Source organism: Diabrotica virgifera, chromosome 2 (genome assembly GCF_917563875.1).
Source record: "Diabrotica virgifera virgifera chromosome 2, PGI_DIABVI_V3a".
NCBI lineage: Eukaryota > Metazoa > Arthropoda > Insecta > Coleoptera > Chrysomelidae > Diabrotica > Diabrotica virgifera.
In genome coordinates this window covers 243,977,803-244,121,981 of record NC_065444.1, presented here as the reverse complement: position 1 = coordinate 244,121,981, position 144,179 = coordinate 243,977,803, and the positions used below count along the sequence as shown (strand labels likewise).

Below are 144,179 nucleotides of genomic sequence, written 5' to 3'. Positions count from 1 at the left end.
TAGTAATTGCACAAGAGCTCTGAAATTATTGAATTTTTCCCGAGTGACACTTTGACAGTTTTAAATTCACGAGCCGAAGGCGAGTGAAATTATATCAAAGTGTCACGAGAGCAAAAATTCTATATTAATTTCAGAGGTCGAGTGCAATTTGTTGCGATTATTTCATGAATAAAACTGTTCAAAACCAAAATTTTATTGTAATTTATTTATGTAAGTACCATTAAACACAGAGTTTTTATAATTATTTGACGATTGAAAGTCATCACTTTTATAATTTTTAAAACATTAATTGTCATTAATGTCACTGAATGTATTTTTTCGTAGCAACGAAGGGCATCTGACGTAATATACTTAACGACGGGAGGTTATCAAAAATTATCGATTTAATTCAGATTTCTGTAGCTTTCTATTGGTCAGAATCTCCTATGAATGAAATAATCGCTGCAATTTTTATTTTAACTCATTCATATTGTCAATTCAGACATACTTATATTTTTTAAAGTAAATGGTATTAAAATGATTTGTCAATATTTTTAATTTGCGTTCCTTAGACGAATTTATACGTTCTGAGCTTCGCTGGTGTCGCTACTAGCGGACTACTAATGCAATTTCGCCGGTAATTTTTAAATTTATTATTTAATAATTATTATCGCTTAATATTTACAAAGCAAAAAAGTAATTAAATTGTAACCAGTTACAAAAAAAACTCGAAGAGGTACCACAAGGTTACCTTACATGGTAACCTACTACATACAATTGTTTACGTTTTAGTAACATAACCTGAATCTTATTTTTTCTTTTTAGCGCGGTGGTGTAGATTTTATCAAAAAGAATTTGTAATCGAACATTAGAGAGATTAAATTAAAACTGTTTTAGAAATATAATCTATAAATTAAGGATTCGTATGCGTTTAAGTTTATTTGATTATACTGTACGCTCTGAGCTTCGCTGGTGGCGCTCCTAGCGGATTACTAATTCAACTTTCACCGGTAATTTTTAAATTTATTATTTAATTGTTATCGCTTAACATTTACAACGCAAAAAAGTAATTAAATTGTAATCAATTTTTTTAAGATTTTGCTAATCATTTTGACGTTCTATTGATAAAATATGAATTTCATACTTCAGATACTTTCACAATTATCGTGTAGATGGCGCTAAGATTTTTAGATTAAATTATAATTACATATTACGGAACATTAAAAAAACTTAAATTCAGTATTTAAAACGTAAGTATATTTAAGGTAAAAATATATACCACAGCTTTGACCAACTGATATTTTTTATAATTAATGTTTTTAATTTTAATTTTAAATTAATCACTTTCACATTTATGTCAAATTTCCGGTAAACGTTTACAGACTTGCCACTACTGGCGCTCGCGAATTTGTAAATATCCCCTCTACGTACGAGCTCACAGCGTATAGGTACTACACTTAGTTGTAGATTGTCTTTCTAAAACAGTTTTAATTTAATCTCTCTAATGTTCGATTACAAAGGATTATTGCTAAGTATGACCTTCGATATATTTTTTGTAATATTTTGTAGATAGAACTAACTTGCTTATTGATCATTGATTGATCAGATTGTAACGGTTCGATACGTGACTGAATCATTTTTGAACTTTTTAATTATTTTAATAATTATTTTTCCTTATTCTCATTTAAATTCTCTAATTTTCTCGTAAAGGACTACTTACGTGAACAGACTTGTTGAACAGACTTATCGAATCGTTCCTTGACGTTTAATTCGTGTTCCTTGGTAATTTGACGTTCTCCTCTTTGAAGGAGAGAGGAATGATCGACATAGACACTTGGCTTGTGGCTGTACGTGAGTTTGGTACGTTGGTGGACGAATGACGGATGATTTCCATCCAACTTATTTAATTCAACAGCAGTTTTAAAAGTGAGAAGTTACCACCAATGGTTGTCTGGAGTAGGGAGACATGTGTGTGACACAACTCCTCTTGGAGCGTGAATAGAAATCACTCGGTAAGGGTTCTTTTTTATAATAATTTTTTTGTTAGCCTTGGGATGTTTTTTTGTTATGGAATATTAGAAATACTAGTTTCATTGTTAAATTTCCTTAGTGAAACTAAATTTTATGTAGATTATTTAGATCTTTATTGAATATTAATTAAGGGAAATTATAGGTATATTAATGTGTTTTTTGGTTTTACCTAACCAAACATTTTTGGAAGTCCTCAAATTAATATTGGAAATAATTATCATTTCTCTGTAGGTTTTAAACTGCATCCAATATTTTTATAAATTGTCAAGTTCTTACCATTTCTTTTATTATATTTTGCCTGGTTTCATACCATTTCATGAAGGTATATAATATGTGTGTAGATAGCTATTATTATATTAATATCATATTATCTCAGATAAATCATATTCTATATTCCAATTTCAAATTCAATATCATTATTTGTTCATATCTTCACGCCCAAAATAATTCAAGGTTACCTGAAATTAGTTTTTGTTCTATTTAATGGTCGCTTTTTCTGCATTATTTCTTCTAAAAAGTTGTTCTCATGTATCACTTCTTCTCTTTACTTTTCGCTCACCGGTTTATATGAGAAATAAAACGAAGGATATATTTTTAGCCATTTGGAAGAAACCAATATGTGAAGTCGTAGCCCCTTTGACCACCTAGGGAAGCCTTATTACAGCCACAGCCAAGTCAACATGGGAATAGGTCGATTTGGGAACAAGCTATTGAGCTTTCCAGCTCCTGTTTTTTTTCTACACCTGTACCTACAGGAAACATGGTTCGGCACCCCCCACTGGTGCTAATTTTCTGAGACGCCGCAGCGAACCTTTTGGGAGTAGTTCAAGGAATGTGTTGTTTTGGGAACATTTAAGTTTTGTGTCTGGTAGCAAATATGAAGTTCATATCACACACATTTTGGTCGATGCACTATGTTTACTAATTACTATGCCCTAATTTTCCCCCATACAAATAGTACTGCAAAAGTAGTATTTTCTTTCTTTCCTCGTATTTTAATTCCATCGGCTTCTCCAACGAGAAGCTATTTTCATTTTTGTTTCATTTAGTTACACAATATTTTTCTTTCTTTTTCTTACTTCTGTTGGAGTATATCATTATTATCTTTACTTTCACTCCAAAGTCTCTTTTTTTTTGTTACAAAATAGCAATAATTATAAGCTTCCTGTCGGATTTTTATTAAATAAAAAACAAATTTGGTCGCTTCATGAAAAAATATACTTAATTATCATGTTGAAATTGCGATAAATTTACCCTGTATAGGTGCACTTTTACATATATAACACATCGAGTGTATTTCCGGGCTCTTATTTGGACGGCTTGCATCTACACTACACATCGTCACACAAATCACAGACGTCGTGAACAGCTCTCAGCGGGACGTCGTACACGACATAGAACGGGTGCTGGTGCTATAGATGATAATTTATGGCGTCGTGAATGTAAATAGTCACAAGTTACCGTCTATTTTTCTTTACAATACCATTTTTAACATAATATTGTAAACTAGGGTGAGAAATATGTGTAGACGACTTTAAAAAGGGAAAGCAACGCGGAAAAACTAATCGAATTACGATAACGATACTAGTAAATTAAATCCTGAACAAAAAAGTGATCCAAAGATACTGATACATATTCTTCCTCTTCCTCTTCCTCTTCCTCTTCCTCTTCCTCTTCCTCTTCCTCTTCCTCTTCCTCTTCCTCTTCCTCTTTCTCTTTCTCTTTCTCTTTCTCTTTCTCTTTCTCTTTCTCTTTCTCTTTCTCTTTCTCTTTCTCTTTCTCTTCCTCTTCCTCTTCCTCTTCCTCTTCCTCTTCCTCTTCCTCTTCCTCTTCCTCTTCCTCTTCCTCTTCCTCTTCCTGTTTCTCTACCTCTTCCTATTCCTCTTCATCTTCCTCTTTCTCTTCTTCTTCCTCTTCCTCTTCCTCTTCCTCTTCCTCTTCCTCTTCCTCTTCCTCTTCCTCTTCCTCTTCCTCTTCCTCTTCCTCTTCCTCTTCCTCTTCCTCTTCCTCTTCCTCTTCCTCCTCCTCTTCCTCTTCCTCTTCCTCTTACTCTTACTTTTCCTCTTCCTCTTCCTCTTCCTCTTCCTCTTCCCCTTTTTCTTCCTTTTCCTCTTCCTCTTCCTCTTCCTCTCCCTCTTCCTCTTCCCATTCCTCTTCCTCTTTGTCTTCTACTTTATCTTCCTCTATCTTTCCCTTTCTCTGTCTCTGTCTCTTTATCTTTCTCGTTCCCTTTTTCTTTCCGTACATGACAATGAACTGGTGCTGTATGATAATTGATGCCGTCGTGAATATAAATAATCAGAAGTTTCCATAGATTTCTTCAGCATAATATTATAAACTAGGGAGAGAAACATGTTTGTAGGCTTTAAAAAGGGAAAAAGAATTAATTCCCATTGAGGAAAAAGAAGTAATAGAATTACGAGAACAAAGCTGGTATATTAAATCTTGCACAAAAAAGTGATACAAAGGTACTGATAAGTTATTCTTTATCCTTTCTCTTCCTCTTTTCTTTTTCTTTCTCCACCTCTTTCTCTACCTTTTTCTTTTTCTCTTCTTCTTCTTTCCCTTCCTGTTCTTCTTTTTTTCTTCTCGTTCTTCTTGTTAAATAGAAAATTCAGTTATCTATGAGTTTTTTAGAGTTTTATTAGTTTATTAGAAATGTTATACCGCATTCTTCCGTCATTGTCGTTTCACCATTTTTCAGTAATTTATTTGATATCCCATCTTTTTCTGCAGCTTTTCTCTTCTTTAGATTTTCAAGTGTTCTGTGTACTTACATGCTTACTTATTTTTTTGGTAATTTCCTGTGTTTGTAGTTTCAAAGTCATTTGCTGTTCCTCTGGGTATAACTTCTTTAGATAGTCATTTAATGCATAATTTTTGATGAGTTCCGTGTTTATTAATTTCTTTGCTTCCACTCTTTGACATATTATAAAAATCATCGGTATTTCTTTTGGCTAACCATAAAAATCATGTATTTCATTTATTCTCTTGCAATCTACCTACTCTTTTTATATGTTGTTTGGCTTCCACTTCAGGTAACCTTCTTTTCCTTGCATGTTTTCTTTCACATCTAAGCACAAGTACGGAGTTTTCCGCATTGGTAGAGACTTGCTTTTATTCATCTTTTTCCCGCTTAAAGCTTTCTTTGTCTAAGAAGTTTACTTTAATTTTTCCCAGCTTTTCTTTTTCCCATCTTATTGGATGATATATCTACCTTTGCTTCTTCCTGATACTTTTTGTAGATAAATACCTTTTAGAGTCTACCTGTAGCTTTTCAACATTTATTTCTATGGAGTATTCTGTAATTTTATTTTTATGGTGAATAATGAAGTTTAAAGTCAAAAGGCAGATATCGAGCACTGAATTTAATTAAATCTTGCCCAAGTATACTTTCGCTCAGAAGAGCATCCTCATGGGCATCTGAAATAAGTAAAGAAAACGCCATTGTAGAAGAGGAAAAAAGTTACACACTTCGACAAAAAATCGAAGGTGATATGACAAAAAATACAAAAACGTTTCTAGACTTACTTCGTCAATAAAAAGAAGGTATCCTCGAATGTCATTTAATTATTATAGATCATTTTGGTGGCAAACTTAAATTAACAACTAACTACACACTGAACAAGGGACAAACATATAAATTAAATTGCCAGTAGGTTCTACATTTTAAATATGGAGGCAGAACGAAGAATGAAGCAATGAAGTACTACTTTTTCTTGACGTAAATGATCAAGTGATGGCTGACAGATGACAACTTAAGACTATGATTGTGTAATATGTACAGTCACTACACATTGGGCTGTACATTCAAAAAACTGTAAACGAATAATGAAGTATGTTTGCATTCCGATTTTGCAAAATACTGGCTTATAAGCGTTTTGTATTTTTGCTGATATTAGTGCATCCTAATTTGAAAAAGGCAGTAAGTAGATCTCTATTTGAAAAAATATAGCCGATTATAGAAATTTGTTCTGTGGTATTTTCAAAATTATACTTGTATTGTCCTTCGTAAGAAAAAAATATTATTAACACGTAATTGCTTTGTGCTTCAGAAATTAGTCAAAACATCATTTACTGTGCTCGGGAGGTGTTCGATAAATTTGTCTCTTGTATTTATCTTTCTGTTATTTTCGTATTAATGACTGAGTGACTATCACATCTAAGTCCTTGGCGTTTAGTTTAATCTTTAGGCAAATTATCTTTTTGAAACCTATTTAGAGTCTTCTACTTGGTATGCAAGTAGAAGATAAGCAGTTTTGGTGTACTAATAGGGCGCCTCCTTCTTTGGTTATGGCTTTTTCGTAACACCAGTCTAGAATATCTACAAGATAATAATAAATCTAGCTTCGAACGTAGTAGACCCATGGTTTGATTAACTCTTCGTTTCTCTTCATTATTAGATATCATTGTTCTTGTCTTTAAATTCATTTGTTACGTCTTGATCTCTTGGGGTAAGTGATTTTAAGTTTCACCTACCGATTCAAAAAATATTTTTCGTGTAGAATGTTTTGATACTAAATGAAAATTCGTGTAGAATGTTTTGTTAGTAAATGAAAATGTTTTGCCAAGCTATTTGTTTACTAAAAAAATATATATATATACGCCACCGACACCGTGACTCAGTGAGGACCATTCCTGACCGTTATATGAGTCTTTTTAAATATCATCATCATCATCATCGGTGGCGTTACAGCTCTTTATGAGCCAAAGCCTTCTTCAGAACAATCCTCCATTCACGCCTGTCTCTGGCAACTCTTCTCCTTAATAAATATATTAATCAATGTTAAATAATTTTTGACCTTTTCATTACATTACCCATTTCACGTTATTTCTAACACAGACTGTACTAACACTTAAGATCTTGTACTCTCGAACTGTGTGTCCCATATTCGTACGAGATTCAAATGTACAGAACTTTCAATAGGGCCATAAAATTACAGCTCTCTCTGTGAATGACTGTTATACACTTTCAGTACTTTTATTGTACTTTTCTTCGCAAATAACTAGTGTAGAGAGCTCGGCTTCTACTGATGTTATGCAAAAGATAAAAAACAAAACGTCGGTTTGAACGAGAAGAGATGAAAAACGTTTAATTTGAGCCTTTGGATCACACAAAGATGTGTGTATGTGTGTGTGTTACACAAAGGTTGAAAGTAAATATTAGCACTTACAAATACGAAGAAATTTCGTATTAAACAATATAAAAAAATATAAAAAATAGGGATTTTTTATATTTCGTATTGTAGATAAAAAGATATTGTAGAAAATATTATAACACAATTTCTTAGTGTTAAAAATGCTGTTTTGTCTTTATTGCTTGTATATTATTTCAAAACAGGTCTACGTTCTTATCTAATAAGATATCTATACTATTAGTCCATCTGTTCTAGCGCATCTGTTTTGAGATGGACGTTGAGACGTGACTCAAATTTTTTTGCAGAGATTTCTTGAAAATAACTCAAATAATAATATTTGAGTTACCTCCCACTTAAAATGGTGTGGAACATTGTTTAAATAATTAAAATGTCAAGATATGAAGGAAAAATTCGATTTTTTATTGATTTTTTGATTATAACTTTAAAATTATTCACTTCTGAGAAAAGTTGTACTGATATAAAAGTTGCGTTATTAAATTTTCTACAATATAAAATGGGTTAAAAATTTAAAAAATAGTCACCTTTGTTGCAAAATAGCAATAATTGCGAAAAAAACCATACAAAAACAAGTATTCGCATTTTACGTTTTTCAACCATTTATGCTAAACTTAGGACCTTCATATTTTACCCAGACAAGCTTTATGATATAGTAAAATAACACTGTAAATTTTATTAAGATCGGTTTAATAGATTTTGCAAAATAAATTTTGCAATCCAGCTTTCGCAAAAAAAAATTCATTTTTTTTTAATGTTGCAGGACTGAAAATAAAGCAGACAGCAAGTTGAATTTTTTTTGCTTATAGAACTGTACTGTACCTTTCATTTGAAATTTGCAAAATTAAAATCGAATAATTACCACGGAGTCAGGAAATTTTTTAAATAAACATTAATTTTTAATAAACTTTTAATCTCCAAGTAAAAAATTTATGAAAAAGAAAGTTTTTGCTAAAAAAAGTGTTATTTCAAAGGATAGAGTATATGTGTTTTTATTTTGCAATAAACAAATTTATTTATTTATGTCGAAATGTAAAAAAATTAAAATGTATCAATCATTACCAAAGGTCATTGGAATGCCCAATCAGAGCAAACTATCCGCTGTCCTGCGCGTAGCACCAATAATTAATGTTTATTTAAAAAAATTCCTGACGCCGTGATAGTTGATCAATTTTAATTTTTTAAATTGCAAATAAAAGCTACAGTACACTTCTACATGTAAAAAAAAATTAAACTTGCTATCTGCTCTATTTTCAGTCCTGTAACATTTTGAAAAAATGAATTTTTCTTGCGAGAGCTGGATTTCAAAATTTATTCTGTAAAATTTATTAAACCAATCTTAATAAAATTTACAGTATTATTTTACTGTATTATATAGTTTTTCTGGGTGAAATATGAAGGTCCTAAGTGTAGCATAAATGGTTGAAAAACGTAAAATGCGAATAATTGTTTTTGTATGGTTTTTTCGCAATTATTGCTATTTTGCAACAAGGGTGACTATTTTTTAAATTTTTAACTAATTCTATATTGTAGAAAATTTAATGGTGCAACTTTTACGCCAGTACAACTTTTCTCGAAAATTAATACTTTTAAAGTGATAATCAAAAAACGAAGAAAAAAATCGAATTTTCTCTTCATTTTTTGACATTTTGATTATTTAAACAATGGTCCGGACCTTTTTGAGAAGGAGGGTTACTTAAATAATATTATTTGAGTTATTTTCAAGCAATTTCTGCAAAAAAAATTTGATTCACCTAACAACGTCCAAATGTACTAATATTTTTACAGATGCGCCCTGGTCTATATATAGATATCGGTATTGTTTTTAATAGTCTTGAGACTAAGCAATGTTACCATAATGTTGCCGATCGGTGTTGTTGGTGGATGCGCTAAGCCTAGTTTCCTTCTTCCATAATGGTAAGGGAGCAAAGTATGCTAAATGTGCAGTCACTCGAGCGTTATGGGGACCTATTGGGTTGTGAAGAGTAGTTCCTAAAATCAAAAAAAGTTAAGTAAAGTTTTCCATTTTAGTGGGCGCTCGCCATTTTTTAAATTCATTTTCCATTTCCAACAATAGTTTTTTCCGAGTATAACGCCATCTATCCATAATTCGAAAAAAATGTTACGAATAAAAATTGCTTATTTTTATGTAAGGAATACAAATCTGTAATAAAAAATGGAGCTTCTATTTAGGATTTTTAAGGAACCCCCACCCCACCTTCGTGTGGGGCCGTGTTTGGTGCTATTCGATAGATTTTTCAAAAATATTGAATACGTGTATTTTACAGTTTTTCGGTCTGATGTTCATTTCGCGAAATATCGCGATATTCGTATTTAAAGTATTAAATTTACCTCCACTCCTCTCCGTGGGAGGTCGTGGGTTATAATCTATCATTCGATAGATTTTTAAAAAATATTAAGCACATATTTTTTAGTTTTTCGATCTGTCATTTATTTCGCGAAATATTCGCTTTTTTCTTGTGAAACTTTGAGACTCACCCATTTCCTTACGCCCGGCTCAAATCGTCAGATTTTTTAAATATACACTCTTTTTCATGTATACCTTATCTTAATCTGACAATTTCGAGTTTTTTTAAGAATACATTTTTTTTCGGACCCCTTTAACGAACTCCCCTGTGTTAAGAACCAATATATGGTAGAGGTACATCTGCAGGGTACCAGGTTTCTCCTCATATGATAATCTGACACGCTCGAGTAACTACAAAAATCCCCGCTTGGGCTCACCTACCATAAGATAATTTTACAATTTGCTATTGTTATAATTATACAGTATGTAAATCTTTCAGCTGGACATAGGGAATATACATTGGGAGAATTGTGACAACTGCGCTCTCTCGATTATAATATGGTTGTTAGCATTAAGGGGCACTAACCTCAAAATTGACAATTCATTTCGACTGACACAAATAAACGTCAAAATTACTTAAAATATCAAAATTAATTATTAATATAGTTATTATTAATATTATTACCAAGTCAAGAGTAACCATTTGGAGAGGTCTAAAAGATGTATGGAAAACAAAATGTAACAACTATTTTACGAAGTAAACACATTCCAAAATTTTGAAAAAATATAATACATTTGACAGAGTATTGTTGTGAGAGTTAGGCCACACCTAGTTCAGAATATGTATAACGGATTGCTTTTAACCACAATGAAGTTAGATATTGATATTATGGGCCATTCCACGAACATACGCCTGTTTTGGATTACTTCGACAACGAATATTTTACTATGCAACATAAGAAGTAAGAAAGTAAATGGCGCTAATAATTATTCCAATAAACAACAATGTAATTTGCAATTTACTTTCGTTCTTCTTATTTTGCACAGTAAAATATTCGTTGTCGAAGTAATCCAAAACAGGCCTATGTTCGTGGAATGGGGTATAGCAATATTTGAATTAGCAATTTGTCAATATTTTTATTTTATCATTTATTGTGTAAAAAACAACAAAGGTACCTAATCAAATGCGCTGCGTGGAAAATAAAGTAACAATAATAAAAATGTTTTATTCCAGTAATAGTGTGCACACCGTTAGTTCTTTAATAAGCCTAAGATATCCCATTAGACCAATAATTTTTTAGGATCATTAAGATCATTAAGATCAAAGGCAAACGAAACCAAAGCTTTCGCAATTAATATTCAAACCGCACACACACAGATCGTTCAACAATTCAAAGAATTTTGAAAAAATCAGGTAACAGGCATGGAATAGATTAGGTAACAGGCATGGAATATTTCCTAACAGGCATGGGATAATAACACGAAATTTGGTAAGCGGGGTTTTTTGGGATGAGAAATCTAAATTCGGCACCAAAAATGATGTATTCCCCAAAAGGCGCCACATACGCTTTTCATCGCTCATTAAATAGGTTCAATTTTTTTTACTACCCACTCTACATACTTCTTGAAACAAAGCTTTTATTCTCTTAATATTTTTATTTAAAAAATCTCGTTAAACTCAACCGTTTTTGAGATAAACGCATTTTAAATCTGCGAGGCATCATAATTTTTTGTATATTAACATTGCAGTTACACCCGAAAAATAACTTAAAACCATAAAAATTTACAAAAATGTATCGCAAATTATTTCTTCAAATGGAATTTGCAATGCAATGACATAAATATGAGAACTGGCACAATTATTATGGTTTCAAGTTTATTTTTTGGGTCTCACTACAATGATATTATGCACAAAAAAATATGTTGTATCGCAGACTTAAAATGCGTTTATCTCTAAAACTGTTGAGTTTAGCGAGATGAATATACAGAGTGTAACAAAAATACAGGTCATAAATTTATTCACATATTCTGGGACCAAACGTAGTTCGATTAAAGCTAACTTACCTTAGTACAAATGTGCACATAAAAAAAGTTAGAGCCCTTTGAAGTTACAAAATTAAAATCGATTTTTTCCAATATATCGAAAACTGTTAGAGATCTTTTATTGAAAATAGACATGTGGCATTCTTATAGTAGTAGTATCTTAAGAAAAAATTATAGTGAAATTTGGACACCCCATAAAAATTTTATGGGGGTTTTGTTCTTTTAAACCCCCCCAAACTTTTGTGTACGTTCCAATTTAATTATGATTGTAGTACCATTAGTTAAATACAGTATTTTAAAAACTTTTTTGCCTCTTAGTACTTTATCGAAAAGTCAGATTTTATGGAGATATTTTGAATATTTGTCAAATCCACCACATATTTGTATATGGCAAAGTACGATTATGGAGACTTGTAATAATACGAAAATTTATTTATGATTTACATTTTTAGGTATATTTTGAACCGTATTAAAAAAGAAGTAATATCTCGATAAAAAGTGCCTTCTCGAAAAAATACAAAGAGGCAAAAAAGTTTTAAAAACACTGTGTTTAACTAATGGTACCGCAGTAAAAGTTTAATTGGAACATACACAAACATTTGGGGGGTTTAAAGGAACAAAACCCCCATAAAATTTTTATGTAAACATATTAAAAAAGAAGCCGCAACTCGATAAAAATTGCCTTATCGAAAAAATATTAAGAGGCAAAAAAGTTTTAGAAATATTGAGTTTAACTAATGGTACCACAATAATAATTTAATTGGAACGTACACAAAAGTTTGGGGGGGTTTAAGGGAACAAAACCCCCATAAAATTTTTATGGGGTGCACAAATTTCACTATAATTCTGTTTTAAGATGTTCCTGCCATAAGAATTATACATGTCCATTTTCAATAAAAAATCTCTAATAGTTTTCGATATATTCGAAAAAATCGATTTTCATTTTTTAACTTCAAAGGGCTGTAACTTTCTTTATGTGCATATTTGGACTAAGGTAAATTAGGTTCATTCGAACTATTTTTGGTCTCGGAATATGTGATTAAATTTATGACCTGTATTTTCGTTACACCCTGTAGTATACTTTTTTTAAGTAAAAATATTAAGAGAATAAAAATTTTGATTCAAAAAGTATGTGGAGTGGGGGATAAAAAAACTGAACGTATTAAATGAGCACTGAAAGACGTATGTGTGGCCCTCTGGGTAACACATCATTTTGGTGGCGAATTTAGATTTCTTATCACAAAAACCCCCGCTTACCAAATTTGGTGTTATTATCTCCTGCCTGTCAGGAAATATTCAAGAATAAATAAAATAAAAGTTTAACTTTCACACCCTGTATTTCGGTTATTATCAACTTCTGTAATAGGGTAATTTAGCTTAAATCGACCTATTTTAACTTCAGGAATCTAAGGTTAAGCTATGGCCCATTCTTTACCAAACACCCTGTGTAATATTCGCAAAATTTATACTTTTGTACCTGATAGTACAAAGGTCTAGGGATGGTTGACAAAACACCGGTTTTCGGTTAAATCGATTTTTTCACTTACGGTTTAACCTGGCGGTTATAATAGATAAAAAAAAACGGTTATTTCAAAAACCGGTTTTCAAAAAATATAATTTTTTTTATTAATACATTATAATTTTTTGTCGAAATCTTTTGTGATGTTTTATTATTCGGAGGTCGTGAAAAAATTACTCAAAATTAGTTAAATCGTAAAGGGTGATTCATTTAGAGGCATTTTTACAAAAAAAAACAATGAAAAAAATGAATTTTATTTGAAAATCTTAATTGTTGTAAAAAGGAATAATTCTTTACAATTACTTCTCAAAGATAATTTCTTTCAAATGTTGACCATGACTGCGGTTGAGATGGTCTATTCTGAAGGTCCAATTCTCGATGACGCGTTCGAGGTTTTCGATTGGTATTTGACCAGTGACTCGAGTAATACTGGCCTCCAATGCCTCAATCGTAGCCGGTTTATTCATGTAGACTTTGGACTTGAGGTAGCCCCAGAGGAAAACGACTAGTGGTGTGATGTCACAGGATATAGGGGCCAAGTCACTCAGGGCCGCGCCGTCCACGTGTGCAATGTATGCGACGCACACAGGCAGGCCCGACCAGAGGGGGGGGCAGGGGGGGCAAAATCCCCGGGGCCCGGGGCCCAAGGGGGCCCGGGCCCGGCCGTTAGCAAATTTAAAAAAATTCCTTTTATTAAAATATTTTACAACAGATTGAATTTGCTTGCGGTTTTAATTATGAAATTATTATAAGGAATATTATGCATTTGGAAAAGGCAATATGCAAGAAATTATTTCTTTGCATAAGTTACAATTAATAAAAATATATCGGGAATACATTGCGCGTGGGAGCCCCTGATCGGAAGCTCGCTCTATCGGCCACTGCCACACGATTCGCAGAAGCGCTGACCTTGGCGCGACGTCTATATTCGGCATATTCTGTTGCCTACCAGTATCCGTTGCTCAGGCCGAGAGATCATTTAGTGTTTTGAGCCGAATTAAGAATTGTTTAAGATCTACTATGGGTCAACAACGATTATCTAATTTGGGAGTGTTAAGCATAGAGTCGAAACTTGCAAAACTCTTGATTTCGACCACGTGATCCAAAACTTTGCGGATATGAAAGCAAGAAAAGTTATGTTGTAACTAACAGTTCTATTGTAAATAATTAAAAACAAAGTTTAATTGTTAAAACTGTTTTAATTTTCTTCCTTCCTGTGTCAATAGCATGAGTGCTCACTATTACATATCCCAGTTTATGAGTTATCAGATTTTTGGGAATTTTCGTTCAACTGGGTTTGGGGGGGGCCCGGCCGGGTCTCATCCCCGGGGCCCGGCCTGGCTCTGGGCGGCCCTGCACACAGGCGGCAGCAATTAAGGGGCGCCACTATAGTAGTTACAAAAATTTTACACGTGCCAAATTTACCCATTTACCGACCTTGTCACAAATGACGAATCGACAAGATTTGAAAATCGTTATTTTGGGTTCGCTTAGTCGGGACAGCATTACTGTATTATTGTTTGTTTTAACTTGTAAGTTTTTGGATCCCTGCGTAAGTAAATCTCAGTTCCAATAATCAGTCAGTACCGGCGCTATGGTATAAGGCGCACTATCGCAAAACTAGCAAAAATAGGCGCCCTTCGGTTTTTTAAATTAGTATTTTGTACCATCTAATGTTTATTTTGCGAAATATCGCGGGATTTGTATTTAAAATGTTAAATTTACCCCCACCCCTCTCCGTGGGGGTGATGTTTGGTATCATTCGATAGATTTTTGAAAAATATTGAACACGTATTTTTTAGTTTTTCGATCTAACGTTCATTTCGCGAAATATTCGCTTTTCTTTTGTGAAACTTTTTAACTCGCCCATCTTACGCCCCGCTCAAATCGTCAGATTTTTTAAATATACACTCTTTTGCATGTACTTAACTTAATTTTTATCTTAATCTGACAATTTCGAGTACTTTTAAGGATAGAATTTGTTTTCGGGCCCCCCTTAACGAACTCCCCTGTGTTAAGAGCCAATATATGGTAGAGGTACATCTGCAGGGCACCAGGTTTCTCCCCACAGGATAATCTGACGCGCTTGAGTAACTGCAAAAATCCAAGCTTAGGCTCCCCTACGATTATTAGTATTACTCAATTATTTTTAAATCTTTTCTTTTTTATGTAAAGTATAATTATCAGTGGGTGGGCTGTAGTTACAGTACATGAAATTTAATATTTAAATGGAAAAAACCTTTAACAAGCGTAATCATTCAAAAAAATCTTTTGTATTATGTTTTTGAGGGAAGTGAGAGGCTGACACCATGTGTTGTTATTGACCATGGCCTAGATATGCGGCTTTTTAAAAGAAAATCATAAAAAATCGAAAGGTTTTTATTTGAACTGTTCTTTCTATGATAAACCAAAGTTCATCTTTTATTATTGGAACCCTTAGGTACCGAGAATTAGGACAAAGAAGTACTTTATTACTGTTCGAAATTCACAACGAATATTATTGTTGAGTTATTTTTTCCTGTTAATGTTAATAGGTATCTTGAATGTATTGATCCGGTTAGTGGTTAGTTGTTTTAAGTGAAACTCTTCATTCAATTTAAATATAATAACATATTATATTAGATTTATTACATCGTTGACTATGGTACATATAACATTGATTTGATTAATTCATTGTAAAACATTTTTTTTAATGGCATGGACTTTTAGGTCTGGATCCCGCGTATGAAAAAAACGTTAATTAATAGCAAGCTGACAATTTGTTAATAGCTTAAGGGTGTCTAGTCGGATAAACTTTGATATATGGGAACACTGGAACAGGGGACGTTTTAATTCTGGAACAGGTTAAAAATTTGGAACGGTCAGACCACGAAAACGGCACATGTGTTTTGTCCGACAGAACAGACTTAAACTCTCCGAACAGAGATTAAACTCTCATGCAAAAATCAGACTGCTATTTATCACCAAATGGACTTTGTAATGAGTGGAACATGTAGAATATGTCAAATGACAGGAATTATGACAGGTGATAAATAGCAGTCTGATTTTTGCATGAGAGTTTAACCTCTGTTCGGAGAGTTTAAGTCTGTTCTGTCGGACAAAATAAATGTGCCGTTTTCGTGTTCTGACCGTTCCAAATTTTTAACCTGTTCCACAATTAAAACTGCCCTTGTTACAGTGTTCCCATATATCAAAGTTTATCCGACTAGACACCCTTAAGCCTTAAGCTATTAACAAATTTTCAGCTTGCTATTAATCAACTTTTTTTTCATACGCGGGATCCAGACCTATTTATGTCAATTAGCCAGTCACAACATGATATACTTAGTGTCATGTGTAGTGTGTGTGTTGAGTAAGTGTCTTGTTACTTTGCAAAGTCGACGTCTTGTATCCGAACGTCTGCGGTCCCTCCGGTGAGATTGTAAAACATATCTAATAACAAACACAGTGACGTTATAGTTATTAAGTTAGGGTATTATAAGGATAATAACGCTGAGGTCAATGGTGTATAGACCGAGGGCCTTCGGCCCGAGGTATATAGGTACGTTGACCGAAAGCGTTATTATTATAATACCCGTGGTGCCTTCAACGTTTAATGTCCGACTAAATTATTCTTTATATGCAAAAAATTTGTATGAATTTTGAATTAATTAGTTTTGAAATAAGTACATTTACCAGAAATAGTCGTAACGTAATTGTGGTAACCGTAGTTTTACTTAGAGTTTTATTTGTCAACTTGACAGTATTTAACTCGCTTTTTAAATTTAATAGGCCCTAGGGCGTTATTTTTCAATAACACGCCCTTTGGCGTTAATAATACGTACTCGATAACATCGTACTTAATAGACTTCGAAATTATGTTATTATTTGTCAAATAATAGACCAGTCGGACATTAAGTGTTTAAAATAATTTCGGCATATACAGTGCGCTGGAATAAGTATTACCCCCTTATTAACTTATTTATTTTTAGCACATAAGCAAAACGCTCGGACAGGTCGATTTTTAAAATTTTTATAGTATATTATACCATCAATGTTTCGAACTTTGCGCGATCCCTTTTCAGGTAACAGGCACAAATTTGATTTTTTTTAAATGAGAAAGTACATCATTGTACGCCTCATTAAAAGCTTTTGAAGTACTGTTTACAAAAATGTATAATACTTTAATCCATTTTAAGACCGTAGGCGCAAAATTTCTTTCGAATTATTTTTAAACGCATTAAATTCTTTCGAATCCTGAGAAAACTAATAACTATTTTTGAAAAGTTTAAACGTAGAATGAAATATTACAGTATTATCGAGGGTCAAAAGTCCCTGAGATTAGCTCAGAGATTAGATCCAGAACTGAAATGGCACGGTCTACATTTATCAAGCTGAGATCCTTGCTGTGCTGAAGTGATCTCAGTTTGGGAACCAAGATGCGCATGGTGAGGTGCTACGTTCTTCCAGTGCTACTGTATGGAGTTGAAGCCTGGGCACTAACGCAAGTCACTGAAAAGCGGATTGAAGCCTTCGAGATGTGGATCTACAGGAGGATACTAAAAATATCCTATGTGGACCATGTCACCAACATTGAGGTCCTACAGCGCATGACAAAAGAAAAAGAAGTGCTTAATTTAGTAAAACAACGTAAGCTTGAGTACCTTGGCCACGTGATGCGGAACGAAAAAAAATATCGAGTTCTTCAACTCGTCATGCAGGGCAAAGTATTTGGCAGGAGAGGACCGGGACGCCGTCGTATCTCGTGGTTGAAAAACCTCCGACAATGGTTTGGGATAACCTCCGCGGAACTGTTTCGCAGAGCAGTCAACAAAACAATGATAGCCTTGATGATCGCCAACATTCGGACCGGATAAGGCACTGAAGAAGAAGAAGAAAAGTCCCTGAGAATAGTAATGGTATAATAATAGGAATAGTAATAATAAAAATAATAGGAATAGTAATGGTGTAGAGCTCAAAGTACATCCAAATGGCGTGGTTATAACCCCCAACTCCCCCTAGTTACACCTATGTTTTTGGGCGCCATTAAATGTTTTGCACACAGGCGCTACCACCTGCTGGCGCGGCACTGAAGTCACTGGTGCAAAGCGTAAAATAAATTGCTCACCGAACCATTTTCTCAGTAAATCGATGCTTTCACGGGATACATGACAGTTGACACCATATTTTTTAACCAAATATCACTTAAACTACGAACTTCAATTTTTGGTACCAAATAGTCCGTTATCATGGCGCGATAATGGTCTCCATTCACAGTAACATTCTGGCCGGTCCAAGACATGGACCGACGATGACACCAGCCCATAAACCACACCAAACAGTGGTTTTTTCTGAATGTATTGGCAACTCTTGAACCTCTTTGGGTTGCTCATCAACCCAAATACGGGAATTTTGTTTATTCACGTCCTCATTAAGCCAAAAGCGGGCCTCATCACAAAATATTTTTTTTTGCTCTAAGCGCACGAAACACATTCCTCATTGAACGCCTATTTTCGTAATACAGGGTGGTTCATCTTATTCGCCTCGGTCTCTGTACGGAAAACCACTTGATATTTTAAAAAAATTTCTTCACATAAATATACAGGGCCTTTAATACTACAATCTAAAAATAATGTGAATTATACAGGGTGTTCCAAAAAAGAGTGGTATATCAAAGTTATATTTTTTCTTATGGAATGCCCTATATCTGATGACATTATTGAATTGACCTTAAAAAATAAGCTATACTTTCATAAGGGTTCCCTATACCTAAATACAGGGTGTTTTGATTTATTTCGATTTTTATAAAAATGTAAGGTTTTAGAAAAAAATAAATATCTACGAAGCTAAGAAGCAGTAACAAATTATTTCTTGGATCTTAATAATAGACTATTTAGTATACTTAAACAGATGTTTATTGCAACAAAATTTCTTACAGGGTGGTCAAAATATGAGATTGTTCTATTAACAAATTCAAGCTGTAATAACTTACTTATTTTAAATGGAACACCCTGTATCTTACTAGTCTATCGCGTAGAAAATTTACTTAGCTTTCAATTTGTATTAGGGTTTCCTATACCTATCTTTTTACAGGGTGGTCAAAATATTAGATTGCTCTATTAACAAATTCAAGCTGTAATAACTTACTTATTTTAAATGGAACACCCTGTATCTTACTAGTCTATCGAGTAGAAAATTTACTTAGCTTTCAATTCTTATTAAGGTTTCCTATACCTATCTCCCTTCATTTTTTAAATATTTAAAGATTTCCTAATTTGTAAGCTTTAAAAATTAGAATTAAGTACCTATGTCGTGGTTATGTACAACACATCACCAACACCGGCAATATACTTAAATATCTTAGTCAAGATAGTTTCATTAATAAAATTCACATTTTTATCATTTAATCACACAGAGTTTTCTTATTTTAAATGACATACTCGATATGCTATTCTTTATAATGGAGGATATTTAAAATCTGTTCAATTCCATGTTAACGTTCTCAATACACATGTTATTCTGTAAATATAAATTCCCATGTTATTCTGTAAATACCCATTTTTACATATTTTTGTACAATAGGCTCGTTTTCGTCAAAGTAGCCATTGCATTTAATTGTTTGTAATTGCTATTTAAAGATTCAACAAAAAGTGGCGTTCTTAACTTCACTTAATAACCGTTGGATTAAGATATGGAAAATACTTATACGGAATGAAATATAATTTAAATATCTTCCTGAATACGGCATCTAATATAGGGTATGCAGTTTAAAATAAACATATTATTCAATTTCACATGTAGGCCAAAATCAACTAAAGTAATACAACACTCTGTGTGATTACATGATAACAATGAAAATTTTATTAATGACAGTATCTTGTCTAAGTATATTGCCGGTGTTGGTGATGTGTTGTACATAAACACGACATAGGTACTTATGTAACTAATTTTTAAAGCTTACAAATTAGGAAATCTTTAAATATTTAAAAAATGAAGGGAGATAGGTATAGGAAACCCTAATAAGAATTGAAAGCTAAGTAAATTTTCTACTCGATAGACTAGTAAGATACAGGGTGTTCTATTTAAAATAAGTAAGTTATTACAGCTTGAAGTTGTTAATATAACAATCTAATATTTTGACCACCCTGTAAAAAGATAGGTATAGAAAACCCTAATACAAATTGAAAGCTAAGTAAATTTTCTACGCGATAGACTAGTAAGATATAGAGTGTTCTATTTAAAATAAGTAAGTTATTACAGCTTTAATTTGTTAATAGAACAATCTCATATTTTGACCACCCTGTAAGAAATTTTGTTGCAATAAACATCTGTTTAAGTATGCTAAATAGTCTATTATTAAGATCCAAGAAATAATTTGTTACTGCTTCTTAGCTTCGTAGATATTTATTTTTTTTCTAAAACCTTACATTTTTATAAAAATCGAAATAAATCAAAACACCCTGTATTTAGGTAAAGGGAACTCTTATGAAAGTATAGCTTATTTTTTAAGGTCAATTCAATAATGTCATCAGATATAGGGCATTCCATAAGAAAAAATATAACTTTGATATACCACTCTTTTTTGGAACACCCTGTATAATTCACATTATTTTTAGGTTGTAGTAATAAAGGCCCTGTATATTTACGTGAAGAAATTTTTTTTAAATATTAAGTGCTTTTCCGTACAGAGACCGAGGCGAATAAGATGAACCACCCTGTATATCTAAATAATTTCTAGACGTTGTGCCGAGTTAAGATGAAATGTCAAACAATACTGAATAAGAGAGCAGCTTTAGGTGATACCATTTATGCACGATCTCCCAACAAATCCTCACCAAAAAAAGTACCTCTAAATGAATCACCCTTTATATCAGTCGACAAAAAGTTACACGAAGAGTTCAAATATCGACTTCCGGTTCTAATTCTGGTCACGTTGGGTGAAACTTAAGACTTAACAATTGAAAGTTTGCTTGTTTATGTTTGAAAACATTTTAAGTCAACAATTATTTATTAATTTTAACAATTTGTTAACAATTTATTATAATTTTGTAGTTTTAGATAGTAACATTTTTCTATCAAAATATATGATTATTAGGTCTATATGTTATAGTCAAAGCCCGAATTTCAGGCACTCCTAGGTTTGACTAGGCAATCCTCAGGTCTGACTGACGGTCTTAGTCAAAGCCCGAAATAAATTACAGTTTCGGCCTTTGACTAGTCAAACCTAGGAGAGACCACGTTGGTCAGGCAAAGGTCGAAACTTAATTTTATGAAATCGGGGTTTGACTAGTCAAACCCCGATCAGCTATTAAAATGTCGTAATTTGTTAGATTTGGTTTAATAGAACGTCATTTTTTAATTGCAATGTTTATTATTTTTATAATGTCGTAATTAAAATAAAAAAATAGTGTTTATTCTCGCATGTTGAGGTATTATGGCATTTAGAGTTGCACTATTCGTTAGACCTTTTACACTTACATGGTTTTGAAGAGCACTTATTATTGCAGTGATATTTTATAAATCCTTGGCCTCCAAATTTAGAATCTTTTGTACTAATTTCTCTTACGAGACAGCTTATCGTCTGGAACATCTTTGAAATTTGGAAAATTCTCTTTGCAATGTCTTATTTTATATCTTGAAAAAAGTGTGTTCATTGTTCCGTATTTCGTACAAACTCTATATAAACCGTCAATTATTGTTTTATCTTGTACGATACCCAAAATATTTCGAGCATCTCCTTGGCACGCGTTCGAGCATGCGTTGTGCAAAGACAGAAAAGATTAAAATAAATAAAGGAAATGCGATTGAAGGTCTTCATGCCCAGGCTAATGCTATGAAACAATTAAATGAAAAAAATGTCCTCCAATTTCGATCGGAAAAACTGTAATAATACCTATCCCCAGCTTTGATAGAGCCAAAGAGGATGCTCGAGATATTTTGAGTAGCATACAAGATAAAACAATTCACAGTTTATATAGAGTTGGTACGAAATACGGAACAATAAACAGACTTTTTTCAAGAAATCAAATAAGAGAATGCAAAGAGAAATTTCCTAATTTCGAAGATGTTCCAGACGTTAAGCTGTCTCTATTTCTAAGAGAAATTAGTACAAAAGATTCTAAATTTGGATGACAAAGATTTATAAAATGCTACTGCAATAAGAAATGCTCTTTCGAATTACGTAAGTGTAAAAGGTCTAACGTATTGTGCAACTCGAATGCTTGGTTGCACCAACAAATCTTAAGCTCCAGCTTAGCTAAGTTTAACTTGTGGGTAGGGCTGACTTAAATATCTCTTACGTTGCACCATAATTTTTTATTCTTATCGATCCATTCCACCTGGCAATCCATTGTGACAAGCTGAAAATTGATCCAAAACTAAATGGTGCAACGCGTATGTTTCAAAAGTTGAGCTTAAGGCACATCTTAAGCTTAAAATATGTTGGTACAACCAGGGATAAATGCCATGATGCCTCAAAATGTGAGAATGAACACTATTTTTTTTATTTTAACTATGACAATATAAAAATAATAAACATTAAAATTAAAAAATGACGTTTTATTAAACCTAATCTAACAAATTACGACATTTTAATAGCTGATCGGGGTTTGACTAGTCAAACCCCGATTTCATAAAATTAAATTTTGACCTTTGCCTGACCAACTTAGTCTCTCCTAGGTTTGACTAGTCAAAGGCCGAAACTGTAATTTATTTCGGGCTTTGACTAAGACCGTCAGTCAGACCTGAGGATTGCCTAGTCAAACCTAGGAGTGCCTGAAATTCGGGCTTTGACTATAACATATATAATAAATAGACAAAAATGTTAATTTCATTATTATCAATCGGAAAAGAAAAACTGATTCAAACAAACTTATCACAAACTCTTCCAAGGGACCGGATATCAACTGATAACCCGAGGCTTTGATAGCAGGATCTGTTTGTTTTTCTATTAACTTTAAGGTCCTTTAACGTCCTCGAAGCTCCTTACGGCAAGAAGTGCGTGTGTGCAAAGCCGTTTTTACCTCTGAATGCTTTCTAAGGGAAAACTTGAAAGGAAACCACTTTTCTTTGGTGGAAGGAAAAGTTTTCAAATCGTCAGAGAGCGCTGGAAGGAGGAGGAGAGACAGACGAAGTTGGTAATTTGGGATGGGAATGTACGAAGTGCGAGAAAAAGTTTTTCGATTGGAGAGATAAAAAATAGGGCAATTTGTCGTTTTCCTAAACAATTTAAAAAATCAAACAATACTGACTAAATTTTACGTTTTGGTTCGATGAAAACTATAAGTGGAAAAATGAGAACGTGAAAAATTATTTCCTCAAGGATTTCTTTGAAACATAAATATAATTTTGTTTCGCTCGAATAATACGTATTTAGAAGTAAAATTTTAAAAGACTATGTACTAAATTTACTTGCTAACTTTGTTTAAATACAATTTAAAATTTAAATGGAGTAAAACCTGTATGACCCAAATAGAACACCCACTAAAATCATATTGGCCGTTATATAAAGGTGGCTGTTATTATTAGGTTTTGCATCTTACAAATAAAATACTAATAGTTGATTTATTCACAGTTTTTGCCACGAATTTTAAAGAACCGCTTGTATTGGCATGAAATTTGGCATACACATAGCTACCATGTAAAAGAAAAAAAGTATTATTGTGCCAATGTGCTCTTTTGCTGTGGGGGTAAATACCACCCCTTCTCGGGGGTAAAATACACGTTTAAAATAAATCCTTAAGTGGATAAACTGACTAATTCTAAGCATAGAATTTTAACTGACTAAATTTAACAAAAACATTTTGTTCTATAAAGTTTTTTCACAAAGTCAAAACTTTTCGGGTTATTTGCGAGTGAGTATGTTCATTTTTCAATAAAAAAAAAACAACGTTTTAGACCGTTTTTCGCAAATAAATCAAAAAGTAAGTATTTTTCCGAAAAAATATTCTTAATAAAAAAATTGTTTATAAAAAAGTGAAAAAAAATGTGCAATTGTGAAGACTGCATTCCCAGTAGAAGCAGAGTTGCAGCTAATGAAATTAGGTTCTTATTTGTCAAATTCGAAATCGAATAATTCAACGTCAAATAACCAAAAATAAAGCACTTTTCAAGGAAAACTCTTCATATTATTTTAAAGAGTTAAAAAAGCTCTGTTTTTGTTTGTCTTTTTTAGTTTCTAGCATCAAAAGTAAGCAAGTTACGCTCAAAATAAAGTTGGTAAAAAAAATCATGAAAATTACTCCCTAAATATCTTTCCAAATGAAATTAATCGTTACCGTTTCACAAGTTACTGACTAATGTATTATTTATATGATGTGTAAGTTTTATCGGTTCAAGGTGCTTATTTTTGAAAAAAAAAGTTCTTTTGACCCTATTTCTCAAAATTTTGGGTTTTTTTATTTCTCTAAGACAAAGTTTGGTTAACATATCGCACCCTCAGTGCAAGACTGCAGTAAGTCAAAATAAGTAAGTTTCGAGATATGGGCCATTCCACGAACATACGCCTGTTTTGGATTACTTCGACAACGAATATTTTACTGTGCAAAATAAGAAGAACGAAAGTAAATTGCAAATTACATTGTTGTTTATTTAAATAATTATTAGCGCCATTTACTTTCGTACTTCTTATGTTGCACAGTAAAATATTAGTTGTCGAAGTAATCCAAAAACAGGCGTATGTTCGTGGAATGGCCCATAAAGACTATTTTGTTTATTTTCGTGCTAATATCGGTGAAATAAGACACAAGTTTTAAGAAAAATTAACATTTGATTATGATTTTGCATGCTTTTCAGTCTATGTTACATTAACCAAAAATAGAAATTTAAATAAAATAATATTAATGCGAAAAAAATTAGGAATTTCAAAGTTACAACACTTTTGCACGGAAAAAATTGTTAATCACTACACATTTAGTATTAGAATTTCAAAGTTACAACAGTTTTGCACGGAGAAAATTGTAAAAAGTGTAGAGACATTTACTTTTACAGTAAAACCTGTGTTACCGGCCACCTGCCAACATCGGCCACCTGTACTAACGGCCAGTTTAAAAATTCCCCTAACCAATTATGTACATCTAGAATACAAAAACTGACAATACCGGCCACCTTTCTATATCGGCCAATAGTTCTTTCATTTTTAGTGGCCGTTGTTGTCCTCTTCTCGTACATCATCTTGTGCCAAAATATTTTTATAAAAACTATGGTGGGCTTCTGGTATCATACCCGAATGGCATAAGTATACCAAATCTTTCTTTTTGGCCATTTGAATTTTTGGCTGTTCTTTGGCAAGTTTTCTGAGAATACATATTTTTGACGTCTCAGTATTGTCAATACACAAGTTTTGAGATAACTGTTTTTCCTTTCATGAGAAAAAATACTTTTTGGTCGTAAATAATTAGTCTTAATTTATGTGGTTTTAATCCAATCTAACAAATAAAAGGTCAAACGAAATCGCACACATCTTATGGAAAATAAATATATCACACAAAGGACATAAAATTTAATGGATTACGTAGACGCGGTATATATTAAAATTAAACACCACAGATATAGATATTAAAATAACAAATATCTTACTTTTTTCATTGCTTGTTATCGAATCCGTTGCAATGTTCCGTGCAAAACTGTTGTAACTCTGTTACATTAGAGTTACAACAGTTTTGCACGGAACTTATGTTCAAAAACGCAAAATAGTTAAACCGTTGTTGTTGTAATATTTAGCCCATTAAGCATTTGAAAGTTACTAAAGTTTTACATGGGATAGGTATGCATGTTTACAATCGAATTCCATGATTACTTCATTTTCATAAAATTTTGAGTTACTGCAGTCTTGCACTGAGGGTGCGATATGACTGTACAAAATTTGCATACAGTCGGGATTAGTGACTCGTTCAAGTTCTTTCAACTACAACCCTTTCAATAATAACAAAATCTGTGCAATAACTATTTTTTATTTTTAAAATATTTAATTGCGGTTGTTAAAATCTATAGAAATACAACTACTAATATGAATAATAACCATCTTAAAATTTTTTCTGATATACATTTAAATTTCGAGCTGTGTGATTTACTGGAAGTTATGTTTTGCCGCAGCTGTATGATCCTATCCTCTAAATCATTACTAACTTGTTCGTCGAGCTCTTCCTTTTCCAAGTATTCTGTAGTGCTAGGTGTAGTCTCTGTTGTATCTTCTTCTAAAACTATATCCTCATCTAGATCATCCTCCTCTTCCTCGTCGTCGTCCATATTATTGTTGGTATCTGCAAATTTTATGAGTCTACAATTTTGAATAAATTGTTAAATATATTTACCTCTTAGCGATCTTATGTATTTCCTACTGCTTCGTTTTTGATGCTGTTTAATTTTTAGTGGTGTATTTATTCCTAAAAATGTAAAATTTTGCATAAACTGGTTTTTTTAGATTAATATTAATCATAAAATTTCCTGGGAGTATATTGAAGAAACAATAAAATATTTTGATGTGGTTATTGCTTTTATTATTATAGGCTATTGATTATATTCAAAATAAAATAGCTAAAAGGAACTACAACGTTAACGGGGTTTTATTATTTCATATCGTCAATGAATCTCTATATATGAAAAAACTGCGGAGTGCTACCATTTAGAGGGGTGCATTTTTGAGAAATGGGTGAATTAGTCACTGGGCACAGGTTACATTAGGGTGAGTTCTATGCACTTTTGGTACAAACGTATCTACATAAAAATTGTTCCTATTTAAATTTCCTATCTAAATATCACTCTTTAAAGTCAATGATACTTTTTTTTACAAAAATATATTCAAAAGAAAAAGCACAAGGAAACTCAAAAGAAAGAAATTTTGTTTTTTGTCCCATAACTTTTGTCCACGAGGATATAGGTATAGGCATTGCTTTACAGAAAAAAAACCTATATTGTTCTTCTTTAAAAATTTTTTTAGGAGGGGTAATTAGGATTTATACTTTTCGAAATATGATTTTTCAAAATTCGCCACTCACAGCAATTTTGGGTAATTTTCCTTGTTATTTCGCAAATATTGTTCTGTAACTTTTTTCTACGTAACTTTAGGTATATGCAATGGTACACGTAATAGAAACAGAAATCATCTACCTTTAGAATGGTCTACTGACTACTGTATAACGTTGTACGACTTTTTTTAGAGACTATGGTTTTTCAAGGTTTTATACTTTTAACGATTTTTTATAATATAATATAAAAATAAAATAATATTATTATACAATATATTATATAATATTTTATTATATATTATATGTTATATATTATATATTATATATTATATTTTATATATTATATATTATATATTATATATTATATATTATATATTAAATAATACCTAATATAAAAAAATATTATTTTTTACATTTTTTAAGATTATTTTTGAAATTTCTCATTATAACTTTATTTTTCTTGTACATGAATATACTATATATTGCTCAATAAAGAGGGCTTACTTTCTGTTCTTTAAAATGGTGTATCATCTATATTTAAATACATAATGGAAACCGAGTGATTCTTTGATATTTTTTTACCTGTATTATTTAAAATTATTTCTTTTACAAAAATTACATAAACATTAGTCCTAGAAAACATCACGTTAGTTAAAATTATTTAAACGTTGACATTTAAAAATTATTGAAAATCAAAGTCCATCTCTTCGTTAGCATTAGCTTCCATATCTTCCTCTGACACCCTAGTTATCTTAGAGTTCCCACAATTAGTGTACATGAACATGCACCCTTTGCAGAATATTGAACAACTAATTCGTATCTTCCTAAAATCGCAGTTTTTTGTACATCCTTTGGTACATTTACATGCTATTTTTTTCAAGCAAAGCTTGTGGTGCAGGAGCTTTGACAGTAAATATTGGAATTAATCCATATTTTGAAGTTTGTCCGGCCGAGTCAAGTGGATCCAAAGTATTACCTATAAAAAATAAGATCCAATCATAACACACAATCACATAAAAAAGTTATAATGACGAATTTAAAAAATAATCCTAAAATCAAAAATCGTTGCAAGTACTTATTACATTTTGAAAAAGCATATATCTTATTCAAAAATAATCCTAGAATTTTTTATAATACACCATTTTAAAGTAAATTTAAAATTTAGAAAATAATCCTAAAATCAAAAATCGTTGAAAGTACTTATTACATTTTGAAAAAGCATATATCTTATTCAAAAATAATCCTAGAAATTTTATAATACACTATTTTAAAGTAAACAGAATAAGTTTTCTGTTTTATTAAATAATATATACCTAAATGTAGAAAAAAAGTTATAATGGGAAATTTAAAGAATAATCGTAAAAAATATAAAAATTCATTAAAAGTATACAGTCTTGAAAAAGATAACCTCTTTAGAAAAAGAACATTTTAAAGGTAATTGATTTCTGTTCCTCTTACATGTACCATTGCATACGCCTAAAGTTACGTAGAAAAAAGTTACAGAACAATATTTGCGAAATAACAAGGAAAATTGCCCAAAATTGCTGTGAGTGGCGAAATTTGAAAAATCATATTTCGAAAACTGTAAATCCTAATGACCTCTACCAAACATTGTTTTAAAGAAAAAATATGTAAGTTTTTTTTCTGTGAAGCAATGTCTATACCTATATCTCCGTGGACAAAAGTTATGGGACAAAAACAAAATTTCTTTCTTTTGGGTTTCTTTGCGATTTTTCTTTTGAATATATTTTTGTAAAAAAAAGTATCTTTGACTATCTTCTACCAAAAGTATCTTCTACCAAAAGTTCATAGAACTCACCCTAATGTAACCTGTGCCCAGGGCCAATTCACCCATTTCTCAAAAACGCACCCATTTAAATGGTAGCACTCCGCGGTTTTTTCATATATAGAGAATCATTGACCATATGAAATAATAAAACCCCGTTAACGTTGTAGTTCCTTTCTATAGTACATAATCAATAACCTATAACAACCAACTTATTAAATCTACTGTATCGTTGGAACCCAAAAATCGAAGCGAGGAATGATTTTGTAAGATGTCGATATCTTCTTCTTTTTCTTCTTCGTTTTTTTTTTGTATAGACATGACTTTCTCTTTTTTTAATGTGCTTCTAGTAAGTTGTCGATATCATTGTGCCAATATTCGAATACGTATTACTTCCGAGTAGGTTATTGCAATGTTAAGTAGCTAAGAGGGAATAATAACTTCTTTGCTCAACGGAGGCCCAGTTTATTCTAGATAGTGTTCTGTGAAGGATGTTTTCAGCTCATTATGCAGGAAAAGATCCAAGGACGGAGAAGCATAGCGAGAAGCAGAATATCGTGGCTGCAAAATGTTACGAATATACATTAAATGAATTTTCTGAAGAGCTACCTCTAAAGTGCCAATAGCTATGATGATTGCCGACCTCCGTTGTGGACATGGCACCTGAAGAAGAATAAGAAGAAGAAAAAGAAGAAGAAGAGGAAGGATGGGTGATCTTACTTATATTAAAATAGAAAAATGTGGTTGTTTGGTAAACCCATGGTGACACCAAAATCTACAAGATCTGGTATTTTATTTCTGTCGTAGGCCAGTAGATCTGTTCACATATTAGATATGTTTTTTAAGATTGCTGTCTTGCATACACATATGAAGTATGTTTTATTATCCATAAATAATTATCAAAATGTGTTACATAGTAACAAAACAACTATAAAGGTGGAATTACATAGCGAACTAAGTAGGTACTTCATTTTCATTATCACTGCACTTATCTAGCTGAACTAAATCATGTAGAGTCTAACATTACCTTTGTCTTGGAAGTTCTTTAATTTTATAGATATTTTAAGAAATTTCTTTACTGAGAACTACTTACTGCCTGTTTTCTGCAATTCATAACTTCTTTTTAATACTAGTCCACCCTGTTTCTCGACAGTTTCACAAATGCAATTGCTTGAATTGGGTGGACAGCTAAAACATTGCAAACTTTAGTAAATAACAAATTACTAACGCCTATACAGTATGAATACGTAGGTCAGTACCTGCTACAAATTAAAATTTGTGAAATATATACAGGGTGTCCCAATTTGGCGTAATGATATAAAGTTATATATTTTTAAATATAACAACCTATGTTTCACTTTAATTTTGAATTCTACTGAACAAAATAATGTTACTTTATTCAACATTCCCTATACCTATTTTTGACAGGTTTCGATTTATTTGGGTTTTTCTGAAAATGTACTATTCGCGACAATAATTAATTACACATTATCGCATGAATTTTAATTACCGTCTTTTTGTCAGTTAATTGTCAACTGTCCATGCTTTACATCAGAATAATTACCATTTGAAACTAATCTACAGAGTGTTCGCAATCTGAAGTGTCAATGCTGTACAATATTTTGTATAATTACTTTCTTAACTTAAATGGGACACCCTGTATTTTACTTTAATTTTGAATTCTCATCAGAAAAATAATATTACTTTATTAAACAATCCCTACTCCTATCCTTGATGATTTTCGATTTATTTGCGTTTATTTGAAAATGCACTATTCTTGAAATTAATTAATTACATTTTATTACATAAAGTTAAACAAAACACTGGAAAAAAATTAATTTACATTAAATGTTCAAAATGGTGTCCATTTTCTTCAATGCATAACGTCACTCAGTGTTCAAAATTTTGTTTTACTTTTCTTAACATTTCTGGAGTAACTGTTGCAAACGCATTACGAATACGCGTTTTCATGTCTTCAGCGGTTGTAGGTGGAGTTTGATAAACCAACTTTTAATATATCCAAAAAAAAAGTCCATTGATATTAACCCAGGTGATCTAGGAGGCCAATTGACGGCACCATCCCTACCTATCCATTTTTCGGTAAATTTTCTGTCTAAATATTCTCTAACATTACGCGTGTAATATGCTGGAGCACCGTCTAGCTGCATAAACATTGTTCTTCTAATATGTAAAGGGATATTTTGCAAAAGTATCCAAAAGTCTCTTCGTAGAAATCTTAAAAACTTTTGTCCATTTAAATGGCCATTAAAAAATACGGTCCTGATATTCTCCTATTATTCCACCATATACATTAAAAGGGACCATCGGTTTTGTCGATCAATACATCTATAATCATGTTTATTTTCCGTATTATTATAGTGAAAGTTAGGTAGATTCACAGTCGATTATTATGGAAAGTAGTGAACAAAAGTATAGTCCATCAATGAACAAAATTTTATCAAAAAAATGTTAATCTGTTCCCGTTTTGTCTAGAAACCATAAACAAAACTCTAACCTACGTTGAAAATCAGTTCCATACAAATGCTGATGCATTTGAGTACGGTATGGGTGATATTTATATTCCTTAAGAATTCTGCGTATACTAGTTTGGCTTACTTCAATCTCCCTGGCCATCGTCCTTGTACTTGTATTTGGATTTTCAATAACTGACCGAATAACTTCTAATTCGGTATTTTCATCTTCAGTTATGGGATTTATCAATTTTCGTTTAGTATAAACAACACTGCCAGTTTTACGAAACCTTGTTAAGACTCTTTCAAATACTTCTTTACGAGGATGACGTTTTAAGGGAAATCTCTCAGCATAGACTCTTGATGCTAACAAACTGTTTTGATCACATTCACCCAGTATTAAAATCATATTTACTCGGTCTTCAGTAGGGCTTTTCATCGATTGTCATTTGTTTCGAGCTTCTGTCATATGTATAATCCGTGTATATTAATATTTTACACAGATTATACAACATATGACAGAAGCTCGAAACAAATGACTGTGAATGAAAAGCCCTATTGAATAATCTGCCATTTCTATTAATTGAAAGCAATGCAGTTAATAGTTTGACTATTAGTTTGACAGCTAGGTACCTTTTGTTTTTTCATGGCATTCTTTATAATGTATAATGACCTATGTAATTAACGACATTTAATGTTCCAGGTAACATATTGCAAATAGATCTGAAGATACTAGATATTAATATAAAATTTTATAATAGTTTGATTATAATAATCGTTACATCATTCAAATAAAAGGTGTTTTGTTTAAGTTAGAGTAGAACTTTATGTAGTAATGTGTAAAATAAAGTGTAATTAATTCATTTCAAGAATAGTGTATTTTCAAAAAAACGCAAATAAATCGAAAATTATCGAAGATAGGTATAGCGATTGTTTAATAAAGTAATATTATTTTTTTGATTAGAATTCAAAATTAAAGTAAAATACAGGGTGTCCCATTTAAGTTAAGAAAGTAATTATAGAAAATATTGTACAGCACTGACACTTCAGATTGCGAACACTTTGTAAATTAGTTTCAAATGGTAATTATTCTGATGTAAAGCATGGACAGCAACTGACAAAAAGACGTTAATTAAAATTCATGCGATAATGTGTAATTAATTAATTTCGCCAATAATACATTTTCAGAAAAACCCAAATAAAACGAAACCTGTCAAAAATAGGTATAGGGAATGTTGAATAAAATAACATTATTTTGTTCAGTAGAATTCAAAATTAAAGTGAAATGTTCCGTTTAAAAATATATAACTTTATATCGTTACGCTAAATTGGGACACCCTGTATATATTTCACAAATTTTAATTTGTAGCCGGTACTGACCTACGTATTCCTACGGAAGGAATTTTTAATATCTTCAGCCGTTTCCCCGATAGGATCCGTCCCGTTGAGCGTGGCTCTCCCTGTATACTACAGGAAGAAACAGGAGGAAACTATTTTGTTTTAAAATTATTTTGGTGATAAAATACAAACTGCCTTATAATATTATGAATCCAGTTTATTATCTTTACTGGGAATGAGCCACAATTCCAGTTCAAAATCTCTTTATTTGGACGTTTTGGTTTTCAGTTATTTCCGATACACAACACAAAGAGTGCTGGAAATTGCTGAGAGTACTAGGAAAGAGCAGTGAAGACATTAGAAGACAATGTAATGAACAGTGTATAAACGAATGGACACTACATAGAAGAAAAGAATGGAATAACTGAATGGGGGAGACACGTGTGGTCAAATCACCAACCGGAAGAAGAAATATCGGCAGACGAAAAAAAGAAGAGGAAAAGAAGAAGTAGAAGAATAAGAAGAAGAGGAAGACGAAGAAGAAGAAGAAGAAGAAGAAGAAGAAGAAGAAGAAGATAACATTCAACCTATGTAAAAAGTACGACAAATAAACTTTGCAGAGTTTTAAGGGAAAACAGAATAGAAATTGAAAAAGACTAAGTTTGTAATCTAATAGCACATAAAATAATATCAAAAATACTACTCTACAATTGCTTTCAATCTGGTGTGATGTAGTTTTCTAATAATTTTTCAATCCAATAAAATATAGAACATAAAATAATATTAGAATTACTACTCTACAATTGTTTTCAATCGGGTGTGATGTAGAGTAGTATTTTTGATATGATTTTATGTGCTATTAGATTGAAAACTTAGTCTTTTGCTAGCAGTTGCCGCTAGGGCATCCCTGCCATTTCGATCGTTGCAATCCGTAACTGCGCGCCGGAGTTTGTCCTGATTAGGTCAAAGAGGCATATGTGCCTCCTGATGAGAGACTAATAATCCACGAGGAAAAATTTCCTGTAGTTGGCTGTATACCATTACAAAAACATAAAATCCTTTATAAAAGGTATATTTGTTAAAATCCCTATACAGGGCTACATCAAAGACAGAACTAGTTTTCGATCGGTTGACCGATCACCATCAGTGTATTCTTAGAATCTACAAGCTAACCACCAAAGTGGTTCCTATGAGGAACATATGTAACCACTAAAGTGGTTACATATGTTCCTATGACGGATCAATTGTAAAGGGTTTTTACCCAAATATTTTTACTTTGGTGGTTAGCATGTAGATTCTAAGATTACACTGATGATGATCGGTCAACCGATCGAAAACTAGTTCTGTCTTTGATGTAGCCCTGTATAGGGATTTTAACAAATGTACCTTTTATAAAGGATTTTATGAGAGACTAATAAGTTTCGAAACGGGTAAAGGTGCTTGCTGCACTCTCTGATTGAACTAGAATATGGTGCGGCTGTAGTTTCGTGTTGCAACGAAATTGAAAATGGTTAATCATTTTTTATTTACATGTTTACTCTGATTGGAGTACGAAGAGAACCATTCTCGTTGGAACTTTACCGCGCTGAGCAGATGGGACGTGAAATATAAATTGTAAAATTCCCTCATCTTCTTTAGTCTCAGCATCCGTTATGGCTTGCAAATTTCAGAAGCCTCGGAGGTGAAATCAGAGAAGGTTCCCATTGTTTTCAATCTGGAGGAATGTAGAGTAGTATTTTTGATATTTTTTATGTGCTATTAGATTGAAAACTTAGTCTTTTGCTAGCCGTTGCCGCTAGAGCATCCCTGCCATTTCATTCGTTGCAATCCATAACTGCACGCTGGGGTTTGTCCTGTTTGGGTCAGAGAGAGCAGCATATGTGCCTCCTGATGAGAGACTAATACGTTTCTAAACCGGTAGAGGTGCTTTCTGCACTCTCTGATTGAACTAGAATATGGTGCGGCTGTAGTTTCGTGTTGCAACGAAATTTAAAATGGTTATTCGTTTTTTTTTGAATAGAAATTCTATACATATGTAACACCGATAGAGAAACAATTAGCGTCTCTTTGTCAAGACAATGACGTCGACTTTGCAAAGCAACAAGACACTTGCTCAACACAAACTCTAGACATGCCAATAGGTACTTTCTGCAAAAATTTACCGTACCTACCATGCCAATGGTCATTAGTTGTCGAGGCATTAGCTAAATAAAAAAAAATACCGAGAGAAAAATCTCAACCAAATTGCTATAAGCAAAATCAAAAATTGAAGTGGAAAATGAATAAGTATGAGTATACAAAAATATCTTTTGGCAACTGAGGCAAATCGTGGGAAGAAAGGAATGAAGTTTGGGATGAGAGAGTATTGGCACACGTTCTAATAGGCTATTGATTATGTACTATAGAAAGGAACTACAACGTTAACGGGGTTTTATTATTTCATATGGTCAATGAATCTCTATATATGAAAAAACCGCGGAGTGCTACCATTTAAAGGGGTGCGTTTTTGAGAAATGGGTGAATTAGTCCCTGGGCACAGGTTACATTAGGGTGAGTTCTATGTACTTTTGGTACAAACACGTTTACATAAAAAATTGTTCCTGGTTAAATTTACTATCTAAATATAATTTTTAAAGTCAAAGATACCTTTTTTTACAAAAATAATATTCAAAAGAAAAAGCACAAAGAAACCCAAAATAAAGAAATTTTGTTTTTTGTCCCATAACTTTTGTCCACGAGGATATAGGTATAGACATTGCTTTACATAAAAAAACTTACATATTTGCTCTTTAAAATGATGTTCAGCAGAGGTCATTAGGATTTACAGTTTTCGAAATATGATTTTTCAAAGTTCGCCACTCGCAGTAATTTTTGGCAATGTTCCTTGTTATTTCGAAAATATTATTCTGTAACTATTTTCTACGTAACTTTAGGTATATGCAATGGTACATGTAGGAGGAATAGAAATCAATTACCTTTAAAATGGTCTACTGTATAATGTTGTACGACTTCTTTTAAAGAGGTTATCTTTTTCAGGACTTTATACTTTTAACGAGTTTTTATATTTTTTAAGATTATTTTTTAAATTTCCCATTCTACCTTTTTTTTCTATATGATATATATTATATAATAAAAAAGAAAGCCTATTATGTTTACTTTAAAATGGTGTATTATAAAAAAGTCTAGGGTTATTTTTGAATAACATGCTTTTTCAGTAATATATTGTAATAAGTACTGGCAACGATTTTTGGTTTTAGGATTATTTTTTAAATTCCTCATTATAACTTTTTTATGTGATTGTGTGTTATGATTGAATCTTATTTTTTATAGGTAATACTTTGAATCCACTTGACTCGGCAGGGCAAACTTCAAAATATGGATTAATTCCAATATTTACTGTCAAAATTCCTGCACCACAAGTTTTGCTTGAAAAAATAGCATGTAAATGTACCAAAGGATGTACAAAAAAGGTGGTTGTAGGAAGATAGGAATTATTTGTTCAATATTCTGCAAAGGGTGCATGTGCATGGGTACTAATTGTGGGAACTCTAAGATAACTGAGGTGTCAGAGGAAGATATTGAAGCTAATGCTAACGAAGAGATGGACTTCGATTTTGAAAATTTTTTAAATGTCAACGTTTAAATAATTTTAACTAAAGTGATGTCTTTTAAGACTAATGTTTATGTAATTTTTGTAAAAGAAATAATTTTAAATAATACAGGTAAAAAAATATCAAAGAATCACTCAGTTTCAGGAACAGAAAGTAAGCCCTCTTTGTTGCGCAATATATAGATAGTATATTGTATATTCATGTACCTACAAGAAAAAAAAAAGTTATAATGAGAAATTTCAAAAATAATCGTAAAAAATGTAAAAAATAATATTTTTTTTATATTAGGTATTATATAATTTATAATATATTATAGATGTATGCCATAGAAAGAATTATGACTTTAAAGTGGAACTGGGCTGGACACAGAGCTAGAATGTCAGATAACAGATGAACACAGCGAATCATACACTGAAGACCAAGACAAGAGGCATATCGAAGTAGAGGTCGTCCGCCAACCAGATGGTCTGATGACATCAAACGGATCGACAGAAACTGGATGCAGACAGCACAGGACAGAAATGCATGGAGAAGACAGTGAACATGGACATGCAGTTGATAGATCCGGGTTGAATGATGGTGAATAAATTATATAATATTTTTATTTTATTTTTATATTATATTATAAAAAAATCGTTAAAGGTATAAAACCTTGAAAACCCATAATCTCTTTAAAAAATAGTCGTACAACGTTATGCAGTAGACCATTTTAAAGATAATTGATTTCTATTCCTATTACGTGTACAATTACGTATACCTAAAGTTACGTAGAAAAAAGTTACAGAATAATATTTGCGAAACAACAAGGAAAATTGCCCAAAATTGCTGTGAGTGGCGAACTTTGAAAAATCATATTTCGAAAACTGTAAATCCCAATAAGCTCTACCAAACACAATTTTAAAGAGTAAATATGTAGATTTTTTTCTGTAAAACAATGTAGATACCTATATCCTCGTGGACAAAAGTTATGGGACAAAAAACAAAATTTCTTTCTTTTGGGTTTCTTTGTGCTTTTTCTTTTGAATATATTTTTGTAAAAAAGAGTACCTTTGACTTTAAAAAGTTATATTTAGATAGGAAATTTAACCAGCCCTTTGAATGGTAGCACTCCTCGGTTTTTTCATACATAGATGTCCATTGACCATATAAAATAATAAAACCCCGTTAACGTTGTAGTTCCTTCTAGCTATCTTATTTTGAATATAATCAATAGCCTATAAACCGATCATATACCTATCATACACGTACTGTCTAAGCCCTCGGTTCTTATATGAAGTGAAATGTGATTTGATTACAGATCCAGTTAGCGGTTTTAGTAATAGTATAGTGCTTAATAAAGTGGCATTGATAAAACGTCCAACATTTTTAAAACGTTTTTTTAAACTCATTTCAGCTTTGCGAGTTAAACAAGTCGCGAAATTTCAAACAAGTAATAAAAATTTTATAATTATCAATATTAATAAAAATCAAAACACGGAAATTTAAAAAAGAATTGATTGTACCATACATATCAACTTTTTCTATTCGTTTTTGTTATTCTAGGGTATACTGCACCCCAGCTAACTTATTAAGATTTGTCGCTGCATCCAGCATGCAACGATATCACGATATATTCAGTAAAAAGCTTCATATATCACATCCTCCCTTCCTATTTCTAATCTAATAAATAACTTTTTCTTGTATACATAAAAAAATGGGACTACCTACTCACCATCCAGTTCCGGGCCCAAGACAATCTAAGCCTTTTAAATTCCTGAAATATATACAGAGTAATAAAATATATTTGAAAGTTTTTTTGCGGAGTAAAAGTTTTTGATATTATCTTTCTACCTATCGAAAAATAAAATACGTTCATCACTTACTATTCGATTCCATTGGACCCGTGGGTGGAATGAACGAGTAAATAAACTAATTTTTGGCCAAATAAATTTATAATATAGTATTTGATATAAAACAAAATATATTTATCTCTGAAAACAACTACTACTTATTAGTGGAGTCACTGAAGGTGGATATGAGCTATTACCTCCGATTTCGTTGAACCTCCATCGATTTGCATGAAAATTGGTGAGTGGTTAGAGGATATCTCAAGGGACATAGGTGACATGGTGCCAACTTGCGCTTTTACCCTGGGGGTGGATGCCACCCCTTCTCGGGGGTAAAAATTATTTTATTAAAAATAACCCCATAATTCGATAGAGGGACAAATTTCAAGCAAAATTTGTTATATAAAGTTATTAAAATAAATCAAAGCTTTTTGAGTTATTAAAGATCAAAAATTTTAATTTTTCTTGAGAAAAATGCATGTTTTTAACCAATTTTTCATCAATAACTCAAAAAGTGTAAGTTTTACAAAAAAGATATTTTTATCAAAATTGAAGCTAATAAAAAATGAAATAATCCCCTAACTACAAAAACCTCTTAATGTTAACTAAAAGTGAGTTATAGGTAATTGAATGACTCTAAGTATCCAAGCTGAAATAACGGGAAATTTATGCATTTTATAACATAAACTTATTAAACATTTGTCAAAGTACTTAAAAATATCTATTAAATGAGCCCCCGAACATGTTGATAGCGTTAAAATTTATGCTCCAAAATGTTTTAATTAAAAATTTATCTCTAAGAAATGTTATTGTTTTTTTTAATAACGCTGTTCGTGTTTACGATATCAGATTCATCTAAAAACTATTTGAAAGTTAATTCCAAGTGCTATTTAAGCACGTTAAAATTAATCTTTTAAACCCCTTAGTTTTTTTAAAATAAAAGGTTAAATAACCCCGGTTGCATGGTTCCCACAGAAATATTTAAGATTTAAACGTTTCTATCTTGGTTATTTTTTACCCTATAGAAATAGTAGAACAGGTAAAATATTTGGCATAGAAAAAACTAAAATTTGGTTATATAAAATTTTTTACATATACGAAGTATTTTTGGAGTTATTATTAAAATAAAATGAGAGTTACAATGATTTTAAAAATTATGATTTTTTAAATTGTATCTTTTTTTCAAAAACATGCATTCTCAACAGGTCAAGATTATCAAAAACATTACTTATGCTAATATAAAGAAGTTCTTGTAAGGATTACTATAAATTTTAATTTTTGTGGAAATGGCGTATGTTTTATTTTTCACTTTTTCCTAAAAAATTCGAAACGGTTCTTTTATTTTCATCATAACTTGCTAAATTTTGACGCTATTACCTTGTCCTGAAGCTTATTTGATAGGCATTCTGAAGTACTTTGGCAGATGTTTAATAGAAATATTTATATTGCTTTGTTTTCCCGATATTTAAGCTTAAATACTTGTTAAATACTTGAGTACTCGTCGAAAAAAATACACATTCAATTGCCAATAACTCACTTTGAACTAACATTAGATTAGTTCTTGATGTAAGGAATGTATTCAATTTTTTATTATCTTCAATTTCAGTAATAATAACTTTTTTGCAAAAGCTTATAGTGTTTGATTTATACGTGAAAAACCGATTTAAAACATGCATTTTTTTACGAAAAAATAAAATCTTTGGTCTTTAATAACTCAAAAAGTGTTGATTTAGTTTAATAACTTTATATAACAAATTTTGCTAATAATTTGTCCCTCTATCGACTTATGGTATTATTTTTAATAAAATAATTTTCACCCCCGAGAAGGGGTGGCATCCACCCCCAGGGTAAAAGCGCAAATTGCAAATTGCAAAGCATGAAACCTGAAAAAATTTATCGGAAAAAGCAGACGAAAACAAAAAGCAAAAAGGCGGAAAATGGGAAAGTGCCCTAAAAACAAACAAAAGAAAAATTGATTATGTATCGAACCCATTAGACGAAAAATATATACGATTCAACAAAGAGAGTACGAGCCGCATCTAGTAGAACACTAGGGCAAAAAAAGAGACAATATCTACAACAACAAATTTAAAAAAAAATTTCTCTGTAAGTTCCTCGTCTAAACTAACCAAATTCTGCACTCATGTTTATTAAGTGTGTGTCCATCAAATGCTAGTATTTATTTTAAATTATTTATATTGCTTTGACCTGAAATTCACCTTTAGATATGCTAAGGCGTTATTGCTAAGGATATTCAAAATTCGAGGCTTAGTTTCTGTAGTGCCATAACCCTCACAGGTTATGGTGTACAAGAATTCATCTGTACTCAGTAGATATATCTTAAAAACACCCTGTAATTATCTACGATAATTACTTTTATTTATTTATGTCATCATAACAATATTACAACCTTCATTCGATTATACAAATATTGTTATCCTAGATCACGATTCACTAATAATTGCAGAGTCAATTATAAACACTTTTCATGGTCGATGCTGAATAGGCATTTCTAAATATATAAACAGCAAAACTATAACAAGGGAATTCTTATTATTATATTAGACATTCGTCATTCTATTTTGGAGATCAGACGTAATATTTCCACATTAAAGATAGTGTCTCTTTCTACACGAGACGTTCTTTGGGTGCGGTGCTACCAGCTTATGCTCATGCGAGTGTAAATAAAACAACTCAACAAGTAAAGGCGTATCAATTATTCCACCCCTCGGATAAGGGATAACCACCCTCACCGGGAGAAGATAGCCTTAATGCCAGGGCTGTCATATGGCGATCCAAGACCAGGCGAGAACGTAGGGAACAAACAGGACTGGTAGACGGGACGAGTATGGGAAAACACGTCAATGTTCTGGCACCTCGACCACCCTAGAACAGTGTGGTATGCAGAAAAGGATGGAGACGTCAGGCCCGAGACGGAGCTGAGGTATGGAGATGGAACTTCGTGTGGACAATGGACAATGGACAATGCTATGGAACGTGCAGCGAGGACTTTTTGGTGATACGAACACAGGTGTAAAAGTGGTAAGTCCATATTAGCTATTTTTATGGTATTTCCTGATTAATATAAAGTATAAACATTATGTGCTACCTTAATTACATTAATATATGTTTCAAGTTTACCTATTTTTACTTAATTATTCTATTCTATTACCAATATTTATCAATATACAAAGATTTTTTTTACCCTCATATTAAGTTATTATAGGACGCAATGATACAATTTTATATGATTTTTTTACATATTTATCAACGTATACTTTACCCTTGCTGACTTTTATTCATTTATTATTTGACTACTGATTTTTAGTACATTTTTGCAATTTTTTATGATTTTAATATTTGCTATCGTAAATATACCTATCAAAATAAATATACGATATATAACAAATATACGCTATATGCATAATACATTTAAATTATTATTCTAACTACTTATTTACAAGGGTTAATATAACGTTATTTATTTTTGAATTTTTTATTACCACTGCAATTTTTACATATTTTTACCATATATTGACGTATTATTTTATCTCCATATTTTTTACTATATATCTATATACTACATATCTATATACACCGTAAGACTATCGAATTTATATTTTCGCTAAGAAGTGCAGAAGCTGGAAAAAAGAAAAAAATTATGTATAAATGAGTAGCAACAAAGTTACTTGGGAAGATTTTGTCAAAATAGTTGAGGAAATTGTACAAGAAATAGACAGGCAAAGCAGAAGAGTCTTAAAGAAAAAAGTTCCGAAATCTAAAGACATAAAGGAAGAAGTGACGACACAGCTAATTAAAGCTTATAACAAGTTCACGCAATTGACTAGGAAAAACTGGGAAGCACTTTCGGACAAACAAAGGGAATCGTGCAACAAATATTTTGGAAAAATCAGAGACAAAGTTATACGATCATTTCAAGCAGTAAATGTGAGAACAGTGGTTCCAAGTTCAATACATCAACCAATCGACAAGGAAGTTGAAGAGGAACAAAGCGAAGAGGAAATAGAAGAAGGAAAAAGCGACGAGGAAGGAGAAGAAGAAATAATTAATGACGGAATAAAAGAGGAAAAAGGTGACATAAAACAAGATATAACAATATTAAACATGGCTTTGACAATCAATGAATTTTTGAATATCGCAAGCAAGATATTGCCCAACGAGTTCGATGGAAGCGCAGGGAAATTACAACCATTTTTAGACGCATTAGAACTACTTGGCAAATTGGCAGAAGGTCATGAAGACACAGCTGTAACGCTAATAAAAACGTGACTCACCAATAAGGCTAGGAACCTAATAACCACAGAAGATACGATTCCACGGATAGCTGAAGCACTAAAGAAAGAATTAAAAGGTGATAATCCGAAGAATTTAATAGCCAAATTAGCCAAAAAAAGGCAAGGGCATAGAGATGCAGCAGTGTACGCATCTGAAGTGGAAGAGTTAGCAGAACAATTAAAAGTAGCATACATAGCGGAAGGAATGCCACTTGACTTAGCAAAGAAATATACGACGGAAGCAGTAGTAACAACAATGAAACGAAACGCTAATGCAGAGAAAGCTAAGCTAATACTGGAAGCAGGTAACTTTACATCACCGCAGGAAGTAGTATCTAAATTTTTGTCGATCGATAGGACTGAAGAAAATGCACAAGGAAGAGTCTTAAATTATAGGACAAACTACGAGAATAGGAGAGGACAGCAGCAATACAGAAGAGGATACCATAACAAATATGACAGAGGAAGAAGAAATAACTTCGGACAACGGAACGAAGGAGAAGCAACGGACAGTCAACGAAATTATTCGAACAGAGGATACAGACAATTTAACAATCAAACATACAGAGGAAACCAGAGAGGCGGACGTAACAGGAACGTAAGGTTACTAGAAATAGAGGACAGTCAAGAAGAGCAAGAAAACCAGCAGTTGGGGTTTTGAATGAACAAGAAGTTGGAAGCACACAGGCAGAAATAAAATATAACATTTACAACTTCGACCTAAACCTAACGAACTTTGTACGAATGAAAACAGGAATTCTTGAAAACACAAGCACTTTTATCATAGACACAGGAGCTGACATTTCAATACTAAAATGTTCACAAGATTTTATGAAGGAACAGGTGAAACCAAACACAAAGGCGAAAATAAAAGGAGTCACTAAAGGAGAGTTGCAAACAATGGGAGAAGTTGAGACAACACTCGAAGTAAAAGGAACTCGATTCGAACACATCTTTCAATTGGTAGAACCCAACTTTCCAATTCCAACAGACGGAATCATTGGGAGAGACTTTATTTCTAACTTTCAATGTATACTAGATTACGCAAACCTTAAAATGCACATTAAAGAGGACAACGATTGTTACATTAGTACGAAAATTCTGGATAATATAGACAATGACACCATAATAATACCGCCTAGATGTGAAATTTACAGAATCGTAAAAATTTTTCAAACGTTAAAGAAAGACAGGATAGTGGAACAGCAAGAAATACAACCAGGAATATTCATAGCAAGAGCAATTATTTCAAGTAATAATCCATACATCAAAATTTTGAACACAACGTATGAAACAGTAAATGTAGACGCAAGCAAAATCAGGACGTTGGATATTAAACTATTCAATACATATAGGCTAGTCAACGACAGCAAGGACAGAAAAAAAGAATTACGAGAATCACTGAAATTAGACATACCAGAATACATACGAGAAAACTTAGTATCGTTATGCGAGGAATATTCAGACATATTCGCCCTAAGGCATGATATGTTAATCTGTAACAATTTCTACGAACAAAATCTAAGAGTTAAAGGCCAAACTCCGGTATATATCAAGAATTATAGGACACCTCATGCGCAAACAGAGGAATTAAATCGACAAGTACAAAACCTAAGAGACCAAGGAATCATAGAACCATCTACATCCGAGTACAACAGCCCAGTAGTACTGGTACCGAAAAAAGCTATAGATGGAGGAAAAGCATGGAGATTATGCATAGATTTTAGACAACTGAACAAGAAGATAGTTACAGACAAATTTCCATTACCAAGAATAGATTCGATATTAGATCAACTAGGAAGAGCAAAATGGTTTTCAGTTATAGACTTAATGTCAGGCTTTCACCAGATACCATTAGAAAAATCATCGAGAAAATACACATCGTTCAGCACAGAAAATGGAGCATTTCAATTTACCAGATTACCTTTTGGATTAAATGTAAGCCCAAATAGCTTTTCAAGAATGATGTCAATAGCATTTTCAGGATTAACACCAGACAAAGCATTTCTTTACATGGACGATATCGTAGTAATTGGAATATCCGAAAAACATCACTTAGACAACCTGAAAAAGACATTCGAGACATGTCGAAAATTCAATTTGAAACTTAACCCAGGAAAATGTCAATTCTTTAGAAGGGAAGTAACATATTTAGGACATGATCTTTCTCAAGAGGGAGTATCACCAGACAAAGCGAAGTATGCAGCAATTGAACAATATCCGACACCTAAGACAGCGGAAGAAACAAAGAGATTTGTAGCATTTTGCAACTATTACAGACGTTTTATTAAAAATTTTGCGGAAATATGCAGACCACTCAACAAATTATCGAGGAAAGGAGTAGAATTTTCGTGGACCGAGGAGTGTGAAAAAGCATTCAAAAAGCTTAAAGCATCTCTGACGAAACCACCAATTTTAAAATATCCTGATTTCAACAAACAGTTTATCTTAACAACAGACGCATCCAATGAGAGTTGTTCAGCAATCCTAAGTCAAGATTACAACGGAATTGACCTACCTATAGCATATGCATCAAGAAGTTTTAGTAAAGGAGAAAGTAATAAACCTATAATCGTTAAGGAATTACTAGCGATTCATTGGGGAATTAATTATTTTAAATGTTATCTATATGGAGCACCAACATTCAAAGTAAAAACAGACCATAAACCTTTGACACACCTATTTGCAATGAAAGAACCAACCTCAAAACTCACGAGGATCAGATTAGACCTAGAAGAATATGACTTCGAAATAGAGTATATAACAGGGAAAAGTAACTACGCAGACAGCCTTTCAAGAATAACATTGCATCAACTAAAAAACCTATACATAGACAACGCCCATATACTAGCTATAACAAGAGCTCAAGCAAAAGAAAAGGAGAAAGAAGCAAGACAAACAAAGGCTGAAAGTGAACTCGCACTACAGCCAGAAGCCACCAAACAGACAGTAAGGAAGGTACTAAATAATTTAGAGGCGCATAGACTACCAATTTTGTCCTTTGGAGCAGAACTAATCTCACCAAGACTGAGCATTAGGGCCAAAAACAAAATAAAATGCAGCAAAAGCATAGCCACAGGATTGAATCGTTTCGATTTAAACCAAGCGTTGGTACAGCTTGATAAGCTGGCGGTAGAGAATGCAGTACGTAAAGTAAAAATATACGTAAATGATATTATTTTTAAAATGTGCACAATTGATGAATTTATTAAAGAAGGAAATAAAAAATTGAAGAATATAGAAATATACATATGTGAAGTACCAGAAACAATAAAAGATGACAAAGAAAAACACAGATTAATAGGAGAATACCATAATCACCCGATGTTCGGAGGACACGTAGGGAATAACAGACTAATTAAGAAGCTAAAGGCAAGATTCCGACGGAAAAATTTGGAAAAAGACGTAAGAAAATACGTAAAACAATGCCACAAATGTCAAATTAACAAACCGAAAAGAACACATGTCGAAGAGTTCGTGATATCGGACACATCTTCCAAACCATGGGACATAGTATACATAGATACAATAGGTCCATTCACGAGAAATAATGAAGGTAATAAATACTGTATCACAATGTTGTGTGAACTGACAAAATACGCGGTCAGCATACCAGTGTGCAATAAAGAAGCAGAGACAATAGCAAGAGGAATCTTTGATCATTTCATACCAACATACGGACTCATGAAGCAAATAAGAACAGACCAAGGCACAGAGTATAAGAACGAAGTAATGCAGGAATTAACAAAGCTATTAAAAATAGAACACAACTTTTCAACGGCATACCACCCACAGTCCATTGGAATTGCGAAAAACTACACAGAACGTTGAACGAGTACGTAAGAGCATTCATAGACGAAGACAGAGAAAATTGGGGTGTGTGTTGCAGAATGTTCACATACTGCTACAATACAACCCCTAACGCGTATCATGGATACACACCGTTCGAACTGTTATATGGCAGGAAGGTTAACCTACCGGAAGACCTTACACATGAGATTCAACCATGTTACAATATAGATGCCTACTACAATGAGTTACGATACAAACTACAAAGCGCACACGAGAGAGCCAGAACCTTCTTATTAAAACACAAAAAAGCGGCAAGAAAAGAATAAGCTCAAAGCAACACCACAACACTTTAAAATAGGAGACCTAGTTCTTGTAAAAAGGGAAGAGAATGGTAAGTTTGATAGTCTTTATGTAGGTTCTTTCACGATAACAGAAGTAAATAACGTTAATTGTAAAATCAGAATAGAAAACAATAAAATCAAGGAAATACATAAGAATAGATTATATGCTTACAATCCGAAAACACAGTGAGTGACAAGTGTTACGAAACAATGTTGTTAAACGAACATTTTATATTATTTATGTATTTGCGTAGGCTTAGGAAGTTTGTATATAAAATAAATTTTTTGTATTGATTACAACACAGTATGGGTTGGTGGCACGACTTGCAAATTTCCCTCCCCGTATTCGGAAAATTCCTAAAAAGGGAAGGTGTACAAGAATTCATCTGTACTCAGTAGATATATCTTAAAAACACCCTGTAATTATCTACGATAATTACTTTCAGTTATTTATGTCATCATAACAATATTACAACCTTCATTCGATTATACAAATATTGTTATCCTAGATCACGATTCACTAATAATTGCAGAGTCAATTATAAACACTTTTCATGGTCGATGCTGAATAGGCATTTCTAAATATATAAACAGCAAAACTATAACAAGGGAATTCTTATTATTATATTAGACATTCGTCATTCTATTTTGGAGATCAGACGTAATATTTCCACATTAAAGATAGTGTCTCTTTCTACACCAGACGTTCTTTGGGTGCGGTGCTACCAGCTTATGCTCATGCGAGTGTAAATAAAACAACTCAACAAGTAAAGGCGTATCAATTATTCCACCCCTCGGATAAGGGATAACCACCCTCACCGGGAGAGGATAGCCTTAATGCCAGGGCTGTCATAATGGTACTAGAGAAGTTTTACTTGAGTAAGTTTTCTTGGCTAACAAATGCATTATCACATGTTAGGGCAGTATTTAAACATAAATGACACTTATCACGGGAACGCAAACTGTCTTGTGGTGCTTTTGCTAATGCTGAGGGAGCCAAAATCGGAAATGGTAATAACGATACAGGCACACTATGCAGATTCTAAGATATCAAAATTATATGACATTTTTCCACAATGAAGTGGTGGGTCAAAAAAACGATTTTTCATTTTTTAGATAATAATATCTCATGGCATTTTTGCCGAGGAGATCCTTTCGGATTGTTCCGGCGCCATTTACATCTTTAACCCCGTTTCAAGTAACAAGTGTCGATGTACACTAGCCCAGGGTGACCGACGGCTCTCCGAGGCACGGTGAGATGGCTCGTATCATTTTTAGAAATGAAAAATTGTTTGTCTTTGGCAGGGCTACCACCCACCTGCACTGGCGTATGAGGCCAGCGATTATGCCATTGCGCTACGGCCGCTTACTCATTTTTTTTTTAATTTTTATAATTGTGGCACTATTCAGTCGGGGTGCGATAGTTACAATTAAAGTAAAATATTCTACAGAGAGGTAAGACAACATTAGAGAAGCTCGTAAGAATTTCGAAAGAAATAAGAATGCATTGAATATCCCAAATTTGACTAAAGACTATTTGACTAAAGAAAAAGATTAAAACAATGAAGATGATGAGACCAAAGGAAAAAATGAGTATCAAACGGTCGAATTAGAAATATACTAAGCCTTGAAGAAATTAGACATGTCATAAAAACACTTAAAAACGATGGTCCGCTGGCCTGAACAATATTGATGTCGAGTTAGTTAAATGGACGGTTATGAATCAGAAGAAAAAACCATCAATTAATAGAAAAGACCTGACACTAAGAAATAATTACGAAAGAATGGTGTGGTAGTATTTTTTCTTCTTCTTCTTCTTCTTCTTGTAATAGGACTATGTCCTGTTTCTTCTGTTACAGTCTTTGCTGCGATCCGGAGCTCCAACTCTCGTACCATCGTTTTTTGGGTCTTCATATGGGTCGCTTGGTGTTGGGCTTCTGTGTTTTCGCCCAATGCGCCATACGTTCAGGGTCCATCCGATCTACGTGGTCCCTCCACATGCGTCGTCGCGGTCTTGTCCATCTCACTACGGCATGAACGCCTAGCTCTCTCAATGTGTCTTCGTTTCGTACTCTATCTCTGAGTGTGATACCTCTTATGGATCTTAGGGTTTTCATCTCTGTTGTTCTCATTATCTGTTTGGTCGTTGTTGTCTCGGCCCTTGTCTCAGCTGCGTATGTCAGTACGGGTCTAACACATGTCTTATAAATGCGGACTTTGCTTTCGGTGCTCATATATTTATTCCGCCAGATTATATCCCTCAGGAAACCAGATATTCTCGCTGCTTTCATTGCCTGCTGTTTTGATTCTTGCCACAGATGCCTGTCGCTAGATATTTCCACACCTAAGTATCTGCAATCCATTACCTGTTCGATTATATGGTCGTCCACTACTAACTTATATCTAATTGGGTTCCTGGATATTACCATCGATTGGGTTTTCTCTTTGGATAGTGTCAGGTTATACTTTTCGGCGGTTATTTTGAATTTTTGTAGTAGGCGTTGTAAGTCATCTTCGTTTTCGGCTATTAAGATTGCATCATCTGCGTAGCAAAGTATTCTCATGGTTCGGTTACCAATTTTGTATCCCTGATTCATTATGTTAACACTACCTATAACTTCATCCATTATTAATTTAAATAGGCATGGACTGAGGCTGTCCCCTTGTCTAATGCCTGCATTGATTTTAATTTCTTCCGTGAGCCCGTGTGTGGTTTTAATTCGTGTTTTGTTGGATCTATTGAGCTCTTTGATTATGTTTCTATACATCTGACTTATGTTTTTCTTTTCAAGGATAGTGAGCACGTCCTTTAATCGTACTCTGTCGAATGCTTGTTTCAGATCTACAAAGCATGTGAACATGGGCTTGTCGAATTCTATTGATTTCTCAACTAATTGTCGCATTATGAAAATAGCGTCTATTGTAGATCTGTTTGGGCGAAAACCCTGTTGTTTTTCCGATACACTGGCTTTCTTATATATTTTTTGGGATATAATTTTTGTCAATAGTTTTGATGTAGAATTGAGTAGTGTAATTCCTCGGTAGTTCGTAGGATCTGTCTTTACGCCTTTCTTGTAGATGGGTATTGTTATACTCTCTCTCTCCATTCCTCTGGTACTGTCATGTTGTTTACAATTTTTTGGAATAATGTTGTTATCTCTTCTATTATTTTTGTACCTCCGTATTTAATTAATTCATTTGGTATATTATCCGGACCTGGTGATTTTCTATTTTTTGATCTTCTGATTGCTTCGTTTACTTCTTCTTGGGTGATGTTGTCGTTCTCTGTTTTCTTTTTGGTGAATGTTTTGTAGGTCATTTCTTTGTACTTCATTATTATCGTCGTTATCGTCTTTGTATAGATTCTCGAAATGAGTTAACCATTCTTCTGGTTTTATTGCGTTAATTTGTAATTCTTCGGTAACCGGCTTCTTCCTGTTCCTCAACGTGTTCCATACCTTCCTTTGACCTCCTCGTAAATCATGTTCCATGTCATTTGAGAATTTTCCCAATATATTTGTTTTAGATCTTTGATTCTGTTAGTTGTTCTATTTCTTTCTGATTTATATCTTTGATACTCTTCTGGGGTCCTATTGTTAATATATCTTACGTATGCATCTTTCTTCTCTTTTGCTAAATCTTTGACTTCCTGTGTGAACCATGGTTTTTGGTTTCTGCTGCCGTTTAAGTCAATTGTTCTTTCTCCAATGGCTTCTTTTGCAGGTAGTATTTTTTGTACCAATAAATTAGAAAGGAAAGAAGAATCATGTGTGATGGACGACTGGAACGCAGACTCAACGAATTGGTGTTCTTTAAAATTTATGAAAATATATATTTCTTTAGGGTCACCTGAAAACTTCATGGAGAAATAATTTCAGACCACAATTTATCAGTTTTACCAAAACCAAAAATATTTAACGTAATGACTTTCTGGCATCAAAATTTAATGTTTCTGCCAACTTACTCAAACACGGCCCTGTTTACAAAGACCACCAGCATATATTATGTAAGTATATGCAAACTATAAATTTTGTTATCGAATACTACTAAACTATACTTATTTATGCATGTAGCGACCCAAGTGAGCTTTTTGCTAGTAGACGCTTCGCTGGAAGTCCTGCTGGGCCGTGATTCACTACAATCCGCTACTGCGATTTCCTGATGACCACTTCGTTTCTTTTTGTTTGACTTCTGCCATGATTTGACTGCTAGTGAATACAGTTGGAGTTGGTTTTCTTTTGCGGCTAGGTGCTTTATTTTAATCTGGATGTTTGAGTTTTAATTTTTTTCTTTAGGTACCGTCTTCTCTAAGGAGGTTGGTGATCATCACAGCTATTTTCACTTTTGAGGTTGCAGCTCTGGACAAGTCGACGGAACTGCAACTATACCTCTTTCTCAAATTGTTGAGCCAGGAGATGCGCCTTCTTCGGACACTTCGTTTTCCCTGTAGTTTTCCCTGCATTATAGTTTGTAGCAACACTTATTTATCCGTACTCATAACGTGGCCGACATACTGTAACTTTACTGTGGAGGACTATGACATAGTGTAATAATGCACTCACCATTTTTCGTGTAGTTTGCTTCATCGTACGATTTATCGTTTTCAACATGCGATGTCGTTGATTCTTTATCAATTTCATCAGCGTTGACTGACAATACTGCTATATTAGGCTTGTCTGTTGTATTCTAGGGAGGTAACAGATGATCAGGGAAAATATTATGATCAACAGCCCAGAGACCTGTATTTTTAAACCCACTCACTGCATTTTCGACAATAGCTGAAAATGTGAGAAATTGGCCTTCCATCATTGTGTCTGATTATTTTCTCGTCTCTAAATATGCTGTCAAATTTGCAAAAAATGAAACGTCCACTGATTGGATGCGATGCACAGCTTCTTCTTGAAGTACCGTGCAAAAATTTTTAGGCGTGGGTAGCTTCCATAACAATTTGCCGATATCGTTGTCGATCTTGTGCAGCATGTAACAATTGATCTACTGGTAAGCCAGTCCATTGACGAAGGTTTCGAGGCCATGAATATTTCTTCCGACCAATTCCTCTTTTTCCGTCGATCTTTCCATTGAGTATTAACTGCAGCATCCTGTATCTGCTACCTCTCATTATATGCCCCAGATATTCAAGTTTTCTCTTTTTTATAATCTTGGTTAAATCACCTTCGCCTTGACCTACTACGTTTAAGACTTCTCTGTTTGAAATGCGTTGAACCCAAGATATTCTGAGCATTCTACGATACGACCACATCTCAAAGGCTTCTAATTTGTTCATCATATTAACCTTCATAATCCAGGTTTCACATCCATATAGTAATACAGGATACGCATAACATTTTAGGAACTTGATTCTTAGTTGTATGTTCAGCTTAGAGTTGCTCAGAATACATCTAAGTTTCATAAATGCTCCTTTTGCAATTTCTCCGGATTTAGTGTCTCGTTTATCCAACATCCTAGGTATTTAAAATGGTTGACTTTTGTTATTGGTTCATCACTGACAGTTAGATGCATAGGGCCGACGTCTCTTTTACTAACCACATGTAACTTTGTCTTTGTTGCATTTATGTTAAGTCCGATATTGGAGCATTCTCTAGTGACTCAATCTATAAGGAATTGAAGATCTTCGATATTTTCAGCCATGACCTCGGTGTCGTCTGCATATCTGATGTTGTTAATAGTTTCTCCCCCGATTTGAACTCCACATTGTCCTTCCAAGGCTTCATTAAAAATTATTTCTGAGTATACGTTAAACAAAGTTGGGGATAACACACAACCCTATCTGACGCCTCTTTGAATGCCAATTTTGTCTGTTTATTTGCCGTCTACCAGAATAGAAGCTTCTTGATTCCAATATAGATGTTGTAAAAGTCAGTCTCAGATCATTATCATCTATTCCAATCAAATCTAGATATTCAAACAACCTATAATGTTGAACTCTATCAAACTCCTTCTCAAAATCTACAAAGCAGACGGAAATTGATTTCTGTATTTCCCATGATCGTTGAAGTAATGTTAACATTGGGAACAAAGCTTCCCTTGTTCCCAATCTTTCTCTGAAACCGAATTGTTTGTTTCCCATTGTCTCTTAACATTTCTGCTTGATTTTATTAAGAATTATCTTAAGAAGTAGCTGGAGAGAGTGGCTCATGAGTCTAATTAGTCTAAAGTCTTTACATGATGATGTATTAAGTTTTTGTGGGAGTGGAATAAAAGTAGACTCTAACCATATCTATGGCATCATTCCAGTCTCGTATATATGGTTATAAATGTTTGTTAGTTGTAAGACATTGTCGTCATTCAGAAGTTTGAGCCAGTCTGATGGTATTTGGTCAGGTCCTGGAGATTTCCCATTTTTGCCCTGTTTGATGGCTTTGTCTAGTTCCGCTTTTAAAATACTAGAACCAGTACTCGTATACTTTGTGGTGTTAAGTGGTGGCCTCGTATCCAGGAAGAGCTCTTTTATATAGTTAGTCCATTCTTCCTTTTTTTCATCCAAGTCGAGAATTATTTTACCTTTGGTGTTTCTCATAAAGTGAGGAGTTCTTTTTTTCTAAGTGTAGGTAATTTCTGTAAGCTTTTTATGTATATTAAACTCGTCATGTTTTCTTTGTAGTTCTTTCATTTCACGACATCTTTGTTCCATTCAGTCCTCTTTTGCTCGCTTAACCTCGTATGTGTTCATCCAGAACCAGCAAAACAGACGATTCTTCGGTTGCGTAACTAAATTTCTGGAAAAACTTTAACAATTTAAGAAATACCTTAGTGCAATCCACTCTAATTCTTGAGGAAATATATGTGTAATCCTAGGGATTATTTAAAATTATGTTACGTTCCAAATGTGACTAGCCAGAAAAAAATCATTTGTTCCAACGCGATGTTTTTTTATCTTCTAATTTTAGTTGCAGTTGTTTGCATTTTTTCGTGAAAAATATTTCTTTACAATCGTCTGAAACTTGGGGAAATAATTCTAAACCGAATCTTGTAAGTATTATAAAAACCAAAAATATTTGACACAATTCTAACTTGTTTGGCATCAAAATTAAATTTTCCTGCCAACTTATCTAAACACGGCTCTGTTTACAAAGACCACAAGCATATATATGCAAACTATAAATTTTGTTATCGAATACCACTAACCTATACTTATTTATGCATGTAGCGACCGAACTGAACTTTTTGCTGCTAGACGCTTCGCTAGAAGTCCTGCTGGGCTGTGATTCACTACCATCCGCTACTGCGATTTCCTGATGACTCCACTTCGACCAATGCGAGTTCATTTTTGGCGGAGCGGACGACCGGTGCATAGGTCCTTCGCAAAACTAAAAGAAAAATAGTTTATTGATTTACATATGACTGAAAATAGAGAATGTTTAATAGATGCTACATGATGATATGAGAATATTTTGTTAAATATAAATACTGTTAAATGTAAACACATTTTTAAAAATTATTAATAATTATTTTAAACATTGCATTACTATAAATTGCATTTAAAATGGAAAAACTCACAAAACTTAACCAGATTTAACTTCAAAACAACAATTTTCTGATGTAAAAAAATAAAGATATTTTATCGATATTTTTCAGTAGGAGTAGAGTGGGCCAAAGAAAACAGTCCACCTCGATATTTGGCAGTATTTATTAGATTTTAAGGAAGTGACGAAACAGGTCGATTCTTGATCTAAAGGGGACACATTTTTACGGTACCTACATCTGTCATTTGTCAATCCCCACCCTTCCACTTCACCCACCCCTTATTTTTAAATAGGGAATAGGTGTTGTGTGCTAGCTCATTTGAAAGGTCATTCAATTCTCTATTCAGTAATATAAACATTAACATGATTATTTATACAGGGGCCTCCAAGAACAATTTTTTGTTAATTAAATTATCTCCTTTCATCTGTCGTTCAAGTTCTATAAGCGTTTTACTAGGTTGGCTTAGTTTTTCATCTTTTTGGTTTGATGGACAATATTTAGTTTGAACCTGTTGTATTGTGGTGATTATTTGTTTGTTCAATTTATTAATGTCTATTTTTGTTATATCTTTCAATGTATTATTAATAAATTTTTTGAACTCCTGAATATTAGTTGGTTTTGACCATTTCTTTGGGTGTTTCTTATTTATCACTTTGCGTCTTTCCTTTTCGATCTATATCGTTATTTTAGCTCTAACTAACCTGTGATCACTGCTTGTACTGAACTATTTTAACACATTTGCGTCTTTAAATGTATAATTAATTCTCTTTTGTTTGTTAAGGCCATGGGTATATAATTCGCAAATATTTTACGGCTATCCCTACTTTTTCTGTCTTTACACGACAAATTACGTGTAGTAAAATTCACACTGGTATGGATATGTAAACATTACTAAAATGTCATTCTAATTGACAATGTCATCATTAACTTTAAATGGATGGCTTTTGAATGTTCTTGGGTAAATGTTATTTGTATAATTGCAAATCATTAGTTCAGTTAATAAATGTGATTATTTCATTCCTAGGAGATTCTGACCAATAGAAAGCTACAGACATGCAAATTAAGGTGATAAATTTGATAATCTCCCGTCGTTAGGCATATTACGTCAGATGCCTTTCGTTGCTACGAAAAAATACATTCTCAGTAACATTAATGACAAATGTTTTAAAAATTTTAAAAGTGATGACTTTCAACCGTCAAATACATATTTATAACAACTGTGTGTTTAGTTTCACTAATTGGTACTTACATATATACATTACAATAAAATTTTGGTTTTGAACAGTTTTATTCATGAAATAATCGCAACAAATTGCACTCAAACTCTAAAATTAATATAGAATTTTTGCCCTCGTGACACTTTGACATAATTTCACTCGCCTTCGGCTCGTGAAATTAAAACTGCCAAAGTGACACTCGGGAAAAATTCAATAATTTTAGAGCTCTTGTGCAATTACTACTGATAATTTTTTCACTAACTATGTATTCAGTGAGTGTAATAATTTATATGTACAACAAAAACTGATACTAAATCGAGAAAAGAGGAAAAGTTTTAAAGTGATTTTTTAATAATATATTGTTACTTAATTAAAAAATACTTGGATCACAGAATATATCCTGATGTATTCTCTGCTTGGATCTTAATATAAACAATATACATATAGCTAAATAATAAATAGCTTTTTATTAAGTTCACGTCTTAAATCAATTATTTATCAAATACACTATCATTATTTAATCGACATCTCAAAATATTTCCGATGCCATGTCAAATATTGAAAACTGTCACTGTCTTGAAAAGAACATGAGCCAAATTTTCAAATTGGTTTAAAAAAGTAAATAAAAAATGCATTTTTCCTTATAAACTTTTTATTTTTTTATATCACAAATTACAATTTTTCATCAATTATCATATACATAACATTACTTGGTAGTTGTGCATCTAAAACACGGTAAAAAAATAGATTTTTTTTAAAAAGTTCTTAAGAAATTTAACTTTTTTTTAAACCAGTTTGAAAGTTTAACTCATGCTCTTTCAATTGATATCTGTAGAATGGTTCTAAAATTATTTTTTTTTTATTTATGTTATTGCAAAAAAGCTCTCTTGGATAAACAATTTGAATAAAATTTAAACAACTGAATGAATCGCTTTGAAATTTTTATCAATTAAGCTCCAAAGATCCCTCATTTAACAAAAATTTCAAAGCTGTACACTTATATAATAGTTACTGCGAAATTATTTTTTTTTCTATTTCGACCTTTTTCGAAATTATATTAACAATAAATGAATATATCAAACTTTGTAATACGCCATTTTAAAGCTTTTTTCAGTATCTCGAAAACGTTTTTACTAAGAAAATCATGTCTTAATATTTTTCATTGATTTGAAAAAAGAAAGAGAAAAAGTGCCGTTTTTTGACACTAAATTGTTTATAAATAAAAATGGCCGACAGATCCTACGCAGGAAATAGTTACAATTTGTTCTTGTAGGTACTACCTTTCCCGAAGAGCTATCGTAAAATTAACAAACCTCTTTAACCGTGCATTCAGACTAAAATATGTACCAATGATATGGAAGATGGCGGAAGTCATTATGATTCCTAAACCAGGAAAACCAGCACATGAGGTTTCGTCATACAGACCGATATCTCTGCTTCCTGTAATATCGAAGCTGTTTAAGACACTGCCCCTCAAGAGAATAAAACCAAGTATTGAAGCAAGGAATTTGATACCGACACATCAATTCGGATTTAGAACTAAGCATTCAACAATTGACCAGGTGCACAGAATTACAAATATTATCGAAAGATCCCTAGAAGAAAAGAAAGTCTGTTCAACTGTATTCCTTGATGCTGCACAGGCTTTTGATAAAGTCTGGCATGAAGGTTTAACATACAAAATAAAATGTTTTTTACCTATACAGTACTTAAAACTTTTACAATCATACATAAAAGAACGACATTTTAGAATTAAGCAAGAAGACAGTTTTTCAAACTTAAAAGAAATTAGAGCAGGTGTTCCACAACGCAGTGTGTTGGGTCCGGTCCTATACCTACTATACACGTGTGATATACCTGCACTGGAAGGCAACACAGTTGCCACCTTTGCTGATGATACAGCTATTCAAGCAGTAGGGACAAGTGAAAAGGCGACCAACAAGGTCCAAATAGCAGTTAACCAAATCCATAAATAGACACAAAAATGGAGAATTAGGCTGAATGAAGTTAAATCTCTCCATGTTAATTTTACCAACAAAAAAATACAATATATACCAGTTATAATCAACAATATCCAAGTACCATATGCAGATACTGCTAAGTATTTGTCTATAACATTAGATGCAAAACTACGCTGGAAGGTGCACGTTAAGAAAAAAAGGGAAGAACTAAATATAAGATATAAAAAAATGTATTGGCTAATTAAGAGAAACTCCACATTGTCGATGCATTAATAAGTTACTGCTTTACAAACAAATAATGAGACCTGTATGGACTTATGGATGCCCACTATGGGGGTGTACTAGACCAAGTAATATAGCAGGAATACAAAGATTCCAGAACAAAATACTAAGAAATATTGTAGATGCTCCTTGGTATGTGACAAACAGTGATCTCCACAAGAACCTAGAAATGGAAACGGTGGATACAACCATCAAGAAGATGGCAGGAAGTCACAAGCAACGACTTCATATGCACGAGAATATTGAGTCAATCCCTTGATACCACTGGGCAAGTTAGAAGACTGAAGAGGACCAAGCCATTTGAACTAGTTTAAGTGATAGGTGAAAGTGAAAAGCAGAGTATAGTGCTTGTGCGCGTTAGTGTGTATGCTAGATTAGTGCACTATCTTGTTAGGTTATATAAGAGACGCTATGGGGTAAGCTCTTAATTTTAAGGAACAGTAATAATTTAGGTTAGATAAAAATTGCTCGTTGGTCAATTATGACCACATTGTAATTGTAATAATCATCATCGTAGTGATGATTATGGAAAAAAAAATAGGTATTACCTGTCAAAAAAACGCTTCAGTACCCTGGCTATTGAAGTGTCACGAACAGAGTATATTTTTGTCTTATTACCCTGACCTAATAATAGGCCTTCACCTTCTGCAATATTGCGCTTACATTTTTATAAATCAAATGTAGAACAAGTACAAATTTTTTCTTTCTAAATTTAAACGTTCCTTTTTAAGTTCAGGCTCTGATTCTATATTTTTCTTACAGGTACGTGAGCATATCTATCTACAAATGCGTTGGTACTGACTAGATAAAAGTAAGTTATGTAAGCTAACACAATTACTTTACAGATTTGAATATCTATAAAATGGAAATTTTAAATTAAACCTTTCATGCTAAATATTATGGGAAACTTTAAATGATGTTCGGGTTATGTTATACTATGTTAACAAAAACTTCGTATCTTACCGGATTTCCAGTCATACAAGCCACATCGCACCGGACCGAGTGTACGGAATTTTCAACTGTCAGGGAACTGCACTTGGACAAGCCGCAAACGTTGTATTTGCATATGGAGTAAGGAAGAGACGGGATGTAACACATTGGAAATCCTGAAGCAGAAAAAGCGGGTTTTGTATTTACTTAAAATGGTGTAAATGATGCTTTTTGTTAAATTTTACTGAAGCAGATTGTTTTCCCGTCGAAAAATATATATGTCAAACTTACCAGGAAATTCAAAACTTATACCCATATTATTCAAGTTATATTTAGATATTATAACAATATAATTATATATTGCAGTCAGTGAAGGTGGATATGAGCTATTACCTCCGATTTCGTTGAACCTCCATTGATTTGCATGAAAATTGGTGAGTGGTTAGAGGATATCTCAAGAAACAAAGGTGATATGGTGCCAACTTGGCTTTTACCCTGGGGGTGAATGCCACCCCTGCTCGGGGTGAAAATTATTTTATTCAAAATAACCCCACAATTCGATAGAGGGACAAATTATAAGCAAAATTTGTTATATAAATTTATTAAAATAAATCAAAACTTTTTGAGTTTTTAAAGATCAAAGATTTTAATTTTTCGTGAGAAAAATGTATGTTTTACTTTATCGTACTATATACGTAGTATAGTATAATAGATAAAGTTATAGGATCGTGCAAAAAAAAATTTTTCAGATTTCACTTTTTTTCGACGTTTTGAGTCCCCCTGAGTCTAAAAAGCAAATAAAAAAAAACATGTCGGAAGTATGTACGTACGTATGTCGCCACCGCCCAGCAAAAACTACTGGACCGATTTTGATGAAATTCGGTACGAGTAAGTTTAAGAGAATTTTGTCGAGAAACTAAGCTTTTAAAAAAAATCTCTCAAAGGGGCGCCGAAATAGGGGGGTTATTTAGGGCCCATTTTGGCAAATTTTGACAGAAATAAATGAAATTCAACTCAAAGTAAGCTCACCGATAGGTAAATAAAAGTACGGAATTTGACATTTCCAAATTCAAAATGGCGGCCAACATGGCCGACCGCCCCCCCGACACATTTCCCTATCTATCTAAAAAGTTTTTGAAGATAAGTTTAATTTGAAAAAGTCGTTATATAGCCTAAAGATGGGGCTATAAGAAAGATGTTATCGTTTTTCAGAAAAAGTTACGGGTTGCCTATATTTAAGGGGTCAAATTTTGACATAAATTTGAACTAGATTTTCTCAAAAATAGCTCCAAGGAATTTTTTTATTTTTTGATATATTTTTGATATCCTATCAGTAAATTGAATGACATTAGTCATATATCTTAACTCCCCATAGGAGGGGAGTTATGAATTTTTTATAAAAAAATATTCGAGTACCCGTAACTTCCTTCTTAATAGGAACTAAAATTTGACATTTTGCAAACATATATGGTATTTTATTATCTATTATCACAATAGATTTTTCCAAAAATATGGCTTCCGGTTGAACCGGAAATGAATAAAAAATCTTAATTTTTTTGATACGCCCTGTATATTTTAACACATTTTGAAAGAATGCAAAATTACCTTTCCAATGACATAAAATTTATTGCTGTAGCTCAAAAACTCGAAAAGTTACGGTAAATAGAAATTTTGCTATAATCTTATGTGTGTCCTCTCTCACGCGTTCATAGCAGAGCATTATTGTAGAGCAGTCAATGAGGGTATTTGGCTCCGAATTCCATCCTACTACATTGATGTACTTGATATTTTCACAGTAAGTAGGGAATAGCTCAAGAAACAAAATCTACCCTATATACTATGGCGCTTTTATCTTGGGGCGGTTCCCACTTCTTCAAGGGGGTGGAAAATTTGTTGGTCAAAATAAGCACGGAAGTGGCTGAAGAACCTATTTCTAAGCAAAAACTGGTCTATACTTTTTTTTGAGAACTCAATACTTTTTGAGTTATGCGTAGTTGAAAATTGGCCATTTTCATTGAAAAATGACACCTTTTCGGACGGATTTTTTGTGAATACCTTAAAAACTATGCATCGAACTAAAAACTCTATATAAAACATTTTTTAGATTATAAATAATAAAGAGATTCGTTCCTTCGTAAATGTTCTATTTATAATACAAAAAGAGATATGGTAGGTGAAAATAGTTTGTTTTTTGGTGCATGCTCAAATTGGTGTATTCAACTTGAAATAACAGAGGAACGGTAGGTTTTAGGTGTATAATGCTACCAACACCTTTTGTAGTGTTTGAAAAGGCCTTTAAAACGAGCACCGTTAAATGTCGGTTACTTACAAACTAAGCGAGATATGGTGCAAAAAATATAATGACTAATGTACTTTAAGGAAAAATGAAAAGTATATACATTTAACTCCCCATCCACCATAATTTAAATGCATTGTTTTTCTTCTCAATACCTTTTAATATAGTGTTATTTCTACTTTCAAAAAGTTAAACGGGTTTAAAATGAATGGTTTTTTTAAAAAATGTGATCAAAGTATAGAATGAATTTTTAAATTTTCTTAAAAATCTTCCTTTTTCTCCATGTAATTCGAAAATAAAAATATTTCACCCCTGAGAAGTGGTGGGAACTTCCCCCATGATAAAAGCGCCATAGTATATAGGATAGACTTTGAATTAGGAGATTGGGCTACTCCCAAAATTTCATTAAAATCCATGCAGTAGGATAGAATTTGGAGATAATATATTGTTCTTAATCTCGCGCATTGACTGGCGTAATCGAAATAGAATGAAATGCAAATATTGTAAACTATTAATTTCTCAGAAAAATGAACTAATTTGAAATGAAAGTATGACTATAATATTCTATTGATTTATGCAATAATCTACACATCTATAGTGTGTCCCCGAAATATGGCATCGAACATTTTCTCAAATGCAGGAATTAATGATGCGTAGAACCATAAAATACTTTTAAGTACAGTAGGTGTTTCTAAAATATCAAAATAACGAGTAACTTTGTTATTTTTATAGAATGCCAATATCTAGTACCATAACGATAATAGATCGGCACGATAAAGTTCTCGGGCGGCCCTTCCGTCCAGCGTTTTTAACCGATTTTTCATAAATAACCCAAAAACTATAAGTTTTTGCAAATAAGTTATTATTATCAAAATTGAGGCTAATAAAAAATCAAATAAACCCCTTACTAGAAAAACCTTTTAATGTTAACTAAAAGTGAGTTATAGGTAATTAAATGTATATTTCTTTCGTCAAAGTACTCAAATATAAGTATTCAATCTTAAATACCAGGAAAACGGTGCATTTTATAACATAAACTTATTAAACATTTGTCAAAGTTCCTAGAAATATCTATCAAATAAGCCTTTGAACAAGTTGATAGCATAAAAAATTTATGCACCAAAAATGTTACAAAATGTATCTTTTAAAAAATTTTCCAAAAAATGTTATTGTTCTTTTGGAAATACCTCCGTTAATTTTTAATAAGGTTTTTTATATAAGGTTCACCTAAAAACTAGTTAACAGTTGATTCAAGAGCTATTAAAAAACGTCAAATTAGTCTTTTTAGTCTAGGCGCCAGAGGGGTCACCGTGTCCTTTTCAATTCTGATGGAAAAACTCAACGGTTTCTTATGGATTTTTGGCTGCTGATTACGAATTTCGAGGGGGATTTCGGTCCGAGTGGTCAAAAAATTGTTATAAACAATTTAATTGTTTATAAATTGTTTATAAGGCTCTGGCTCATAAACTAAAAGAGATAAAAAAACAATGTTTCAAATAAAATTTGTTCCTTAATAAAAAACGAAGAAAAAACCGTTTACTAAACTTAAATCTAACAATTAAAACTCAAGATATTGTAAAATTAGTGCACAATGCAAATTGCAAATTGCAAAATAAGTATTTTTCGAAGCTTTATCGATCGTAACTCGGCTTCTACGCATGTAAATAATAAGTCTTAGAAGGTGTCGTTTTAAAGCTTAATTAACGGGCTTCCAAACAAAGTTTGATCAATTAATTGATCTTCATTTGTTTTAAAGTTATACCCGTTTGAGTTTAGAATTTTCTTAAAAATATTGTACATTCATTTGTTTATAAGGGTTTCAAGCAAATTTGAGCTATAAACATTTATACTTTAATGAACAATAGTAATATAAAAACTCAAAAGGAATAATTTGAGGTTATGAAAGTGTTCATAAGTTTAGTTTTGGCCAAGATGTCGATATTTTAATGGCGCGCGCTATGAGGCGCAAGATCGGCTCACCGCGTAAAAGTTCACGCGCTAACTTCTCGATGCAAATTATAATTTCTATGTATACATACGTTATCTTCATTTTTCATTTTTGAAGATCCTAATAAAATTTTATCATATAATTCTTATAATTAAATCATCATACTGTACCTCCTATCACCTTTCATTCTATTTACATTGTCTTCTATTGTTTGCACTAAATGAGAAAAAAACATTAAAAACTAATATTTCAGAAGTATAACTAAAAAGTAAGTTGATATTATTTATTAATACTATTTTTACAAATATTTTTTTCATGCATCTGCATAGAGATATACAGGGAATATCAGCTTTTTTACATCTGCATAAGTTCTTAGCGAAATTTTAACAGTTACATGGTAGTACAAGTCTGTTCTTGTAGGCAGTAAAACTAAAACTTTTTGAGGCTTCAGAGTCTAATTATCTATATGATATCCATATAAAGTGGATCTAGTTCTTTTGCGGCATCATCAAGGCCCGTCAATTGTGTGTATGCCGCCACATCATAAATTCTCGTTTTATATGCAATGATGATGCTGCAAAAGAACTCAATCCATTTTTATATGGATATCACATATTGGCTCATTTTCATGCGTAGAAGCCGAGTTACGATCGATAAAGAGTCGAAGAATACATACTTACTTGACTGTGAGCCAATCTTGCGCCTCATAGCGCGCCATTAAAATATCGACATCTTAGTCAAAAATAAACTTACGAACATTATCTTAAGCCCAAATTATTCCTTTTAAGTTGTTTTATCATTATTGTTAATTAAAGTATAAATGTTTATAGCTCAAGTTTGCTTGAAACCTTTATAAGCAAATTAATGTACAATTTTTTAAAGAAAATTATAACTTCAAACGGGTATAACTTTAAAATAAATGAAGATCAAATAATTTAACAAACTTTGTTTGGAATCCTCTAAATTAAGCTTTAAAATGACACCTTATAAGGCTCAATTTCATGCGTAGAAGCCGAGTTACGATCGGTAAAGCTTCGAAAAATACTTATTTTGCCATTTGCAATTTGCATTGTGAATTAATTTTACAATATCTTGAGTTCTAATTGTCAGAATTAAGTTTAGTAAACGGTTGTTTCCTCGTTTTTTATTAGGGAACAAATTTTATTTGAAACATTTTTTGTATCTCTTTTAGTTTATGATCCAGAGTCTTATAAACAATTTATAAACAATTAAATTGTTTATAACAATTTTTTGACCACTCGGATCGAAATCCCACCTCGAAATTCGTAATCAGCAGCCCAAAATCCATAAGAAACCGTTGAGTTTGTCCATCAGAATTGAAAATGACACGGTGACCTCTATTTGGCGCCTAGACTATTTAGACTTCTTACTTTTTTAAAAATAAAAGGTTAAATGGCCCCGGTTACATGGTTCTCGCAGCAAAATTGAAATATTAAACGTTTCTATCTCGCTTATTTTTTACTCTACAGAAATAGTAAAATAGATAAAGTATTTGGAATAGAAAAAATTAAAATTTAGCTATATATGATTTTTTACGTATATTGAGTAATTTTGGAGTTATTATCAAAATAAAATGAAAAGTACGATAATTTTAAAAATTCAAATTTTTTTAAATTATATTTTTTCTTCAAAAATATGCATTCTAAACTGGTCAAAATTGTTGAAAGTCATTAACTATATTAACCTAAAGAAATTATTGTGAAGATTACTACAAATTTTAATTTTCTCTTATTCACTTTTTCCTATAAAAATCGAAAGGGTTCTCTTATTTTCATCATAACTTGCTAAATTTTGATGCTATTAACTTCTACTGGAGCTTATTTGATAGGTATTCCGAAGTACTTTGAGAAGTGCTTAACAAGTATATTATATAAAATGCATGGTTTTCCCGTTATGGAAGCTTGAATACTTAGATTTGAGTACTCATCGAAAAAAATATACATTCAATTACTCTTAACTCACTTTGAAATAACATTAGTTTAGTTCCTTAAGTGGGGAGTGTATAAAATTTTTTATAATCTTTAATTTTGGTAATAATAACTTTTTTACATAAAGTTATAGTTTTTGAATAATACGTGAAAAACAGCTTTAAAACATGCATTTTTTTTAAGAAAAAATATAACCTTTATATTTAATAACTCAAAAAGTATTGATTTATGTTAATAATTTTTTATAGAATTTGCTTAGAATTTGCCCCTCTATCGATTTCTGGTATTATTTTTAATATAAAAAATTTCACCCACGAGAAGGGGTGGCATCCACCCCCAGGGTAAAAGCGCAAGTTGGCATCATGTCACCTTTGTTCCTTGAAGTATATTCTAACTACTCACCAATTTTTATGAAAATAGATGAAGGTTCAACGAAATCGGAAGTGAAAATCTTCAGTGACTCCACTAATACCTATAGAGGAAGATACAACAATTTAAAGCTATTCTCCTTTTTTTGTGCGGCTTTTTCCAATCATAACTTGGCCTTTTATCCTCCACTGCACTCTATTCTTCCATTCACCTTCTCTGAGGTATCTGTCTATTATAGCATTTCCTATTGCTCTGGTATTCTCTATACAATGACATGCCTTTACCAGTGAAGGGCTCTGTTTTCCAACTTTTGTGTAATTGAGTAGTCTACTTCCATTATGTTCCATATTAAAATTTCATCTGTTCTTTCTCTGCTCTACGGCGATTTGTAAACATTTTCTCAGGCAGTTAAATGCAACTGTTCTTATTTTTTGATTTCGTAATTGTTGTTGGCATTGGCTATACTACCGCTTGATATCGGGTTATGTTCAGCGCTAAATTCTGCCGTCCGTTAGCTAAAACATCGCTAAGCCACCATAGGCCGATTTTGAGTTATAGATGCCACACTATATAAAAAAAAATTCTCTATCGATCTGTCCTGGATTCGTATTTCTAAGTTTTGTAGTTTCAAAGATAGCAGCATAAGCAAAAACATCGTTATCTACAACAAAATTTTAAATTTACACAGCTTAAACTACGTTTATCCACATTACTCAACTAAAACATCAGGAACCGCCTTCAATGATAGTATTTTGTTTAAATTTTCATGTAAGCTACCTAGCTAAAACCACGTTGCCCAAAGTTATACAGCTATAAGACCGTTAACATACTTTAACTTTTTTTAGTCAAGGTTTATTTCACTACATCGCGAAACAATACTTATCTAAAAACCCGTTATACAAAATGACTACACTAAAATACCGATAAAATTTCTTAACGATATTAAAGCTAAGGAACATTTTTAAAATATTGCTGTACGATGTAAAACTTAAACATCACTAACCGCCCTTAGCGTGTTTTGTGACAAATATTCTCCTAGAAGTTCCCTAACTAAAACACCTTTAAGTAACAATACTACGCTAAAACATCACTAGGCGACCTCCCACTCACCGTCTCACCTGTCCTACACTGCGGTCATATGTCATATCTTATATCAATAAATAGAATAGAAAAAGACTGTTTGACTTGTACACACTTCTATATAAATCTAAACGGGAACTGGTGTATGTTTTCAAAAGACTGATAGTGTGTAAATAAATTTATTAAATCAGCTAAGTACTTTCAGCATATTATGCCATCATCAGAGCTATCGTCTTATAGGTGTAAAAACCTCAAAAGAAGAGAAAACTTCGAACAAACACATTCTTTAGTTTAAAATAAACCCAGGGATATAACCACTGGTTAGGGTAAAAACCCTTAAATGTTTAAAAATTACATTTAATGTGTTTTTATAAAATGGCTACCATTCTTACAAACAGCTGTTACTGTCAGTAACAGCTGTTTGTAAGAATGGTAGCCATTTTATAAAAAACACATTAAATGTAATTTTTAAACATTTAAGGGTTTTTACCCTAACCAGTGGTTATATCCCTGGGTTTATTTTAAACTAAAGAATGTGTTTGTTCGAAGTTTTCTCTTCTTTTGAGGTTTTTACACCTATAAGACGATAGCTCTGATGATGGCATAATATGCTGAAAGTACTTAGCTGATTTAATAAATTTATTTACACACTATCAGTCTTTTGAAAACATACACCAGTTCCCGTTTAGATTTATATCTTATATCGTCAAATCGTCAGTATTGTTCTATTGTTGGTTGGGTTGGACAAAGTATGTCACGCGCTTTTGGTGAACAGCATATTTCACGCCAAATCATCAATATGGCTAAGAAAATTCCTTCGTAAGTTCCTCCTTGTTATTATTACTAAAATTTTTTAACAAATGCGCTTTAAAAGTTAATGGAATCTTAATTACGACTTGTAATGTACATACATGTACAAGATGAAAGAATGTATATTTTGTATGTTTCCATGATAGTGTGTTGGTGTGTATGAGAGTTTATGTTGTTTAAGAAATATTTACTTGTTTTCTAATCCTATTCCAATAATACCTATTAATATTCATAGTAAATGTAATTTTTCGTTTTTTGCAGTTCTAAAATTTCCCGGCGATCTCAACTCATATTAGATAATATGGTAACGTAAAAAATACCAAGTTCGGATTACTTTAAAATGCGAACAGTAAACAGAATTTGTAAACAATTTGTATGCTCGACCATATTCCATGACGTCGGCAGTTTTCAACAAAAGTGAAACTCAAAATAGTTTAAAATCTTACCAATCCCGAAATTTGATAAATGAAATTACTATGCTTAACAAAGCCTTTCCCAGCATATCATTAGAAAACACTGATATGTTTTGTAATGAAGAAATGCCGGCAGATGATTTTCCTTCTGATAATGTACCTGATTCTATCCAACATAATTCTTTTCACCCTGATAATAATACAAAACCATCATTATGCCCTAATATATTAGAATTTAATTCAGACGACTCAGTTCTTGACAAAGATTATAATCCGGATTCAAGCGAAGATTCAGACGATTTAAATTTGTCAGAAAACGTTCCTTTGCACCGAAAATTGCCAAAGAAAAGTCAATTACGAACTTTTCCTACAAATTTAACCGAGCCTTCTACTTATACAGCTACATTCACCAAATCTTCACCGCCTCATACATTCCGTAATTCACTGTCGTCAAATAAACATAAAAAAATACGTGTTATGACAGATTTTCGAGAACTAAGATGCATTGAAAATGGGAAAAAAAAAGAGCCAAGAAGACACACTGTAGATTGGACTAATAAAAACAAAAATACTGGCACTATGCAAACGAAAAGCACTGGTACGGGGAGAAGTGAACTTGATGTCCAACCACAGAAACGAAAGAAGTATGACACTGGCCTAGTGAACGGATTAAAGAGAAGAAAGCTAAAAAGCAATTAGAATACTGAGCAATTTACTGAGCAAGATAGAGCGCAGTTAAACTCTGATTTTTGGAGTTTGTCTTTTGAATAGCGAAGAGTTATGTTATGTCTCAAGTGGCTGTAGCAGTTCCGAAAAGAAAATACACAAGTGAACCTAAAAGAAAGCCGAAAAGATGTTTTTCGTTTAAGAAGAAAAGAAGTGGATCTGTTATTGACGTGTGTAAAATATTTTTTTGACTACCTTGGGTTATAAAAAAAATAACGATGCGATATTGAGGTCACTTGATGCTACAAATCCCATTCATTCAGACATGCGTGGAAAACACCAGAAAACGCCTCGTGTAGATCGCCAGTTAATTAATAACCACATACAATCATTCAATCCTGCAGAGCGCACTACAAACGCGAGCACGTCATTGAGACGATATTTACCGAGCGATATCAATATAACTTCTATGTACAAAGATTTCTGTTCAAAATATCCAGAAGAAAATAAAATATGTCCTATGAGGTTTATCGCAAATAACTCAAAACTTTGAATATTTCATTCACTCTACTTGGTAATGAGGAGTGCGAAATGTGTGAGTCTTTTAATTTACATAAACAGCAAACACCACATGATTGTAATACTGTAGTAGATTGCAATCCTTGTGTCGAATTTCGAAAACATCGCCTTAAGTATATCTACACAAGCCAGGGAGTTGTATACTAAGCATAAAAATCTGGCTCCAAGTGACAATGTAATTTATATATCTTCAGATTTAGAAAAGCTCATAATGCTACCAAGAATAGAAACCTTTAAAAGTATAATCTTTTGCCCACGTTTAATTGCTTACAATCAAACTTTTGCTTCCCTGGGAACAATAACATCTAATCAAAAACCGTTAACCGTTTTGTGGCATGATGGCATAGCTGGACGGAAACAAAAATATATAATGAGCGCCTTCAATGTATGTTTAATGCAAAATCGCGATATCCAGAACATTAATATATGGTTAGATAATTATGGTACAGCGCAAAATAAGAACATTGGACAGCGCAGAACATTAATATATGCTTAGATAATTGTACAGCGCAAAATAAGAATTGTCTACTTTTATCTAAATTAGTTCATATGGTAAACAGTGACTTAATATCTACAGAAGAAATTTCCTTATTTTATTTTTAACCTGATCATACGTTTATGAGCGCTGATCAAGTTCACCATCAAGTAGAACTTGCAATGAAGAAGAAGGGTAATCTGTATGACTACCGATTTCGAAGACCCAGTTGCTTCGATAAATAACTCCAAAGTGATAGTCAAATCTATGTCACCACAAAATTTTGTTAATGTTCCAAATTTGATAAGTGAGAAGCGTATACAAAAAAGTAACCCAAGAGGTTACTTATAAAATATGAAACATGTTTGTTTTAACCGAAATTCATTCGGGATACTATATAAAAATAATTTTAATGAAGATTTTATATATCTGCATTTTATGACTGACAGATATTTAAAAAATCCAAGTTGTATGATTCTCACATTTCGCACTTCTCCAAAAGGCGTTGAACTTAACCGAAAAACTACGTTAATGGACAAATTAACGCCACATAAATTGACATTTTGGAAAACATTACCAACAAAAACTGATGACGAGGAGGGGAATAAAACTAGATTTATGTTAACGTTGATAACTTTTAAATATCTAGAGCTAATGATAATATAATATAAGAGAAATAATTTCTATGATTAGGAGACGGACGGACAGGATGGATAACAATGTTTTAAAATACGACAACATTTAAAAATAAATCTAGTTCCTGATTCATGAAACAAGTATTAGTACTATTATTGGTGCTTTCGGATTCACGCGAAATATGCCTCATCAAAATCTTATCCATCATATCCACTCAATCTATCCTGCGCGCCCGTCCCTTATGTATTTTGTTATTTTTCTTAGACCAGTCTACGAAATTAAGTACATAAATAATTACATTCTTTTCGTCTAAAAATTGGATATTCATTTGATAAGTTCTGTTTTTTGTTCGATTTTTTAAATGGCCTATGAGTGCTACTTTGTTTTTATACCTTTTTCATTTCTTTAATAATAATAAATGTTTCTTGTCCAAAGTTTGCCGTTTTATTTTGTTGGTTAACGGCATTTTACTGTATTGTTTCAAATCTAAGGCATTATTACTTAACTAAAACATCGCTATTAAGGAAAGGTTATCAAATAAGTGATGTTTTAGTTAAGCATGTAATATAAAAAATGGCTACTGGAGTAAACTATTTTAGCCAAAAAACAATTAAACACCTTTAGTGATGTTTTAGACAAGGTTTTGTTTTAAAAATTAAATCAAAACCTTAACTATAACGTCATTAAATACCGTAGCGATATTATAGTGTCGGAATTATTGATAATTTAGTTATGTAAAAAAAGTATCAAACATTTGTTCCAAAATACTAAACTACAACGTCATTAAAGTACGGTTAGTGATGTTTTAGTAAAGGTTTTCATATGTAATAAATAATAAATGACACAGCTAAAACCACTTCTACTGTTTTTTTATACCATAAAATAAGTAAATTTTGTTTGAAACTCTATTTAATTGGAAGAGAATTAAAACACGTTCCTTTCGAAGTAACATACATACTTCTACGATAAATAGTTTTAAAGTAGCAATGTCTTGAAAATTTCTCCCTCTTTTTTGCTCATATCTCAAAATCGGTCGCTGTGGCTTAGCGATGTTTTAGCTAACGGACGGCAGAATTCTAAAAGATACTTTTCTGTTATCTTTGGTTATAGTGCTGCTACATATCACTCTGTGGCGTGCTGTTGTACTCGTACCTTGTTTTTAGCGTCCTATTTTTATTTCTATTTTGTTCATACAAGTACTATCTCGGCTTATCATTGACCCCAATAGTCCACAGTACCTCGTTACATTTGTGATTGCCAAACTGTAAAGATTATGCGTTAGAATAAAAAAAAGAATGTGTGTACTTTTACGCACGTAAGAAATTATACTTCTACTATAATATAATCTAACTTCATATTATGATTTCAACGAAATCAATATACCTATCTACTTTAAACAGTTTTTTTGTATTGTATTTAAATATTGAACTACTTTTAGAAAGAACAAAAAGAAAAAAATTTTAAAAAAATACCAAATTAATTACCAAAAATTAAAAAAAAGGATATGCATTTGTCAGGAATCGAACATGGGACCTCTCAATCCTTAGGCGAATGCTCTACCGATCGGCTACCATTTCATCGGACCTTACGTTTCATAACCTATTCAGTGGCTCATTTCTCGGACATAATTACAATCACGGTGACAGATACATTAATTGAAAATAAACATTTTCAATAATACTTATTAGGAGGAAGACAAATTCACAGACATAAAAATTATAATAAAATATTTACTAAAAACACTAATAATATATTCTTTTCACGCACACCTTATTTGCGCTACATAACTTAAAAGATGTAGCGACTAATACCATACTGTCGGTGTGCGCATGCGCCAGGGAATGTAAAAATTCACCCTCGTGCCTAAAGAAGTATAACTTCAATAAATTATTTCTATCGCAAAAAAAGAGGGCACAAACGTCGAGTCCGACATCCGCAAGATGTCACTCTAGCGCGGTGTTTTGTTATTACAAAACTCTTAATTTTCAATTGAAAGTATTGATATATTTCTTTTCATGAGCATTTTTCAGTGCGTAACAAATGATAGAAAATAAAAAAATATGAAAAAAAAGTTTTTAGGAAACGCTTTTCTTTAGTTCCGGGTGACTAAAATTATAAATATTAAAAAATCAACTAAAAAGCAAAAAATAAAAAAAATTGAAAAAATCCAACACATTCGTCAAAGAAAAGCGTGGTGCGTCTTCATCGAATAAACGGTTTTCGCCCCACGCTTTTCTTTAACGAATGTGTTGGATTTTTTCAATTTTTTTTTTATTTTTTGCTTTTTAGTTGATTTTTTAATATTTATAATTTTAGTCACCCGGAACTAAAGAAAAGCGTTTCCTAAAAACTTTTTTTTCATATTTTTTTATTTTTTACTTTTTAGTCTTACACTTTTCAAACATTAAAATATATCGTCATGTTTATTAAAATATGTATATAAAACATATGATATACAAACATAAAAAGTAGTCGGAATCGGCAAAAAATTTGAAACTTCATTGTTTATTTGTGAAGCATAACGTAAACAATTAACGTAAAAAGTGACATTATGTATAGTTCATATCATTAGCTACAATCCGTAAAAATTTCAAATTTCTAGATTGTAAAAAACAAGAGAATTTAAGCATCTTCCATTAAAAATCGTTTTTTTAACAATTATTAAACATAAACAAATTTTTTTATTGACTATTCGTGTATTGTTCCCGCGAATGCATATGTCTGCAAATTCTCATTCATTTGCATTGATGAAAAGGCAGGCAAATTAACCTCTAAAGATTTGACGCAAACTATTGAACTAAACAAAAGAGTTTAAAAAAAGAAGAATGTGTGTAGCTTATTAAATTTAAATTAAAATACATTTTACTGCTGTCATAAACCAGACAAAAATGTTTATATCACAAATAATCATTGCCTTTCGCTTAAATTGAATGTTAAAACTTCCAAGAGGCAGGTGGCTGGGGGAGCTGGCTTGAATATTTAATTTAATCGAAAAGCAATGTTTATTTCTGTAATACACAGTTTTTCTGTTTACGGGCAACTGTAAAATGTATTCTGAGTTAAATAAATTACATACATTCTTCTTCTTGTCAAATAATTTAATTAAAAAATTATTTTTGGACACCCTGTACAAACAATTATATAAATTTTTACATTACTGAATAAAGAACTGAATTGCCTTTCAAATGGGCTATCGCATGTCCCCTATTCTCATTTAAAAAAATCATCGATTACGTCATCGCGCCCAGATGGATGACGTCACTAGTATGACATATATGCCAAAATATCGTAATTTCAAAATAAAAATCGACCTCTTTCGAGATTTTTCCTTAAAGTCGCCTTTTTACGAAATAACGAATTTATTCCTTTCATTTGCATCAGACTGTATAAACAAACATATGAGTGTTCAAAATTTAAAACTTTATTGTTTATTTATGACGCATAACGTAAAAAAATTAACGTAAAAAGTGAAATTATGTATAGGTTATATCATTAGCTACAATCCGTAAAAGTTTCAAGTTTCTACATTGTAAAAAACAAGAGAATATAGGCATTTTTCCATTAAAATCGTTTTTTTTTTATTTAAACAATTAATAAACATAAACAAAAATTTTTTGTTGTCTATTCGTGTATTGTTCCCGCGAATGCATATGTCTGCAAATTTTCATTCATGTGAATGAAAGAAAAGGTAGTCAAATTAACATCCAAAGATTTGACGCAATCTATTGAACTAAAAAAATCGTTTAAAAATCATCGATTACGTCATCGCGCCCAGAAGGATGACGTCACTAGTATGACATATATGCCAAAATATCGCAATTTAAAAATAAAATCGACCTTTTTCGGGATTTTTCCTTAACCCTGGATTGCTACACTTATTTTCTAAACTCAATCTGCTACATCGAGGTACAGTGGTACCCCAAATAAAATCGACCTAAAATATTTATATATGTATGTTTTAAGAACTTATGACAAAAACAATCTTAAGATAACATGCTAAGCATTTATTTTGTATACAAAAATATTTTATTATATTATTATTCACAAGTTTATTTTCATATTTTCTACACCCACTACTGAAAATTGGTGTAACTTACAAACAAGGTTGGGGTACAAGTGTACCCCAGGTAGCATTCCAGGGTTCAAGTCGCCTTTTTACGAAATAACGAATTTATTCCTTCCACTTGCATCGTACTGTATAAACAAATATATGAGTGTTCAAAATTTAAAACTTTATTGTTTATTTATGACGCGTAACGTAAACAATTAACGTAAAAAGTGAAATTATGTATAGGTTATATCATTAGCTACCATCCGTACAAGTTTCAAGTTTCTACATTGTAAGAAACAAGAGAATTTAGGCCTTTTTCCATTAAAATCGTTTTTTTTTTATTTAAACAATTAATAAACATAAACAAAAATTTTTTGTTGTCTATTCGTGTATTGTCACCGCGAATGCATATGTCTGCAAATTTTCATTCATTTGCATGGAAGAAAAGGTAGTCAAATTAACATCCAAAAATTTGACGCAATCTATTGAACTAAATAAAAGCGTTTAAAAAAGGTAAGTCCGTGATAATATACATTTTAGTGCCGTGACATTTTAGTTAAATCTGACAGTTGTTAAATTTTATTTGCAATTTGACATAAAAACAAATCAATTGTGTTTATTGCATTTATAAAATGGTATTTTCTTTGATTTGTATAGTCTTTTAAATTGTTCAGATTATATTCGTAGATATATTATATAATTCGCAAATTAATTTATGTTCGATTATAGCGCCATCTATTGACAACTAGAATAAATGTTATAAATGTCACCGACGAAATATAATCACAGACGTGCGTTTTTTTCTGTCACATACAATTTAATGCGTTAGAAAGAAATCGAAGAACTGTGACGCACTGAAAGATCCTCATGAAAAAAAGCATAATTAATCACTAAAGATTGTCGATCCCTTGTCCGACAAATTTACAGCCTCGTTTCTTAAGTCCGACAACGTAAATAATATGTTCATTGTGGCAGGTTATGTTTTTCTATTACAAAATTTCGGCCACGAATTACAAGTGATATATTGAAGGGTCCTTTATCCAAATATAGCACTGTCCGACAAAAATTGGGTATCAGATAGCCAGTCCGACAAATTAATTTCAAAACTTTTTATGCCGTTATCGCCGCGCTATGAGCCACACAGGTATATTTCTGGACCTCGGAGGAAAACTACACCATGTCATTTCGAGCAACTGTGTTTAGCCTGTGTTTGCAACAAAATTTAGAGCACTTAGGATGTTAATAAGAATCTGATATATCCCATAATTGGTTGAAAGACAATATGACCATATTTTAATGATAATATATAACCAATTTGTATAATCCAACTAATAAAATAAGTGGATTAAAGAAACTTATTAAAAATATCACAAAAAAAAGGAGGCTGTAAATTTGTGGGAGAAGAGATCGATAATTTTAAGTAATTAATTATCAATAAAGAGTTTTGTAATAACAAAACTGTACCGCGCTAAAGTGACATCTTGCGCGTGTCGCGCCCTCTTTTATGTCCGACAAAAATAATTTATTTTACTCTAACGCAAAATCTTTTGATTAAAGGTAAAAATTATAGTTCTGCAAACACAAAGTCTAACCGCGCTAGAGCTACCATTTAGACCATTTTTAAGACTTTTTTAATCATTTTTTAAAAAGAACGATGTACTGTGGACTATAAATAGGTACTTAAAATCTTACACCTCTTCAATATCCTCAATAGCCTCTTCTGCTATATTTAAGATCAAATCTACAACCTTGGATCCAATACATAAGTATTCGGTTTTATACATATTTATTTTGAGTTTTCACAGCTCGTATTAAAAACAAAAACACTTTTACCTCTTACTTTAAATAGGTTTTCTTGCAAAATCGACGACACACAACTGCAATCCTTATTTTTGACCATGACTTTAAAATCACAGAACCTTCTGTGTACCCGACTCTGGTAAACTCCTGGCTTAAGTTTAAACGTGCATTTGTTTCGTCTCTTTTTGGCTAAACTGTTCGAACAAAGGTTCCAGGTTTCTAAAGTGGAGTAGTGGCATATTCCTAAGAAATAGTTTGTCGACTTTATAGTATTGTTTTGTTTATATTCGATATTTTCAACAAATAGCTGAAAATAATAGTTATGAGAAATTATTATCTGTTTTATTAAAATAGCTTTTATTAATATCCAAAGATATACTTACACGTATAAAAGAATTGCTCATGAAAATTTCAATAAATCGCAGAATGGTACAATCAATGGAGAAAAAAATCACCGAAAAAAGTCAGTACAAGAAACAGTTACCACCCATTGGGAAATCTCTCCTCCACTCATACTTAACAATATACACGTAAATCAGTCAGCATAAGGCACAGTAGGGAAATACCTCTGATTGACTATCGACCAAAGACTAAAATAGAATAAACACATCCAAATGAAATACAGACAGTCGGATCTCAAGTTCAGACAAATCTCCTGGCTCCTTAGTATGGCGTCCAAATTATCATTGAATAACAAATTGCTTTTATACAAAATCATATTCGAACCAATTTGGATGTACGGTATCCATCTCTGGGGATGCGCTAATTTTACCGCGCATCACAACCATACATCGACTTCAAACGAAAGTCCTTAGATCAATTATTACTGGCGCACCCTGTAGGTCAGTAATCTCACGATTCACAATGATCTAAATATTCCCTTTGTAATAAAAATGAAATACAGATGGCAGCGACCCAGCATAAAAGTCGAACAAGAAACCACGACATCGAACTGGTTGAACGTCTCTACCAGAATGGACCAACAATCAGAAGAGTTCAGCGAACGTGGCCTCAAGATTTATTACAAAAATGAAATAAACCTATAAGGAAAAGCATCATTGGATGCCCTTTCTTCCATGGTTACAAATTCATTCGCATTTTCTTAAAACTCTCATGTAGAAGTTGATTGTAAATAAAAATTCAAAAGGAAAAAAATAATACTCACAGCATAATATTTTAGGCCTATTCCAACAAAAGCACAAGTCTGCAGTTGTAATTGTTGTACCCATTTATAAATATTGTACGGTTGTTCATTATCATAATTTTGAATGGTGCTGTTATCGTCTGTATTAAAAAATATCTCGCCATATGACACATATACTAATAATGTCAAAATTACGAAGAGCATTCCACTGACATTTCTGTCCTTTTTGACACAATATGTGTATATAGGAACTCGAATATAAATATAAAAGAGGGGATGAGATTTTCTTCTTTTTTGATTAGTTCTTAGCCTCCACCTCTTAGGTACTTGGCCAGATCTCGTATTTGAGCTATAGATTGGAGGGAATCATCGTTTCCTACATAGACTTAGATATTAACATAGAGTGTCTTGTGAAGTGACGACACCATCTTTTTTTATCAGTGCTGTTTATTTCAACATATCGTAAAGCTGCGAAACTAGTCCTTCCCTACCGTGCCTATACCCCCAATTAGATTCACGTTAGTTTCTCGATACAATGTGCTAGAAAGAGCATCAAACCAGTCCAAGAGATCTTGTCTCCAGAAAGCGCGGAAGGTACACTCAGTCTATGTTAATATATAAGTAAGTCTATGGTTTCATAGGCTTTGGAGTTTTTCATATTAAACCAGTAACGATCTGTTTTTAGGTGGATGTGAGAGGTGGCATTCAGATTTTTGCGGATAAAGTTAGGTAATAACTTCGTTAATAATAATTGATTTATGCTCCTTCTCAAATATGCCCGGAAAATTAATAAAAAAAAATAAAATATTTAAATTCAAAAAATTTCGTTTTTTCTTCTACTTTTTTTGCTTATAACTTTAAAACGATTCACTTTGGAACTAAGTCGTATAGGAATAAAACAAAGATAATTAAATTTTCTATCAGATGCGATTAGTTAAAAATGTCTTAATTTATCACCCTTGCTGCAAAATAGCAATAAATATAAAATAAGGGAGCAAAACCAGCCTGTCTTTATTCAATTATTTTCCATCACTTAGGTTACACTTGGAACCTTCGTAATTCGCCTAGAAAATTTTTGTAATGTCCTAAAACCGTACACCAAATTTCATTAAAGTTGACTTACTAGATTTTGAATAATAATTTTGCAATCTAAACTTTTTTTAAAAAATTAAAGTTTTTTAAAATCTTCCACAACAAAAACTAGAACATACAAAGATTTGTAATTTTTTTTACATATATAGAAGTACTCCACCTATCTAATGCATTTTACAGAATTGAAATCGGATTGTTTAAGCAGCCTCAGCAATGTTTTAAACTTATAAACAATTTTTTGGCTTATAAACAAATTAGTCCTGTGGCCAGGAGGGGATGCTACGGGCTCCTTTATTTAGATGGACTTACCCAAGATTTTTATGTATTTTTTGACTCGTAGAACACGATTTTTTTGGGTAACAGTTGATCCGGATGTCGATAAGATTGTTATAAACAAAGAACTTGAGGAATTACATAACATCGATTTTTCGCAAAATAAAATATTTTTTTGTATTTCTTGGGTATTTTTAAGCAAAAAATATGTTTACAAGTTTTTTCGTAGGATGCATAGTTTTCGAGATAAACGCAGTGGAACTTTCAAAAATTCGAAAAATTACAATTTTTGAACGCGAATAAATTTTGATTAAAAAATAAAATAGCAATTCTTTTTTTTTCTCTGATTCTGGCTTTGGTTTAGAACTAACATTGTATTTGCAAAGAGACGCTAATTGTTTCCGAACGTCTGCGGTCCCTCCGGTGAGTACCGATCCCACAAGGACAGAAACTATTTTTCATTCATTAATTTATAATAAATGAAAAATTTCTGACCCTGGTAGAATTCGAACTCCCGACCTTTCGTTTCAAAGGTAGGCGCTCTTCCCACTGCGCCACAGAGGGGGTAAATAGCAATTCTGCTGACAGCATTTAAAATTTTAAGTCAAATTATACCGATTTCAATTATTTGCATTGCTAAAAATTAATTTTTTTTAAACATTGCTGAGGCCCCTTAAATAATCCGATTTTAATTCTGTAAAGTGTATTAGATAGGTAGAGCACCTCTTTGTATGTAAAAAAATTAGACAACTTCTAAATGGTCTACTTTTTGTTCAGAAAGATTTTAAAAAATTTGAATTTTTTTTAAAAACATTTAGATTGCAAATTTATTATGCAAAATCTATTAGGTCGATTTTAATGAAATTTGGTACAAGGTTTAAGTATGTTACAGAGAATTTCCTAAGCGAATTACTAAGGTTCTAAGTGCCACCAAAGTGGTTAAAAACATTGAATAACAACAGGCGTATTTTGCTCCCTTATTTTGTATTTATGGCTATATTGCAGAAAAGTTAATACGTTACGACATTTTTGACCAGTCGTATATCATACAAAATTCAATTATCTTTATTTTATTTCTTTACGACTTTGTTCCAAAACGAATCGTTTTAAAGTTATAAGCAAAGAAAGCAGATAAAAATCGCCGTTTTTCGAAATTTTTAAATAATTTAATTTTTTTATTAATGTTCCGGGCATATTTGAGAAGAAGTATAAGTCAATTATTATTACTGAAGGTGTCACCTAACTTTATCTGCAAAAATCGAATGCCACCTTTTACATCCAAAAATAGACGTTTTTTCACAAATCCTTACTGGTCTATATTCCCTTTATTAAATTTATTGTTATTTGTATTATTCGGTTAATTATTATGACTGTCAAAAAACTATTTTATATTTTAATTTGAAAAGCTGTAGTACATTGATTGATTTTTTTAAGGTTTGGTCATAAAATTATGTAGATTTTTTATTGGAATGGGGGTCGGCCATCTTATGTTAACAAGTTGTCTATACAGATCAAATTGCCTTGCTTTGTTAATGGAGCATTCGAGTAACAATATGATTTATACTTCCTATTTATCCACAATCACAAAAAGGAGTATCTTTACAATAGGGTGTATCACAAAAAATTTTTTTATTATTTAATTTTTTAAGTTGATAAAAACTTGTTACTACCATCATAGATCTACCAAAAAAAATCTTTTTGAATTCCAACAATATTTAAGTCTCCCGGAACGTACAAAAACTTTATAATTTTTTGTAAAAAAGTACGTTTTTGAAAAAATAATTTACACAGTTTATAAATTACAAATGATGTAATCAAGTTAAAAAATGTGTATTTTTACATTTAATTTATCCATAGTAAACATTTTGGTTCTGAGTTAAATTATTTAGGTAACCCCGAATTACCCTAAATATATCACAATTTTCATATTTAATTCAAGTTTGAATCAGAAACAGTAAAAAAAATTCTAATACAATCATTACAGTGCTGTATTTTAATGCAATGGGTCAATGAGACGGGCAGCTGGCACTGACTTGTGAGTCACCGGATGTCTGGCGTCTGGCTCCCCTCCACCACTCACTCACACCCTTTTTTTCTGTTAGTCTGACTCCACCGTTCAATCTGACAGCACGTGGTTTGCGCGTTATTACATGTATTTCAGTGTGTTTTGTTTAGTGTGTGTGGTTTATGACTTGTGAATTCCGTGTGGTTTTGTTGTTTTTCTATCATGAGTAAAGAGACAAACACTATAACAACGAGGAAATGCACTGAAGCTCCTATAGTCGGACAGCCTCTTGACATTAGTGATATTAATGTTTTACCTACTAAAAGTGACGTGCTGAGGTATTTTGAATGGGTGAGAAATCAGTTGAAATCTGAAGGATGCTACCAACCACAGAAAAAGTTAATTGCAATGCGATTGACACATAAGTTAAAACAAATTTGGAAAAAATCATCAATACCTGTTTCATCTACTAACAATATTGTTTTTATGATTCTACAATTGCATGAGAGGTGTGAAAAGATTAAAAAATCTTCAGGTTGTAATACAAAAAATGCCAAGAGTTTTAAAGTTGCAGTTGAAAAGTTTAGATCTGACATTGATAATAGTCTTTTTGATATTTGTTCATGCAAATGTAGTGAACTAGACAAATGTTTGTGCCCAGCTCCAAGAAAAGTACCAAAATTAGAACATGCATTCTTGACAGACCAACGGAACTTGAGGATGATGATTATCGGAGGTATTGATCAAGCAGAGACTAAAAAAATTGAAAAACGAAACAAACGGAAAGAAAAGTCCCTGCAATCTAAATTAAGTGGGAATGTGGAACTAACTACTCCACCTGATTTAATAAATGTGGATATTCTTAGTAGTGACTCTGATGATGAATCCATGGAAGAAGAATGAAGTAGGCCTGATGAAAAAGTTCAAGGTTCTAAAATAACTCCTCTAAGAAACAAAATTGAAAGTCCAAGCGTGAAAGTAAAACAAGGCCTGCCAGTGAATCTGTCATTGTTTTCTAGGGCATGTGATCGCAGAGGCATTTCAAACAGAGCAGGTGCTCAACTAGCAAGTACTCTTCTACAAGATTTGAATGTCATATCACCAGAAAACCAAGCCGCAGTTATTGACAAGTCCAAGATTTTTCGTGAAAGGTTAAAGTACCGCTGAAGTATTAATTCAACTCGCACAAACGAAATAATTGCTCTTTACTTCGATGGTAGGAAGGATGAAACCATAATCAAAGAAATTGTACGTGGGAAATCTGTCCGTAAAACCGTACAAGAAGAACACATATCTTTGGTCGAGCAACCAGGTTCAGCATATTTCGGTCATGTAACTCCAAACAGTGGATCTGCGAAAGATATAGTATCATCAATATTAAGTTACATGAGTGATAACTCCATTGATAACTCAATTATCAAAGCGCTTGGATGTGATGGTACGGCAGCGAATACTGGAACATCGCAAGGAGCAGTTTTGTTGTTTGAACGCGCATTGAAACATCCGGTCCAAGTAGTAATATGTATGTTGCACTTAAACGAATTGCCTCTGAGGAAAGATTTTGTTGCTCTTGACGGTCCAACCACAGAACCAACATCATTCAGTGGGCCAATAGGCAAAGGTTTGACCAACTGCCAAGACTTCCCGGTTGTTAATTATGACAAAATAGATCTAACAAACTATTGAACAAACCCCACAACTTAGAAAGCTTGCTGAGTTCGTCATGAAAGTCTATACTACCGTAAAATGTCGTCCTAAAATTATCCACGCATCACAACACTTTTTCTTCATCGTACAGTGCACCAAGTTTTTAGACAGTTAACTGTTTTTAGTGAACTGAAGGCTGTGGCTCAGTTTTCCTTGCAAAGAAACGCCTTTATGGCTCATCCTGAACACATCCTTTTAAGGATGTTGTTTGACTCTCGAAAACATATAAGAGCTTTGGCAGGCAAACGGATAGAAAAAGCTCGACAGACAGAAACAAGGGCACATCGAGTCTTCAAACCACCACAAGTTAATTTTGAGGCAGAAGACTACATCGATCTCATTGACTGGAAATCCACCCAGTTACAGAACCACCACTTATAGCTGACTTCAGCAAAGAAGAGATTGAGATGATTGTTAATTCAGGAAGCAGTGATAGAAAAGAGTTCAAAATACCACTTCACACTCAAGCGGTAGAACGAGTTGTAAAGGAAGTTACTGCAGCTTCTAAGCATGTTTGTGGCGTTCAAGAACGAGAAGGCTTTATAAGATCAAGATTATTGGACAGAAAGTATCTTCCTAAGTTTGAAACTAAGCGACAGTACACATCTGCTACAGCTGTATTGCAAAAATAAATTACAGGTAAGATTTATTTCATACTTATTTAGGATTACATCACAGCATTCTATTTTGAATAGTAACTTAGTATTAGTACTATAATTACAATCTGACACTCGCCCTAACAAATTCCCTTGGTTCCAGATCGAAGAAGCATTACAATACCTGTGGCTTTGAAGGCTAACTGGATTTGTTTAGCCAACATCCTTCAAGATGAAATAAAGAACCATTTTAAAGATTTTTCTTTGTCAACTTTTTATCTGTAATCTTTAAGTAAACTTTTGTATTTCTTTAATAAATTTCGCACCTCGATTTTTTGTTGTTACAATTGAGATTTTCATAAAGATTCCGGGTGACTTTATGCTTAGTTACAGATATTATCCTAATTTTTATTGTTCACTGTTATCACGTACTTAATATTTTTTAAGTTGACAATAAAAATATAAAATTTAATTTTTAATAAAAAAAAAGATGAAAAATCGTGTTTTTGAGAAAAAATTCTAAAGTTTAAGTCGATTCCGGGAGACCTAAATATGTTTTAATTAAAACAAAACTTTTTCCCTGAATGAGTAATGTAAGAGGCAACTTTTTATCAACTTGAAAGTTTGAATTTTTTTAAGTTGACAATAAAAATATGAAATTAAAAAAAAGATGAAAAATCGTGTTTTTGAGAAAAAATTCTAAAGTTTAAGTCGATTCCGGGAGATCTAAATATGCTATAATTAAAACCAACCTTTTTTCCCTGAACAAGTAATGTAAGAGGCAACTTTTTATCAACTTGAAAGTTTGAATTTCGAAAATTCATTACTTGAGTATTTATTATGATACACCCTACTCTACAATAATTGATTTTAAACAAATGGTCTGGTGTGAGACAGTGACCTGCTCGCATCAAAATAATTGATTCCAAATGCCTTTGATCCACAAAATGTGAATTTGTGAAACCAAGGGTTAGTAGAGAATTCACTTTGGCATTGTTGATAGTATTTCCCTTTTGTTTTGAACTATTTTGTCCATTCGACTTTAAACCCTTTTATATTTTTTTTAATAAAAGGTAAAAAGTCAATCTCTCAGCCTTTGTATTTCCCTTTACTCCAGTAAGGCCTGGAATCTAGGCTAAGATTAGTTTAAATACTGCTTCTATTTACTCAATAATGAGTTGACTTCTATTGACTCGATCATTTAGTTAGGCTTACTTTTGGTTGTTTGTCCCCCAAGTGATGTTATATATTTTTTGGATAGCACTTTTAGTATCTGAAAAAGTTCTTTCTGAAAAATATGACTATGGGATCCATGGCAACAGGTCCCATAGTCTTCAGAAAGGTAAAAAATATATGCTATAACAATCTCAGTAGTCATTCCATTGGCCATTTACCACCCGTGTGCCGCTCGTCTATCAGTAAAAGCATTGAGTATTATGTGGGAAAGCGCTACATATACATTATTGCATTCACTTGATTTGAGAAAGCCCAGCTGATAGCTGGGTAAAATACTATTGTGCTCTACGAACCATCCTATTCAATTTCTAATTATGTTTTTTAGCATTTTACGTACACATGACGGCCGATTGATCGGTAAATCTCTGGACAGTTTAAAAATTTAGTACATGTTATCATTATATAGCTTTTCTTCTTCTTATGTTGATTTTCTTTTCCCTTAGCGGAGGTTAGCGACTGCACTGACAAAGCTGTCTCTGCCCAATGCGGCTCTAAATAAAGATGTTGAATCAAGCCAGTTCAGTCTCTGATATTTCTAAGCCATGAAATATGGCGCTTACCGGGTTTCCGTATTCCTTCAATCTTACCCTGGATGATCAGTTGGCGAGACGGAACTTTTCGTTTCTTATGTGTCCCAGGTAGCTAAATTTTCTAGCTTTGTTGATGGTTAGCAGCTGCCTATCTGTACCCATTCTACTCAGAATAGTTTCGTTGGTGGTGTGAGTTGTGCAAGGTATTTTCAAGATTCTTCTATAAAGCCAGAGTTCAAAGTCTTCTAACTTAATCATCAGCGTTATGTTGAGCATTTAGGTGTACGTTCCATAAAAAAGTATTAACCGTACATAGCAATGCAGATAACGACATCTAAGACAGATATTGATGCTACTGTTACAAAATAAACTTTTCATTTTAATGAAGCCTTGGTGGGCTACCTCTATTCTCGCTCTTAATTCTTGTTTATAGTGAAGTTGATTGTTGAAGCAGCAACCAAGACATTTGTAATGGTTTACTTATTCAAGCTGTTGGTGGTTCACATATATATTGGAAAGGGTAAATTTTTGTTCCTTGGTATTTTCATAACTTTCGCAGTATTGATCTTCATCCTCATTTTTTCACAACTCTCAGTAACCCTATTTAACAGTATCTGGAGACTATGGTCCGAATCAGTCATTAAAACAGTGTCATCTGCGTAGCGGATATTATTTAATCTTTGACCGTTTAACCTGATTCCTTCTGAAGGGTGCGATAAATCATTCGCAAATATTACCTCAGAGTAGACATTAAACAGTATGGGTGATAGCACATAATCCTGTCTGACACCTCTTTGTATTTCAATTGGCCTTGACGTGTTACCATTGGTCTTTATAATTGCTGTCTGATTCAAATAAATGGCTTCTATAATTTTAGAATCTCATGTCGACTCCGATGTCGTTCATTCTTTCTATCAATATTCTGTGCTGCACATAAGGTCTAACGCTTTTTGAAAATCTGTAAAACAGACAAAAAGGTCGGTTTGTTGCAGATTTAGATTTTAACAGTAATTATTTGATCAATAGTCAATAATTTTTTCCAAATAGCAAATTATTTAACAATACACTGTAAATTTGTCCCAGCTATTGTGGTAAGGGACCCAAGTGGGGATTTTTGCAGTTAATCGAGCGCATCAGATTATCACATGGGGAGAAACCTTGTACCCTGTAAATGTACCTCTACCATGTACAGGGTGATTGATTAGTAGGGTAAAGCTCAATAGCTCCGCTATAGTAATAGACAGCAATAAAAGTTAATGACAAAAATTTTAGTCACCTTTGAGCTTCACATTACAAAATTAGTTAGAATGTTACAGGGTGTTCGATGGCAGAATGGAAAACCAAACTTTTGTTTTTTTAAATGGAACACCCTATATTTTATTTTAAATTCGAAATCCTGTTAACTTCTCCATCACAAAAATATAAAGGTTTTTATGTTATACAGGGTATTTACAAAGTTAATTAAGTTACAAAGTTAAACCAATTTTATATGAAAATCGTAACAAGTTTAACTCCCTGTATAAATAAAAATAAGCAAAAGAACAATGGTTTATTAATGCCATATTTTTTAACGTATTGTCAAAATTTTCAAGAATGGTCGATATTGCTAATTTTCTTTATATCAAATACAGGGTGAGTCAAAACACAAGTACATTATTTTCTCAGTAATTTTAAATGGAACACCCTGTATTTTATATCACTATTGAAAAGTACCATTACCGTACTTTAATTTTTAGATAACATTCCCTATGTCTAAATTTATTAGTTTTCGAGATATTTTCATTTTTCGATGGACCAGTAGCGTGGCCACGCGTGTATTTCGATGTGTTAATTTACAAATGCTCCGTAGAGTAAGTAGCTCATTCAATGATCGTTTTTAGGCGTACATAAATGTGTTAGGAGATAATTTTGAACACCTTATGTAATTAAATATTAAAAACATTTTATTAAAAGTAGCTTCTAATTTTTTTAGACATGTTTTTTTGCAGAATGTATTACTGATATAAATTATGTTTTGTTATTTATTTGTTACATTGTTACATTTACATACAAAAGTAGTGTTTACTTGTCTTCATAAAATATTGTATTTTGTGTTTGTGTGTTTTTTTGTAAAATTTATTACTAATTTTCTTTGTTTATTTGTTGCATTTACATAAAAAGATAGTTTTTAATTGTTTCAAAAATGTTGCATATAGTGGTTGCGTTTTTGTTTGTAAAATGTATTACTAATAAATTATTCTTATTTATTTATTTGCTACAGTGTTACATTGATTACCGGATTGATAACCGGTAATCTTCAATTGTCAATTCAGTCATGGCTTACTTAAAATTTAGATAAATTTAAACACCTAAAATAATTTGCTCTGAAAAATGAAAATATCTCGAAAACTAATAAATTTGGGCATTGGGAATGTTATATAAAAACTAAAGTACGTTAATTTTACTTTTTAATATAATGATATAAAATACAGGGTGTTCCATTTAACATTACTGAGAAAATAATGTACTTGCGTTTTGACTCACCCTGTATTTGATATAAAGAAAATTAGCAATATCAAACATTCTTAAAAATTTTGACAATAAATAAAAAAATATGGCTTTAATAAACCATTGCTGTTGTGCTTATTTTTATTTATACAGGGAGTTGAATTTGTTACGATTTTCATACAAAATTGGTTATAACTTTGTAGATACCCTGTATAACATAACAAACCTTTATATTTTTGTGATGGAGAAGTTAACAGGATTTCGAGTTTAAAATAAAATATAGGGTGTTCCATTTAAAAAAACATAAGTTAGGTCTGCCACTGTGTTATCGAACATTATAGCTAATTTTGTAATGTGAAGCTCAAAGGTGACTAAAATTTTTGTTATTAACTTTTATTGCTGTCTATTACTATAGCGGAGCTATTGAGCTTTACCCTACTAATCAATCACCCTGTATTGGCCCTTATTGCAGGGGAGTTCGTTAAGGAGGGTTCAAAAAAAAATTATCTCTAGAAAATCTCGAAATCGTCAGGTTAAGATAAGGTAAGTTAAGTACATGCAAAACATAATAAGATTTCAAAATCTGACGATTTGAGAGGGTTGTAAGGAAATGGACGAGTCACAAAAAAAGCGAATATATTTCGCGAAATGAACGTCAGATAGGTAAACTAACAAATACGTTTTCAATATTTTTCAAAAATCTATCAACACCTGTGGTTCGGTGGTAAGAGAGCTTGCCTTTGGATCGAAAGGTCCGAACGGTCGTGAGTTCGAATCTCACCATGGTCAGAGATTTTTCCTTTATTATAAATAAATAAATGAAAACAGTTTCTGTCCTTGTGGCATCGGTACTCACCGGAGGGACTACAGACGTTCAGATACAAAAAATGATAACAAACATGACACCCTTCGGAGAGGGGTGGGGGTAAATTTAAAATTTTAAATATGAACCCCGCGATATTTCGTGAAATGAACATGAGATCGAAAGACCGGAAAATACATGTATTTAATATTTTTGAAAAATCTATCGAATGACAACAAATACGACCCCCCACGTGGGGGGTTAGTTTAAAATCTTAAATAGGAGCCCCCATTTTTTAGTGCAGATTTGGATTCTTTGCGTAAAAATAAGTAACTTTTATTCGAGACATTTTTTCGAGTTATTGATAGATGGCGCTATAATCGAAAAAATCGATTGTTGGAAATGGAAAATTAAATTAAAAAATGGTTAACTTTATGAAAAAGTTAACTTAACTTTTTTTGGTTTTAGGACCTACTCTTCACAACCCAATACGTCTCCATAACGCTCGAGTAACTATACATTTAGCATAATTTCTTCCCCTACTATTGTTTGTTGATTGAAGTAATTCCGACATAATATTTTTATATTCAATTCGTGTGTGTTCAGGATATAAAACCGTTTGTTAAATAACCGGATCTGGTCGTTTGGTCGGCGAAGTAAAAAATTCAGATTTTGTAAACGAGAACTACCTGAAAATTGTAATGAAGCAGCATTTCCGGTCATTAATGCTTTTACGATCAACAAATGTTTGTCTTAAAGCAACAAAAGCGCCATAAAATTTTAACGATAGCAGACTAATTAATAGCCCTACACACCAAACACATAAAAATTCTCATAACAGACCGAAATGGCAATAAAAGAAGAAATCTATTTGGTGGCGAAGCTGAAAGATTGTTTTCGAAGCTTTATAAGATTGTTAACCCACTTTTAGGGAAACCGCTATTTATGGGTAAGTTACTGGCATAGTATTCAGAAAATACATTTATATTTATGATTCAATGCCCTTCTTTCCATTCTTTGTATTCAAATTTGAAATATCATTATGCTTTATTTTATTAGGTTAATCGCGCTGCTAGACGATTAGGTAACTTATTACTAGACGATTAGGTCAATTAGTTATTGTAAAGTAAATAGAAGTAAACTGATCAAATTAATTTTTCAATGGATGTAGCGTATTAAGTATTTAATTGATTTTTCATTAGTCATTATACTCTCAGTAAATTCGGGAAAAGTGAACGCATAAAAACCTCAGCAGATTTGATGCTATTTTTGAAAGTGTGGTTGATTAGTACAAAAACTTTATGTTATTTAGCTCTTGAAGCAACATGGAACCGGTAGATTTTCATAAACAAATTTATCTTATCATAAACTCTAAACCCGACTAGACCCAATATTTCATACTTGCTGTTTAGTAATAAAAGTACTTGCATATTTCCGATAAAATGCGTTATCTACTTATTGTAGGCAAGAGAAATACCTCTAGGAATATTCAAAATGATTGAAAATATCTACCAGATAACATAATAAATAGGGAGCGGATTTATATGCGATCAGTTTTGATGAATTATGCGCATATATATGCAGTAAAAAATTACGAAATATGCGCAAGATATGCACAAAAATTTAAAAAATGCGCATTTCGAGAAACCACAAATTTTCTGTTCTATTGTATTCTAGGGGGTTCTTTTATAGGGGGGCGGCAATCTTATTTAATTATTATCTTTCAAATAAAATCATTATTTTTTATATATGCAATTTATTCACATTTTTTACAAAAACTGATACCAACAGTTACCTATTTAAAATAAAACAACAATATTACTTATATTATACATATCTTCGATTATAATTCACTACAATGTATTTTTCCAAATTTTTTACGAGGAAACATTTTCAGATAGAATATTTCAGATAGAATCAGATAAAATATTTTTATAACTTGGAAAACGCCTTTCAACATCAAAAGAAGTAATCGGGGCGTATTTAAAATAATTTGTTAAAGCCGAAAATTCTGAACCAAAATCAATTTCAAAATTTCCATTAAAAATTTCGCATATGTTCTCAAAAGTTTTAAAGCCGTTTAAAGACGGGATCTGATCTAAAGCATGATTATTTCAATTTCCGTTAGAAAATCGTAAAACAATATTCTCAAACAAATTCTCTTAACAATAGGGGATTTAATAGAATCACCAGAATTGAATCGTTTATTTCAGAAAGGGGTCAAGTCACAAAAACCTGCTTTTGAGAAAAACAAAAAAAACGTGTTTACATTCAACAAAAATTTTATTTATATAAAATAAAAATTCTCACTAATAACCTGTAGTGCTTGTCAAAAAGTATTGTATTTTTTTAAAATTTATCTTGGTAATTTGTTTAAGAAAAAAATAAATAATTTTTTGCACTTGACCCCTTTCTGAAATAAAGTTGGTGTTTACATTCAACAAAAATTTTATTTATATAAAATAAAAATTCTCACTAATAACCTGTAATATTTGTCAAAAAATATTGTATTTTTCAAAAATTTATCTTGTTAATTTGTTTAAGAAAAAATAAATAATTTTTTGTACTTGGCCCCTTTCTGAAAGAAAGTTGGTGGTTTCACAATTTTTAAGCAAGGAGCCATGCGTTGCATGGCCCCTTTCTGCACTAAACGCTAATTTCTCTGCGCTGCCAAGGCAACACCGATGGCAGCAATTGATTCCTTTCTGCAACAAAAGCTGTATTTACGTTTAAATTAAAAAACTCCACCAAAAAGTCATTTTGTCAAAATTAGTCACTTGACCCCCTTCTGAAATAAACGATTCAATTATAGGTACCTACTAGATCGGGATACAAATTGTACTAAATAATAAAATTGTACAATTAATAAAAGTAAATAAAATTCGGATTTCCCTGTAAACCATAATTCATCATTTTCTACATCAAACATCCTACAATCATTTTATAACGGCACAGTATAAAGAGGGATAACGGCGTACTAGTACTTTGTGCAAAGATCGGATATTTTCTAAGAAAAAAGGCAGTGAATGAGCCGTCCCTCTTCAGGTAGTTCTCGAATTAATAGAAAATCCTGTGCGGGGAAATATTAATTTTGTGTCGAATTAAAAAATTAAAAAATTTTTTTTGGACTTAAATGTTTTTAAATGGGCACAAAATATGCATGTTTCTTTAAAAATATGCAAAATTTGGTAAAGTTCTCAAATATGCGAAATATGCATGCAATATGCATTTAGCATAAAATCCGCTCCCTAATAATAAATGTAAAAATAGGAGAAGGACTAACTGACCCAATTGATATTGGTAATATAATAAGGCAGGGATTTTCCCTAGTAGTCGAGGAAATGAAGCATTTTGGCTCGCAACTTTTTCCTCCAGCATGGATTTACTTGAAATTTTCACAGAAGGTAGGGAATAGTCCAAGGATCATTTTCTATATCATGCCGCTGTACGCTAAGACATTGGGGGTGGTTGCCACCCCATCTCGGGGCCGGGAATTTTTTATTACATTTTATCTATGTAAATCGATGTAAAAAGTGATTATAAGAAAAAAATGTTTGTTAGATTTTCTTCGTGAAACTAATAATTTTCGAGTTATTCGCGCTTGAAAGTAACATTTTTTAGATGAAAAAATCGGCTTTTTTAAAGGGTTTTTTGAGAATACCTCGAAAAATATGCATTCAATCAAAAAAATTCTTGATATCAAAATTGTATCTTTTAGTAACACAAACCAAATTATTTTTCTGTAATATCGCTAAGATCAATACAAACCGAGATACGGCATGTTAAAGTTAGCTTTTTTCGTCAAATGCATAATTTGAAATATTCAAAGTAAAGTAACGGAAAAACTTTGCATTTTTCGAGGAAAACTTAAATAATCTGTTTTTGAAATATACAGTTAGTCTTTTCAAAAAAAATAATAAAAAGTTTCTAGTCTGAAAAGTAAGCGACTTATGATCAAAAAAGTTCAGTACCTGCTTTTCTCTATGAAAAAATCAGTGAAAACAACCCCCTAACTACCCTCCTGATTAAAAATTGGACCGCGTTATGTAATAACGGATTAACCGCCAAAAGTCCAAAATCGAGATATTAGTGCCATGTTCCAGCTAGGGTGCAAATCTATGTATAAAATTATGTTTTTTGTAAAAAAATTTAAAAAAAAAAGCTGTTTTTAAATGCCTGTATTAAGCGACATTTTTTATTTTATTAAAAAAAATCTCACACTAGGATTTGTAATATCGAACTAAACGCCAATAATGGTATATAATCCATTGTCATAAACAAAAATCCGCATCTTTGTAAGTGTAATAACGAATCAAGCGCCACGAATAGTCGGTTAATTCTTTATTACAAAACATAACATATTTACTAAAGTTTAAGATATCGAATTAAAAGACATCCTTTGTCAGGTAACATCAGATTAAGCGCCAAATATGTCTCTTAATCCGGTATTCGGATCTTAACTCATGCATATCTTAAAAAATCATTAACGAATTAAGCGACATTTGATCGAATAACTTTTAAAATATAAATTATTTTTAAAAAATTTTAAACACATGTAAAAGTCTATTTATATTTGCATTAATGTATTAAATATAAAACATGTCAGTACTATATTTTAGAAATAGTACCAAAAACAAATTTAAAATCTTTAAACCGATTTATCTCAAAACTACATTTTGGCGCTTAATCCGCTATTACATAACGCGGTCCAATTGTTCTTCACCTTTCTGTAATTCCTTTTATTTTTGTATTATCAATACACCCAAGAAGTTTGACCTATTTAAAAGGCCTAATTTTAGAAAAATTGGAGTTTAAAGGAAAATTAATTTTTTGGAATTTCCCATTTTTCACCTTTTACTTCAAAATATCTCCGAAAAAACTGGAGATACGAAGAAAATGATAGTTTACTAAATTGTAGCTTCCTTAAATTACTAAAATTTTCTTGTACATAGATTTTCATTACATTGAACAGTTAGCGAGATATATCTGTTTAAAACCTCTATTTACGAGCAAACACCCCCTTATTTGAGCCCTTTAAATCCACCCTAATTAAAAACTAAGGGATCTTACGGAATTTAGTTTACACAGTCTTATAACTCTTCAAAAATCCTACAAAGTCATTTTTGAAAAATCTTTTCACCGCCAAAAATGGAGGAGCTATGTTTATAAAACAATTTTTTTTCGAAAAATTCGGATAGTCCGCTTATGGATAATTTTCAATGTAAGTATAATACCACAAAACCGGTTCGTATACTGGAAAATGACTAAAAAACTTATTGTATTTGTATTTGTACATATTTGTAAATTCGTATTTTTGTGTAAATTAATGTTTTTGTAATTCTTTAGTTCTTTTTTTTTTCTGTATAGTCCTATTAAAATATCTACTTATAAAAACTGTAATGTTGTTAGGGGTGGTTTTTAAGGGTTGAAATATTATGATATTATATCCTAAAGTATAAAACAATCATTATTTAACCAATCAAAACCAAATTTTACCCACATTAATGTATACAATGTTTTTATATAATTTTTGACAATAAGGGGTTGTTTACAACCCTAAGAATAATCAACGCCCTTAAGCATGATATAGAATATGAAGTACAGGGTGAGATGATCCTAATCCCAAATTTTTATGTAAATCGATGCAAGCCGAAATTATTCTTTTAGGATAAGTAGATTTTTTATATATAGCTCCAACAAGGGTGGATTTAAGGGTTGAAATATTATGATAGTATATCTTACAGCACAAAACATTCAATATTAAAGTTTAAAATGTTATTTTATAATTTTTTACAACTAGGGGTAGTTTTCACCCTTACAAAACCAAAAGCGTACAACAGCTCAATATAGAAAATGAACTAGCGGGTGTAATGAGCCTAATCACAAATTTTTGTACAAATCGATGCTGGACGAAAAAATTGCGAGGTTTTGCCATTTTTTCAGCTTCATTTCCTCAACTATAGGCACTCTATTGTTTAATTTAATCATGAATTGAATAATATTCAAAGTAAAAAAAAAACGAAAAGAAGATACTAAATTTAACAAAAACAATTTAAAATATGCAGACGATGCATAGCAGATTATTATACCTCATAGTAAAATTATTCACAAAATTAGGCCTTTTAAATGGGTCAAACTTCTTGGGTGTATTGATAATACAAATATAAAACGAATTACAGAAAGGTGAAGAAAAATTTTTAATTAGGAGGGTAGTTAGGAGGTTGTTTTCACTGATTTTTTTTCATAAAGAAAAGCAGGTACCGACCTTTTTTTGATCATGTCACTCAATTTTAATGCTAGAAACTTTTTGTTTTCTCTTTCTTTTGAAAGGTCTTATTGTATCCTTGAAAAAGATTATCTAAGTTTTCCTCGAAAAATGCAAAATTTTCCCGTTATTTGGCTTTGAATATTTCAAATTATACATTTGACGGAAAAAGCTAACCTTTAACATGCTGTATCTCGGTTTGTATTTGTCGAAAAAATATTACAGAAAAAAATTTGGTTTGTGTTACTAAAAGACACAATTTTGATAGCTACAGTTTTTTAGATTAAACGCATATTTTTCGAGTTATTCTCAAAAAACTCTCTAAAAAAGTGGATTTTTTCGTCGAAAACTGTTACTTTCAACCGCGAATAACTCGAAAAATATTAGTTTTACAAAAAAAATATAAAACACATTTCTCGCTTAGATATACGTTTTACACCGATTTGCATGGTTAAAATTTAATAAAAAATTCCCACCCCCGAGATGGGGTGGCAACCACCCCCAAGGTTTTAGTGTACAGCGGTATGATATAGAACATGATCGTTGGACTATTCCCTACCTTCTGTGAAAATTTCAAGTAAATCCATGCTGGACGAAAAAATTGCGAGCCAAAATGCTTCATTTTCTGGACTAATAGATAACCAGTCTGTAGCAAGATAAGTTAATTGGTGTGGACCAAAACCATTTATTTAATATTAAATTAGTAATAAAAATCATTACCACAAAAGCTTGATATAAACAATTATTTGAAACTAAACTATCAATTAACTTGAAAACTTTCTTCGTATAACATTCCGATCGAAACAAGTAAAAAGTTTTTTTAGAAAACGTATGGTTTCCTGGGATTTCAAACTCCGGAACAGCCAGAGAGCGCATGAGTCCCGGAAAAACACGTGTTGGCGCGCGAATTTCCCAACGCCAACTCAGTTATTATTTCGATTCAGATGAAGACGGTGGGTTAGAGACTTTGTGGCATATGAATGTTACGCGACGAGTGAATATTGTTTGTTGAAAAGCTGAAAAGCTATTGGTTGTTGAAAAAAATTGGAGGAACTGTAAAACTAAGGTAAAGATCAAAAATTTTATATTGTGAATTTGTGTTATTACCCAATTTTTCAATTTCAGACGTTTATTTTTTTTGTCTTTAATGGAACATTGTTTTACGATAAAAAATTTTTCAGGTGTATTGAAATATTATATAAAATGTTCTCAAGAGAGTATCTGTAATTTAGACCATCTAAAGATAAATAATTTTAAAATTACTTTTGCAGATATGGTTCGAAATCCTTGTGTGCAACATGTGTTTTATAAAATTTAGTGAAAAGTTGTAAATATAGGAAACTTTATATATCATAAATATCATTTGCAATCCAAAAAGTTTTACGTTTAAGAAATTGATGTAGTCAATGAAATTCCATGAGTAGAAGTTGGATAAATCCTAACAAACCTTTGTGAAGTTTTTTTAAAATAATATATTTTCTATCTCTTTTAACCCATTAACGCCCAATTTTTTTTGTGAAAATTCAATTTCAAATTCAAAATAACATCTTGCATTTTTGAATTATGACCCGACCTATAAATAAGACACTCGGCGATAGAGTTATCATAATTACAAGTGTGCATGAATGAGTTCCAAACAATTATGAGATTTAAAATTTTGATTTGCATCTAATAAAAAAGATTATTTTTTTAAAGTACTGCATAAAATAATTTATACATAATTTTACAGTACACAATACACAATTTTACACAATACGTTGATGGTCTGGCTTTACAATAATTTTCTCCTTGACATCATTTCTGCTTATTACGTTTTTCCATGAAGTGTCTTTTCCCATTTAATCTTATGTAGGTACATAAAAACTATTGATGATGATATACTCGGTCTTCCTACGCACTAAGAGTCAATGTTAAAGTAGAGAACTGCCACAGATCGACGAAATTCTAATACATAATGTGATTTAGTGAGTCGTTTGTAGAGAAGCCACGAATTTACTACACTACAATCAAAATAAAGATGCACTAGAAATAAACAAACCAAGACACGTTGAATGCTATATATTATAGAGAACTCATAAATTATAATTTACAATGTTTATACATTGTAAATCCCAAATCATGATTTACAAAGTTTATATCTTGTAAATGATGATTCGGGAGTGCTCCTCGTAATATTCAATTGGTCTTGGGTTGTTTATTTCTATTGCAGCTTTATTGTAATTTTAGTATAGTGCCATATCATTCAATCGTGTGAATATTGGCCAATAGCATTTGTTGGCACTGATTTTACTGAGATATTTTCCAACAAATCACTCGTGTTGATCCACGCCTCCAATATTCCCAGTAAATCGTCATCGGCTTCATTTCCGTATGCTAGTGAATCAGATTCCGGCGGAAGCACTATTACAACCAATCTCAGCAACCTCTTCATCAGCCATAAAATTAGGATAATTAATTATATCTTCTTATTCTTGTAAAGATAATGCTTTTCGACACATCTGCAAAGGACATAAATAGGGAGATTCATAGTAAAAATATTTCATTTGCTTTATTTAATAATGCCAAAATAATATTCATTAACTGGTCTACTTATACAATGACATTAGTTACTTACTGTCAAATAATTTTTTATATCTGTTACAGTTCAAGTTGATTATCCAGTTGGAGTTGACTCCAACTAGTTGGAGTCAACTCTAACGGCTGGTTTCAGTAAAAGTTGATTATAAATATAAAATGAAGATTTATATTCAACATTTACTAGTAAAAGTAGACTCCAACTAGGAAAAGTATACTCTTCCCAATGCCATTTAGTAAAAGTTGATTCTGATTCACACAAACAGCCGATTCTAGAAATTAAATGTTACTGAATATGTTCAAATTAGTCTAGCCTGTATCGTCGCCCCCGTTAGGTAAATTACTCCGATTCGAATTTTTTGCACAAACTTACTCAAAAAGAGGTCCTTATAACAAATCTACTGGGTGCCAGGCAGTACCTTGATCGATAAATTGTTTTTTAAACAATTTTTTTAGGCAAATTCACAAAAATAATTTTTTCACTTCGAACAATTTTTTTTAAATCGTTTGGGTTATTCTGAGCAAAAAAGGTATTTTGTGATTTTTCTCTAAAATTGATTGTTGTCGAGTTGTACGCGATTTAAAATTTGAAAAATGCGAAAATAGCCATTTTCAAGGCTTAATAACTCGGTTAAAATCCATTATTATGAAAGTCAGAAAGTGACCAAATCAAAGTTTATAGCCCCCTCTACAAGATCCAGCAGAAATTTTTGTCACTATTTTATTACTAAGCTTTTTTAATTATTAACAATGAGCGCTAAGTGCGCATTAGGCGGCCGTCAATGGTGAGTGCTAAAGAGATGCACCATTCCAGCCATCCAATGGTGAATCTCACTCGCAGTCACATTGACGGCGCCTCAATACACGGTTAGCGCTCATTGTTGGTAATTAAAAATAATATCTTATTAATGAAATAATGACAAAAATTTCTTCAGGATTTTATAGAGGTAGCTTTAATCTTTGATTTTTTTAGTTTCTGACTTTCATAATATATAACATCGTATGGCATTTTTGCCTTTCGGCAGTTCCGGTGCCAATTACATCTTTAACCCTGTTTCAAGTAACTAGTGTCGATGTACACTATCCCAGGGGGACCGACTGCTTAACGTGCTCTCCGAGGCACGGTGAGACGGCTCGTGTCATTATTGAAAATGAAAATGGTTTGTCTTTAGCAGGGCTCGAACCCACGTGCGCTGGCGTATGAGGCCAGCGATTATGCCGTTACCCCACGGCCGCTCGCTCGACTTTCACAATAATTATCTTTAACCGAGTTATTAAACCTTGAAAATGGTTATTTTGGCGTTTTTCAAATTTTAAGTCACTAATAACTCGACAACAGTCAATTTTAGAGAAAAAAAGGCCCAACGAATCTAAAAAAAATTTGTACAAAGTGAAAAAACTATGTATTTTTGCGAATTTGTTTAAAATCATTGTTTATCGCCAAACTTCACTAAAATAATTCATTATTGTACTCATTTGCCCTCATTTTCGGCAGTAAAGTAACACTTTGTTGTTTTGAAAGAAGAATGTTACTTTACCTGCCGCGATAATTAATCAAATTAACCGAGATTGAATGTAAGTGGTCAATGGCAGCAATCGATTATTTATTTGAGTGAAATTAAAATTTATTTACTTTAATTATTAAAAATATTGTACAAAATTTATCGTATTATTAATAAAATTTATGTCAAAAAGTAAAATTCTGTAGTGTTTCGCAATTATATTCATACAAAATAAATCAAAACTATACAGATTTAGTAATTAGGTAGGTATAGCCTCTGAGCTTCGCTGGTGTCGCTCCTAGCGGTTACTAATTCAACTTTTACTGGTAATTTTTAAATTTATTATTTAATTGTTATCGCTTAATATTTACAACGCAAAAAAGTAATTAAATTGTAATCGATTTTTTTAAGATTTTTCTAATCATTTTGACGTTCTATTGATAAAATATCAATTTCTTACTTCGGATACTTTGAAAATAATCGTGTAGATGGCGCTAAGATTATAATAGATTATTTATACAGTGGAACCTCGATTATCCGTCTCTCCATTAACCGTCACTTCTGTTAACCGTCAGGGTTCTTACGTAAGTTTTATTGACTACATAAGCAAACATTGAGTCATCAATTCATTTTGTTTGAACATTTGACAGTGGCGATGTCAATGATGCTATTGCAACTGACGAAGATTTGCTTAAAGAAGCTAGAGAAGCTGTATCGCTCATGCAACAATTCATCGAGTGGTATTCTCTACAAAAAGAAGCCAATAAAGTAGATTGCATGATCTTACGCCGATTGAGAAATTCGACCGTTGCAGAATTTGAAGCAACAGTAAAACAAACAAAAATTTCAGAATATTTTAAACCAAATTGATTCGATTGTCCCTCTTGTATTTCCAAACAAAACATACCAATAAAATTTGAGAGTTGTACTATGAATTTTTATTTTTTTTAATGTTCTGTTAACCGTCTTTTCGATTATCCGTCATACCATTTGTCCGGTGCCCTGACGGATAATCGAGGTTCCACTGTAATTAGATATTACGGAACATTAAAAAAACTTAAATTCAGTATTTAAAACGTAAGTATATTTAAGGTAAAAATATATACCACAGCTTTGACCAACTAATATTGTTTATAATTAATGTTTTTAATTTTAATTTTAAATTAATCACTTTGACATTTATGTCAAATTTCCGGTAAACGTTTACAAACTTGTCACTACTGGCGTTCGCGAATTTGTAAATATCCCCTCTAGGTACGAGCTCACAGCATATACATTATTGATAACTATCGATTAAACATCAAAACCGGCCATCATGCAAAAGTCATCTGTCATTACTGTCATTACTGTCATACGAATTTTTTATTTCGTCTAAAATTAAAAAAATTTCCTCAAAGTTGTAAGTAAGTGTTAATGTTTTTTATGATTAACAATACAATTTTGTACGCACCACCTCAATACTCTTTATCGAACGCGTCTGTTCCTCTGCTCGTAATATCAGACTCGTTCGATAAAGAGTCTTTATTGACTGACTTTACTGAAATTGGTTAAACAATTTTTCGACCGCGGTACCGCGTGACACCCTGTGTATTTGTTATAAGGATTGTTATACGGATGTATTTCTTTGAGTAAGTTTGTACAAAAAATCGAATCAGAATAATTTACCTAACGGGGGCGACTTTACAGACTATACTAATAAGTAGTTGAAACGGTCAAAACAAAGAAACGCACACTCATCAAAAATGTACTTGAGATTCTCGTATAATCAACATTAACTGAATCGATCCAGGAAGAGTCAACTCCAACTAGTAAAAGTTGATTTAAATTTTTAAAATCAACTTTTACTGCTCGTTTCAGTTGGAGTTGACTCCAACTAGTTGGAGTCAACTCTAACTGAGGATCAACTTGAACTGTAACATATCCAAATCCTAAATATGACTAAACACAAAACTTTTTATGAAAATTGCAATATACTCATAAAATAAAACTTAAAAACTTCAATGATTTCTGCACAGACTCGCATATAATTCAATACTAAAATTTACCATATTTTCATATATATATATATGTTAATGTGATATTCAAAGATCGGTGTGCTCAAAGCAATTGATTAGATAATTAACTAATTAATTAAATTTAATTTTAATGATGCACTTATGATTTAATCACACTATTTAATGCTCTAATCTCAGGGTTTTATATTCTCGTGCTTCAATATCTCCTTTGCTTTACATATGATAAATAAGGTCAAAGATTAACGGAATAAAACACATATATGGTACAAAAGCATCTATTGAAATAAATTCACCCTCAAAATATCCTCTAAAAATAATATCTCCTATTCTGATTATTGAAATAACCCTACCACTATCTAAAGTACTTATTGAAATTTGCGTTATGAATAATTCTACAAAAAAAATAAAACTGTCTCTCGGATGATGAGTTGTCCAAATTCTTGTCTCTGGTCGCCTACAATTTACTCTTAGCAGCCCCCTATGTAGTCAGCAATCTCGCAACAAATTATTGCAAGCCTATTGTCATTAATGACCCCCTACAGATGCACGTATCTTTCAAAAAACAATGCTAGCCTTTTCTCCTCTCGATAAACTGAATCTATTTCTCGTTCCGGCATGCAACGGTGACTCTTGGAATATAAGTAGAACAATATAACTTACAATGCTTTACGTGATGAGCTTCCGTCAGGACACTTATTTCAACAAACTCACAACTATTCACTTATCTGCCTTACTACTTCAGGAGACTCTTAGAGATCACCACTAGTCGACTTAACGATCATTTAACAACTGACTCTTCTTCCACCCTCTAACATTTCGCTAAACTCCCATTCTTCATACCTAGCCCCTCCTTTTTCCTTCTTCACCAATCCGAGTTCCTCAATTTTATCCCCATCTACCTTTCAGATAACAAACACCAATTTTCCCTACCATTAGAAATTTCCTAAAACTAATTACATGCCAATCGGTTTTTTTTTCTTTCTTAATATCTAAACAAAGATTACATTCATTTAAATTTCTAAATACAATTGTTCCCTCGCCGCAAAAGTCCATTTGGGAAACCCGGTCTCATTGTCCAAACACATAACCACTTTCTTATCATACTAACTGTACAAAGAAAATACTTAATCCCTATTTAAATTTTGTTTACTTACGGCCATCCAAAGATAATTGACTTTCATTTCTTCGAAATGAATTTTGGTATATTTTTATTATATGTTTTAACTTTTCTAAAATATTAAGATCGAAACCATATTAATTCAAATTTTACATATCTTAACAACTCCCCGCCATTTGATTTGCCGAAAAAATTCTGTTATTTATTTAAATGACACAAGTTTTTTTTAGGATCAAATTATTCCATTATGTTACCAAACTCTACTCATGATACTTATAAATGTCGTGAATGTTAAAAATACCCCGTATCTTGCCTGTCTCTATATGCGCTAATTCATAACTATTTACCCCATTTTCCGTATTGACCCTATATGGACCTTCAAATACCGGCATCAATTTAGCACAAATACCATTTTGTAAATTGGACACCCTCAGTGCCCTCACTAAAACTTTATCCCCTTTCTGGAATGTAACCGGCCTTCTTCTTCGGGTCCTCTCTTGCCTTTGGAGATATTTCTCTCCACTTCGTCTCAATCTTCGTTGAACCACCTCGATCACTTCTTCGTATTGTCTGGGGGCGGTGTCTTCCCACGGTCTCGTAGGCATTGTTCCTTTCATTACATATAAAGGCGTCTCCTTGGTAACCGTATTTGGTGCACAGTTCAAATACGTCTCTATTTCAAACACTTTTCTGTCCCAATGTCGATGATGTTCTTCCGCAGCAATTCTTAGAAATTTTGTGACTTCTTGTATAAAACGCTCTGATGGGTTGCTCTGTGGATGTCGGATGCTTACAAATTTTGTATTTATGCCTCTCTCTCTTAATTCCCCTTTAAAACGGTCATTCCTAAAGTATGTCGCATTGTCCAACAAAATATTGTCTGGTCTTCCCACTGTTTCGATAAAATCGTCTATCTTCCGAAGTATTTCAGCTCCTTTCGTGGTTCTACATGGGTACAGTTTTAAATACTTTGAGAAAACATCCACCATAACTAATATGTGTTTATTCCTCTGTGTTGTCGTTATTAAATCGCTCAACATATCAATGGCGACAATATCCAGTTTCTTCCGAGCTATGACGTTTTTTGTGATGTTTTCGTTTTTGAAATTCTTACTTTTACACTTTTGGCATGTCTCGCAATTTCGAGTCATCTCTTTGGCTATTGTATAGTCCTGTCGACAAATGTAGTTCTCCCTGAACATAAGCCACACCTTCCTGCTTCCAATGTGTCCGTTGTCACAGTGTAATTTTGCTAAAACTTCTTTTGCCATCTGTTCCGTGATTACATATAGTTCTTTACCATCGACCCTCTTAAAATATAAGTTATCTTCTTGTTCGGCCCTTTGCTTTTCTCTTTCATCCAGTTGTTCCTGATTTTCCCTGATCTGAGCCAAAGAAAATAAGCCTGCTTCTTCTCTCATTATGTTCATGCCAACGTGGAGAGTTTTGTGGTCCTCTTTGTGGAATTGTTCATCTCTCGTCAACGCATCAGCCAAGATATTGTCAGTTCCTTTGATATATTTAAATTCAAAATCATACTCTTGAAGTAAAAGAATGCCCCTATGAATTCTATTATTTACCAGCCTATTTTTCATTATATGTACCAAAGCTGCATGGTCTGTTTCAACGGTGAATTTTGCCCCTAGTAGGTAAAACCGTAATTTATTTACACAAAATAACACACTGGCGAACTCTAATTCAGTGACGCTGTACTTTCTCTCATATGTTTTGGTTACACGGGAGACAAAACAGATTGGCACCTCTACATCGTCTTGGATCTGTGATAACACCCCTGCGAATTTTGTTATGGAAGCATCGGTCCGGAGAATGAAAGGTTGATCATATCTTGGGTGGTGTACTCTTACAGCTGTGGAGAAAGCTCCTTTTAAATTTTTGAAAGCCATTTCTTGTTCCGTTCCCCATTTCCACCTAACATTTTTCTTAAGTAATGCTATCAACGGTATTTCTTTTGTGCTGATGTCTGGTATTAGTTTTTTGAAATAGTTTACCATTCCCAAAAATCCCCGCAATGTTTTTAAATTGGTTGGCCTAGCGTAGTTATTTATAATTTCGATTCTATCTTCTGCAAGACTAATCCCTTTTGTGTCTAATTTGAATCCTAAATACAGTATTTCCTTTTGGAAAAACTGACACTTTTGAATATTTAATTTCAATCCCGCTTGATCCAGTTCTTCTAGCACAGTGTGAATATGTCGTAGATGGCTTGTTATATCTGGTGAGAAAATTAATAAATCATCTATGTAATGTACAACAAATTCTTCATGCCTATTTAAGATTGTGTTCAATGCGCGAACCAAAGCAGCGCATGCACTCTGTAGGCCAAATGGTACCACCCTAAATCGGTATACCACTCCGTCGATCGAAAAAGCGGTATAATTTCGACATTTCTCTGCCAAAGGTATTAACCAAAAACTATGTTTCAAATCGATTTTGGAAAAAATGTGTGACCCTGTGATTCGTCCAAATATGGCTTCGATGTTCAAAGGCGCTTCGTATTGCGCGATTGTGTGTGAATTAATGTTTCTTGCATCTAAACATAATCGCAAATCACCACTCGATTTTTTAACGCAAACTATCGGGTTGATATATGGAGAGTCACATCTTTCTATCACCTTGTCTTTGATCATTTTTTCAATTTCCTGTCCGACGCTTTGCCTGTATTTATACGGGATTGGATATGTCTTGGATTTAAAATTTTCTAAGTTTTTAACTTTAAAAGAATGTTCATAATTTTTAGCCACTCGGCTTTCTTCATTAATCAAATCTCCATAATTTTCTAGAATCTTCTCTACTTCCTTTTCCATATTTTCTCCACATTTTAATTTTCTTTCATCCTCATTTTGTTCGCATGTGTTCACTGTCCATAATATTTCTTCATAAAATTCTGGATTCTCGTCCATTATTGCCATTTCTTCTCTGTCCTCATCCTTTATTTCTTCTTCTGTTTTTTTTTTATTTTCAATTTCCATTTGGTATCCCGAGCACCATGTTTTACTGCTTTCATTTCTCTTATGAGAACTTCCTTTTCTTCCTGCTTCCTTTCTGTTTTATCGTCGATTGCCGACAATTCTTCCGTATCTTCGATTTCCTGTCTTTCTCTTGTATCCACCGTGTTTTCCTTCTTTCTTTTTGAACTCTTCTTCTTTTTCTTCCTTCTTTTTTTTTCTGGTTGATTTTTTTCTTGTACTTTCGGTTTTTCCTCTACAGTCATATTGATTTCTTTATGTTTTTCCTGTTCATTTATCTTTTCAACAATTATTTTCCTCTCTATTTCCGTTTCTTCTTCTATGTTGTCTGGTTCTGCTCTGATTTCCAGTTTATTCTCCGAAAAATTTATGGTGATATGTTTTTCACTCAATTCATCAATTCCCGCTATCATATCATGGTTTAAATCTTCGATCACCACACATTGCATAATATAGTATTTGTCTCCCACTCTGATCCGCACTCCCAAACCTTCATTTACTGTCGTCAATTTTTTGTTGTTTGCACCCACTAAAGCAACCCTAGGAATTTTATACACAAATCTGTCCAAATTTAATTCTTTTACTAGTTTCTTATTGATTAACGATATCTCCGATCCAGAATCAATCAAAATTTTAATCGCTTTATGTTTTATAAATGCATCTAAGAATATTAAATTGGAATTAGAACTTTGTCTTTCATTTCCCGCCAACTGTATAAACTCTCTCGGATGACAAAATATACCGGAGAGTTGTTTATGTTTGTTCAGTGGATGCTTTATTGAAAATCCTGTCTGGATTCATTGCATATATCTTCTTCCTCGTTTTCTATTGTTACATGATTCATCTCCCTTCTATTTTGTCGTTGGAAATTCTGATTGTTTCTACCGTCCCTTTGTTCGTTCGTATTCCTAGTCGGAGGATTTTGTGCATCTCTGTTTCTGTTGTGATTTTCATATGTTCTATTTTTTGCGTGATTCCTGTTATCATAATTTTGTTGTCTATTGTAATTTTGGTATTCTCTCGGCCTATCTTCGTTTGTTGATTGGGCATGTCGGTTTCTCTGGTCATAATTTGATTGATACCTTCTTGCCGGTCCATTATATTGTTCATGTTGTCTTCTGTTTCGCATTTCTCTTCGTTTTGCTTCCCTTACTTGAAGGAATTGGCACAAACTATCAATATCTTGATAGTTTCTCAAAATCACGTGGTCCTCCAGCGTTTCTTCGAAATGTCTGCTTATCATTTCTACCAGTTGTTCGGTAGAGTATTTGTAGTCTAGATATTTGGAATTGTTATATATCTGCAAAGCATATCTTTCCTCCGATATTCCCATTTTCTCGTGATATCTTCCATTCTGTAGCTCTTGGTTGATTTCCCTCTGTTTAACTTTCCCCCAGAAATAGTTGAGAAATTTATTTTCGAAATCTGTCCAATTTTCAAACTCATCTTCTTTACTTTCATACCATAACGCTTCTCCTTCTTTCAGATGGTTTCTAATTGTTTCTTTGCAGTCGTCAAAATATCTAATATGTTGCAATTTGGTTCTCAAATTTTTAACAAATGGTACTGGGTGTGTTTTTCTAATATCCCCGCCAAATTGTATTTTCGCGTCGCTTGTACCATGGATAATCATTTCCCTTCTTTCTCCACAATTCTGTTGATTCTTGAGTTCCGCAATTTGTTTTTCGTTTTGCTTAAATTTTTCTTCTATTTCTCGCCTGTCTTCTTGTATTGCATTTTCAAATTTGCTTTCTAACTGTTCTAATTCCATCTTCTGCACATTCTTAATATCCTTCATTTTAGTTTCTATTTCTTCTCGTTGCATCTCCAGTTTCCTTTCTGTTTCTTCTCTAACTTTTTCTAAACAGGCTTTCATTTCATTTTCATATTTTTCCAAACGCTTTTCCAATTTGCCATCATTCTCTTCCAATTTCTGTTCTATTCTCTGTGATATTTCTCTTTGTGTTTCTTCCATGGCTCGTTTTGATTCCTGTTGATTTTCTTGCATTGTCCTTTTTGTTTCCTGTTGATTTCTATCCATTTGTTGTGACTGGAGTTGCATCAGTTGCAATAGTTTCTCTATTCCTGTTAATTCCTGTTCTTTTCTCTCCATAATCGTTGTATCTCCTTCATTATCCAATCCTTCTTCAACAATTTTTTCCTCTTCTCTGTTTTCTTGCATTTTGCTTTGCCTCCTTGTGGTCGACATGTTGTTTCTTTTCGTTACTGTTTTCTTTGTCCCCGCCAAATGTGAAATTTTACAACACTCTATAAGTTGCAGAACACGACAAATATTTCTCCCCAAATTTAATAAATTTTCTCCACAAATATCAAATATGCAATCAGTAAATTTCAAAATAAATATCAAATGTACGATTGGTAAAAAAAAATCAAATAATTCAATGGCAGTAAATATCAAATACCTACGATCAATCCATAAATCAAAATTATTTTTACACCTGGAAAAATTGTCAAATTATCTCTGGATCACCTGTAGTTATTCCTTATCTCTTTCCCGACCATCAAATGCAAAGCTGCGATATTTTTAAGCCACCACGTTCTGGGCACCAGTTAATGTGATATTCAAAGATCGGTGTGCTCAAAGCAATTGATTAGATAATTAACTAATTAATTAAATTTAATTTTAATGATGCACTTATGATTTAATCACACTATTTAATGCTCTAATCTCAGGGTTTTATATTCTCGTGCTTCAATATCTCCTTTGCTTTACATATGATAAATAAGGTCAAAGATTAACGGAATAAAACACATATATGGTACAAAAGCATCTATTGAAATAAATTCACCCTCAAAATATCCTCTAAAAATAATATCTCCTATTCTGATTATTGAAATAACCCTACCACTATCTAAAGTACTTATTGAAATTTGCGTTATGAATAATTCTACAAAAAAAATAAAACTGTCTCTCGGATGATGAGTTGTCCAAATTCTTGTCTCTGGTCGCCTACAATTTACTCTTAGCAGCCCCCTATGTAGTCAGCAATCTCGCAACAAATTATTGCAAGCCTATTGTCATTAATGACCCCCTACAGATGCACGTATCTTTCAAAAAACAATGCTAGCCTTTTCTCCTCTCGATAAACTGAATATATTTCTCGTTCCGGCATGCAACGGTGACTCTTGGAATATAAGTAGAACAATATAACTTACAATGCTTTACGTGATGAGCTTCCGTCAGGACACTTATTTCAACAAACTCACAACTATTCACTTATCTGCCTTACTACTTCAGGAGACTCTTAGAGATCACCACTAGTCGACTTAACGATCATTTAACAACTGACTCTTCTTCCACCCTCTAACATTTCGCTAAACTCCCATTCTTCATACCTAGCCCCTCCTTTTTCCTTCTTCACCAATCCGAGTTCCTCAATTTTATCCCCATCTACCTTTCAGATAACAAACACCAATTTTCCCTACCATTAGAAATTTCCTAAAACTAATTACATGCCAATCGGTTTTTTTTTTCTTTCTTAATATCTAAACAAAGATTACATTCATTTAAATTTCTAAATACAATTGTTCCCTCGCCGCAAAAGTCCATTTGGGAAACCCGGTCTCATTGTCCAAACACATAACCACTTTCTTATCATACTAACTGTACAAAGAAAATACTTAATCCCTATTTAAATTTTGTTTACCTACGACCATCCAAAGATAATTGACTTTCATTTCTTCGAAATGAATTTTGGTATATTTTTATTATATGTTTTAACTTTTCTAAAATATTAAGATCGAAACCATATTAATTCAAATTTTACATATCTTAACAATATATATATATATATATATATATATATATATATATTGATGTGATCTTGATTATTGATATGAGATAATATTCTTATATGTCACTTAATTTAATCAATGTATTAATACTAATCTAATTAATTAACCAGATCACATATCAATATGTTTTCAATCTCAGGGCGAATTATAAATTAATTACTTACTTTCGTGGATTCTAAATATTTCTTAATGGTTCCTAATCGGGATAGAAAAGAAAAGAGTAAAAAAATACACATATGGGTTACAATTATAATCAAAATATTTTTTATTTTATTTAAAAAACCATCACTGCTTAATATTTGCTATTTCTTATTATTCTTAAACATAACATTTACAAATGGGAATCTTATTTCCTTTTGGTTTTCAATTGAAAGTTTTTATTTAACATTTAACTATTAGGAGTTATTAGCAACAACTCTATTTAAGTTTGATGAAGCTTTTCTGATATTATTGATTATGTTATTCAATTTTTATGTGGAATTTAATACGAAAAACCCATACATTCATGTCCAAACAAATGAGACTGACCTTTTCCTGGTGAACTGAAAATGTCCTCACACAAAACCCGTTCCTGCTATCCTTGGCTGCGATCAAACCTCGTCCTGGCTTCCAGTAATGTACTCCTTTGAAAAACTAGCTCGAATAGCTCTCGTTCCTGCTTCGGTCGTGATGCTGTGTTCTACCTTTTTCGAAACTGCTATCAGCTACCGGGACACTCTTGGCTCAAGGAGGTTCTTTTACTCTCGACCTGGCCTACTTCTCGTTCCACGATAGATACTCCACACTCACGGAACTACCGGCTTTCTCACTCTCCGTACACTACCGTCTACTACTCGACTTCACTTCTCGACAGCTCCTAACATTCTGCTCTCACTTTGTCATTCATTCACCTACTTTCTAAATATCCCTTCCAGATTCACAAATCAATCTTCCACCACCAACTCTCATTCGTAATATTCCTCAAAACCAATTTTTAATCTTTCTAAATATGCTTAATGGATTTCAAAAGAAAATATTTAATTCCCATTCTAAAATACTTTCTAACTATTTACAAATTTTAATGACCTATTCTCTCTTTCAAATGAGTCTTATTTAGCATAGGCTAATGATCGAAACCTTCCGCGAAAAACGATAATGAACTATCATCTATTTCACTGAGTTTTATTTAGCATAGGCTAATGATCGACCTTCCGAGAAGAACGATAATGGTACGCGTCATTCACTTTGTTTATCTAAGCACATTGTTCCGAGTTTCGTACGCTTATTCTAATCACTTCTTAAAATTAAATATAACAATTTGTTGTATACAGGGTGTTCTAAATTTATATGCCCGTGGTTGAGAAAATTGAAAATATTTTATATTAAATTGAATTTTGTTTATAATTATCAAATTTTAATTTTTATATCAAATAGAAATATAACAAATCCCCGCCTTGTATTCGATAAAATTTATCTGCATTTTTAAATAAATTTTCTCGAGGCAAAACCAACTCCCTGTATATTTCCTTACTTTAATCTACGTCTTATACCCCTTCTTCTTGTATTACTCTAATTAGTCCCACCTGTAGAGTAATTGTTTCCTTATTTTCAGTGTCCTCATCCTGTGTTAGAGTGTCGGCTATTATGTTGTCTTTCCCTTTTTCCCATATTAATCTTCTGTCTTTTTCCTCCGATTTTTCACATACTTTTATCGTGTATTCTGCATCCTCGTTTTCATATGCCTCCTCTTCAAATGCCACTGTTTCGATCATATCTTTTTCGCTTTCATTTTTTTGCTTTATTTCTTCTTCTCCTGCGCTCGTCTCTTCTTTTGAGGAATCCCAGGTTTCCTTTGTTTCTGATACTCTCAAATTTTCTTCTTCTGGGCTCAACTCTTCTTTTGAGGAGCCACAGGTTTCATTTTCTTTTGTCTTTTTCTGACTTTTTCTCCCTTTTCTTCTTTGTCCTTGCTTCGTTGCCAAATTCATTTCCACTGTTTGTTCTTTACCTGATTCGTCCGTATTTTGTTTCTCCTGTTCCTTGTCCTGTTCTTCTTCTTTTTCTTCTGTTAGATTCATCGTATTATTTTTAAAATTTATCACTACATGTTTTTCTGCCAATTCGTCAACTCCTACTATCATGTCATGTGACATGTTTGGCATTATTACACATTGTAGTGCATACATATTCTTGCCCAGTCGTACCATTACTCGTATGCCTTCATTTATAGTTGCCAATGTCCGTTTGTTTGCGCCCACTAAATTTACCCTAGGTATTTTATAAATTAAATTTGTTAAGTTAACTTCTTCTATTAGTTTTCTGTTGACCAATGTTATTTCAGATCCAGTGTCTATCATAATTTTAATTGGTTTCTCGTTGATAAATCCATCCACAAATTTTAAATTAACTCCATTTTTCTTTTCGTTGTTTCCTGCCAATTTAATAAACTCCTTGGGGTGACAAAAGATTCCTGTTTGATTTTTGGTTTTTAGTGAGCGCCGTCGTGAAAAAACGCCGGTTGCTCATCGTTGTTTATATTTTCGTCATAATGTCTCTCTCCGTCATATCCATCTGTCTGGGTATTATTTACTTCTCTTCTATTTTCTCTTGGTCTGTCGGATCTGTTTCGGTTTTCTCGATATCCCTGTTCATTTTGTCTACCATTATTTCTGTTTTCTTGATTTGAGCGTGTGGTGTTTCTATTCTGGTATTCTCGATTTCTGTCCTCATTCCATTGCCTATTTCTTTGTTCATAATTTCCTCTTCCGTTGTCTCTATTTTCGTTTTCCCTTCTGGGATTAAAATCTCGTCTTGTATAGTCCCTCCTATTTTCATTTCTATCTCTGTACTCCTGTGTTTCTCGGGGCCTGTAATCTTCTCGCGACCTTCTTGATTTTCTTTCTCTTAAACGCAATTCTCTTATTTGTAGGAATTGGCATAAACTATCTATGTCTTTGTAGTTTTGCAATGTGATATGGTCTTCCAGCGTTTCTTCGAAATGTCTTGCAATCAGTTCGACTAATTGTTCCGATGAGTAATTATATTGTAAATGTTTTGCGTTATAGTAAATTTGTAATGCATATGTCCTTTCTGATATACCCATCCTATCATTGTATTTCCCATTTTGCAATTCCTTGTTAATTTCCAATTGTTGGACTTTTCCCCAGAAATAATTCAAAAATTTTTGTTCAAATTCTTGCCAACTGTCAAATTCTTCTTCTTTGCAATCGAACCATAGGCTTGCTTCATTTTTGAGATGGTTTCTGATAGTTTCTTTTGCTGTTTCGAAACTTCCGATGTGCTGTGTTTTCTTTTTCAAGCTATTTATGAACGGCACTGGGTGTAATCTTCTTACATCCCCGCCAAACCTTATCTTCACGTCATCTGTGCTATTTATAACCATTTCTCTTCTTTCTCCTACATTTTGTTGAATATTGATTTCCGCAATCTTTCTTTCCATTTCTTCTCTGATTGCTTGAATAGCGTTTTCCAACTTGTTTTCCAAACTTTCCATTTCTTTTTTCTGGCAATTCGTTAACTCCTTCATTTTATTTTGAATTTTCATTTCTTGTTCTTTCATGTGGTCCTTCATTCTCATTTCTTGTTTTTGCATGTGATCTTTAATTTTCATTTCATACTTTTCTATGCGTTCCTCTATTTTCTTATTGTTCTCTTCTATCGCTTGTTTTGTTTCCTGTTGATTGTCATCCATTTTTTTCTCCACTTTATCCATTTTCTGATCCAATTTTTGTTGTGTTTCATCTAGTTTTTGTGACTGGAGTTGCATCAGTTGTAATAGTTTATCTATTCCTGATAATTCTTGCTGTTCTGATGCCATGATTGTCGTGTCTAAAATATCTTCTTGGTCTGAATGTTCTTTTTGTTTTTTGTTGTCCTTGCTTTGGCTTCTTGTCACAGACATTTGTTTTCAAGAAGTATTATCCCCGCCAAATATGAAATTTTACTAGTATGTTACCAAGACGACTTTTTTTTTACCCAAATATTATAAATTGTCAATAAATATATCAAATGTAAATATCGTAAAAATAAAATATTAAATCAGTTATGTAAAATTTGTACCTAAAGAGATCTAAAATTTTATGTTATCAAATGTAAGTATCTCACTTTTTACCACAGGCATATAAATTTTCAAATACCGGCTTTACTCTTTCTATCCTTCAAATTTGCCACTAGAAATACTTTACAATGCCCCACGTTGGGCGCCAGTTGATGTGATCTTGATTATTGATATGAGATAATATTCTTATATGTCACTTAATTTAATCAATGTATTAATACTAATCTAATTAATTAACCAGATCACATATCAATATGTTTTCAATCTCAGGGCGAATTATAAATTAATTACTTACTTTCGTGGATTCTAAATATTTCTTAATGGTTCCTAATCGGGATAGAAAAGAAAAGAGTAAAAAAATACACATATGGGTTACAATTATAATCAAAATATTTTTTATTTTATTTAAAAAACAATCACTGCTTAATATTTGCTATTTCTTATTATTCTTAAACATAACATTTACAAATGGGAATCTTATTTCCTTTTGGTTTTCAATTGAAAGTTTTTATTTAACATTTAACTATTAGGAGTTATTAGCAACAACTCTATTTAAGTTTGATGAAGCTTTTCTGATATTATTGATTATGTTATTCAATTTTTATGTGGAATTTAATACGAAAAACCCATACATTCATGTCCAAACAAATGAGACTGACCTTTTCCTGGTGAACTGAAAATGTCCTCACACAAAACCCGTTCCTGCTATCCTTGGCTGCGATCAAACCTCGTCCTGGCTTCCAGTAATGTACTCCTTTGAAAAACTAGCTCGAATAGCTCTCGTTCCTGCTTCGGTCGTGATGCTGTGTTCTACCTTTTTCGAAACTGCTATCAGCTACCGGGACACTCTTGGCTCAAGGAGGTTCTTTTACTCTCGACCTGGCCTACTTCTCGTTCCACGATAGATACTCCACACTCACGGAACTACCGGCTTTCTCACTCTCCGTACACTACCGTCTACTACTCGACTTCACTTCTCGACAGCTCCTAACATTCTGCTCTCACTTTGTCATTCATTCACCTACTTTCTAAATATCCCTTCCAGATTCACAAATCAATCTTCCACCACCAACTCTCATTCGTAATATTCCTCAAAACCAATTTTTAATCTTTCTAAATATGCTTAATGGATTTCAAAAGAAAATATTTAATTCCCATTCTAAAATACTTTCTAACTATTTACAAATTTTAATGACCTATTCTCTCTTTCAAATGAGTCTTATTTAGCATAGGCTAATGATCGAAACCTTCCGCGAAAAACGATAATGAACTATCATCTATTTCACTGAGTTTTATTTAGCATAGGCTAATGATCGACCTTCCGAGAAGAACGATAATGGTACGCGTCATTCACTTTGTTTATCTAAGCACATTGTTCCGAGTTTCGTACGCTTATTCTAATCACTTCTTAAAATTAAATATAACAATTTGTTGTATACAGGGTGTTCTAAATTTATATGCCCGTGGTTGAGAAAATTGAAAATATTTTATATTAAATTGAATTTTGTTTATAATTATCAAATTTTAATTTTTATATCAAATAGAAATATAACAATATATATATATATATATATATATATATATATATATATATATATATATATATATATATATATATATATATATATATACATCCCGCTATTAAATTGGCATCTTTTCACGTTGCAGTCATTTGGCATCACCTAGAAATGCTATCATTTTCTAGGTATAATCCGTGAATGTTCGCTTAGTACACTTCTTTAAGCTTGGCACCGTTGTCGGATTTTCAGTAATCCGATTTATTTATATATTTTATTCCTTACACTATAACGACAATTTGACCCCCGTAGGTCAAAAACATTGCTTAAACATCACTTTGGCAACAACAGGATGTTGCCAAGATATACATTTTTACGGAAAAGACAGTACCTAGTTAGATACATAATATCGATCGCTTCACGTTACAAGTCTTCCACTCGCACTCAGGTAAAAACCAGTTGTAGGCTCTTTTGTCTGAACGGGTCCCTGAATGAGTTTAATAATTCACTTTTATTGTGTATTTTGTTTCGTTTAGTTGAAATATCAGATTTTGTTTGTAACGAATTTCATAATAGATATTTAAATTATTTTTTTGTTAACAAAAACAAATTTTAAAGTTTGACATTTGAAAAATTAATTTTATATTGCCATTTTCATGACATGGTCAATGGTTAATTGCATTTATAATAATTTAATGGGTCATTGCGAAACAATATACAGTGCGTCCATAAAGTAACGCATAAATTCATTATTTCACAAACCGGACACTTTCAGGAAAAATACCGAAACAGGTCGATTTTTATTTTTAAATTACAATTTATTGGCATACATATCATACTAGTGACGTCATCCATCTGGGCGTGATGACGTAATCGTTGATTTTTTTAAATAAGAATAAAGGGCATGTAATAGCTCATTTGAAAGGGTATGTAATTCTCTATTCAATAATATAATTGTTAATATAATTATTTATACAGGGTGTCCAAAAAATGTTATTTAAATTAAATTAATTGGTATAAAAAGATGAATGTATGTAATTTGTTTAATTCTAAATATATTTTATTGGTGCCAGCAAACATAAAAATGTTTTATTTAAAACCTAAATATTGATTTTCGCTTAAGCGTAATCTTAAACTTCCAAGAGGCAGGTGGATGGCAGCTCTAACATTTAATTTTCTGACAAAAGTAAAACGAATTTTGAATTAAATAAGTTACATACATTTTTCTTTTTGTCTCAATTAATTTAATTAAAGAATTCTTTTTGGACACCCTGTATATATAATTATGTTATTGTTTGTATTAGTAAATAGAGAATTAAATACCCTTTCAAATGAGCTATCACATGACCCCTATTCTCATTTAAAAAATTCATCGATTACGTTATCAAGCCCAGATGGATGACATCACTAGTATGATATGTAATATGCCAAAAAATTGTAATTTAAAAATAAAAATCGACCTGTTTCGAAAATTTTCCTTAAAGTCGCCGGTTTACGAAATAATGAAATTATGCGTTACTTTATGGAAGCACTGTATGTTACAATGTGTAAATTTTTCAGGAAACGTAAAAATCTTTCCATTAGTAGTTAGAGATTCTGATAGTAATACTATATTTTATATAAGTATTATGGGTTATAAATGCATCTATTAGGTCTGGATCCCGCGTATGAAAAAAAAGTTGATTAATAGCAAGCTGAAAATTTGTTAATAGCTTAAGGGTGTTTAGTCGGATAAACTTTTATATATGGGAACACTGGAACAGGGGCAGTTTTAATTGTGAAACAGGTTGAAAATTTGGAACGGTCACACCACGAAAACGGCACATTTATTTTGTCCGACATAACAGACTTAAACTCTCCGAATAGAGATTAAACTCTCATGCAAAAATTAGACTGCTATTTATCACCTGTCATAATTCCTGTCATTTGACATATTCTACATGCTCTACTCATTAAAAGGCCCATTTGGTGATAAATAGTAGTCTAATTTTTGCATGAGAGTTTAATCTCTGTTCGAAGAGTTTAAGTCTGTTCTGTCGGACAAAATACATGTGCCGTTTTCGTGGTGTGACCGTTTCAAATTTTTAACCTGTTCCAAAATTAAAACTGCCCCTGTTCCAGTGTTCCCATATATCAAAGTTTATCCGACTAGACACCCTTAAGCTATTAACAAATTTTCAGCTTGCTATTAATCAACTTTTTTTTCATACGCGGGATCCAGACCTATATCTGAAAGACCAAAAAAGTTTAAATGTTGCTTATTTTTTTGATATTATGTTTTAAAGTTTGTGGACTTATGTTGTTTTCGAAATGAAACCATAATTGGTAAAGTTTTTTCTTTATTCTCAACAAGAAACAGTCATAATACGGACAACGCACACATCTTATGGAAAATATAATGTCACTCAAATTCAATAAAATTTATACGAATAGATCCGTTTTAATTTACCGATCAAATCTTATCATTGCGCCAACTCTTAATTATGATTAATTACGGCGCAAATTGCAATTAAAGTTTATCGAAATCACATTTTTGGAGTCCATAAAGTGTTAAAAGTGTTAAAGTTACAATCATTATTGCTCCGAGTGCTATTCATAAGAGCTTAAATCCCGCTGGGCCTAAGCGGATTAGTGAAACTAATCCGCTGATTTATGGAGTACCGAAAATCTGGGTAGTTTAAAATATTTTTTCTCTCTCTAACTTATGTACCTACCCATTTGATTTCAGATTTATTTGTATCAATTTCTGCTCTTATTTTTGAAAATAGAGAGTTGGCGCAATGATAAGATTTGATCGGTAAATTAAAACGGATCTATTCGTATAAATTTTATTGAATTTGAGTGACATTATATTTTCCATAAGATGTGTGCGTTGTTTTCGAAATGAAACCATAATTGGTGAAGTTTTTTCTTTATTCTCAACAAGAAACAGTCATAATACGTAGAAATTTATACTAAATTTAAAATCCAGATTCAGTAGAAATAAACAAACCAAGACACGTTAAATGCTACTAGGAGCACTCCCGAATCATAATTATTTACAATGTATTGTTATATTTCTATTTGATATGAAAATTAAATTTTGATGGTTGTAAACAGGATTCAATTTAATATAAAATATTTTCAATTTTCTCAACCACGGGCATATAAATTTAGAACACCCTGTATACAACAAATTGTTATATTTAATTTTAAGAAGTGATTAGACGGAACTCGGGACAGTGCGCTTAAAATAAACAAAGTGAATGACGCGTACCATTATCGTTCTTCTCGGAAGGTCGATCATTAGCCTATGCTAAATAAAACTCAGTGAAATAGATGATAGTTCATTATCGTTTTTCGCGGAAGGTTTCGATCATTAGCCTATGCTAAATAAGACTCATTTGAAAGAGAGAATAGGTCATTAAAATTTGTAAATAGTAGAAAGTGATTTTAGAATGGGAATTAAATATTTTCTTTTGAAATCCATTAAGCATATTTAGAAAGATTAAAAATTGGTTTTTGAGGAATACTGAGAATGAGAGTTGGTGGTGGAAGGTTGATTTGTGAATCTGGAAGGGATATTGAGAAAGTAGGTGAATGAATGACAAAGTGGGATCAGAATGTTTTGAGCTGTCGAGAAGTGAAGTCGAGTAGTAGACGGTAGTGTTCGAGGAGTGAGAAAGCCGGTAGTTCCGTGAGTGTGGAGTATCTATCGTGGAACGAGAAGTAGGCCAGGTCGAGAGTAAAAGAACCTCCTTGAGCCCAGAGTGTCCCGGTAGCTGATAGCAGTTTCGAAAAAGGTAGAACACAGCATCACGACAAAAGCAGGAACGAGAGCTATTCGAGCTAGTTTTTCAAAGGAGAACATCACTGGAAGCCAGGACGAGGTTTGATCGCAGCCAAGGATAGCAGGAAAGGGTTTTGTGTGAGGACATTTTCAGTTCACCAGGAAAAGGTCAGTCTCATTTGTTTGGACATGAATGTATGGGTTTTTCGTATTAAATTCCACATAAAAAATTGAATAACATAATCAATAATATCAGAAAAGCTTCATCAAACTTAAATAGAGTTGTCCCTAATAACTCCTAATAGTTAAATGTTAATAAAAACTTTCAATAGAAAACCAAAAGGAAATAAAATTCCCAGTTGTAAATGTTATGTTTAAGAATAATAAGAAATAGCAAATATTAAGCATTGATTGCCTTTTGAATAAAATAAAAAATATTTTGATTATAATTGTAACCCATATTTGTATTTTTTTTACTCTTTTCTTTTCTATCCCGATTAGGAACCATTAAGAAATATTCAGAAGCCACGAAAGTAAGTAATTAATTTATAATTCGCCCTGAGATTGAAAACATATTGATATGTGATCTGGTTAATTAATTAGATTAGTATTAATACATTGATTAAATTAAGTGACATATAAGAATATTATCTCATATCAATAATCAAGATCACATCAGTATATACATTGTAAATTCCAAGTCATGATTTCCAAAGTTTACACATTGTAAATTATGATTCGGGAGTGCTCCTAGTATCATTTAACGTGTCTTGGTTTGTTTATTTCTACTGCATCTTTACTGTTTCTGTTAACTAATCTAAACGTAGAGATATTTTTTGAGATTCTTTAACTCTTTCAATGCTGGGGTTTGTCACATCCCACCTGTCTGTTAGTGGCAAAAAAGTTCACCTGTCGGATGCCGGGTTAAAACATGACAAATTAGATGTGGAATGAAAGCTCATAACCCAAAGATGGTACTAAAGGTGAGAAATTTGGCCTCCGACTTCAGGATAAAGAGTTGCAACCCGAAGTATTGTTCTAAATTCGCAGAAATAGTACAAACTATGTATTACTCGACGCGCCTTAGAAAGACGAGAACAAATATTTATGCCTGTCCGGTTTTATGCCTGTCTGTCCGTCCGTCTGTCAGATATAATCACAGAGGTTGAATGAAAGATTATAACCCATAGATGGTACTAGCGATTAGAAATTTGACGCGCATTAGGAAAATGAGAACAAAGAAATACTTTTTTTAGTTTTACACCACTTCCGGTTAAAATGGTGTACCCGGAAGTGACACACATAGTCACAGAAAAATATACTTGATCAATTTACGTGTATTAAGAGGTCGAAACCGAATTTTTTTAATTCTGGTTTTGATGTCATATGCGGTTAAAAAATTGTCTGGAAGTGGAAGAAACCAGTTTAATAGTTGTCCCCTTCGAGTAGCGAAAAATAAACAATACTTTGTAAAAACATTCAACATTGGTTGATATTCCGCTGTTTTCATATTATTTATTGACCTAAGTTTTTGTAAAATGCACTAGTCTTTTTTAAAGATATCATTGGACAATTTACTCACTGTTTTTGGATTTTACAAAATCGCTTGGATTGGCATGAAATTTGACATAAGCATAGCTAACATGTCAAAGAAAAAAGTGATATTGTGCCAGTGTGTGCTTTTTTCTGGGGATGAGTACCACCCCCTTCTCGAGTGTGAAAAAATATAGGTAAAAATATGTCCGTAAGTGGATAAACTAATTAAATTCCTTGTATTTTTTGTTTTTAGATGGTTTTTCGTAAATAAATCAAAAAGTAAGTATTTGATCGAAAAAACTATTCTTAGCAAATATAAAGCTTATAAAACAGTAAAAAAAATTATGTATGTATGAAGTCTGGACACACAATAAAAACAGAGTTGGAGCTGAACAACAGTTGGTTCTTATTCGTCGAATTCCAAATCGACTAGTTCAACGTAAAATATCCAAAAAATAACGCACTTTTCGGGGAAAACTCGCCACAAATTTTTTAAAGTGTTTAAAAAAGTTTTATTTTTGTTATTTAAAAAGTATCTATTCTATCACCATCAGCATCAAAAGTAAGTTACGCTTTAAATAAAATATGTCCCTTTTTTTGCTAAAAGAAATCGTGAAAATCACCACCTAATTAGCATTCCATATGAAATTAATAGTTACCGCCCTAGTTAATTTACTTATATTATACTGTTTATATGATCTATAAGATTTATTGGCAAGAAATGCTTATTAAAAAAAATTGGTTTTAAAATAAAAAAATTTTAATTTTGAAAAAAAAATGCCTTGGTTTAAAATAACTTAAACATTAGTGATACTAAACATCTCAAAGAGTAAAAAATGTACATATCACATAAACAATACATAAGTAAATTAGGCGGTGATTTTTACATTTTTTTAACAAAAAAGAGACTTATTTTGATGCTAACTAACTTTTGATGCTAGAAACGTTTATAAAAATACAAATAAAACTTTTTAGACATTTTATAACAGTTGTAAGTCATGAGTTTTTCCCGAAAAGTGCTTCGTTTTATGGTTATTTCATGTTAAAATATTCGATTTGTATTTTGACGAAGTAGAACCTGCTTTTCATTAAGGTGATACAGTAGCGATCAACAGGTAGCCAAAACGCGTTCCAAGATTGCGGCTGTAATTTTGAATATTTTTTCGAGATATTTGGCACACGTATTCGTAATATAATAAAGAATGGCGGTACAGAGCCGAATTTGAAAAATATATTAATATGTGGAAATTACTCTGTAATTAAATATAATATTAAAAAAACGAGCCTGTACCGCCATTAAGAAGAACAAAAAAATACACTTTCTTCAAATAAACTTTTTATCCGATGCCTAGATTTTGTGTCATTTTGGAACTACTAATGAAATACAAAATTTTAGTAGTTCCAAAATGACACAAAATCTAGGCATCGGATAAAAAAGTTCATTTGAAGAAAGTGTATTTTTTTGTTCTTCTTAATGGCGGTACAGGCTCGTTTTTTAAATATTGTATTTAATTACAGAGTAATTTCCACATATTCATATATTTTTCAAATTGGGCTCTGTACCGCCATTCTTTATTATATTACGAATACGTGTGCCAAATATCTCGAAAAAATATTCAAAATCACAGCCGCAATCTTGGAACGCGTTTTCGCTACCTGTTGATCGCTACTGTTTCCTCTTAACTACAACTCTACTTTTACAGGGTCTACAGACTTCATACATACACCATTGTTTTCACTTTTTTATACGCTATATTTTTGCTAAGAATATTTTTCGTTAAAATACTTTTTGAGTTTTTTTCTAAAACCGTCTAAAAACGTGACTTTTTTGTTGAAAAACGAACATAATATATTCACTTGCAAATAACTCAAACAGTATGTTAAGAAAAAATCTATAGAACAAAAACTAGCTTAGAATTACTCAGTTTATCCACTTTAGGACTTATTTTGAATGTATGTCTTTTCACATTATAAAAGTGGTTGTACTAACTCCCAAGGCAAAAGCACACGTCGGCACAATTTCACTTTTTCTTTGACCTGTCAGCTATGTGCATACCCAATTTCATGTCAATCCAAGCGGTTGTTTAAAATTCGGAGGTTTTGCAATATTTACCGTGAGTGGATGGACTACAGATATATGTATATTAGATAAAAATTATAGTCTCAGCGAATCTTTGAAATATCTCCATTCCTTTGAAATGTTACATTTTTTAAGCCTTGAGGGAGTAGGCGCAAAATTATGACCAATGCTATTTAAATGCATTCAGTTTATTCGAATCCTGAGAAAACTAATAAGAATTTTGGAAAAATTTAAACGCAGAATGAAAGATTACATTATAACCGAGGGCGAAACTCTCTAAAAACTTTTATGTTTATATTGATAAGTGAAAGGGTGAAAAAAAAAGAAAATTTAGTGTGATTTTTTATTTCAAATATTTAATTCAAAAGAAATTTTTGTTTATTCTATTCTTTTTGACATGAGGCTGTATTTGATTTCTCTATGTCATTGTATGCTATTGGTTAGTTCCTATCATTTCAGCCGACGTACGTCACGATTGGATCAATAGGGCCGAACATACATAACTAAGGCCCTTTTGGCATGATGCTGTATTATTTTGAAGTCGATACAGCCTGAATATTTTTTTTTATTTTTTTACGTTCTATGTGATTAAAAAAATTAAGAATCACCGCAATTTTAGCCCACCACCCCCTTCCCCTTTCCCCACATGAAAAAATGTCAATTTTTCGATTTTATTTTTTTTTAAGTTGGTTTGCAATTAAATTATAAATTACAAAAAATTCACACGCACAGCTGAGGCTTTTACAAAACATATATTTTTATGGACCCGAAGGTCGAGTGTACATAACCTCAATGTTTTTTGTTTTTTTAATAGGTACGTATAACTTTTTTTGGCGATGGCTGCATGTCTAATTTTTTTGCGTTTTGTGAATTTTATCAAAATCTGTATTTCTGACTTTTTTCAGATTTATTCGTAAGGTGCGCCATCTTCAAAAATCCGGAAAACTGGTTTTTTCGGTAGTTTTTTGGGATTTTCTCCATTTTATATACTTCAAAATAGACTAACTCAAGGTTTTTTATAGGTTACGTATATATAATTTGAAATAACTGAGTTTTTAGGGATATTCAAAAATTGTGTAAAACACCTAAACCCCCCAAAAACTATGTTTTTTCAAATTCTTAAAAGTTTCTTAATTCTTTCGTACCCCATGAAGTTAAATTACAAAGCCATTAAAATATAACTAGAGGTGATTCATACCTACTTACCATCTCAATTGAATGCAATCATCGGCAAAGCCATCTTTTAGTGTCATTGTGTCATCCCCAAAAATCTACCTGGGTCTTAAAATGCAGGTATGCATACTTGTTCCGTTATAACTCTTATCTTTTAAAATTTTGTAGTAAAAGCATTTCTATAGCTATAGTGAGTTTATTGCCCTACCTCTTTATGTGGCTTAATGATTTGGATTGTAAACACAGATAAGAAAGGGTGTGATAGACCAGAGAAATTAGCAAATAAATGGCCTCTTTCGTGACATCCGTTGATACAGGTATCTAAGAACTGCTTATGGCATTAGGGTAAATTTAGTTACAACAGTATCCAATATAAAAATTATGCAAAAAATCAAACGTACTTTTTAACTTATAAACAATATATAAACAATTAAAGATCGCTATTTGATTGTAAATATTAAAGGTGGAGACCGGTATGCTGTATGGAAAGGTGATACAATTTTACTGAAGAGCATAGAAAATTCTTTAAAATGAGTGTTTGGAAAGTTCTTTTTGTTAATTTGTTGCTTAGTTATTGGGAAAATAGCTTCAAAAGTCGATTTTTTGAAAATAATTAATAACTTTTCTAAAAATACACTAAAAGCTTTATTTTCGCGTAAGTAAAGGAACAATATTAGAAGTATTCAGCCGTTAAAATTTCAAGAAGTTTTACCTAATAGTTATTGCAAAATTGAAATTGTTTATCCCAAAAAGCTTCTATCTACAGCGTTATTATGCATAAACTATTAGGTCAACATAAATTCTAAAGACATCAAACCAAAGAGAAAGGTTCAATTTATCAAATTAGATCAAGTCTTGAATAAAAAGTTTATAATAAATATTATAAATAATTATAAAATAATTTTGAAAAAGTAGTGTTATTTTAAGCTTATTCGCGAACTCAAGCGAGGGTGCTGCCGCTTATTTTGAACTAGAGGAATTGGGATGAAGATTTAAACAAAACATCCGTTAACCTATATATCAATGTCGATTGAATGCTTGTCTGGTGTGTTCATTTAATGAATGATTTATTTATATTAATTAATTACATCAATAAAAATATTAATTATATCAAAATGCATTATCCCAATTACATCGGCCATTTTCATGCAACTGCACTGCCACCTATAGTCGATTGAGTTCGCGAATAAACAATTAAAATAACAACCGCATTAACATGTGGGAATTAACTAATTTTGATGGGAAATAAGCCACAATTTTACTAAAAAAAATGGTTTTATTTTGACAACGACACCCGATTTGAGCGTCGAAACGTTAATAAAATCAGTTTTTTTAGTAAAATTGTGGCTTATTTCCCATCAAAACTAGTTAATTCCAAAAATGCCACAAGAAAATAGCTTCAGAACAACAACACGTAGGAAGTTAATTTTTTTTATTCGACATGTTGGTATTCTTATAGAAACTGAAACAAAAATTTAATGCCCTACAACCCTTAAAACCCGAGTTAGCCACTTTTTTCAAAAATTCACCGGGGCTTTGTTTATAAATATTAGAAAATTTGAAAAGCAACATTTCAACGAATGAAAGAGCATGTTTATACAAAAAAAAATTAAAACGATTCTTTTAAAAACGAGCCGTCCATGATGCGCCAAAAGTGAAGAGTTTAAAAGTAAAGCGATTCTTACCCTCTTGATTTTATTATCAAAAACTTAATTCACAACTACACATTTATAAAAGGCGCAATACCTCCGGTAAGATTTAGGTACAAAATTAACAAAACCCAAAAAAAAATATATAATACAATATTCCAGTTACCCGTCGTTTGTCACCATTAATCCCTTTATCCTAAAGATAAATAACAGTTTGTCGACGAAAATTCCATTCGATCAAATGTTCGTCGATGAATTGTCCATTCGATGAATTGTGCATTCGACCAACTGTTTGTCGACCAACTGTTGTCGACCAATTTTCCGTCGACGAAGTGTTCTCGACCAGCTTTCCGACACAGGATTTGGGTGTCATTGTATTCTGTTGGTTAATTCCTACCATTTTAGCCACCGTACGTCATGATTGGAAAAATAGCAGCGAATATACGTAACTAAGGCCCTTTCAATATTTTACTGTAATTGATTTTTCTGTGTCATTGTATTCTGTTGACTGATTCCTATCATTTGAGCCGCCGTACGACACGTTTGGACCAATGGGAGTGAAGATACGTAACTAATACCTAACAAGAGGTTTACTCAAACTTCTTTTTTGTACTTATACCACTCGGTAAAAGTACAAAAAAAAGTTTGGGTAAACTTTTGCACAACTGTGTAAATACTAACGAAAAATCTAAAATATTAAAAAAAATTAGTGGAATCCGTTAATCTGTTCTCGAAAAAATTAGCTATGAAAATGAGCATAATTTTCTATATCCCTAACTTTTGACGAGCAGTTTAGCTTAAATGGGGAAAAGCGGTAAGCTTAGACCAAACACCAGTAGGAGGCATTCAATTAATTGAGGAAAAAAATTAAATGGATAACAATATTTATTTCAGTTACACAAAAGGCATTGTCCCGCTAGAATGTTTGAAATCACAATTAATAGTCCTACAAAAAAGACAGGCGTTTAAAAGTGATAAGACCATTGAATAATAAGCCTGTGAGCTACCTTTTAAACACATTCTTAAAAATAATCCATAACACAATTAAAAAAAGGTTTGTTAAGAAATTCTTTTATAGACTTCAGAAATTCAACAACTTCTCCTGATTATGTTTAAAAAACGTACGGAATGCACTAAATGAAAAAAAAAAAAAAGAAAAAGATTTATCATACCGTTATACTATAATATATCCTTACGTTGAATATTTGATGCTTCCCTGTGGAGTATAAAACGGACAGTTGTGTTTTTCCCGTGATCTGCCTTGTTTAGTCTTCTTTGTCGTTTTATTCGTTAAATCCTATCCTCTTAAGTCACAGCGTCAGAAAGCAGTGGGTATATGCAGTGAACGGGAGGCCTATGTCGAACAGTGAACGTTGGGGCCCTTTCGCGTTTATCATATGTAGAGAAGTCGCTTGTCAAAAACTGGACGTATGTAATCGTATTCTATTTGTTAAATACTCTCACATAATATGTCATACCATGTGCGTTAATCCATTTTATTTCTACAATTTTAAAGTGTTATTACATGCCGTCATTTTCATTTGTCTACACCATCGTATTCTGCCAGTTAAATCCCATCGTTTCAGGCGCTGTACGTCACGATTGAACCAATAGGACCGAAGATACATAACTAAGGCCCTTTTGACCTGCTGCTTGTTTGATTTTTCTGTGTCATTGTCTTCTATGATGCCTAAGGCATATTTATGACATGTCTTATTTTTAAAGAAAACAAGTAATTGGACTTCGTAAGTCCTAGGTTTTCACCCAAAGTAATCGAAAGTAGAATTGGAAGTCGATATTTGAATTCTTCGTGTAACTTTGCGTGGATTGATATACAAATTTACTAATTTTGAGTCATTTTTACTAAACTGTTTACACAGAAATAACTCTAAAGATTCAAACCTTTCAATACGCTTCGATTTATGTGTTCGTATACTATTTCTGAGTCTATTGGGACCGTGCAAGTTCGGCAAAACGACACCTGGTTTCTACGCTCTGCAACTTTATTCGCACTTTTAATTATATTGGCCAATTATATTAGTCCTGGTTACTGGATAATTGTCAAGGCCATAATCCAAAAAAATAATAAGAAGAAAAAATAAGATTCAGGTTATGTTATTAAAACGTAAACAATTGTATGTAGTAAATAAAATTAGTTATTAAAATGCAGTACTGCAAGCAAAATACAATTAATTTAATTTGCCTTCATATAATAATTGCATATAATATCAATATTGCAGAGCAACATATAATTTTTCTTCTTCAATGACAGTAGGTATGAAATGTACGTCAATTTGACAATTTCAATGGACAATATGAATAATTTAAGAAAGTTGCAATATTTCTCCGCTATTCGCGCACGATCGTTTCTCGTATCCGTTCCAAGTACTTGCACACCGCGAATAATGGCATTTCCGGTTATAACTTTTTAAGCGGAAATTACGTAAAAACCAAAATTTTACATTTGTTCTCATCTTGCTAAGCCACGTTGAATAATATATCACTTATTCTCTTTCGGCAACTTTAAAATAGTAAATACTTACGGTTGCAACTCTAAAACCGGAACTCCGACGTCAAATTTCTCATCTTTAATAATACCATCCTTAAGTTAAAAGCTTTCATTCGACACCCGATTTGTCATTCTATCTGTATTAATAACGGAGGAGTTGTATTCGCGGATGGACAGACATACGGACAGACAGACTAGGTAAAATTTTTCATCTTTAATACCATGCTTGAACTATAAGCTATCATTTGGCACCTCATTTGCCATTATACCTGGTATAATGACGGAGGATTTATACTCGCGGTCGGAGGGATCGACGGACAGACAGCCTAGGTCAAATTTTTCACCTTTAGTATCATCCTTGGATTATAAGCTTTCATTTGACACCTCATTTGTCATTCTACCTGGTATATTGACGGAGGAGCTATATTCGCGGTCGGACGGACCGACGGTCAGACAGCGTAAGTCAAATTTCTCACCTTTAGTACCATCCTTGGATTATAAGCTTTCATTTGACACCTCTTTTGTCATTCTACCTGGTATAGTAGAGGAGTTATATTCGCGGTCGGACGGACCGACGGACAGACAGCCCAAGTCAAATTTCTCACCTTTAATACCATCCTTGGATTATAAGCTTTCATTTGACATCTCATTTGTCATTCTACCTGGTATAATGACGGAGGAGCTATATTCGCGGTCGGACGGACAAACGGACAGACAGCCTAAGTCAAATTTCTCACTTTTAGTACCATCCTTGGATTATAAGCTTTCTTTTGACACCTCATTTTTCATTCTACCTGGTATAATGACGGAGGAGTTATATTCGCGGTCGGACGGACCGACGTCTCACCTTTAGTACCATACTTCGATTATAAGCTTTCATTTGACATCTCATTTGTCATTCTACCTGGTATAATGACGGAGGAGCTATATTCGGGGTCGGACTGACCGACGCGACGGACAGACAGCCTAAGTCAAATTTCTCACCTTTAGTACCATCTTTGGATTATAAGCTTTCATTTGACACCTCATTTGTCATTCTACCTGGTATATTGACGGAGGAGCTATATTCGCGGTCGGACGGACCGACGGTCAGACAGCGTAAGTCAAATTTCTCACCTTTAGTACCATCCTTGGATTATAAGCTTTCATTTGACACCTCTTTTGTCATTCTACCTGGTATAGTAGAGGAGTTATATTCGCGGTCGGACGGACCGACGGACAGACAGCCCAAGTTAAATTTCTCACCTTTAATACCATCCTTGGATTATAAGCTTTCATTTGACATCTCATTTGTCATTCTACCTGGTATAATGACGGAGGAGCTATATTCGCGGTCGGACGGACAGACGGACAGACAGCCTAAGTCAAATTTCTCACTTTTAGTACCATCCTTGGATTATAAGCTTTCTTTTGACACCTCATTTTTCATTCTACCTGGTATAATGACGGAGGAGTTATATTCGCGGTCGGACGGACCGACGTCTCACCTTTAGTACCATACTTCGATTATAAGCTTTCATTTGACATCTCATTTGTCATTCTACCTGGTATAATGACGGAGGAGCTATATTCGGGGTCGGACTGACCGACGCGACGGACAGACAGCCTAAGTCAAATTTCTCACCTTTAGTACCATCTTTGGTTATAAGCTTTCATTTGACACCTCATTTGTCATTCTACCTGGTATAATGACGGAGGAGTTATATTCGCGGTCGGACGGACCGACAGCCTAAGTCAAATGTCTCACCTTTAGTACCATCCTTGGATTATAAGCTTCTATTTGACACCTCATTTGTCATTCTACCTGGTATAATGACGGAGGAGCTATATTCGCGGTCGGTCGGACCGACGGACAGACAGCCTAAGTCAAATTTCTCACCTTTAGTACCATCCTTGGATTATAAGCTTTCATTTGACACCTCATTTGTCATTCTACCTGGTATAATGACGGAGGAGTTATATTTGCGGTCGGACAGACCGAAGGACAGAAAGTTTAAGTCAAATATCTCACCTTTAGTACCATCCTTGGATTATACGCTTTCATTTGACACCTCATTTGTCATTCTACCTGGTATAATGACGTAAGAGTTATATTCGCGGTCGGACAGACCGACGGACAGATAGTTTAGGTCAAATTTCTCACCTTTAGTACCATCCTTGGATTATAAGCTTTCACATTTTTTCAAAATTGGGTGAAAACAACTTGATGCCAGAATGATTTGTTGATGAAAATAATACATACATTCTCAAATTGCCTATTTTTCGTTGTGGATAATATTGTATTCAACAGTGATGCCAAATTTCTGATGCCAAAATGATTGATAATGAAAGTGGGATATACGTTTTCATGTATATAGCGGCAGCGACAAAACGGTAAAACACTGAACTAAATGTATATAATATTTTCACTGTGCCATCATTTTGAACTCAAACATTTTATGGAATAAACTTATATAAGTCAGTAAGGAATAAACAAAGAAAGCTGATATATTAAAGTAACATCAAGGAATCAAATCTCTAACTACAGAGTTGATTAGACTTCTGCTAACAAGTACAGGAAAAAAGTTATTAAGGTAGTGTAAAGTGGCATCGATATACAGATGCCACTTTGCAAGACGATGCCAAATTGATGGTAAATGCATAATGTATCGATGCCAAATTGATAGTAGGATTTATATATATATATATATATATATATATATATATATATATATATATATATATATATATATATATATATATATATATATATATATATATATATGTAGTTAGGTACCTATTATTGTCCTATTGAAAGGACAGTAAAATGAAATTATATACTGATGGTTCAAAAATTTAGGTTTCCTAGATTTATTTATGAATATTGGTTATAATAAACATAACAATAATAATCGCTTGAAAAATATAAAATCACCGACATAAAACTTTTTGGGGATGGGTACGTATTTTCGGCTGCAATAATATTTAAATGGGGATTCATTTTTTTCGAAGCCTGAGAAAACTATAAGTATTTTTGAAAATTTTAAACGCAGAATGAAAGATTACGTTTTTACCGAGGGCCGAAAGTCCCTGAAAACTTATTTTAATAAGTTACAGGGGTGAAAAACTAAGAGAAAATGTAGTGTGATTTTTAATTTCAAATATATTATTCAAAATAAACTTTTTATTTATTCTAAGGGACTTTCGACCCTCGGTAATAAAGTAATGTTTCATTCTGCGTTTATACTTATTAGTTTTCTCAAGATTCGAAAAAAATTGTTACATTTAAAATACATTGAAAATTTTGACAGGCGTGAAAATGTTCCTTTCCTCTTAAATGTGTAAATCTAAATAAAGTCACCAAATGTGTCTAGTGTCTATAATTTTTTTATTGAATGGGCATTGATAATATAATCAAATAGAATTAATTTGTAAATAAAACCTCCATCTAGCAATATTCGTCTTTCTTTATTCAAGAGTAGGTAATTTAAATAAAGATTTAGTTAATAGAGTTGTGATTTGATTGCCGTAAGTACTTTTGTCAATATATTTACGGTTTCATCAAAATCTTATAGAATTTCAATCCAATCATACAGTTTTATAAATTCAAAGGTGTTTAACAAAAACTGGTTTTTTGGATTAAAGTTAAATACTTTGTAATGGACAGAGTCGTACTGACCCAATTACAATATAATGAAACGAAATAAGAAAATTAAAATAAAAAGTATTTAACAATTTTTTCCGATGGCTGGTACTTCTGACTACAGGGGTCCTCCAATGTTACCCGATCAACAAACACCATCTTACTCTACAATTACCCAACAGAAGGCAGCTACATTCCCTTCGAAACTACCAGCCATTAATATCCCAGCAGTAGACACACTAAAATTAGAAGACTACGTTACAGCAATAGGATCACTAGTACAACCCAAAAATGTACTTTTTTCATCACGAATTTCTAATGGCAGAATCTGCATCTACCTTTTCAGTAAAGAAGTTGTTGACACTTTTTTAACAGACCACGGAGGTATAAAAATACGAGATATTGTTATCAGAGCAAAAAGACTAGTCGCTCCTGCTAATAGGTTACTGCTGTCTAGTGTATGTCCTTCTATTCCTCATCACATCCTCGAAAAATATCTTGCCGAGAAGGGCTTTCATCTTCTTTCACCGATGTCTTTACTAAGAGCGGAAATTCAAGACCCTCAATATAGTCACGTATTAAGCTTTCGTAGACAGGTGTACTATTCAACAACGTCTATACTGACTTGTGGGAATTTCCCCTTTATGAATAATAATAAGCAGAAGGACTTTTATTACAAACAGTTCAGCAAAGAATTTAAGAAATAAACCCTAAAGCTAAATTCGTACCTTGCTCATATCATTCGTTAAACCTATAGTTTGTTTATACGCTGCCTCAGTTGAGGTAGATTCAGTAACTTTTTTCGGCACGTTATAACGTTGCTATTCTTTTTTTTTTTTCGAGACATCGTTGGGAAGTACTGATAGCAGCTACATGCAAAAGCTTAAAAAGAGTTCAATACACGCAGTGGAGTGCAAGAGGTGATGCCGTAATGTGACATGGCATCATTACAAAGAAATTTTCGTCACTTTGGAAAAACTGACAGAGGCAGGTGAAAGTTTAAACACTAGGACAGATGAAGGTGCTTCCACTTCCACTTCGTTTTTTTTTGGCTTGCATACAAGTGCATCTGCCAGCACATTTCTTTCGTGTTGGAGTTAGTCTTACTCTTGGCAATTCTGAAGCACTTCTCTCTGTATAACAAATTAATATGCACGTGCTTCACTAGTTTCAATGCAGTCATTTTCCTTTCTTTGTTTTTTGGGCCTATGGCAACCGGTGCTACATGAAGTGAATGATGCACAAAAATATTTAAAAACAAAGGCACCTGACATAAGATTGTGCGTTCAGAATGCAAATGCTTTGCAGATGATAATGACAGAGAAAAGGGAGGAATGGGCAAATGGCGCTGTAGGTTATGCAAAATATTTATATGTGTGAAGTTCTTGGAATTTTCATAATACCTCGGAGGCGCATAACAAGAAAGCATATTTTTGATGACGGAACTGGAGATGCTAACTTGTCTTGTGAGAATGAGTTGAGACAAAAGCTGTTTTCTTTTATAGTTAGATAGAGTTTTCAACAGCTACAGAATTTAACGAATAAGTTTGGCTTATCTAACGCTGGCTATATTATTAGATCCACATAACACTAAGGGCCGGTTGTTCGAACGCTAATCAAAAATAATCACTATGAAATATTTAATTACTGTCACAACTGTCAATGTCAACTTTGGTTGGGTTGCTGAAAACATAATTGATTATAATTATGAGATTAGTTAATCAATTAACATAACAATTATTAACCTAATTGATTAACTAATTTCATAATTGTAATCCATAATTATGTTTTCAGCAACCCAAACAAAGTTGACATTGACAGTTGGTGACAGTAATTAAATATTTTATAATGATCATTTCTGATTAGCGTTCGAACAACCGGCCCTAAATGTAATCTATGCAATGCATCTAACGAAATTGACGAGCAGGATTTCAAGCTGGAAAGACTTCGACTGTGGACTTTTGTTGCTACTACAGGCAACGAATATAAATTAAATAATGGAGACTCACTTGAATTATTTAAATTTATTGTTAAATCCAAGCTGGAAGATCCTCTGCCCAATATTTTTTAATAATGTTCCGAATATTTTTTACAGTTGCTATAAGCAATACCAGCTGCCAGCCAGCTAATATCGAGAATGAGTACTCTAAGACTAAATAATTTGGCTATTTTGTCTATTGAGCAATAGGTGTGTGATACGATAGATATTGACGGTACAATAAAAGACATTGCTCTTAAAAAAAGTAGACGTATAAATTTTTAATTGAAGACGGAAATTTTGTTTTTAATTCTAAAAAATACTTATATTACTTTTCAATAAAAATAAAAATATAACATTATAGTATCGTTCTAGTTCTAATTAAAAATTGATTTTATTTAATCTTGTCGATCGTCAAGGTGTACCTAATCTTAATTGATAGGTACCTAAGTTATACCAATTTATCTAATTGGTCAAAATAATATAATTTTTGTATTAATAAACGTGATTTTTAAATATAGATAAATTTTTTATTTAAAATCTAACCTGTATAATGCAAAATAATGACGCTGTTCTCGCCGAAAAGTTCTCTATAATTAATGTATGTAATGTATAGTATACATTAAATTAAAATACCTAAATAAGAGGGCGGCAAAATTGTCTTCCGCCTTGGGCAGCCGACACTCACGCTACGCTACTGATTGAATGAACTGTACAATTCTGTAAAGTTTACTAATCTTTTTCTCATATTTTTGAGCTCTTTGTACATTGATCTTCTTCTACAATTTGTTTTAATAACATCAATCACTATTCTTAAAAAAAGAAACAGAAAAAAAGGCAATATAATTAAGCAAAAGTCTTAAAGATTTAAACTAGGAAGAAGTGAACTCACGGCTGCGATTTACTAAATAATTTATTTATCCCATTGAGGGCCATTAAATCCTTTAATGATTCGAAGGGACGAAAGCGAAAATTATAATTAGTGCCACGGCCTACTTCTACGTCTGCTAGACTCAACTTGTGCGAAGACACAAAGCTCCACAGGGACGGCTTCAATATCTACATAATAATATACAGATTTTGGCGTTTTTGTTATTTGGTTATATTTAAAGGCCGGATTATAAGCATTTTGCTTTTTTTACTTATAATTAGGATTTTTAGTAAAAATGCTTATTTTAAAGATATGTTGTTTATCTTTGTTTTTTATTTTTCTTCTTATGATAAACTGTGAAATTTCATGGTACTTCCTATCTTAAGCAAAATTATATGAATTATAAAAAGCTATAAAACTGTAATAATTCAATAAACCATAAGAATTTTAATCCCATAGGCTTAGGAAATAAATGGGAAAACCCATCGTTATACCTGTCATGTAATAAACTAATATTTGTCTGCTGACAGCCCAAATTATTACATTGTTGTAAAACAGTACCGGTACATTTGTCTAAATTTAAATACGCACCAATCACATCTGCAGATGTTGAAAGAACTTTTTCTACGTATAAATATATGTACACAGATAAAAGACATAGGTAGGCTTTTTACGGTTTCTACAAGAAGCATTAGCAAACTTTTTTCTTCCTGATGCTGTGCCTAATGTCAAATTATTGCTTATTTTATCTGATGCCGCACCATATATGGTGAAAGCAGGACAAAATTTAAAATCATTTTATCCAAACTTAATACATGTAACTTGTTTAGCGCATGGAATAAACAGAGTTGCGTAGGAAGTAAGAAAAAAAATTCCACTAGTTAACAGTTTAATAGCGAGCGTCAACAAGGTATTCTTGAAATCACCTGTAAGAATACAATGATACAGAGATATGATTCCTGCTGTTCCACAGCCACCGCAACTCATTCTAACACGTTGGGGATCATGGTTGGAAGCAGCTAATTTCTATGCTGATCATTTTGTTGATTCAAAAAAAATAATTAACCTTTTAACGGATGATAGTTGCCAATCTTTATTGGAAGCTAAGCAAGCCTTTCAAAATAACATCCTCTAGCTTCCTTTTCTGAAGTGGTTCAAGTACTAGCTGGGACATTTTCCAAACCACTTAATTTAGAACCATCTATTATAGTAAATTTGAAAAATGCCCCAGTTACATAAGTTTTTAGTAGAAAACTTTGAACACCATTTTTTGATAATCTATTGTTACCACAATAATTCAAAATAATATTTATATGTTAAAATAATTGTATATGTTATATATTTATAATATTGTAAATCTTTTTGTAAATAAAAAAATATTGTCAATATTTTTTATTACATACACATTTTCTAGATAAATATGCATATTTTGCATAAAATACTGCATATTTGCGCATAAAATACTGCATATTTATGCGCATAGTTCACACTTTTTTATTTGCATGTTTGCCTAAGTCTACTTATTAGTTTAACTGTTTTTTTTTTGAAGTTATACTTCTTTACGCGCGATATGAGGGTGAATTTTTATATGTTAAAACCTACGATCCCGGCGCATGCGTATTATAACTTTGTTCTGATTGGATGTTCAAATGACATGTCAAAAATTATCCAATATGGCAGCTGTAGCGCAGCTGTGGTTTGGATGGTTGACGGTTTGGGTGGTTTGATTATGTATGGTTGTTGCGTTTTAAAATTTGCGGGAAGAGAAACAACAAAGGTTAGTTAATAGTTATACTGACTTTTTAAATAGTTTTCATATTATATTTTTGAAGTTATACTTCAAAATGTTTTAATTTATGTATGTATCAGTCCAGAAAAGGTGTGGAAAGAATATATTAGTGTTTTTAAATATATTTTTCTACAAACGTGTTAAAAATGCAATTTTTAGGACCCCATAGGAGCGTTAAAAATGCTACTTTAAGGCACTAGTGCTTTAAAATTTTTAAGTCACTGCAGTTAAAAGTGAATTGTCAAATTGTGAAACGTCAAAATATTTATATTTCATTTATTAACATTAATATTACCTAATAATACAAACTTGCGAAATTTGAAAAAGGTAGTTTAAAAGGTTTTTTATTATAATTTTGTGTCTTTGTCACCGTGATGTATAATCATGTACAGTATTTCTCATGATCATTTTTCAGTGCGTCACAGTTTTTCGATTTCTTTCTAACGCATTAAATTGTATGTGACAGAAAAAAAGGCACGTCTGTGATTACATTTCGTCGGTGACATTTTTATAACATTTATTCTTGTAATTCTAGTTGTCGATAGATGGCGTCATAATAAAAAAATATTTTTTTTAATTAGATAATAATATTGCAAATATAATCTGTATAATTTATAAGACTATACAAATCAAAGAAAATACCATTTTATAAATGCAAAAAACACATTTGATTTGTTTTTATTCCAAATTGAAAATAAAATGTGACAACTATCAGATTTAACTAAAATGTCATGTTAGAATAAATGTCATAAATGTGTATTATCACGGACTTACCCTTTTCCCTATCATTTGTTACGCACTGAAAAATGATCGTGAAAAGGACAATATATCTGAAAGGTAAGTGCATACGGCTTGATGGCCTTTTTGGTAGAGCATTAGACCAGAGATCAAAAAATCGCGAGATTGCGGGTTCAAATCCCGGACGATTCATATTTTTTCCTTTTTTTTTTTTAATATTTGGCATTGTTAAGTTTTGGTTCATTTTTGGTAATTATTGTTAATTTTTTGTATTGTAGCTGTTAAGTAGGTATATTTAGTTCGTTGAAATTATATTATAATAGAAGTATAACTTCTTACGTGCGTACAAAGTACACACACATTCTTTTTTTTTCGTTATCTTCCAAACATCATATTTATCAATGTACAGCTTTAACAAATAATTATCTTTAATATATACTTGCATCCCAAGAGAATGTATATTTCGTACTAATTTGCCTTTTGCCTAAAATGTTAGAACAAACTTCTCACAACAACTTCAAAAATAATTGTCCCAGCCGAGGCTGGCCCTATTGTCGACGCCGAGCCTGGTCAAGAGGCTCTCCAGAAAAGTTGTGAGTTGTAATTGGATAAATTTTGTCGAATTAACTGTAGAGGAACAATTTACTTAATAACTCGAGAAACTTATTATTATGCCGGACGGCTAAGAGCTGCGACCTAACAATAACAAATCATTAAGCAAATTGGGAGGTTGAGCCATTAAGAATTTTTCAGTTTCTTGGATACATTTCGCGGTGGTGGTACAATTAATGGTAGACTGCGAGCACGTAGAGATAATTGTAAAGTAAATGAATTATATAATTATGTATTGAAGAGATTGTGGCGAATATGCAAATAGAAGAATGGAAAATAATGACAATGTAAGTATGTATGAATACAGTATTGGAAACTAATGAAAATTATCTTTATTAATTTTAAATATTTGCAAAAAATGTATTATAGGGTGCTCTAAAAGTAGTGGGACGGTCGAATATCACGCGAAATATACATCGGATCAAAAAACTGAAAAATAAATTTTCAATATTTTTCAAAAATCTATCGAATGACACCAAACACGACACCCCTCTCCACACTGTGGAGTTGGGGTGGGGGGTAACTTTAAAATCGTAAATAGAACCACACATGTTTTTATTATCTTTTTATTACATTTTCGGATTGCTTACGTAAGAATAAGTAACTTTTATTCGAGACATTTTGTCGAATTCTGGATAGATGGCGTCACAATCGGAAAACACTATTTATCGTGATACCCTAGAGAAATTATAAAAACGGTCTAATATCTCGAGAAATACACTTCCAAATGAAAACCCAAAAAACACATGTTTAATATGTTTTAAAAACCTATCGAATAACATTAAACACGACCAACGGAGGTGGGATGAGGGAAACTTTAAAATCTTAAATATGAATTCCCTTTTTTGTGTTGCAGATTTGAATGCCCCATAAAAATGTGAGTAACATTTATTCGAGACATTTTCTAGATTTGTTGATAGATGCCGCTAATAAATCGTATTTTTTCAATTATAGCGCTATCTATCAACAAGTCTAAAAAATGTCTTACGGCCATCGGTACATAATTCGCAAATATTTTACGGTTATCCCTACTTTTTCTCTCTTTATACGGCAAATTACGTCTAGTAAAATTCACACTGGCATGGATATGCAAACATTACTAGAATGTCATTCTACTTGACAATGGCATCATTAACTTTAAAGAGATGGCTTTTGAATGTTCTTGGATAACTGTTATTTTTATAATTGCAAATTATTAATTCAGTTAATAGAGGTGATAATTTTTTCACTAACTATGTATTGAGTGATTGCAATAATTTATATGTACAAAAAAAACTAATACTCAATCGAGAAAAGAGGAAAAGTGTTAAAGTGATTTTTTAATAATATATTGTTAGTATGGAACGCTTACAATTTTGAACATCTTTAAAAAAAAACTTGGATCACAGAATATATCCTGATGTATTCTCTGCTTTAAACAATAAATAACTTTTTATTAAGTTTACGTCTTAAATCAATTATTTATCAAATACACTATCAATATTATTCAATAAACAACTCAAAATATTCCCGATGCCATGTCAAATATTTAAAACTGTCACTGTTTTGTCATCATATTCTATTTGACTCACTGCGTTGTATGACAAAGATAGCGAATGTTCGATTTAGAAAATATCACTACGGACATGGTATCCTTTTTTTTCGAATGCTGAAAAAAACTAATAAAAATCTTTAAAAAATTTAAACGCAGAATGAAAGACTAACCAATTATCGAGGGCCGAAAGTCCCTTAGAATAAATAAAAAGTTTCTTTTGAATGAGATATTTGAAATTAAAAATCACACTACATTTTCTCTTTTACATTCTCTTTTCAATTTGTTAAAATAAACATTATAGAAGTTTTCAGGGACTTTCGGCCCTCGGTAGGAACATAATCTTTCATTCTGCGTTTAAATTTTTCAGAAATACTTATTAGTTTTCTCAGGATTGGAAACAAATGAATCCCCATTTAAATAGCATTGTAGCCGAAAATACGTACCAATCCCCTTAAATAAATATTTCTTATTTTTTCATGAGGAATCCAAATCTGCTATAAAAACGGGGATTCCTATTTAAGATTTTAAAGTTACCCCCGCCTCAGCTCCATGGGATAGAGTGGGGGTCGTGTTTAGTGTTATTCGATAGGTTTTTGAAAATATTAAAGACTTGTTGTTTGGTTTTTCATTTGGAATTGTATTTCTCGAGATATTAGACCGTTTCTATAATTTACTTATGGTAGCGGAGCGCAAGCGGGGTTTTTTGCAGTTACTCGAGAGCGTCAGATTATCATATGGGGAGAAACCTGGTACCCTGCAGATGTACCTCTACCATATATTGGCTCTTAACACAGGGGAGTTCGTTAAGGGGTGTCCGAAAAAAGATGTGTCCTTAGAAAAACTCGAAATTGTAAGATTAAGATAGGGTAAGTTAAACACATGCAAAAGAGTGTATATTTCAAAAATCTGACGATTTGAGCCAGGCGTAAGGAAATGGGCGAGTCCCAAAGTTTCACAAGGAAAAAGCGAATATTTCGCGAAATGAATGACAGATCGAAAAACTGAAAAAATATGTGCTCAATATTTTTTAAAAATCTATCGAATCATACCAGACACGACTTCCCACGGAGAGGGGTGGGGAGTAAATTTAAATTTAAATACGAATCCCGCGACATTTCGCGAAATGAACATCAGGTCGAAACACTGTAAAATACACTTATTCAATATTTTTGAAAAATCTATCGAATGGCACTAAACACGACCCGCAGGGAGGTGAGGTGGGGGGTTACTTTAAAATCTTAAATAGGAGCTCCCATTGTTTATTGCAGATTTGGATTCCTTACGTAAAAATAAGTAACTTTTATTCGAAACATTTTTTCGAATTATTGATAGATGGCGTTATAATCGGAAAAAAACAATTGTTGGAATTGAAAAATTAAATTAAAAAATTAAAAAAACGTTCAAAATAAATCAGGAAGTTAATACTTTCGAATTATTTGCGAGTGAGTATGTGAAAAAATATTCTTAGTCAAAATATAGCTAATATTCTTAGTCAAAATATAGCTTATAAAAAAGTAAAAAAAAATATGACCACCACCACCACAACCACCACCCAAAACCGTTCTGAAGTGCTTTTACCATATGTCCATGCCTGGCATTCTCTCATAACATCTTAGAGAAACACGATGTGCATTTTTTAAATTTTTTAAAATATTACGTGAAATGTATATAAAATATGTTTGTTAACAGTGTAATGTTTAATTAAAAGTACTTATTGAAAATGGCAAATAGCCGAAACGTCTAAGCAAAATCAAGTGTTTTATTTATAACAGACCGCAAACCCAGGAATTAAAAACCAACTATTTAAAAATTCACGGTCAGGAAATAAGCAAGTAAAAAAAATATGTATGTACGCGGGGTATAGACCCAGAAGAAGCTGAGTTGTAGCTAATGAAAAATAGGTTCATATTCGTCAAATACCACATCGAATATTTCAACGTGAAATAGGTAACCAAAAAATGAAGCACTTTTTGGGAAAAACTCGTTACAACTTTTTTAAAGTGTTTAAAAAAAGCTTTATTTTTGTTTTCTTAAAAATGTTTCTAGCATCAAAGTAAGCCAGTTACGCTCAAAATAAAGATGGTCTCTTTTTTTGGTAAAAAAAAATTGGTAAAATCACCTCCTAATTAGCATTTCAAATGAAATTAATCGTTAATGCTTCACAAGTTGCTTTAATTGTGTTTTATTTAACCCTGCTGTCCTGTTCGGGTCTATTTGACCCAAAAAATAATTTATTTCTTATTTTTCAAATTATTACGCGGCGTAACGATTTGGTGTTTCGTGACTTTATTACCTAATATGAGATCTTTCAATTGCATATGAGATAAACATTCAACTTCCTGATTTTTTTGATAAAAATGAAATTGTTACCTAGGGTACGTTCGGGTCAATGTGACCCGCTTATTTAAACCGTTAAAAATTACCTGTGTATGGGTGTTTAGTTGGCAGTATTCTATATTAGCAGTAACTGTGTGTTTGTCAGCCGGATACGTCTGTAAATAAAAAGAGGTTTCTGCAAGCTAAAACTTGTAAAATAAACTGTAGTATAGCTGGACGATGTTGCAAACCAAATTATAAATATGACCAACATGGACGGACAGCATGTATTTGAAACTAACTGGAAAGACATGAATAAAGTTAGTTTCCAAACATACATTGGTCTTTTATTTTTAGCTCGAGTTTATAAGTCCCATGGTGAATCAACTAAAAGTTTATGGAATGAAGAAACGGGTCGTACTATATTTCGATCAACAATGTCGCTTGATATATTTACAAAAAGTTTGCAAGTATGTAATACGTTTTGATAACAAAACTACTAGACAGGATAGAAGACGTTTTGCTAAACTTGCGGCAATACGTGAAATTTATGAAACATGGGTAGAAAATGTAAAAAAAATTTTAACCCTGATGAAAATGTTACCGTCGATAAGCAACTAGTTGACTTTAGAGGTCGCTCTCCCTTCAAATGGTACATTCCAGCAAGCCAGCGAAATATGGCACAAAACTTTGGGGTTTATGTAATTATGAACAGTAAAACTTCTTATGCTCTAAAATTGCAGATCTATACAGAAATGCTTGTGATGTGTGACTTGAGTAGTGATTTGGACTGCCACAATATTACGTGTATAATAACTTTTTTACATCGTAAAATTTAGGACAATTTCTTCTAAAACAAAGTAGATATAATGCCGGGGATTATAAGTAAAATAAACCGGAGCTTTCAGCAAAAATCGCGAATAAAGAAGTTCATAGCTCGTCTTTTTTGCTTCATGCAAGATTTGAGAATATTCCCAAAAATAATAAAAATGTTGTTCTTATGAGTACTTTGCATCATGAATCGATGCATCATGCATCACTTTCATCAAATGAAAAAGCCCCAAATAGATTACAATTCCAATAAGGAAGCAGTGGATACTCTAGATTAGCTTGTGGGCACGTATACATGTGAGAAGAGATAAATCGCTGGCCAATGATTGTTTTTTTTAATCTACCGGACTTCGTGTTATGGGCATCAATAAATATCCAATGGAATACCAATCAATTGGGAAAACGGCTAATTTTTCTTGAGGAATTGGGAAAAAACTAATGAATCCAGTCATCATTTCCAGAAAAAATATACCAATAATTAAAGGCTCTTACGAACTGGTAAAAAGGACACGAGCAGGAACAAGTAGACAAGATGGAAATGCTAGTGAACCGTCTATTAAATCTAACTCCGCCTGCTAAACGAATACGCTGTAAACTTGCCGTAAAAACGATAACAAGACTAATTATTATGTTGTATTATATCACAAACATATTTGTAAAATCCATTCTTTTTATTACTGTCTCAGTTGTAAACTGAATTAAATTTTTGTAGATATTTGTTACTAGGCTTTTTTGAAAGAAAAAATGGCTTTTATTTTTGTTAATTAGGTTTAATTTACATTAACAACATAATTTTGGTTTAATTAACCATAATTTCTTATTAATAAAGTTTTATTTATCACCATTAGCTTATTTTATTTCGACTAAGGAGCGTAAACCATAGTTGGGTCATATTGACCCGAACAGTATATTTGTGTAGTTGACTCGAACGGGACAGCAGGGTTAAATGGTCTGTAAGTTTCATCCGTTCAAAGCATTTATTTTGAAAAAAATTGCTTTTAAAGAAATTTTTATTTAAATCTTTTTTTTTTTTCAACATAACTTAAAATTATTAGTGGTACCAAAGATGTAGGTGTTACTTTTTTTTTATTCTGGATTTTTCTTTTTGTGTCGGATAAAAATTTATGAAGATATGGCTGTTCAGAATTTTCATACACTTGTGATAAGGGAACCATTAAAGCCCTTTTAAAAATAAGCACTTTAAACCGATGAAACTTACAGATCATATAAACAATACATACACGAGTAAAGCATCTTGTGAAGCAGTAACAATTCTTTCATTGGGGATGCTAATTAGGGTGTGATTTTCACGATTTTTTTTCCGAAAAAAAAATCATCTTTATTTTGAGCGTAACTTGCTTACTTTTGATGCTATAAACTTTAAAAAGAAATAAAAATAAAGTTTTTAAACACTTTAAAAAAAGTTATATAGAGTTTTTCACAAGAGGTGCTTAATATTTGGTTATCTCACGTTGAAATATTCGACTTGCAATTTGACAAAAAAAACCTATTTTTCACTAGCTACAACTCCGCTTTGGTACATTTATATTGGTAAACCTTTTTATAAACTTGATTTAAACATTGTCTGTATAACATTATTAATTTCCATAATTCATTTGAAACACACCTATTATAAATATATTCATTAATCGTGACCTTTCTATAAAACTGCAGATACAAGCCATAAGTTGGTAATTATCTACCAATTTTGGTAAAATAATTAAAAAATATAATATAATATGCAGCGTGTGCTGGTTTTCTGCCAGTGCGCTTTAGTGAACTTTTTTCTGTCTCACTTACCAATACAAAATTAAAAGTTCCTGTTTTAATACTTCACCACAACGGAAACTAACTAGATAATCCTCTCCGCAGTTGCCGTTAATCGAACAAGGACGGATACACCACTAACGTTTTATTCTTTCCCAAAGAGAATCATTTCGAAAAACTTTCCGTTTTTTGCTGCACTCAAAGAGCGCTCCGATTTCTCAAACTTTTGCTTCGTAGATATAATTTGTAAGTTTGTTGCAAAACTCAAATGGGATTTCGTAATTAGCGTTCGTCGGTATCGAAGTTGGGCTCGAATTTTTTTCTTTTGAATCTGCAGCGGAGAATCGCGTGCATGGAACTGGAAAGATAAGGTATTAATTTATTCGACAAATACCAATTTGCAGGCGTTTTCTTCGATGCGTTCGAATAATTGATCATTTTTGAGAGAGAGGAGCTAAAAGAATAAGTAAAAGGGGTGCCTTGGACTGACAAGATAGATAAGACGTCGACGCAGTTTTGTCGTTTCCGCCTACTAAATACTTTATACAAAAAATTTTACATTGTAAATCATCACCCATCAGTAACGTATAAGATTTTTGAGGTTATACTTCTTTACGATCGAGGGTGAAATTTTATAAATCCCTGGAGCATACGCAGACAGAGAGTATGTAGTTATAATAATAATAATAATAATAATAATGACTGAAATGGACTGTGTCCATCAATGAAAGCATTTTGCGCTTCTATTATAAGGTGACAAACCTCGGTCAAGAAACGATCGGCTACAGACAACAGCTGTATGCCGAATTTTGCAGGGAGTACCCAGATATTCAAGTATCGGAGCAAAGAGTATCAGATCAATACCGGGTAATCATAAGAAATAATCTTATCCCATAGACTAGACGCGATGCCATCAAAAGCGAAGTCGAACGGGAGATTAATAACCAAGAGCTAGTTTTAGATCAAATCCCTAATGAAATCCTTGAGGAGCAGATTCCTGAGATTCCCATACCAGAAACTCAACCTGACAATACACAGCAGGAAAACAACGAGTTGCGCCATAGTCTAGAAAACGAAATGGCTCGTGCCGTACAAGAGTTTAATGGAACAAATCCACTTAGCAGACCACCGCTACCACGAATAAACTCTTGTAAGAAACTAGGTGCGCTGTTACAAATTGTGAACACTGAAGTCCTACCCAATTATGTCGTAGAAGGCCACACATTGGAATATCTGCATATGCTAATCTATTGTGCAGCAACAGCAATTGCCAATGTAATGGGCGTTAAGATCAGAACACGACGGGGTACTAATAACGGAAGGACTGGTAACAGAATTGCACCATGGGAAAAAAGACTTCTCGGAAAAATTGAATTACTGCGTAGGGATATTGGTCAAGTCACAGAATATATAAGAGGTGTAACAAGTAAAAAAGTCATTAAGAGAGCTGAAGAAATAATGCGGAGCACTGCAAGACACTCGAGATACGATCCAGAAAATAACACAGCCCAACAGTGTCTGGATACATTAAAACAAAAACTCTCCGTCTATTCAGGACGATTAAGAAGGTATAAAGTTAGTAACAACCGAAAATGTGACAATGCACTTTTTGAGAACTCTGAGAAGGCGTTTTACCGAAAACTCAATGCCACCGTAGAAAGTGTCGACAAGTCTTACCCAAGCCAAGAAGAAATTCATGAGTTTTGGGGAAATCAACTTTCCACGCCAGCTGCTTTTAACAACAATGCTGGCTGGATAGAAGATACGACGCACAACTGTCACCACTACGTCACTGCTAACTACGAACCATTCACGACTGAAGAAGTCTCAAATGTCATCAAAGAGCTTCATAACTGGAAATCTCCTGGACCAGACGGAGTTCAGAACTTCTGGCTTAAAAAGTTTTGGAGTATTCATGAGTGCTTATCAACGTTAATTAATCATGTTATTTCTAATCCGCAGGAATTACCATCATTTCTAACTCAGGGAACTACTTATTTAATACCCAAGGATCAAAATAACACCCAAGATCCATCCAAGTACCGCCCAATTACTTGTCTTCCAACTTTGTATAAATTGGTCACATCCTTTGTAACCCGGCGTATCTACCAACACTGTGCTCTAAACGATATCATAGAGCCTCAACAGAAAGGATGCGCTAAGGGTTCCATGGGTTGCAAAGAACAGCTTATCATCGATTCAGTCATTTCTAACCAGGCATTCACTAAAAAAAGGAACCATTTTACTGCTTTTATTGACTATAAAAAGGCCTTTGATTCAGTACCGCATGAATGGCTAAT

The 144,179-nt window shown here is 32.4% G+C and overlaps 2 protein-coding genes across 2 annotated transcripts in view; one reads left to right on the top strand and one right to left on the bottom strand.

Annotated features, from left to right (window-relative positions):
* Positions 1-25,973: 25,973 nt before the first annotated feature.
* Positions 25,974-76,731, bottom strand: LOC114337688 (uncharacterized). Its single transcript, XM_028288201.2, has 8 exons — positions 76,549-76,731; positions 75,417-75,690; positions 58,345-58,487; positions 53,583-53,764; positions 37,894-37,935; positions 29,856-29,950; positions 26,323-26,394; positions 25,974-26,271 (listed from the first exon to the last, which is right to left on the bottom strand). The coding sequence occupies exons 1-8, from the start codon at positions 76,729-76,731 to the stop codon at positions 25,997-25,999; spliced, it is 1,266 nt and encodes a 421-aa protein (XP_028144002.1). The 3' UTR covers positions 25,974-25,996.
* Positions 76,732-94,473: 17,742 nt separating this feature from the next.
* The window catches only part of LOC114335486 (EGFR adapter protein-like), a 1,026,571-nt gene continuing 976,865 nt past the window's right edge, over positions 94,474-144,179 (top strand). The window contains exon 1 of the mRNA XM_050644412.1: positions 94,474-94,586. The gene's annotated coding sequence lies outside the window, so the exon portion shown is untranslated. The remainder of the gene's footprint in view (positions 94,587-144,179) is intronic.

Excerpts from the sequence above, each read along its gene's own strand:
- LOC114337688 (XM_028288201.2), bottom strand. The coding sequence starts at position 76,731 with ATGCTCTTCGTAATTTTGACATTATTAGTATATGTGTCATATGGCGAG. Across the intron at positions 37,936-53,582 it reads ACATGCATAAATAAGTATAG|GAATTTAAAAGGCTTAGATT; the intron begins GTTAGTGGTATT and ends TATATATTTCAG. Across the intron at positions 29,951-37,893 it reads CTTGGGCCCGGAACTGGATG|CTGTCCACCCAATTCAAGCA; the intron begins GTGAGTAGGTAG and ends GCAATGTTTTAG.